The 137,579-nt window shown below is 41.1% G+C and overlaps 16 protein-coding genes across 30 annotated transcripts in view; 13 read left to right on the top strand and 3 right to left on the bottom strand.

Moving 5' to 3' along the window:
- The window catches only part of LOC115732768 (alpha-galactosidase A-like), a 5,241-nt gene extending 867 nt beyond the window's left edge, over positions 1-4,374 (top strand). The window contains exons 2-14 of the mRNA XM_048276983.1: positions 603-778; positions 914-1,171; positions 1,410-1,584; positions 1,756-1,817; positions 1,919-2,082; positions 2,166-2,263; positions 2,668-2,726; positions 2,813-2,947; positions 3,034-3,278; positions 3,380-3,539; positions 3,767-3,842; positions 3,935-3,985; positions 4,070-4,374. Coding sequence (XP_048132940.1) covers positions 603-778; positions 914-1,171; positions 1,410-1,584; positions 1,756-1,817; positions 1,919-2,082; positions 2,166-2,263; positions 2,668-2,726; positions 2,813-2,947; positions 3,034-3,278; positions 3,380-3,539; positions 3,767-3,842; positions 3,935-3,985; positions 4,070-4,287 — 1,877 coding nt within the window. The 3' untranslated portion in view covers positions 4,288-4,374. The remainder of the gene's footprint in view (positions 1-602; positions 779-913; positions 1,172-1,409; positions 1,585-1,755; positions 1,818-1,918; positions 2,083-2,165; positions 2,264-2,667; positions 2,727-2,812; positions 2,948-3,033; positions 3,279-3,379; positions 3,540-3,766; positions 3,843-3,934; positions 3,986-4,069) is intronic.
- A 12,646-nt stretch (positions 4,375-17,020) lies between these two features.
- On the top strand, positions 17,021-37,889 carry LOC115751348 (alpha-galactosidase A). 5 transcript variants are annotated; one of them, XM_048280820.1, is made up of 15 exons: positions 17,055-17,164; positions 32,842-32,865; positions 33,609-33,768; positions 33,888-34,145; positions 34,404-34,578; positions 34,751-34,812; positions 34,916-35,079; positions 35,162-35,259; positions 35,949-36,007; positions 36,094-36,228; positions 36,307-36,551; positions 36,653-36,812; positions 37,042-37,117; positions 37,200-37,250; positions 37,454-37,889. In XM_048280820.1, exons 1-15 carry the CDS (start codon positions 17,124-17,126, stop codon positions 37,669-37,671), a joined length of 1,926 nt encoding a protein of 641 aa, XP_048136777.1. In that variant the 5' UTR covers positions 17,055-17,123; the 3' UTR covers positions 37,672-37,889. The 5 variants fall into 5 exon arrangements, with proteins under 5 accessions (XP_048136784.1, XP_048136781.1, XP_048136774.1 ...); XM_048280827.1 differs by lacking the exons at positions 32,842-32,865; positions 33,609-33,768; positions 33,888-34,145; ... (4 more) ...; positions 35,949-36,007; positions 36,094-36,228 and adding exons at positions 18,238-18,376; positions 18,514-18,771; positions 19,010-19,184; ... (3 more) ...; positions 20,268-20,326; positions 20,412-20,546 and having other exon boundaries at positions 17,021-17,191; XM_048280824.1 differs by lacking the exons at positions 32,842-32,865; positions 33,609-33,768; positions 33,888-34,145; ... (2 more) ...; positions 34,916-35,079; positions 35,162-35,259 and adding exons at positions 18,238-18,376; positions 18,514-18,771; positions 19,010-19,184; ... (1 more) ...; positions 19,519-19,682; positions 19,766-19,863 and having other exon boundaries at positions 17,023-17,191.
- Positions 37,890-43,256: 5,367 nt separating this feature from the next.
- LOC115751342 (sufE-like protein 2, chloroplastic) lies at positions 43,257-45,349 on the top strand. The gene is made up of 2 exons (XM_048279700.1): positions 43,257-44,131; positions 45,082-45,349. Exons 1-2 carry the CDS (start codon positions 43,443-43,445, stop codon positions 45,128-45,130), a joined length of 738 nt encoding a protein of 245 aa, XP_048135657.1. The 5' UTR covers positions 43,257-43,442; the 3' UTR covers positions 45,131-45,349.
- A 3,573-nt stretch (positions 45,350-48,922) lies between these two features.
- Positions 48,923-55,980, bottom strand: LOC115751350 (protein PECTIC ARABINOGALACTAN SYNTHESIS-RELATED). The gene is made up of 11 exons (XM_030689237.2): positions 55,554-55,980; positions 55,021-55,071; positions 54,832-54,922; positions 54,086-54,162; positions 52,853-52,941; positions 52,222-52,341; positions 51,186-51,302; positions 50,939-51,082; positions 50,745-50,868; positions 50,458-50,649; positions 48,923-49,672 (listed from the first exon to the last, which is right to left on the bottom strand). The coding sequence occupies exons 1-11, from the start codon at positions 55,869-55,871 to the stop codon at positions 49,313-49,315; spliced, it is 1,683 nt and encodes a 560-aa protein (XP_030545097.1). The 5' UTR covers positions 55,872-55,980; the 3' UTR covers positions 48,923-49,312.
- A 5,384-nt stretch (positions 55,981-61,364) lies between these two features.
- On the top strand, positions 61,365-67,334 carry LOC115751319 (coilin). 2 transcript variants are annotated; one of them, XM_048284189.1, is made up of 13 exons: positions 61,365-61,675; positions 62,006-62,070; positions 62,158-62,433; positions 63,337-63,537; positions 63,690-63,750; positions 64,398-64,475; positions 64,692-64,932; positions 65,019-65,056; positions 65,479-65,673; positions 65,912-65,983; positions 66,089-66,211; positions 66,547-66,712; positions 66,804-67,334. In XM_048284189.1, exons 1-13 carry the CDS (start codon positions 61,433-61,435, stop codon positions 66,989-66,991), a joined length of 1,947 nt encoding a protein of 648 aa, XP_048140146.1. In that variant the 5' UTR covers positions 61,365-61,432; the 3' UTR covers positions 66,992-67,334. The 2 variants fall into 2 exon arrangements, with proteins under 2 accessions (XP_048140146.1, XP_030545044.1); XM_030689184.2 differs by having other exon boundaries at positions 61,366-61,675; positions 65,473-65,673.
- A 2,243-nt stretch (positions 67,335-69,577) lies between these two features.
- LOC115751321 (pentatricopeptide repeat-containing protein At1g13040, mitochondrial) lies at positions 69,578-72,849 on the top strand. Of its 3 annotated transcripts, none has more exons than XM_030689191.2 (4): positions 69,578-71,247; positions 72,012-72,137; positions 72,314-72,412; positions 72,682-72,849. In XM_030689191.2, the coding sequence occupies exon 1, from the start codon at positions 69,691-69,693 to the stop codon at positions 71,242-71,244; it is 1,554 nt and encodes a 517-aa protein (XP_030545051.1). In that variant the 5' UTR covers positions 69,578-69,690; the 3' UTR covers positions 71,245-71,247; positions 72,012-72,137; positions 72,314-72,412; positions 72,682-72,849. The 3 variants fall into 3 exon arrangements, with proteins under 3 accessions (XP_030545051.1, XP_048141273.1, XP_048141268.1); XM_048285316.1 differs by having other exon boundaries at positions 72,629-72,849; XM_048285311.1 differs by lacking the exon at positions 72,682-72,849 and adding an exon at positions 72,527-72,621.
- A 398-nt stretch (positions 72,850-73,247) lies between these two features.
- On the bottom strand, positions 73,248-92,964 carry LOC115751318 (uncharacterized protein At3g49055). 2 transcript variants are annotated; one of them, XM_048285298.1, is made up of 6 exons: positions 91,254-92,964; positions 91,083-91,159; positions 90,694-90,805; positions 90,427-90,543; positions 88,139-88,514; positions 73,248-73,258 (listed from the first exon to the last, which is right to left on the bottom strand). In XM_048285298.1, the coding sequence occupies exons 1-5, from the start codon at positions 92,685-92,687 to the stop codon at positions 88,158-88,160; spliced, it is 2,097 nt and encodes a 698-aa protein (XP_048141255.1). In that variant the 5' UTR covers positions 92,688-92,964; the 3' UTR covers positions 73,248-73,258; positions 88,139-88,157. The 2 variants fall into 2 exon arrangements, with proteins under 2 accessions (XP_048141255.1, XP_030545042.1); XM_030689182.2 differs by lacking the exon at positions 73,248-73,258 and having other exon boundaries at positions 87,872-88,514.
- LOC115751331 (NDR1/HIN1-like protein 6) lies at positions 74,112-75,189 on the top strand. Its single transcript, XM_030689215.1, has one exon. It carries the CDS (start codon positions 74,112-74,114, stop codon positions 75,111-75,113), a length of 1,002 nt encoding a protein of 333 aa, XP_030545075.1. The 3' UTR covers positions 75,114-75,189.
- LOC115751322 (serine/threonine-protein kinase AFC1-like) lies at positions 75,481-79,994 on the bottom strand. 3 transcript variants are annotated; one of them, XM_030689193.2, is made up of 12 exons: positions 79,677-79,994; positions 78,669-78,855; positions 78,159-78,185; positions 77,932-78,085; positions 77,791-77,839; positions 77,591-77,705; positions 77,219-77,310; positions 76,936-77,092; positions 76,771-76,835; positions 76,587-76,684; positions 76,387-76,489; positions 75,481-76,121 (listed from the first exon to the last, which is right to left on the bottom strand). In XM_030689193.2, the coding sequence occupies exons 1-12, from the start codon at positions 79,767-79,769 to the stop codon at positions 75,972-75,974; spliced, it is 1,290 nt and encodes a 429-aa protein (XP_030545053.1). In that variant the 5' UTR covers positions 79,770-79,994; the 3' UTR covers positions 75,481-75,971. The 3 variants fall into 3 exon arrangements, with proteins under 3 accessions (XP_030545053.1, XP_048141260.1, XP_030545056.1); XM_048285303.1 differs by lacking the exons at positions 77,591-77,705; positions 77,791-77,839; positions 78,159-78,185; positions 78,669-78,855; positions 79,677-79,994; XM_030689196.2 differs by lacking the exons at positions 77,791-77,839; positions 77,932-78,085; positions 78,159-78,185; positions 78,669-78,855; positions 79,677-79,994 and having other exon boundaries at positions 77,584-77,705.
- On the top strand, positions 81,512-86,142 carry LOC115751317 (protein starmaker). 3 transcript variants are annotated; one of them, XM_048285297.1, is made up of 5 exons: positions 81,512-81,698; positions 82,359-82,730; positions 83,541-85,178; positions 85,215-85,757; positions 85,841-86,142. In XM_048285297.1, the coding sequence occupies exons 2-4, from the start codon at positions 82,375-82,377 to the stop codon at positions 85,732-85,734; spliced, it is 2,514 nt and encodes an 837-aa protein (XP_048141254.1). In that variant the 5' UTR covers positions 81,512-81,698; positions 82,359-82,374; the 3' UTR covers positions 85,735-85,757; positions 85,841-86,142. The 3 variants fall into 3 exon arrangements, with proteins under 3 accessions (XP_048141254.1, XP_048141252.1, XP_030545040.1); XM_048285295.1 differs by having other exon boundaries at positions 83,541-85,242; positions 85,279-85,757; XM_030689180.2 differs by having other exon boundaries at positions 83,541-85,757.
- Positions 92,965-99,749: 6,785 nt separating the features above from the next.
- Positions 99,750-103,862, top strand: LOC115751324 (E3 ubiquitin-protein ligase RGLG5-like). Of its 3 annotated transcripts, none has more exons than XM_030689199.2 (12): positions 99,750-99,925; positions 100,451-100,738; positions 101,277-101,361; positions 101,441-101,581; positions 101,666-101,779; positions 101,881-101,978; positions 102,201-102,280; positions 102,398-102,503; positions 102,615-102,742; positions 102,857-103,031; positions 103,189-103,245; positions 103,349-103,862. In XM_030689199.2, the coding sequence occupies exons 2-12, from the start codon at positions 100,475-100,477 to the stop codon at positions 103,427-103,429; spliced, it is 1,329 nt and encodes a 442-aa protein (XP_030545059.2). In that variant the 5' UTR covers positions 99,750-99,925; positions 100,451-100,474; the 3' UTR covers positions 103,430-103,862. The 3 variants fall into 3 exon arrangements, with proteins under 3 accessions (XP_030545059.2, XP_048135923.1, XP_030545057.2); XM_048279966.1 differs by lacking the exon at positions 99,750-99,925 and adding an exon at positions 99,936-100,126 and having other exon boundaries at positions 100,450-100,738; XM_030689197.2 differs by lacking the exon at positions 99,750-99,925 and adding an exon at positions 99,936-100,300.
- Positions 103,863-108,250: 4,388 nt separating this feature from the next.
- LOC115751330 (cytochrome P450 86B1-like) lies at positions 108,251-110,322 on the top strand. The gene is made up of 2 exons (XM_030689214.2): positions 108,251-109,028; positions 109,195-110,322. The coding sequence occupies exons 1-2, from the start codon at positions 108,331-108,333 to the stop codon at positions 110,081-110,083; spliced, it is 1,587 nt and encodes a 528-aa protein (XP_030545074.1). The 5' UTR covers positions 108,251-108,330; the 3' UTR covers positions 110,084-110,322.
- A 2,891-nt stretch (positions 110,323-113,213) lies between these two features.
- Positions 113,214-115,580, top strand: LOC115751320 (glycosyl hydrolase 5 family protein-like). Its single transcript, XM_030689186.2, has 4 exons — positions 113,214-113,681; positions 113,942-114,189; positions 114,358-114,878; positions 114,963-115,580. The coding sequence occupies exons 1-4, from the start codon at positions 113,268-113,270 to the stop codon at positions 115,382-115,384; spliced, it is 1,605 nt and encodes a 534-aa protein (XP_030545046.1). The 5' UTR covers positions 113,214-113,267; the 3' UTR covers positions 115,385-115,580.
- A 6,167-nt stretch (positions 115,581-121,747) lies between these two features.
- LOC115751329 (glycosyl hydrolase 5 family protein-like) lies at positions 121,748-123,837 on the top strand. The gene is made up of 4 exons (XM_048276977.1): positions 121,748-122,161; positions 122,422-122,669; positions 122,811-123,331; positions 123,416-123,837. Exons 1-4 carry the CDS (start codon positions 121,748-121,750, stop codon positions 123,835-123,837), a joined length of 1,605 nt encoding a protein of 534 aa, XP_048132934.1.
- Positions 123,838-125,394: 1,557 nt separating this feature from the next.
- Positions 125,395-127,416, top strand: LOC125315368 (glycosyl hydrolase 5 family protein-like). The gene is made up of 4 exons (XM_048279954.1): positions 125,395-125,752; positions 125,976-126,223; positions 126,365-126,885; positions 126,970-127,416. Exons 1-4 carry the CDS (start codon positions 125,399-125,401, stop codon positions 127,389-127,391), a joined length of 1,545 nt encoding a protein of 514 aa, XP_048135911.1. The 5' UTR covers positions 125,395-125,398; the 3' UTR covers positions 127,392-127,416.
- Positions 127,417-134,691: 7,275 nt separating this feature from the next.
- Positions 134,692-136,898, top strand: LOC115751328 (glycosyl hydrolase 5 family protein-like). Its single transcript, XM_030689211.1, has 4 exons — positions 134,692-135,099; positions 135,184-135,431; positions 135,710-136,230; positions 136,459-136,898. The coding sequence occupies exons 1-4, from the start codon at positions 134,692-134,694 to the stop codon at positions 136,896-136,898; spliced, it is 1,617 nt and encodes a 538-aa protein (XP_030545071.1).
- Positions 136,899-137,579: the final 681 nt, after the last annotated feature.

Here is a 137,579-nt window from a genome sequence, read left to right as displayed (position 1 = left end):
TCTTGAATATAAAGGTGGCTCTAACAAAGATGTGCCTGGATATCTCCAGCAAAATTAATGCTTTGATGTATTTTGACAACATTGTAGAAGTTTGTGTGTAAAAGCACTAATTTATGTTGGTTGGAATATTTTGTATATATGGTAGATCTGCCAAAATGGGTGATAAATTCATTTCTTAACTTATATTTGACAGGTTGAATTGTTATGTATGTTAGCTATATCCAGTAAATGCGTCATAAATTGGTTTATGATGGAAAAACCACAAAGAATATGGGTGTTAAATGGGTTCACAACTTGCTTAAACTGAGCCCACATTTTTTGTCATGAGTTTTCTTAGATTGGGTTAAATATGGAAGTATGTTAGCAACATGAATGGGGTAGGGTGTATGGAATGGATTGGATCGAGAATGGGTCATTAGATTTGCATTACGTGGAAATGGACCAAAACAAGTTAAATGAGTCAATTTGGGTTGGATAATTTTCGACCCGGCCCACTCATTTGATGGGTCTAGTATAGGGCAATGTTTTTGCGGCTCAGATGTTAATTCATTGGGTGGCAAATTTCTTGAGCAACATGTGAAGAATTCAGCAGTTATAATTAGGTGAAGCAAGTGGTAAGACTAAATTCCTATTTTTCAGTGTCTCGTCTGAACAGCATGCTAGCACCCCGCCAAGAGGTTGGAATTCTTATGATTCCTTTTCCTGGATCATCTCCGAAGCAGAGTTTCTGCAAAATGCCCAGATCCTTTCCCAGAAGCTACATGCTCAAGGATATGAGGTTATATCCATACTACTGTGACTTTTCGCCTAGAATTGTCGGTTTTTTAATCTAGAATAGTGAAGGGTACTTAGTGAAACTAAAGCATTTTCTTTTTCATCCTTCTTTTCCATCTCTTCCCTCCAAAATATGCAGTATGCAGTTGTCGACTACCTTTGGTACCGAAGAAAAGTGCCAGGCGCCAGCGCTGATTCACTGGGATTCGATGTCATTGACGAATGGGGAAGGATGATCCCCGACCCAGATCGATGGCCTTCGTCTAGGGATGGGAAAGGGTTCACCGAAGTCGCAAACAAAGTCCATAGCATGGGTCTGAAGTTCGGTATACATGTCATGAGAGGAATTAGCACGCAAGCTGTCAATGCTAACTCTCCTATCCTGGATACCACCACGGTTTGTTTGTTTTACTCTAGTCTTTCATCTGCTGATTTTTCTCCTTGTTGCATGAAGCCTTCTTTTAGTCTAGATTGACTCGAAGTTTCCTCCTTAGTTGCACGAAAGCTATTCATGTTCACTTTCATCAGATGATCTAAACGACTGATCTGCTGCCTTAGTATTAAGAAAAGCGTTTAGTGTGACCCTCAATTTGTCTAAAATAAGCTTTTCTACTTCCATTCTGTTTCTCTACTAGGGACGTGCATACGAAGAGTCCGGTCGGGTTTGGAAAGCACAAGATATAGGGCTGAAGGAAAAGGCTTGTGCTTGGATGCAACATGGATTCATGAGTGTAAATACCGACTTAGGAGCAGGAAAAGCCTTCTTGAGGTCACTTTATCAGCAATATGCATCGTGGGGCGTCGATTTCAGTGAGTGATGACGACTTCTGTGTATATTTACTGCCCCATCACCTCTTAAATTCAAACTGCTTCAATAAGTTTCTAACAATTATATAACTAGATAAATAACTGGGGATGAACCTAATTCTGAATCACTTAAATCACTATCTTTAAGACTAGTTGTTTATCATCTTGATGCAGTTAAAAATGACTGTGTATTTGGTGACGACCTGAATGTAAATGAGATCACCTACATCTCCGAGGTGCGATATGGTGACTCTTTATCTTTTATTCACCTACTCACACAGTACTTTCTGCAAATGAAAACTGAAGCTGGTCCATTATTTGGTGTGGCCTTGCACAGGTTCTAAAGGAGCTTGACCGTCCCATCCTGTATTCTCTGTCTCCTGGAACTAGTGTGACACCAGATATGGCAAAGGCAGTTAGCGGATTGAGCAACATGTACAGAATTACTGGGGATGATTGGGATACATGGGCAGATGTTGCGGCACATTTTGATGTTGCAAGGTGATTTAACATGTGACGGTAGAGCGTAAAAGTCATGGATTCAGACCGCCTATTTAGCAGTCTCATAATTTATTGTACACCAGGGACTTCGCCGCTGCCAAAATGATTGGCTCCGGTGGCTTGTTGGGGACATCGTGGCCTGACCTTGACATGCTACCACTGGGATATCTCACTGATCCAGGTAATAACACTGGGCTTGTCTCATTCTCAGATGAAGGTCTGTCGCTCCATCATACCCCTGAGGGATTGGCTGAACTAATAATTTAATGTTGCCGGAAAATCGGTCTGATTACTGTTACATGAGGAGCCGAGAGACCCCTCCCACTACTACAGGCGCTAGCAGATCTATTTGGATTTTCAGAACAAAGTAATTGACATGCTAATCTTGTGATGCGGCAGATGGACAATTTGATACTTCAAAGTCATAATTAAATGGCACACATCAGTAGGCAGTGGCCATCTGGGCTCCTTATGTAACTCTTGCAGTTTCCAAATTATCTTTGCTTATGTGAACTCCTTGTGAATGCCTCTGTAAAAGTAGATTGAGTGATGTATTGCTAAAGTGAAAACTTTCTCAACAACTAGGTTCAAATGAAGGCCCTCATAGGACATGTAGGCTTACCATCCAGGAGCAAAGAACTCAGGTATGTGTTCAAAGAGGATTTTCGGTGACTTCACTAGTTGCGCCAATCAGAAAATCGTATTTCATGCTAACGGATTGTAGTTGTAGGTGACTTTGTGGTCAATCGCCAAGTCCCCCCTCATGTTTGGTGGAGATTTGAGGAACATTGATGATACAACTTTCGGTCTTATCACCAATCCCACTCTGCTTGAGATAAATTCCTACAGCTCAAACAATGTGGAGGCATGTACTCTGTCTTAACATCTGTTAAAAACAAAAAAAGAACATTTCGAAGCACTTTTAGGCTACTTATGCCGATAAATTTACAGTTCCCATATATCCAAGGGGCGGGTCCAGGAGGTAGAAAACACGGGCTGTCTAGAATGTACCCGACAAGTGTGGAAGAATCCGAGGTAGAGGTTTTGGGTCTGACTACTTGCGAAGATCCAAAAGCAAGCAGATGGCTGGTCGAAGAGCTGGACAAAGATTCGGAACGGATCTGCTGGAAAGGGAACATGGAGGGCAGACATGGAGAACCTTTTTGCCTGTCCAAGAGAAATCCTTTAATCGAACAGTAAAAATTGCTCTCCTACTTCTGATCTCTTTCATTTGCTGTTCTCTCTCCTGCAATTGTTCAGTACTTAAGTATTGATATATGCTTGTGCTGTGTAACAGAGATGAAGAAACAATGTATGGGAGCCGATATCAGGGATCACTGCATTTATCAGCTTCCAAAGATATCGAGCTCTGCCTAGATGCTTCTCCAAAACGCAAAATCACATCTAGTGAGCCTGCAAGAGGCTCATTTTCCCGCTGCACGTTGAATGCTAATCAAGTATGTGTTATTACTAGTTGAAGATTACCGCAAAGACAAACTTTAGACACAATTAGGAAATTCCATGCTCGTTGCAATTTTGGAACCTGTTGATATTAGAATGCGATGTCTGTAAATGATGGTATTTGCTACATTCTGTACCAGTTTTTGGTCTTCAAATTAGAATCCATTGTCTGGCTTAGATACACGCAGAAGATAACATGCCGGTGAATGTTCGAATTTGACAGATGTGGGAGTTTCACAGTAACGGGACGCTGATCAGCAGCTACTCTGGACTATGCGCTAAAATGAAGAAAGTCAAAGGTAATAAAGAAGGGTTCCCGATATCAAACGCCAGAAATCTAATGTGTTCTAATGTTTTGTATGTCTTATTCACGGCGATATTGTTTGTGCAGCTAATGCTGGTGCAGCAGGAGCTCGCTCCTGGATCGCTTCTGGAAGATCGGGTTTGATTCTTATTAGCTTGAGCAAGTATGAGCATTTTTTATACCTTTTCTTGGTCTCAGTTTTGTTCTTTAACATCAACGCAGGAGAAATATATCTGGCCTTTTTCAACCTGAACTCATACGACATGACGATATCCGCGCTAGTCTCCGACCTGGGCAAGGCACTTCCCGGTCGGACCGTCAGCGCTTGTACAGGCAAAGAAATATGGAGCGGCACTGAGATCAGCCGCCCGACGCTGTACTCGGTATCAATACGGGTGGAAGCACATGATTGTGCCCTATATGTCCTCAACTGTCGTTAATTTGAACAAATGGGCAAGAATAAATTTTGATTATACTCCGACAAAAAAAAAATTTGATTATGAATTCTCTAACTTGATTCCTCTTTACCATCTTCCGTTCATTGGCATCGTTGCGGAGAACAAATGTTGCTGAATCTGTGAATTATGCAGCGGAACAAGGAGGGGGAAAAATGCGGGAAATTAAAGAAAGCAGTTTTTGCTAATCGCTAGTTCAATTCTGTAACACCCTAAATTTTGGGCGATGAAAATAGTGAAGTCTAGTCTATGGAACGACTAGAAAATTTTAATTTGATGCCCAAGGTTGGATGTTAAGAATCGGAAATTTCCGGGACCGTTACTCGAATTGGAATAAATTCCGATTAAATGAGTAATTGCGTCTTAGAATTAGAAAATTTCATATTAATCCTTGTTCGGGCTATTTGACTCGAGTTCGGATTAAAAAACCCTCTGTCGGGTTTCTGGACGCCCGAATTACCTAGGGTGTGAAATTATCAAAATACCCCCGGCCAAAGTGTGAAATTACGAAAATGCCCCTAGGATTTTATGAGCTAAGAGACAAGACATTAATTTTAGTGGACCCCACCAGACCAGCTCAGCCCTTAGTGATCTCTCCAGAATTCTCTCTCTTTCCCTCTCACGTGCACACCCCTCCCATTTCCACCGACTTGCTCCAGCCCTTCTTGCTCTCTTCGTTTCTTCACTCTCGGCAACAACCACCACAAAAAACGACCACCACACCATACTACAACATCCCTAGAACCTCCTCGACCTGATCGGACCGCCGTCGTACCGCCGGAGACGCCGGAAAGCCCTCTGCAAAAGGGCTTCGCGGACTGCCTTGTTTTCGTTGAACCTGTGCTGCAGTTGCTTCCTTGCTTCTCTTTTGCCCAAGTCCAGCCACCAAAAACTCCCTAAAACCCCCCTCAAACTTTGTCCATCAGCCCCGCGACGTGCCGTCGCCGCCGGAGCCCCGAAACAGACCCCGACCTCCTCCCCTGTTTCAGTTTCTCCTGCTGTGTTTTGTTGCTGCAGCTGCTGTTTGCTGCTGCTGGCGCCACCTCCGGCCACTGTGAGCCACCACCGGCCACCAACATCCCCCTCCGACCACCTTGCACCTCCATCACCAACCCCGAAGCCACCCACAGCCCCTAGACTCCCCAGAACAGCCCCAAAGCCGTTCCCTGCACTGTTTCTGCAATTGGTTGCCCTGTTTTTGGGCTGGGCCGGGTCTGTTGAGCCCAAATCTGTGGGCCCGCAAGCTGGGCTGAAGCCCAATTAATTTGGACACAAAGTTGGGCCTTATATTAGGCCCGTGGATGCATTAAATCGGGAGTTGGGTCCGTAGTTCGAGGTTTTTGGTTCGCGACCTGTTCGAGCCCAAAGTTCGAGTCAAGGATTTTTCCGAGGACCGTCATTGGCCCAACCTCGTGCAATTAATGGTGAGTTGACCTCTAATCCTTGGCTAAGTCGTTAATTACGTTTGGATTAGTTTAATTAGATTATTAGGGTGCTTTGGTAGATTAATTAGGGCCGGTTTAGGCTAGAAACTCGGTTTAGGTTAAATGGCCCTAATTAATTGGATTAATTTGATTGAGGCTAGTTTGGATGGAATAAGTGATTAATTGATTGACATTGCTTGATCGCGAGTGAATAATGGGTCAAGAATGAGCATATGACCGATTGATGATTTGGATTTAATTACATACGATTGGATTGAATGTTTGTCATTGAATTATTGATCTACGCTCGATTATAATATAAGTGGATTAATTGATGAAATGCCCCGACGGATGGCTAGTTAAATTGATTGATTGGTTGGAGTTCGATCACTTGATTTATGGATGCGAAGTCGCATGAATAACATATGTATTTGTGTGATTACTCAAGAGTTTTGCGGTGTGAGCATATCGCGTGAGCATTTGACTAAATGTGGATTATAAATTGGTTATTTGCTGAGTATGCTTGAGTGGTCATACAATGGATTATTCTGTCAAGTTAAATGCAGTGCCGGTGGTACGGAATAATATGACTTGTCAAATGCACGTCAATTCGTGCCATGCCGGGCGTACGGATCACACGGATTGATGGATGCCGGTCGCGGCTTGTGACGGACCGAAGCCCCTACGGGGATTCCCGATAGTGTCGTGTCGTGCCGGTCGTACGAGTCACACGGGCTATCGGATGCCGTCGCCGGAAGTAATAGACGAAGCCTGGTCCCGCCCGTAAACACCGCCGATCGTAGTGTAAAGTCACACCGGTCGTGTGCAATTGGGCCAGATGGCCATTAATAATCGGACCACGTGTAGTGTACGTGTATGTGATTGACGTGACAATCATGATTGATTAGTGTGGTATATTATGTCTAATATTGCATAATGCGTGATTTCAAGCAAGTGAGCCGCATGTGATTGGAATAAATATATATTATATGTGATTGACTGTTAGGACCCTCTGGATGAATCAACGCCTTAGTCGGGCTTAGGCGTTGACTCACGGAGATTTTTATCTCACCCCGTGTTAACCATTTCAGGTCCACAGTGATGCAACGACCCTTCACCACGACTTCAAGGGTTCGTAGGCTTTTGGATAGGTAATTTATGTGGATTTTGGGAGTAGATGAGAATTTAACCCTACCCGACCCTTATACCTTTTTGTTGGTCTTATTTCTATCCCTCTCGTTTTTCTTGATTTGGGAGAATTCGCGTTTCCGCATGTGCGCTATAGTATGGACGGTCAATAACGTACCTAGGGCGTTATCTTTTATGACCGGAGGGGTTTTGGTAGGGATGCCGCGTACTCGAGAGTCGGGGCGTGACAAATTCGGTCACAATGGCAATGAAGTGAGGCCTCATATTGGCTCAGAATTAGAATCTCAAACTCACATTTTCTTATTTTTCGGCATTTGAATAGCTTAAAAAATGAGACAACGAAAAATATCTTCATAAATAAGGTAGCCGTTGACATCTGAATTTGAACGACCCATTTAGTCGTTATTTGCATAGAAAATTAGGGGCAACCTTAGTCCATGACATAAATAAATTATATTAATTTGCATATAGTTTTAGGAACATTCATATAGTTTCCGTTGTCATTAGACCGGCCGCCATGAACGGACATGGATCACTTGCGTGGACTCGCGTTGCTAAAAAAATTCGGTCATGCTAGAGGGACGGTTTCTTTGCAGAAAATTCTGAATAATAGGAACATGATTGACCTAATTTGGACTTAATTCAGCTCATGTAAAGTTTGAATTGGAAAGGCCTTATGTTATTGAAGCTTATTATGCCTAAATTAAGCCTGCAAGGACCAGAACTCAGCCAAGGCCGCAAGACACTGGCACCAATTCCCCCATCCCCACACCAACAACCCCACCCCCCAAAAAAAAAATATTCCCTTGTAATTTTTCGCCACTGCTGTCCCACCGAAGCTCCAGCGAGAGCGACAATCCAGCCCGCTGCGCCCCCTAGACGAGTTGCATCGAGCCTCGCAGCCCCACCGTGATGCAACTAGGCAGTCCTGTTGTGGTCCCGATCCGCAACCTGTATCGTGGCGGCGATCCGTTCCTTGGGGCTCTTTGTTTTGCAGGTTACCCGAGCCTCGTTCGACGATCCTCAAAGCAAGCCTCAGTTGAGCATCCCTTCAAGTAGCCCCTACGAGCCGTGAGCCCTCATAGCGACCCACCATCGACAAGCAGCCCGTGAAGCCCACCGTGAGCCCTGCCGTCGACTGCCGCAATCCAGCCGTCCTCCACCGGCTGAGCCATCCGCAGGCCTTTTCGGTGTCCATTCAAATTTGGAAACGATAATCTCCAACTGTGTCCGTTCAAATTGTGGAAATGATAATCTCAAACTAGTAGTTTCCTTATCCTAAGAGATTCGATTCGATTCGATTACTTGCCTATTTTGAATAATCATTATCTAATTGAATATCCTTCTAGATGTTTGGCCTCATCTCATAAGATTTAATAGCGAAAGAATCATTATAAATATTAATTTAATCCACGAGACTTCGGATTATTTTTCTAACTATTTTGATTCTAAAGTTTATCCATAATTGTTAGCTTAACCTGTGAGACATTTGATTATTTCTTTCAATTATCATAATATTTGCTTGCATATCTCAAATGGATATTGTTGTGATGGCCTAAATTTCTAATCAACTAGATTAACGAGCGAATTAGTGAATCGTCAAACTTGGAGTATTCAAGATGGTGAATCGGGGATTAATTCATGTGACAATGGACTATTAGACTTTGGTTTGTTGATGGGCGCAACACTAGTAGCTTGTGAAAACATTTTGGAACAATGATCATTTTGGATCACAAAGGAATTATTCACGCCGGAATGGGTTCGAGATCGAAGCGCAGAGGCCCCAACCAACCTCCCCTCTCTTCCAGCGACCTTACCCTCCCTATAAAAAGGCTCCATTTTCTCTCTCCTCCCCTCATTTTTTCCCGCACCCCTTCGTGGACAGCCCCCTCAAGAACTCCTCTCCTCTCTTCATCTTCATCTTCTTCTTTGTTTTCTCTTCGGTGAGCTTCCATCCGAGCGAGCTCTCGCTCTCATTCAAGCACCGGTAACATCTCAGCTCATTGACAACGGATCCTTGAGTCCTTGAGCAGCGGTGACAGCCCTCGAAGTTGGCCAATTTCCCCTTGCTCGCCGTTGAACCCACGCAAGAGAAAGGGCAATTTGAGCCCATCCAGACAGTGATTCAACTCCCGTTTCTTCGTGCACATTCCTAACGCAAGTAGATTTCTAATCATTCAACTAGTCTTCCCATTGATTGTTCGGTTTGGCGCCTGGTGATGAATCTCAGTTGTAGGTGCGGAATTGAGGTGGGCTTTACGTGGATGAGTAAACGTCGATGCATGTTTGATCTATTACTCATAATATTACCTATAGGGCCTGGGTAACTTGAATCTATGGGCTGATCGTCAAAAAAGTCATTGACAAGCCGAGAATTTTAGTTGCACCGTGAATGGGAGAGGTTTGGCCGTGGGTCTTGGGAAGAAATCTTTGATGTTGGTTGCTTCCATATCAAATCTACTAGTTAAAGTGTTGCTATCCGGGACTCGAGCAAGCGGAATTTATGAGTCGATTGGTGCGGAACTTGATTTTGGGAATGGTTATGCCTATGGACGGTTGAGCATGCATGGTGGGGAAAATAGTGTTTCATGCGCGATCCATTGCTCGAGTTGGCACCTCGAGATCTTGGATAAGATGAACATGTGAGTGGATCGTCCAAATTGTCGTGGACTTGTGAGAAATTGAAATGGGTCTATGTAGAGGAGGATCGGCCATATGGTTTGGGAAAAGACCCACGAGGTTCGGTTCTTATAAGGTGGGTCCCTTGGCTATACGGATACTATTTGACTTGGGACGGGTTGGAAATTACCGTCGGATCGTCTGGTAAGTCACCAGTCCGACATGAATGGAAATCGAGACCATATGAACTTCAGCCTTAAGATGTGAAAGGAAAGACCAATAGATTCATATGGCTCCTTCATTTTCCTCTTCGTGTCTTGTGAACCCTCTGTGCTTATATTTTATGTTGCCTCCTGTTTGGTATTTTGTTGACCATTGGTATGCTAAGATTTGCTTAACTAAATGAATGAATGGAATGCCTAGTTGTTTGGTTAGATCTCTATTTATTGAGCTTCGGTTCACTCTCGTTCCTTTCCATCTTTTTCAGATTAGTTAGCCTGGGATGGGATTAAGTCGAGGAGTAACCCATATATGAGGTTGAAGATGCTTTTAACTTTTGTAAAGAACCTATTAAAAGATATATATGTGTGTGTATATATATAAACTCAATACTTTAGAAGTCCGAAGCTTGAGATTCGTGTGTTTTATTAGGATAATGAACCCTATGAGGCCATACCCTTTAGGCGTTGTGCCCGGCATCTCTTTTTTTGTCATACATTGTATGTGATGTATGGCTGCTGACTGTTTTTAGTTTTTAGTCTTCCGCATGCGCCATTTTATTACGTAATACCATATTAAAGCAGAGCTTATTAGTAACAAGTACGGCAAACGCCTTGGGACCTCACAATTGTGAGGTGAGTGGATTTATGTTCATCTTCAATTTCAACATACTTCCTATTTTGAAAATATCAAAAAGATTGCATCATGTAGTTTATGAAACATTCTAGATAGATATGCCTATTAGATTAGGATAGAATCTAGGCATATATGTATATTAAATTAGGACATATTTTTTAGATAACATTTTCCTAATAAATAAGAATTATATCCTAGATTGATTGCATGTCAATTTAGAATAGATTATTGAATCAAATAGAATATTATCTAGAATTGAACCCTTCCTAAAAAATATAGGACCTAATATATAATATTTCCTATGCCAATTGGGGTAGATTTAATGTTAGTTTTTATTTATATTATTTTCATTCGAATTCAACAAAATAAAAATTTCATTTGCATTGCCACATATAGTTTAGTTCATATTTATACCATGTTATTTAGAGTTGCATGTTAGTCCATATAAAAAATTTTGCATGTCACTTTAGAATAAAGTTTAATTTGATTTATGCAACTCATTAGACTTAAGTCTTGCATTTTCATGTCATATTAACACAGATTGCATTTTAACTATGTCATTGCATTTAGGCTTAATCTGGCTTTCATTAAAGAAGAGTAAACCCAAAAAGAATCATTTGATGATCATAATTTCTTGCATTTCATTTATGCAATTTATTTGTTGCTTTGATTATTGGGGGTTTATTTCATGATTGCACACTTGCATGAACATTTTTGCATGTTAGGAGATAGGTCCTTAAATAATTCCAAACTGCCTGCCAAACATTGTTTATAAATGGTGCCGAAAGGGTGTTAGAGTAATCTAGCATAACCAAGTCTCAGATTCAAAATCTCTAGTCCATGAGAGTAAAGTATTTCTTCCATTATTTTATTTAGGTATTTAATCGAACTAATTAGTGGTGATTCCATTTGGTATGGACTTGAGAGAGTTCATGCTATGTTTAAAAACTTAGTGATCCACTAACTCTCTTGGGGAAACTGGGTTTAAATTCTTAGTGGACGTAGGTCAAATTAACATGAGCAAATGTTTTTGTTTGGCAACGAGAACTCTAAGTAAGTCCCTAACATTGACTGTAAAATATTTTTGCAGTTGGGAGATATAAGGGGAGGAATGATTGTGCCAACCCTCGTTTCATAGATTGGAGTTCGGAATGAATGTTTTATACTTATATTTGAAGCGGTGTTCGCGTTATAAATTGTTGTGCATACCTTTGATGCTTAGCACTACACTTCTCGCACACAACCATGTTGTCAGACCTAGGGTCATGATAGGATAAGCTAGGATGGAGTTGAGAAAGATACGATCTTGAACGTGAGACTGCAATATAGAGGTTGCATGGCTCAACCCCAAACTGTCTTTCTTAGTGTCGAAATAGTTTTACCCTTGTCTGCTAGACCGCTGACTGTAGGACATTCATTTTGGCCAAGCCGAAGTAAGGGGATCTGATTTTAATAAACGCAAGACTGTGAATGTCAGGCCAAATCCCCTTCCATTCACATTGCTAAACCGTCTAGTTAGAAATCGAGCGTTACAATCCATGTGCAGGGCTATGTGTTTGGCATTATATGTGGTGAAGTCCTCTATTCTCGTGCTTCGTAATCTATTTATTATATCGTATGTGCGGTCGGCCCATGGCATTAGGTTGGTCATGAACTTAAATCACTTTGTCAAGTTCTCATTTGGGAGTCTTAAGTCTTTACTTCACTAGTTCATTGTCTAGGAAGTTTGATATTGCTATTTTCTAGTTCATGTTTAGGGTGTTCTACGTCTTTATTTTCCTAGTTCGTTTTTAGGAAGTTCCATTCATGTACAAACTTTTTCATGAATAACTAGAAATAAAAAGCAAGCGATTAGACCATTGTCAGGGACCGATGTTTCTTGCAACATTGTGCTTATTACATATTCTATTTTATGAATTAGGTGATTATGGATCATCCACGTTCCTATCTGTATGCGGTCCCAGATAAAAATAGCCAATCAAGCTGAACTATGTAACCGTGTTACTGTCATAGAGGACCAAATGCAGCAATTCATGACCGCTCTTGAAAAAGTTTAGATACAGCTCGAATCATTCCGGACCAATCTCACCCCTGCAATCATTCAACAGCAGGTTGAGGTCGTAATCCCCCAACAGACAGCTGACAAGAGCAAAATCGTGCTTATTGATGATGACAACATGTGGGACTTGATTGATGATCCCCCTCTTGGTGCCAAGATCAAAACTGATCATGCACAAAAACTTGAGGATGCCAAATGCTTTGCGAAGCTTGAAGAGAAGGTTAGGCAATTGCAAGGTTTGCAAAACAAATATCCAATAGACTTCTTCGAATACGCTAAAATCATGATGCCGAAGAAGTTCTAGATGCCCAACTTCGATAAGTATAGTGGCACTTCATGTCCGAGGCTTCATTTGCGGACTTACCTGGTTAGGATTACCCCGGTACGTTGATAATGTGCCACTAATAATCTAAGCATTCCAAGCCAGTTTGACGGGAGCTGCATTGCGACGGTATATCACAAAAGAAATCAACCTTCTCGAGACATGGGATGAGATGTCCGTAGCCTTCCTCAGGCAGTACAAATTCAACATGGACATTGCCCCATCCTGTGACGATCTAGTCCGTACTGAGAAGAAGAAAAGTGAGTAGTTCAAAGAGTATGCCACAAGGTGGAGAGCTCTAGTTGCTGAAATTGATCCTGAGCCGACCAAAAAGGAATTAATGGATCTGTTCATGAAGACCCTTCCACCAGAGTATTGAGGCCGTATGTTGGGCTCGACCGCCGAATCATTCAATTAGATCGTGACCTAAAAGGTTTATAGCCAAGAAGGAGAAAGAACTGGTAGCTGAGGTACACCTATATTCAGCCGAACCCATATTCGGCAATCCAGATCACCGTGAGGCAACAAGCCATAAAAAGGCGCCAACCCTTCATTTAACAAAACAAAGGATAGTTGTCACGACCCGACTCTCGAGTACGCGGCATCCCTACCAAAACGCCTCCGGTCATAAAAGATAACGCCCCAGGTACGTTATTGACCGTCCACACTATAGCGCACATGCGGAAACGCGAATTCTCCCAAATCAAGAATAACGGTAGGGATAGAAATAAAGTCAACAACATCAGTCATATATCAGAACAACCGTCAATACAGTACTAAAAGCGGATGATCATTAACCCTATAGAGCTATAGTCACATATATAACCCCATTCTTCGGGGCGGCTCTCTAAGATCAACAAAAAGGTATAAGGGTCGGGTAGGGTTAAATTCTCATCTACTCCCAAAATCCACATCAGTACCTATCCAAAAGCCTACGAACCCTTGAAGTCATGGTGAAGGGTCGCTGCATCACCGGGGACCCGAAATGGTTAGCACGGGGTGAGATAAAATCTCCGTGAGTCAACGCCTAAGCCCGGCTAAGGCGTTGATTCGTCCCGAGAGTCCTAACGATTAATCACATATAATATATGTTTATTCCAATCACATGCAGCTCACTTGTTGGAAATCACGTATTATGCAATATTTGACATAATATACCACACATAACAAACCATGATTGTCACATCAACCACACACGCAGACACCACACGTGGTCCGATTATTAACGGCCATCCGGCCCAATTGCACACGACTAGTGTGACTTTACACTACGACCGGCAGTGTCTACGGGCGGGACCAGGCTTCGTCCCTTACTTCCGGCGACGGCATCTAATAGCTCGTGTGACTCGTACGACCGGCACGACACAGCACTATCAAGAATCCCTGTAGGGGCTTCGGTCCGTCACAAGCTGGGACCGACATCCGTCAATCCGTGTGATCCGTACGACCGGCACAGCACGAATTGACGTGCATCCGACAAGTCGTATGATTCCGTACGACCGGCACGGTGCGACTTGACAGGAATAGTCCATCGTATGACCACTCAAGCACACTCAGCAAATACCCAATTTATGATCCGCATTTAGTCAAATGCTCACACGATATGTTCACACAGCAAAACTCTTGAGTAATCACACAAATGCATATGTTGTCCATGCAACCTCGCATCCATAAATCAAGTGATCGAACTTAACCAATCAATTAATTTGACTAGCCATCTACCAAGGCATCTCATCAATTAATTCATGTAAATCATAATCGAGCGTAGAAAAGTAATTCAATGGCAAACGATCAATCCAATCGTACGTAATTAAATTGAGATCATCCATCGGTCATACGCTCATCCTTGACCTATTATTCGCTTGACGATCAAACAAAGCCAGTTAATTAATCGCTTATTCCGTCCAAACTAGCCTCAATGAAATTAATCCAATTAATTAGGGCCATTTAACCTAAACCGAGTCTCTAGCCTAAATCGGCCCTAATTAATCTACCAAAATACCCTAATAATCTAATTAAACTAATCCAAACGTAATTAACAACTTAGCCAAGGATTAGAGGTCGACTCACCGTTAATTGCGCGAGGTTGGGCCAACGGCGATCCTCGAAAAAAATCCTCGGCACGAACTTTGGGCTCGAACGGATCGTGGACCAAAATCCTCGAACTACGGGCCCAACTTTTGATTTAATGAGTCCGCGGGCCTAATATAAGGCCCAATTTAACAACCCACAGCAGATTGGGCCGAGGCCCAACTCGCAGGCCCAATAAATAGGCCCAACAGAAACTAGCCCAGCCCCAAAACAGGGGAAACAGCAGCTGGCCGGGGCTAAGTTGGCTCCTACGATGGGCTACAGGCGGCGATCGGCTTCGGGATTGGTGGCGGAGGTGCAAGGTGGTTGGGGGGAAAGATGTTGGTGGCCGGTGGTGGCTCACGGTGGCCGGAGGTGGTGGCAGTAGCTGGATTTGGACAAAACAAAAGCGAAGAAACAGCTACAGCACAGACCCGACGAAAACAGAGCAGTCCGTGAAGCCCTTTTGCAGCGGGCTTTCCGGCGTCTCCGGCGGTGCGGCGGCGGTCCGATCAGGTCGAGGAGGTTCTGGGGATGTTGTAGTATGGTGGGGTGGTCGTTTTCTGTGAGGGTTATTGCTGAGCAAGAAGAAATGAAGGGAGGAAGAAGGGTTGGAGTAAGTCGGTTAAATAAAAGGGGGGGGTTATACGTGTGCACAAAAGAGAGGGGGAGAGTGTTCTGGAAAAATTTACTGAGGCTGAGCTGGTCAAGTGGGGCCCACTGAGTTAATTACCTTATCCCTTAGCTCATAAAACCCTAGGGGCATTTTTGTAATTTCATACTTTGGCCGGGGGTATTTTCGTAATTTCGCACCCTAGGTAATTTGGGCGTCCGGAAACCCGACGGTGGGTTATTTAATCCGAACTTGAGTCAAATTAGCCCGAACGAGGATTAATATGAAATTTTCTAATTCTAAGACGCAATTACTCATTTAATCGGAATTTATTCCAATTCGAGTAACGGTCCCGGAAATTCCCAATTTCCGATTTCTAATTTCGTAACATCCAAACTTTGAGCATCAAATTAAAATTTTCTAGTCGTTTCATAGACTAGACTTCACTATTTTCATTGCCCAAAATTTAGGGTGTTACAATAGTTCACTCCTCTAGCTAGACCCTTATCCAAAGTCCCGATAGTTCTCCGAAAGAAAGCATTGCTGTCTGATGAACCGAATTCGCCAAATTCAGGACGATTCTCTAATCATGATCCATCCAAGAAATGTGACTATCACATGGGTAAAGTGGGACATTCAACTGAAGACTGCTTTTCCCTCAAGCACAAGGTCCAAAACTTGTTTAATACTGAGGCATCTTCCTTCTGGACCACTCATCCGAATGCCCGCAAGAATCAACTACGTGAATGCTATCTTCCGGTTTAATGCCAAATGGATCCGAATGCCCTCAAGAATCAACTACGTGAATGCCCGCAAGAATCAACTAAATTTAGCGTCAATGACGTTTACGATGGGCTAGTGAGAGTCGGATACTACCCGAACGATGAGGTGACTCCTCCGTCCCTCATGAGGTAAAGAGTTCAAGAAATGATCGGAGCCAGAATGATCGTATGTGCTGACCCCACGAGCATCGTTTTTGCTATCCCTATGGACTGCATGGAGGAGATCACATCTTTGAAGGTAGACCCCTTATCGTGGAAATGTCACCTCTTGAAGATGCTCTAAACGGAGATAGATCAGTAAGTCACTCATTCCAAGCTAATGAGGGGATTTTGATTGATGTTCCGCAATCGTACGTGGTCCTACGACTACGATGGGATTTTGATTGATGTTCCTCTTTGATGTTCCGATGACAATGCCATCCCGTGGTCCTACGACTACGACATTGACCTGGTTATGAGGTCCGGAACCAATTTTGCTTCGACTCGTTCTCAGCCGACAAAAACATATTACCAATGAAAAGGATGTAGAATCTTAGCCGTGATCAAAGCGAGTGAATATGATGTAGTAGAGCAATTGCATAAGATGGCCGAAGATGGATGTTATTGTAAAAATGTTATTTCAAAACAAGCTGGGTGACTTTCGGAAACGATTCGTTCCTGTCTCTGTTGGTTTATGATGACGGGGCTTGGTCTCGGATTTTGCATTTGAGACCAGTGAGGGTAATTGTGTGTGTGTGTGTGTCTCTCTCTCTCTCTCTTTGTGTGTATCTATGATTTAGGACAAGAAAGCATTTAAGAATACTAGGATCCACATACTCCTCGTCCTCTTCACTGTATGCACAATTGGAAACGCCAAGAAAGTTACCACCTTCTCCTCTTTCTTCTTTCCTGCGTTCCAGCTCAAGACCGACAGTTATCGCTCTCGGCGATGGAGCTACCCCTCTCCACTTCCCTCTCTTGCTTCTCCTTCCTCTTCTTCTTCCTACTCGTTCTCAGGTGAAGCTCGAATCACATTTGCCTTCCTCGTGTGCTTGTTCGCTGCAAACTCGAATCATATTTTGTCTTTTTTTTTTCCTTAATGCACGACTAGAAGAAAGGAAGTTCTGGATACACGGTGACGAGAATCATTGCCTTTCGTCGTGAGCTCAGGGTGAAAGTTCTGGAGAAACAATCCGGGTAGACTTTCGGAAACGGATTTGCCCATGTCTCTGTTGGTTTATGATGGCTTGGATTGATCTCGGATTTTGCATTTGAGTCCAGTGAGGGTAATTGTGTAACAGACGATGGGCTAAATTAGAGAACTATCAAGAGTCAATATACTCCTCTTTTTTGTAAATTTTTTTGTAGTGAGTTGGTTTATATAGATTACTCTGCTACACTTTCTGAATTTTTTTCTGTTGTTGCTATTCTTCTTGAATATAATGGTGGCTCTAACAAAGATGTGCTTGGATATCTCCAGCAAAATTAATGCTTTGATGTAATTTGACAACATTGTAGAAGTTCATGTGTAAAAGCACTAATTTATGTTGGTTGGAATATTTTGTATATACGGTAGAACTTCCAAAATGAGTGATAAATTCATTTCTTAACTCATATTTGATGGGTTGAATTATTATATGTGTTAGCTATGCATCATAAATTGGTTTATGATGGAAAAACAACAAATAATATGGGTGTTAAATGGACTCACAACTTGCTTAAACCCCACCCACATTTTTTGTCATGAGTTTTCTTATATTGGGTTAAATATGGAAGTATGTTAGCAACATGAACGGGGTAGGGTATCACTTGTGTATGGATTGGATCGAGAATGGGTCATTAGATTTGCATTACATGGAAATAGACCAAAACAAGTTAAATGAGTCAATTTGGGTCGGATAATTTTTTACCCGGCCCACTCATTTGACGGGTCTAGTATCGGGCAATGTTTTTGCGGCTCAGATGTTAATTCATTGCGTGGCAAATTTCTTGAGCAACATGTGAAGAATTCTGCAGTTCTAATTACGTGAAGCAAGTGGTAAGACTAAATTCCAATTTTTCAGTGTCTCGTCTGAAGACCGTGCTAGCACCCCGCCAAGAGGTTGGAATTCTAATGATTCCTTTTCCTGGATCATCTCCGAAGCAGAGTTTCTGCAAAATGCCCAGATCCTTTCCCAGAAGCTACATGCTCAAGGATATGAGGTTATACCCATACTACTGTGACGTTTCGCCTAGAATTGTCGGTTTTTTTTTATCTAGAATAGTGAAGGGTACTTAGTGAAACTAAAGCATTTTCTTTTTCATCCTTCTTTTCCATCTCTTCCCTCCAAAATATGCAGTATGCAGTTGTCGACTACCTTTGGTACCGAAGAAAAGTGCCAGGCGCTGGCGCTGATTCACTGGGATTCGATGTCATTGATGAATGGGGAAGGATGATCCCCGACCCAGATCAATGGCCTTCGTCTAGGGATGGGAAAGGGTTCACCGAAGTCGCAAACAAAGTCCATAGCATGGGTCTGAAGTTAGGTATACATGTCATGAGAGGAATTAGCACGCAAGCTGTCAATGCTAACTCTCCTATCCTGGATACCACCACGGTTTGTTTGTTTTACTCTAGTCTTTCATCTGCTGATTTTTCTCCTTGTTGCACGAAGCCTTCTTTTAGTCTAGATTGACTGGAAGTTTCCTCCTTTGTTGCACGAAAGCTATTCATGTTCACTTTCATCAGATGATCTAAACGACTGATCTGCTGCCTTAGTATTAAGAAGAGCGTTTAGTGTGACCCTCAATTTGTCTAAAATAAGCTTTTCTACTTCCATTCTGTTTCTCTACTAGGGACGTGCATATGAAGAGTCTGGTCGGGTTTGGAAAGCACAAGATATAGGGCTGAAGGAAAAGGCTTGTGCTTGGATGCAACATGGATTCATGAGTGTAAATACCGACTTAGGAGCAGGAAAAGCCTTCTTGAGGTCACTTTATCAGCAATATGCATCGTGGGGCGTCGATTTCAGTGAGTGACGATGACTTCTGTTTATATTTACTGCCCCATCACCTCTTAAATTCAAACTGCTTCAATAAGTTTCTAACAATTATATAACTAGATAAATAACTGGCGATGAACCTAATTCTGATTCACTTAAATCACTATCTTTAAGACTAATTGTTTATCATCTTGATGCAGTTAAAAATGACTGTGTATTTGGTGACGACCTGAATGTAAATGAGATCACCTACATCTCCGAGGTGCGATATGATGACTCTTTATCTTTTATTCACCTACTCACACAATCCTTTCTGCAAATGAAAACTGAAGCTGGTCCATTAATTGGTGCGGCCTTGCACAGGTTCTAAAGGAGCTTGACCGTCCCATCCTGTATTCTCTGTCTCCTGGAACTAGTGTGACACCAGATATGGCAAAGGCTGTTAGCGGATTGAGCAACATGTACAGAATTACTGGAGATGATTGGGATACATGGGCAGATGTTGCAGCACATTTTGATGTTGCAAGGTGATTTAACATGTGACGGTAGAGTGCAAAAGTCATGGATTCAGACAGCCTATTTAGTAGTCTCATAATTTATTGCACTCCAGGGACTTCGCCGCTGCCAAAATGATTGGCTCCGGTGGCTTGTTGGGGACATCATGGCCTGACCTTGACATGCTACCACTGGGATATCTCACTGATCCAGGTAATGACACTGGGCTTGTCTCATTCTCAGATGAAGGTCTGTTGCTCCATCATACCCCTGAGGGATTGGCTGAACAAATAATGTAATGTTGCCGGAAAATCGGTCTGATTACTGTTACATGAGGAGCCAAGAGACCCCTCCCACTACTACAGGCGCTAGCAGATCTCTTTGGATTTTCAGAACAAAGTAATTGACATGCTAATCTTGTGATGCGGCAGATGGACAGTTTGATACTTCAAGGTCATAATTAAATGGCACACATCAGTAGGCAGTGGCCGTCTGGGCTCCTTATGTAGCTCTTGTAGTTTCCAAATTATCTTTGCTTATGTGAACTCCTTGTGAATGCCTCTGTAAAAGTAGATTGAGTGATGTATTGCTAAAGTGAAAACTTTCTCAACAACTAGGTGCAAATGAAGGCCCTCATAGGACATGCAGGCTTACCATCCAGGAGCAAAGAACTCAGGTATGTGTTCAAAGAGGATTTTCGGTGACTTCACTACTTGCGCCAATCAGAAATCGTATTTCATGCTAACGGATTGCAGTTGTAGGTGACTTTGTGGTCAATCGCCAAGTCCCCCCTCATGTTTGGTGGAGATTTGAGGAACATTGATGATACAACTTTCGGTCTTATCACCAATCCCACTCTGCTTGAGATAAATTCCTACAGCTCAAACAATGTGGAGGCATGTACTCTGTCTTAACATCTGTTAAAAACAAAAAGAGAACACTTCGAAGCACTTTTAGGCTACTTATGCCGATAAATTTACAGTTCCCATATATCCAAGGGGCGGGTCCAGGAGGTAGAAAACACGGGCTGTCTAGAATGTACCCGACAAGTGTGGAAGAATCCGAGGTAGAGGTTTTGGGTCTGACTAGTTGCGAAGATCCAAAAGCAAGCAGATGGCTGGTCGAAGAGCTGGACAAAGATTCGGAACGGATCTGCTGGAAAGGGAACATGGTGGGCAGACATGGAAAACCTTTTTGCCTGTCCAAGAGAAATCCTTTAATCGAACAGTAAAAATTGCTCTCCTACTTCTGATCTCTTTCATTTGCTGTTCTCTCTCCTGCAATTGTTCAGTACTTAAGTATTGATATATGCTTGCGCTGTATAACAGAGATGAAGAAACAATGTATGGGAGCCGATATCAGGGATCACTCCATTTATCAGCTTCCGAAGATATCGAGCTCTGCCTAGATGCTTCTCCAAAACGCAAAATCACATCTAGTGAGCCTGCAAGAGGCTCATTTTCCCGCTGCACGTTGAATGCTAATCAAGTATGTGTTATTACTAGTTGAAGATTACCGCAAAGACAAACTTTAGACACAATTAGGAAATTCCATGCTCGTTGCAATTTTGGAACCTGTTGATATTAGAATGCGATGTCTGTAAATGATGGTATTTGCTACATTCTTTACCAGTTTTTGGTCTTCGAATTAGAATCCATTGTCTGGCTTAGATTCACGCAGAAGATAACATGCCGATGAATGTTCGAATTTGACAGATGTGGGAGTTTCACGGTAACGGGACGCTGATAAGCAGCTACTCTGGACTATGCGCTAAAATGAAGAAAGTCGAAGGTAATAAAGAAGGGTTCCTGATATCAAACGCCAGAAATCTAATGTGTTCTAATGTTTTGTATGTCTTATTCACGGCGACATTGTTTGTGCAGCTAATGCTGGTGCAGCAGGAGCTCGCTCCTGGATCGCGTCTGGAAGATCGGGTTTGATTCTTATTAGCTTGAGCAAGTATGAGCATTTTTTAGACCTTTTCTTGGTCTCAGTTTTGTTCTTTAACATCAACGCAGGAGAAATATATCTGGCCTTTTTCAACCTGAACTCATACGACATGACAATATCCGCGCTAGTCTCCGACCTGGGCAAGGCACGTCCCGGTCGGACCGTCAGCGCTTGTACAGGCAAAGAAATATGGAGCGGCACTGAGATCAGCCGCCCGACGCTGTACTCGGTATCAATACAGGTGGAATCACATGATTGTGCCCTGTATGTCCTCAACTGTCGTTAATTTGAACAAATGGGCACGAATAAATTTTGATTGTATTCCGACAAAAAAAAAATTTGATTATGAATTCTCTAACTTGATTCCTCTTTACCATCTTCCGTTCATTGGCATCGTTGCGGAGAACAAATGTTGCTGAATCTGTGAATTATGCAGAGGAACAAGGAGGGGGAAAAATGCGGGAAATTAAAGAAAGCGGTTTTCGCCGATCGCTAATTCAATTCAGACATAATGGCAATGAAGTGAGGCCTCATATTGGCTCAGAATTAGAATCTCAAACTCACATTTTCTTATTTTTTGGCATTTGAATAGCTTAAAAAATGAGACAACGAAAAATATCTTCATAAATAAGGGAGCCGTTGACATCTAAATTTGAACGACCCATTTAGTCGTTATTTGCATAGAAAATTACGGGCAACCCTAGTCCATGACAAAAATAAATTGTCTTAATTTGCATATAGTTTTGGGAACATTCATGTAGTTTGCATCATAATTAGACCGGCGGCCATGAACGGACTTGTATCACTTGCGCGGACTCACGTTGCGCAAAAATTTGGTCATGCTAGAGGGACGGTTTCTTTGCAGAAAATTCTGAATAATAGGAACATGATTGACCTAATTTGGACTTAATTCAGCTCATGTAAAGTTTGAATTGGAAAGGCCTTATGTTATTGAAGCTTATTATACTTAAATTAAGCCTGCAAGGACCAGAACTCGGCCAAGGCCTCAAGACACTGGCACCAATTGTCCCCCCCCCACATTCCCTTGTAATTTTTCGCCACTGCTGTCCCACCGAAGCTCCAGCGAGAGTGACAATCCAGCCCGCTGCACCCCCCAGACGAGTTGCATCGAGCCCCGCAGCACCACCGTGATGCGATTAGGTGGTCCTGTTGTGTTCCCAATCCGCAACTTGTATCGTGGCGGCGATCCGTTCCTTGGGGCTCTTTGTTTTGCAGGTTACCCGAACATCGTTCCACGATCCTCAAAGCAAGCCTCAATTGAGCATCCCTTCGAGTAGCCCCTATGTGATGTTACGGAAATTCGACCTCTATTTAATAGTAAAATCCAGTCTATGGAATGACCGTAAGTTCCAATTTGTTGCTCGAGATTGATTACTAGGGAATTAGGAATCGGAAATTGGAAATTTCCCGGATCGTTGGTCGAATTGGATTGAATTTCAATCGATTGGTCATCGCGCTTTGGGATTAGAAATTTTTGTACCGAGCCTCGTTCTGACTAAATTGATTCGAGTTTGGATTGAATTACCCTCCGTCAGATTGTCAGATGCCCAAATTACCCTTGAATGCAAAATTACTAAATTACCCCCCGGTTAAAATTGGAAATTACCAAAATGCCCCTAGATCTTTATGACTGTCGAGACAAGGAAATCAATGGAATGGGACCCACTGTATCTCTTCTCTCTTGGTCAAAAGTGGCAACCTCTCTCTCTCTCTCTCTCTCTCTCTCTCTCTCTCTCATGCATGATCACCCACCCCAAACCGACTCCCTCCCTCTCTTCTTCTCCTTCTTTCTTCATTTTTCTGCGATATCACCCCCTCACCGAGCCACCACCCCATACTACCACCACCACAACACTCCACCGTCACCGTTGGACCACCACCGCACTGTCGGAAAGTAGGCTAGAAGAAGGTCGAGCAACCTACCCTATTTTTGCAGGGTCTGCTACTGCTACTGCTTTTCCATTTCTATTCAGCCATCCTCAGCCCAGCTTCGCCTACCTTTGACCACCATAGACCTCCCTCGATGCCATCCAGCCACCAACAGGTCAAACCGCCTCCATAGCAAGCCAGAACAGCCACGAACAACCTTGTTCTACCGCTGCCTACCCTGTTTTTCGCTGTCCTGCTCTGTACCACTTGTAGTTGCTGCCACCGCTGTTCTACCGCCCTCCTCAGCCACCTCCGACCACCACACACCTTCTGACACTCCCTTAGACCCTCACCGACAACCCCACGAAGCCTTGACGCCATTGGAACCCCGAACAGCCCTCAACCTAAGTTGTGCCACCTCCCCTGCTCTACCCGACGCCATGCTCTGCTCTGTGCTTGCTGTTCTGCCTTTGTTGGTGCTACTCCGACCACCATAACCTTCCTCCAACCATCTCACACCTCCACCGCCGACCCCGGAGCCATCCGTCGCATGTAGCTCGCCGTAGGAGCCACTAAGCCCTGGCCAATCAATGTTTCCCCTATTTTAGGGCTGGGCCGATTTCTGTTGGGCCTAATTTTGTGGGCCTGCGAGTTGGGCTGAGGCCCAATCTGTTTTGGGCATGAAGTTGGGCCTTGTCTTAGGCCGTGGACCCATTGGGCCGGGAGTCTAGGCCCGTTGTTCGAGGTTTTTGATTTGCAATCCGATTGAGTCCGATGTTCACGCCGAAGGTTTTCCAAGACCGCTGATACATTCGCTTTGTCCATTTGACTGTGAGTTGACTCTAACCCCTGGTTAGGACGCTAATTACATTCGGAATTAGTTTAATTAGATTATTAGGGTGTTTAGGTAGATTAATTAGGGTTGGGTTAGGTTAGAGACTTGGTTTAGGTTAAATGGCCCTAATAAGTTAGGTTAGTCTGATTGTGGCTAGTTGGGGCTAGATCGATCGATTGATTAGTTCACTTGTTTGATCGTGAGCGAGCGTTTGGCTAGGGACGAGCACTCGATTGATTGGCGATTTGGATTTAATTATGTGTGGTTGAATCGAACGTTCGTCGCCGGATTATTTATCTGCGCTCGATTTATGGTTTATACAAATTATTTCATTAATTACCTCATCGGATGGCTAATCGAATTGATTAATTGGTTGAGGGTTGATCACCCTATTTATCGGAGATAAGTCTTATGGATAATGTGCATATATGTGTGACCATATATGAGTGTGAACTGCATGGTTAGCGTAAAAGGGCCGTGGCCCGATTTTGAGCACGCCTGTAGGACATTTGGCTAAACGCAAAGATAAAATGGGTTAATTGCCGATCGTGCTTGAATGGTCACACGATGGGATTTTCCCGACAATGTCGTACCGTGTCGATCGGAATTGTGCGACTTGTTAGATGCACGCATTTACGTGTCGTCGAATTGAACGGATGCCGGTTACGACTTGTGACGGACCAAAGCCCTTACAGGGATTCTTGGTAGTTCCGTGTCATGTCGATCGAAATTACATGGACTATCGGATGCCGTCGCCGGAAGTAAAGAGGTGAAGCCTGGTCTTGTCGGTAGATATTGTCAATCGTAGTGTGAAGTCACACCGGTCGTGTGCAATCGGGCCGGATGCCCGTTAATAATTGGACCACGTGTGGTGTCCTATGTATGCAACCCGATGTGATGTTCATTGATTGTTATGTCTAGCATATCGGGTCGAGTATTACATATCATGTGATTTTCAGCAGGTGAGCTGCATGTGATTGGAATATTTGTATTTTAATATGTGATTAGTTGATAGGACCCTGCGGACGAATCAACACCCCGAAGAATGGGGTTGTATTTGACTGTAGCTCAGTAGGGTTAATAATCATCTGCTTTTGGTACAATATTGACAGTTCTTCTTGTATATGACTTATGTAGTTGATCTTATTGCTATCCCTACTGTATTTCTTGATTTGGGAGAGTTTATGTTTCCGCATGCACACTATAGTATTGTTGGTCGATAGCGTACCTACGACGTTATCATTTATGACCTAACGCGTTTTGGTAGAGAATACCGTGTACTCAAGAGTCGGGGCATAACATCCCCGCCGAATGTGGTATCAGAGCAAGGTCGGCCTAATCCACCCAGTCATTGGCCTAGAATGATAAGGAGCAATGGGAAATGAGATAGTTAGTAAGGTTATACGCTTGTACATGCGATTGTTATTTGTGTTTTATGTTATCGGGTCGCTTTCTTATCGTGCTTTGCTATAAAGTGAGCGGGACTACGTATGATACCCGCGGAATGAGTAAGCGCAGTGAAAGAGCACCCCGAGGTAGGTCCGCCGGGCGAATTGAGGATATCGTGGAAGGTGAACCATCCGTGCCCCGAGTAAGACACCGCGTAAAAGACCCAAGGATTGATGGGATCCTTGAAGCGCTTGGAGCAATTGGAGAGTTGGTGGGACAGCGGGTAAGGAATCAAAATATTGTTGCTACCGAAGTCCCACAAGGAAATCTACCAATTGGAATGGTGGATGATGGGCGCCAAGCCTAGAAGTTGGTAGAACAATTTTTGAAACTAAAGTCTCCTGAATTTGCGGGTAGTGGAGACCCCGAGGTTGCTATCTCGTGGATCGAGGAACTGGATAAAGCATTTGACCTCTTGAGATGCAATGATGTGGATAAAGTTGTTCTGGCCGTGTATCGGCTACGGGGTAATGCAAGTACTTGGTGGAGAGCTACTAAAGGTAGGATTTTTCTTGAGGGTATGGTCCTAACGTGGGGTGCCTTAGTGGAAGCCTTTAACAACAAATATTTCTCCGATATTACTAGAGAATAGAAGATAGCTAAATTCCTTTGCCTGCGCCAGAATCGGATGACCGCATATGAGTATGAGGCAAAGTTTGCCCGGCTATCAAAGTATGCCCCAAGGATGGTCGAGGATCTTGTTGATAGGGCAAGAAGATTAAGAGATGGACTGAAGCCCGAAATTAAAAGTGTCCTAGTGCCGTTGAATTTGAAGAAGTATGATGATTTGTACGAGGGAGCTCGGATGGTTGAGCAAGACTTAGCCGAGAGAGCCGCCGCATCTGGATCGCGGTTTGTGCTCTCAAGCGGGTTTAACGGGCACCAAGGCAAGAGGCCAATGTTTAGCGGTAAAGGTCGCATTCCGCCTAGCAAAAGAGAGGTGATTAGTAAACCGGTGGCCCCACCAAGATGACTTTTATCGCTTATGTCGTCGGAGGCATGAATATGCTCTGTGCCGTTTCTTAGCAGAGCCTGCTTTGGATGTGGCCAACAAGGTCACCAAGTGAGAGGCTATCCCCGGAGGCAACAGCTCGGGCTATAAGGAGGATCGCCCGGAGGAAATACGCCGCAGAATTTTCGGAGTCACCCTCGGGCGTAAGGAAAGGAATTCGCTGTCACCCGGGATGAGGCGAATGATTCACCTACTGTTATAGGTACGGTTCTCTTACATGACCAAGTTACTTATGATCTATTTGATCCTGGTGCTACCCATTATTTTGTCGCCGAACAATTTGTTAAACTTGTTGGTGTGAGTCCGGAACCGTTAGATACCATATTTAGGATATCTACGCCCTTAAATGATAGCGTAGTAGCTGCTGTATGTTGTCCTAGCAGTAAACTTGTTGTGAGTGGATGTGAGGATAAGATAGATTTGATTATGCTGGAGATGTACGACTTTGACCCGATAGTTGGGATGGATTAGCCGACAAAGCAAAGAGCCACGATGGATTGCTATCATAAAGTGATCCAATTCAATCCGTGGTGGACGTGATCGTTGAGGAACTTAAGTTGGAGGATATTCCTATTGTGCGAGAATTTCCAGATGTCTTTTCCAAGGAACCGCCCGGCTTACCACCAGAAAGGGAAATAAAATTTGTAATAGAATTAGTCCCTAGAACAGAGCCAATCTCTAAGGTTCCGTATAGGATGTCATTATCGGAAATGAAGGAACTTAAAGTTCAAATGCAAGAATTGTTGAATAAATTATTTATCCGACCTAATACGTCACCTTAGGGAGGTCCTGTGTTATTTGTGAAAAAAAAGGATGGATCATTACGGTTATGTATTGACTATAGGCAATTGAATCATGTCACAATCAAGAACAAGTACCATTTGCCAAGGATCAATGATTTGTTCGATCAATTGCAAGGAGTTACGGTATTTTCCAAAATTGATTTAAGAAGAGGATATCATCAATTGAGAATCAAGAAAGAGGATATACCGAAAACAGCATTTAGAACGCATTATAGTCATTATGAGTTTACTATGATGCCCTTTGGATTGACGAATGCTCCTACTGCTTTTATGGATTTGATGAATAGGATATTCAAGGAATTCTTGGATCGTTTTGTGATTGTGTTTGTAGATGACATCCTGGTGTATTCAAGAAATCATGAGGATCATGAACAATATCTGAGAACTATTTTGGAAACTCTTAGGATACATCAACTATATGCCAAATTTACTAAATGTGAGTTTTGGTTAGCTCGTGTGGCATTTTTGGGCCACGTAGTTTCTGGTGAAGGTATTGCAGTAGACCCATAAAAAATTGAGGCAGTTATGAATTGGCCGAGACCAACGACAGTAACTGAAGTCAGAAGTTTCTTCGATTTCGCAGGCTATTATCGATGTTTTGAAGAAAGGTTCTCAGCTATATATATGCACGTACTCCTCTTGGCCACTGTATGCGTAATTCCGAAACACGCTGAAAGTTGGCGCCTTCTCTCTTCTTTCCTGTGTTTCGGTTCAAAACCAACGGTCAGCGCCCTGGCGATGAAGCTCTCGCTCTCCATTTCCCTCACTTCCTTCTCTTTCTTCTTCTTCCTCCTTGTTGTCAGGTGAAGCTCGAATCACGCTCGCCTTCCTCGTGTGCTCGTTCGCTGCGAACTCAAATCAGATTTTGTCGTTTTTATTTCTTAATGCACGACTAGAAGAAAGGAAGTTCTCAATACACGGTGACGAGAATCGTTGTGTCGATCGTCTGGTGATGCAAGTTACCGACTTACCCAATAAGCTCTGGTGGCTCTTTTTGTTGACTTGTGTATTCTGTAATGCTGGAGTTTTGGAGAAACAATCCGGTGATCTTGGGAAACTGATTCGTTCATGTCTCTGTTGGTTTATGATGACTTGGGTCGATCTCGGATTTTGCATTTTGAGTCCAGTGAGGTCATTGTGAGACGGAGGATGAGCTAATCAGAGAATTAACAGAGTCCGAAATACACTTTTTCGTTAAAAAAAAAATTTGTTGTGAATTGCTTTAGATAGAATACTCTGCGACAATTTCTGTGTTTTGTATTCTGTAGGTGCTATTTTGCTTGAACATTGGTGGCTCTAACAAAGATGGGCTTGGATATCTCCATCAACATTAATACTTTGATGTATTTTGACAACATTGTAAATGTTCGTTGTAAAAACATTTAACTCGTACAATAATGTTGGCTGGAATCTGCTTGTGTGTACAGCACTGGATTTCCGGCTCAGATGTTAATTCGTTGGGTTGCAAATTTCTTGAGCAACATGTGAAGGATTCAGTAGTCCTAATAAGGTGAAGCAAGTGGTAAGACTAAATTCCAATTTTTCAGTGTCTCGTCTGAAGACCGTGCTAGCACCCCGCCAAGAGGTTGGAATTCTTGTGATTCCTTTTCCTGGATCATCTCCGAAGCAGAGTTTCTGCATAATGCCCAGATCCTTTCCCAGAAGCTACATGCTCAGGGATATGAGGTTATATCCATACTGCTGTGTCGTTTCACAGATAGAACTGTCGGTTTTTTTTATCTAGAGGAGCGAAGGGTACCTAGTGAAACTAAAGCATTTTCCTTTTCAACCTTCTTTTTGTCTCTTCCCTCCAAAATATGCAGTATGCAGTTGTCGACTAACTTTGGTACCGAAGAAAAGTGCCAGGCGCAGGCGCCGATTCACTGGGATTCGATGTCATTGATGAATGGGGAAGGATGATCCCTGACCCAGATCAATGGCCTTCATCAAGGGGTGGGAAAGGTTTCACCAAAGTCGCAAACAAAGTCCACAGCATGGGTCTGAAGTTCGGTATACATGTTATGAGAGGAATTAGCACGCAAGCTGTCAATGCTAACTCTCCCATCCTGGATACCACCACGGTTTGTTCATTTTACTCTTGACTTTCATCTGCTGATTTTTCTCCTTGTTGCACGAAGCCTTCTTTTAGTCTAGATTGACTCGAAGTTGCCTCCTTTGTCGCACGAAAGCTATTCATGTTCACTTTCATCAGACGATCTGAACGACTCGTCTGCTGCCATAGTCTTAGGAAGAGTGTTCACTGTGACCCTCAATTTGTCTGAAATAAGCTTTTCTACTTCCATTCTGTTTCTCCACTGGGGACGTGCATATGAAGAGTCCGGTCTGGTTTGGAAAGCACAAGATATAGCGCTGAAGGAAAAGGCTTGTGCTTGGATGCAACATGGATTCATGAGTGTAAATACAGACTTAGGAGCTGGAAAAGCCTTCCTGAGATCACTTTATCAGCAATATGCATCGTGGGCTACATTAGTTAATATTGTAATTAATTAATTGATCTAATAAAGAAAAGATATAAAGTTTCTTAATTAGTCTAATATGAGCTAGTTAGTGTGGCCGAGTTACGCCCAGTCCGTAATGAGAGGGTCTGGCTGAAAACTCTATAAATTGAACTCAAGTCTATTTTCACACCCTAATGCACAAATAACCTCACATAAAGAGTCATCACGGAACGCGATATGTGAGGGGTAGTCTCATTTGGTGACAAAGGAGAAGCTCTTGAGCGTTGGTTCATCGATATTTCGCATCAAGAATGATAGATTTCAAACAATATTCGTAAATTCTTTTACTCCCATTATTGCGATTCGTGTATCTAATTATGGTAATCTTGAGACGTTGCTTAAGGTATTAATCGCAGCTTAGACCCTTTTCATGCCCAACAAATCTATGTAGGGTCATTCTCGGGCACGATTTCCCTTTCATGGCCACTACTCCCAAGGGTTGATCAGCCATCGCTGTCTAGGGCCAAAATACGCCTTGGCTCCGATCGGTGATCATTATCCGCGATCAATAAATTCAGTCTCATTGTACATCTATACTTGTCAAAATCCTAGGACCATCTAATGCAAACCTCATCGATTAAGTAGGGACAACCTGCTTATCATTATCTCGTTCTTTTCTATTTATGCGTGTCGGATGGGTATTATTGGATTATTTGCTTCACCTCTCACACCAAGCAAGTAAACTTGATAGGGATTGCTCCAGATAAGATTACGCAAGAATCTAACCGCACAAATCAAGTAAACTAGAGGAGGATATTTTCGACCAAAAAAAAAAACTAGGGGAGGATACGTTTTACATTAACAAGAACGGTTGAAAATACTTACTTAGGCATCCGACCTGAATGAGTCAACTTTGATGTCTAGCCTCAGTGGGTCACCTGTCTTTGTATCCGGCCAAACAGAGAAGCCTCCCACGTTTTAGCGACCACACTGTCTGTCTCTTTTCACGTCGAGAAGCCACCTGTCTCTCTTCCGAGATCAAGAGCCGACAAAGACCTAAAAACAACATATGCCATTATCAAATATAGTTCATTTTCCTAAGTACGGAAAAAAAAAAAAAAACGACATTATGCATTGTCGCGAGCACCATCCCATAGCGAAAAAACATGTTTAAGCGCCCATTGGTAGTGTACAAAATATTACACGTTTGTCATTTAATTACAGTAGAGTTTGGTACTAATCGCACCATCAGATGCCTTATGTCAAAATAAAATGTTTTTTCTTATAACCGAGGTTTCTCACATGTAATGGACTATTTCTCGGGGTGGTGAGAGTTTTGCCAATACCACCAAGTAAGTTCCCCAAGACGTGGTCGCCGAGAGTCAAATATGGGATCTCATCGGTTTAATTGTTTAAAGCCCAGGCGTCTCACCAACTCGTCCGACGCCTCATTGGCAATAAAATGTTAGTTTGACCGTAGGCCATTTTTCAAAATAGCTTTTACATTTAGACTCCAAATCGGTCGAGATCGAGATCGAGATAGAGAGAGAGAGAGAGAGAGAGAGAGTTGTTCATTGAGGGGAATGAATCTGGTCTTATAATTTTGGATCATAAGATTTGCTCAACCAATATCCGCCCATCACATGATTCAAGTGACTTTTCGATCCTCCCCCGACATCTTTCCAGCATGGCAAGATTTTATCTAATATCCACACATTATTTGTGATTCATTGGGGTTTAAATTTAATTTTCATGGTGCACATCGAAACAAGTTAGAGGATGGAAAACTGTCTCCTTCCCTATGATTAGAAACATTAAGTGATAGTAAGCAATGAAAAGTCCAAAAAATGGAGGAGAAAAGGACACCCTTTAGAGAAAGTGATAACTCCAAAAAAAAAAAAAAGTAAAAGATGCAATTAATTAAGGTAATAGAGGATCGTTATTGAAGAAAAACATGTTAGGTTTTCTTTTCTTTTATTACAAGTAAAGAGAACCTCATACTACTTTAGTTGCTGTTTGAGAAGGCAAAAGATTTGGGTAAAAAAATTAGGAGTGAAAGAAAAGTGGGGGCAGGGCAGAAGTTCAAATACCCTGTTTGGAAGGGCTATAGAAAAGATAGATGAAGATTTGGAGGGTTAAAAAAAAAATTCAGTGGCCCGACCAGAAAGGCATCGCTCTTAAATGGGATTCGCAATTCTTATTTTCGTGTCGTGTTGGTATCAATAATTCATATCATCGTTATAAGAAAAAACTATTTCGGCGTAATTATACTAACAATCCTCGCAATTGAATTGCTACAATCTTATCAATTACAAATAAAATGAAAATTCACCTCATAAAAATCGAGTGGCCGATATAATAATATATTAGTGAAGCATTGAGATTGTAGGTATCAATAAAATAAAATAAAAACTAATTACTTAAAAGGAATAAACAGGTAATGTCCGGGGGGATTGAAACCAACTTAACAAATTGGATTGCAAAGAAAATTTACGGTTAAGAAAGCTTCCATACGCTATAGCTTCTCTCTCTCTCTCTCTTTGTGTATTTATGAATTAGGACAAGGAATTCGACCAAAAAAAAAAAAAAATTAGGACAATGAAGCATTTAATAATACTAGGCTTTAACCCAGGGACAAGCTGCCACGTACTCCTCCTCCTCTTCACTGTATGCGTAATTCGAAACACCGAGAAAGTTACCACCTTCTCCTCTTTCCTGCGTTCCAGCTCACGACCGACAGTTATCGCTCTCGGCGATGGAGCTCACCCTCTCCATTCGCCTCTCTTGCTTCTCCTTCTTCTGCCTCCTCGTTCTCAGGTGAAGCTCGAATCTCGCACTGCAAATTCAAATTGGAGGTTCACTTTTTCTTGATGCACTGACTAGGAGAAAAGGCAGTTCTGAACTTGCGGTGACGAGGGTCGTTGTGTTTTTTCGTTTGGTAATGCAAGTTACCGACTTAGCCAATAAGCTCCGGTAGCTCTTTTTGCTGATTTATGCTCTGTAGTGATGGAGATATGGTAGGACTTGGTCAACGCGTTTGTTGGGAGTTCCGTCCGAAAGTTTTGGAGAAACGAGCGCACCGATTTCGGGAAACTGGTTCGTTCACGTCTTTGTTGGTTTATGATGACTTGGGTCGGTCTCGGATTTTGCATTTGGAGTCCGGTGAGGGTAATTGTGAGACAGAGGATGGGCTGAATCAGAGAATTTCCAGAGTCAACATACACCTTTTTTGATAAATTTTTGGTTGTGAGTTGCTTTATTGAGATTGCTCTGTGTCAATTTCTATGCTTCTAATTCTGTTCTTGCTATTTTTGTTCAATAACTATGGCACTGGCAAGAATGGGCTTAAACGCAAAAATTGGTGCTTTGATGTATTCTGACAACATTGTAAAAATTCTAGTGTAAACACACTAACTTATACCGTAATGTGGGTTGGAATCTTTATATGTGTATGGCAATGTATTTCTGGCTTGGATGGGCAAATTTCTGGCACGACATCTGAAGTATTCGGTAGCGTTAATTAGGTGAAGCATGTGGTAAGACTAATTTCAATTTTTCAGTGTCTCATCTGAAGCTTCACATCGTAAGGATGAAGAGCACGCTAGCACCCCACCAAGAGGTTGGAATTCCTATGATTCCTTTTGCTGGACCGTCTCCGAAGAGGAGTTTCTGCAAAATGCAGAGATCCTTTCCCAGAAGCTACATGCTCAGGGATATGAGGTCATATCCATACTGCTGTGACATTTTTAAAAAAAAATCTAGAATAGCATGCGATTCTTAGTTAAAGTAAAGCATTTTCTTCTCATCCTCACTTTTGTCTCCCGCCTCCAAACTCACAGTATGTAGTTGTCGACTACCTTTGGTACCGAAGAAAAGTACCGGGCGCTTACGTTGATTCTCTGGGATTCGATGTGATTGATGAATGGGGAAGGCTGATGCCTGACCCAGTTCGATGGCCTTCATCTAGAGGTGGGAAAGGGTTCACCGAGGTCGCAAATAAAGTCCATAGCATGGGTCTAAAGTTCGGGATACACATCATGAGAGGAATAAGCACACAAGCTGTCAATGCCAAGACTCCTATCTTGGATATGACCACGGTTTGTTCATTTACTCAATGGCTTTCATCTGCAGATGTTCTGTGTTGCACAAAGCCTTCTTTTAACAAAATTGATGGGAAATTGTATCGTTGGTGTTAAAGTTACTGATGAGAGTGAGTTCCTTGAAACTATTTATGTTTGCTGTTATCAAAATATCTAAAAGACTGATCTGCTGCCATAGTCTTAGGAAAAGTAGTAAGCGTGACCCTTGATTTTCTCTGAAATAACTTTTTTACATCTACTCTGTTCCCATACTAGGGAAGTGCATATGAAGAGTCCGGTCGGGTTTGGCATGCACAAGATATAGGGCTGAAGGAAAAGGCTTGTGCTTGGATGCAACATGGATTCATGAGTGTGAATACTGACTTAGGAGCTGGGAAAGCCTTCTTGAGGTCACTTTATCTGCAATATGCATCATGGGGCGTTGATTTCAGTGAGTTGATGAGGACTTTTGTAAATTTTGGTGCTGCCGAACACCTCTTAAATTCAACAGCTTTAATTAGTTTCAAACAATGATTTAACTAAATAATGACTGTAGATGAACTTATTTTGTGAATCACTTCAATCACTATCTTTAACATTAATTGTTTATTGTTTTGATGCAGTAAAACATGACTGTGTATTTGGTGACGATCTGAATATAAATGAGATCACGTACATCTCCGAGGTGGCTCTTTATCTTTTATTCACCTTCTCACCACTGTCCTTACTATATTGGAGACTCAAATGAAAACTGAGGTGGGTCCATTATCTGGCGTGGCCTTGCACAGGTTCTAAAGGAGCTTGACCATCCCATCCTGTATTCTCTGTCTCCTGGAACTAGTGTGACACCAGATATGGCAAAGGCTGTGAGTGGATTGACCAACATGTACAGAATTACTGCAGATGACTGGGATTCATGGGGAGATGTTGCGGCACATTTTGATGTTGCGAGGTGATTTAGCATGTGACAGTCGAGCTCAAAAGTCATGGACTTAGATCACCTATTGATAATCTGATAATTTATTGTTCATCAGGGACTTTGCGGCTGCTAAAATGATTGGCTCCGTTGGCTTGTTGGGGACATCATGGCCTGACCTTGATATGCTACCACTGGGATATCTTACGGATCCAGGTAATGACATTGGGCTTGTCTTATTCTGCAGTAAACTTGAAGGTCTGTTGCTCCATCTTACCCCTAAGGAATTGGCTGGACTAATAAGTAGGTATAGAGCTGTTTTAACAGCCTCCTTAGCACTCCATCAAATTAATATTGCTTGAAAATGGGTCAGATGGCTGTTACATGAAGAGCCGAGAGATTACATCCAATAGTGCGGGCCCTAGGATATTGCGTTGGATTGCAGAATAAAGTAATTAACATGCTAATCTTGTGATGTTGTAAAACTTACTGTGCATTTTGGAGCCAGAGTGAGGCTCTGACGTGATAGTAAGGCCCCACCATTAAAGGGTATGCCTTAACTGCTCCTTTGGGGCTTCGACCATGCAGACTCTGTCCCGTTTGTTACACACATAGAGTGAATTCTGGCTGTAGCTCATGCAAGGTAAACTTCATGTGCCCTAGCATAAAATTACAGCTCATGATAAAGCTTTGCCTGCAATTTCCAAATGTGGAAGATGGATAGTTTGATACTTCACAATAGTGGTTATATGGCCGACGTCAGTAGACAGTAGCTGTCAGGGCTCCTTCCTTGTGTGATTTTTGCAGTTTGCAAATTATCTTGTATTCACGAACTCCTTATCACTGTTTTTTGAAAAGTAGAGGAAGTGATGTATTGCTAAAGTGAAAACCTCCTCAACAATTAGGTTCAAATGAAGGCCCTCATAGGCGATGTAGGCTTAACCTAAAGGAGCAAAGAACTCAGGTACGTTTTTAATATGTATTCTTTGGGACTTTAATATTTGGGCCAATCAGAAAATCATATTTCAAGCTAACGGATTATAGTTGTAGATAACTTTGTGGTCGATGGCCAAGTCTCCCCTCATGTTTGGTGGAGATTTGAGGAACATTGATGATACAACTTTCAGTCTTATCACCAATCCCACTCTGCTTGAGATAAATTCCTACAGCGCAAACAATGTGGAGGCATGTACTCTCTCTTAAGATTCGATAAAACAATTATTTCGAAGCACTTTTAGGCTACTAATGTGGACAAATTTACAGTTCCCATATGTCCGTGGGTCATCGAGTTCAAGAGGTAGAAAACACGGGCAGTCTAGAATGTACCTGACAAGTATGGAAGAGACAGAGGTAGAGGTTTTGGGTCTAACTAGTTGCAAAGATCCAAAAGCAAGCGGATGGCTGGTCGAAGAGCTGGACCAAGATTTGGAACAGATCTGCTGGAAAGAGAACATGGAGGGATATAGAGAACCATTTTGCCTATACAAGAGAAATTCTTTAGTCGAATCGTAAGAAGCTCTCTCCTACTTCTACTGTTTTCCATTTGCTGTTCTCTCTACTGTAGTTTTTCATAGCATAAGTGTTGATATATGTTTGTGCTGCATAACAGAGACGAAGAGATTATGTATGGGAGCCAATATCAGGGAATACTTCACTTATTAGCTTCTGAAAATGCGGACATCTGCTTAAATGCTTCTCCAAGACGTAAAATCACGTCTAGTGAGTTTACCAGAGGCTCATTTTCACACTGTACTCGGAATGCTAATCAGGTACGCGTTATTATTAATTTATTAGTTGAAGATCAGCAAAGAAGACAAACTTGAGACCCAATTAGAAAAACTCCCATGCTTTGTTGCATTTCTGGAACCTGTTGATAATGTCAAGTAAATGATGTTACTGCGAGATTCCATACCACTATATTTTCATCTTAGAGTTAGAATTCATCATTTGGCTTAGATTCATGCAGAACATAACATATAGAATGTTTAATTTTGGCAGATGTGGGAGTTTCACAGTAATGGGACACTGATAAGCAGCTATTCTGGACTATGTGCTATTATGAAAAAAGTCAAAGGTTATAAAGAAGATATCCTGATCTCGAACACCAGAAATCTAATGTTTTGTATGACTTATTTACGGCCATATTGTTTGTGCAGCTAATGCTGGTGCTGCAGGAGCTCGCTCGTGGATCGCAACCGGACGAACAGGTTTGATTGTTACCCACTCCTCCTCTTGCATAATGTAGATACCTTTTAAGGCAGAACAAAATGCAATATAATCCAGTTTCAAACAAAAGGGTCAAAGGCCTAATCAGCTGATCTTGATAGCTTTTGCCAAACAATCTACTGGCGCAAGTATGAGCATTTTTAGACCTTTTTTGGGCTCACTCAATTTTCTTACGTCAATGCAGGAGAAATATATCTGGCCTTTTTCAACCTGAATCCAGACGACATGGTGATAGCCACAGAAATCTCCGACCTGGCCAAGGCTCTTCCCGGTCGGAGCATCTCTTCTTGTACAGGCAAAGAAATATGGAGCGACACCGACCTTGACCGCCCGACGAATGACACAATAACATCATTCGTGAAATCTCATGATAGCGCCCTATATGTCCTCAAGTGTAATTGATTAGGACGAACAGGGGCGAATAGCTTTTAGTTCCAAATTCCTTTGGACTTTATTCCTGTTTACCATCTTTTACCATCATTGGCATCATTGCGAAGAACAGTGTTTGCTGAATCAGAGAATTATGAAGACCTGCTGTGCTGCAAAATTGAGAGGAGCAGGTTTTGTGGATCATGGAGTCAAATTATTCATGTTGTCAAATAGAAACTTCTATCTTTAAATTTGATAGTAGTAAAATGTCAGCGATGCAAAGTGGTCATCTTGCATTTGGAAAGCATACGGGAGCAAAGTTCAAGAGAGCGATTTCCTATGTTGATAAGGCAAACACGCTGAGGAATTCTCCTTTTCTTGTGGATGTTTGAGGGAGGTGACGTCTGGGTGATGCAGAAGGGGAAGAGAGGTAACTCCGACGGTGCACGTCGGCTACCGGTAGTTTTCCGCCATGCGGCTTTCACCTGACCAATCTAACGGCTGGCCGAGCAGCGCGAGATTTAGTTTGCAAACTGAATATCACAAGTTCGATTCCTAAATCTATTCTTGGATTTACGTGTAGTATTCTAGCTCAATGGACAGTTGCGTTTTTGTTGGCACCTTAAAACCGAACATTTCAATAGCGAATAAGGTAGGTCTCAATCTCGTCTAAACTCCATTTTTCTTTCTGGCAAAAAGACTATCGTCTATCGTAGCCGTTGGCCTACCATGGAGGTCACTTTGAAGAAACACGCATAACGTTACGTGAATCACAAGTTCTTTTAAGAAAGGATTAATACCAAAAAATAAAATACCAAACTTGTACATTCGTACCACATTTACCCTAAACTAATTTACGTGTCATAAAACATCTCAAATTGGTACTAATATGTCAAATTTACCTCGAACTAATTTTCATGTCACAAAAAAGCCCAGACTACCAAAATCTTCGATCGGGAAATATGCTAAAATCTACTAAGAGCTCCCTCGCGTTTCGAAAATCTCCTAAAATTTCTAATTTTGCCGTAAGATTTTAACACAAAAAATAGTTTTGGGGTAAATATGGCATGGACATATCAGTTTGAGTTTTTTTTTTTTTTTTTTGCTTTTAAAAGGTGGGGAAGATGAAAACAGAGTCATTTTCAACAGCAGGAAAGAAAACTGGAAAACGATTGTTCAAAACCAAACGCAAACAGTGGTTTTGCCTTCTCGTTTGAGTCAATGGACTACAAAATTCGGACAAAAGCAAGGCATCTCCATCCATGGATGGATGACGAGTAACCTTCACTTTGCTTTTGTTCCTTAATATATTCGACTTCTGGAAGGATTAATGATAATCTTTTAGTGTCTTCACCGATAGTGGTCGAGGCGGCGAAATTATTGGACACTATTATAATCTTGTCCTCCAAAGATGTGGATTCAAATCAAAGCAAAAAGAGAGGAGAGAAATTAATCAAAAAAAAAACTAAATAATTTAATCAGTCAAAATAAGCCCAATCTCGTAAAGATTGCACAACGTTGACATGAACATTATTTTTTTACTACCTTGTTTTTTTTTAAAAAAAAAAAAGGAAAAATCTGAGAGTTTAACTTAGAATTTTTTTTTTTTTTTGCTTCGTTTATTTGACAAAAAATAAATGATTTGGATAATATTTTCGACTCCGTTCGGCTTTTTATGGTCCGGGGTGATGCGAAAAACAAATGCAGTATTAAAACAACCAAAGAAAAAAGAAAAGAAAAACAACATCATCATATCATGTCCACACTAAAAAGCAAGGACATTGTGAAATTCTTTTTGGATTTGGTCTTAAGTGAAGACCCAAAATTATGCTTTAGAGAGTGGTTGGACCACTTTGAAATTGCACTCACCCAATCATTGCATCTATGTAAGTATATTCCATCTTGTGTGACGAAGCAAGGTCCATCATTGGTCAGTTTTTCTTTTAAAAAAAGAGTAAGTAGCAATTTAGGAAATAAACTTCCTATTTATACTTGAGATGAAATCAATTCTTTTGCTAGTGGAAATAATTTCCCTTCACATATTTGTCCTTGAAGATTTTTATGTCCATAAAAGGAATAAAAACGGAGGAACAAAGGCTTGCTTTTATTTTTTTGGCATAAAAAGTCGAACTTTTAAAGAATAGGTTGATAACTTTTAGGAAGCTGCTAGTCCGACAAGATCGTTAGTTATTTCTAATCACGCAATTTCCCAATCAATGAGTACTTTATGCAAAACATGCGATGATGGTGTGTAAATCTACAGTTGAAATTGTATCGTCCCTGATAGTATTATTAAGAAAGCATATCCCTAGCTTTTATTTCTTTACACTCTCTCACATGTAAATCGGTCCCTCACACATGCAAGAATTGATTATACATCGTGAAAAGGGTACGGGTTTATTTTTGTACAAGTAGCTTGTGCATGTGCATCCAATAAATAGAAATAAATTATGGAAAGCGAAAGTAAAATGATATTTAACTTTAAAAAAAAAAATGAAAAGTTCGGCAGACTGACTAAAAGAAAGGGCAAAATTCAGCCATCACGAAGATGCAAATTGCATCTTCGTTTTGGCTTTTGTGCACGTTGCGCTTGTCCGATTCCATTTGATAATTGGTGGCGGCTGGGTTCCATGATCCTCGGACCCCCTTCTTCTTTTCTTTTCTTTTCTTTTTTTTTCAAAAGGGGGGAGATTACAACAATATTAGGTTCGAATAAAATAATTCTAAACCACGAATCTTGTCTTTTATCTTCAAATGATTAGTGCATTTTTGCATTAAATCCCCAATTTTGACTACATATATAATTACAAAACATATGGGTCGACATCCTATTGATTGAGTGTTGACAACCGGAGATTGGAGGAAATGGAGAGAGGCAGAGACAAAAAAGAGAGACAAATTGAGAATCCGGTGTCGATACGATATTGGAATGTCCAATTTAAAGGTTTTTAATTAATAGGTTAATGTGAATTACATATATAGAAGACCCATCAAAATCCCATATTAAATGGAATTGGGGTAGCCCGCTTTATTAAAAGGCCCGAAACTCCTACGAGATCGTTAAAATCATGTTAGCATATAGTCCTAGATTATTATTATGTGATTCGTCCTCAAAGTAAGAACATTTTTACACACTTATCATATTGAGTGTGTACTAAAGAATGGGCCCAATAACAAAAAAAATATAAAAAATACTCTAACTTTAACATTTGTGATAATTATATCCAAAACTTTATTTTGTCTCATAAAAGGCCTTTAACTTTTTTTTTTTCCTAATTGAGAATTTTTTTGGGTATTAGACCGATAGAATTGGAATAAAAGTAAAAATTGAAGGTTTTTTATGACACAAAATAAAGTTTTGGATATAATTGTCACAAATGCTAAAATTTGAAATTTTTTTGGGTATTAAGCCCTAAAAAATAATTATGCAATCGAACACATATATGTTTCATTACATTGCCAACGGATCAAGACGAATTCCCATGATTGCTTCAAAAATCTCTACACCAAACTAAACTTCGATGTCGCCGCAACTTAGATGCTCATCTAATTGAATTATTTTGTATGTGCATCATACATTTGTACGTTGGTACCTAAGATCTTCTATACAATATCTCCATTATTGGTTTTTTTCCCCTTTTTGCCCTCATCTTGGATATACGTTGATCGACTGCTCCCGTACCATGACTGCCATTTTATATGATGTAATCGCTTACGTCATTTTGTTCTCCCAACATGGCGATTCCGTTGGATGTTCTTAATTAAACAATTAAAGATCAAAGAATCCATCATTATACAATTAAACATGTATTTTAAAGAGATTTTCTGGATTCAACTTGCGAATAATATTTTTGATTTTGATTTTGATTTGGAGTTGTTCACGCTTTATTCCGTGGTAATGATGACTTTACTTTTTCAGTCTTCTTTTTCCTACCAAATCGAATATTAAACTACAAAGAACTGGCGAGGTTAGTCGTAATTTAACTTGAATTTCCAACTTGTGCGCTAAACTATAAGTAAGTATTCATGTGAAGCAGATCGCACTTGGACATGATAAAAGTTACGCGAATTTGTGAATTATTCTTGATGTGCCTGACAAAGTACGATGCCAAAATTGATCCATTGACGAACTAACATCGGCATTAATATCATACATTACTCACTTTTTGGGAGGTGGGACGATAGCCAGAACACCGGAGTGGAGAAAAAAGAAAGAGAGAGAAAGAAAAGAAAGAAAACGATACGAAAACACTAGTGCCCTAGGACGAAAATGCCCTTGGGAATGTCGGAGAAATTAACATGTGAACGGCACGTGCTCACCGGCTAGGGAAGATCTGGCCGACGAGCAGAGCTACAAGGTGATTTGAGACTACTTCAAATCATTCGTTGTTATTCATTCATTTCGATTTGTGTAAGCAATACAAATGATTATTTTTTATGAAAGTAAGTCATCTTAAATTACTTACTTCAAAATCTTAAATTACTTACTTCGAAAGCTTATTTGGACAAGATCCACTTACAAGGAAAAAAAAAAAAAACAGCCCATTTTCTAGGGCTACTTGAAAGTTTCCGTTGGTCTAATATAGGGTTAATGCCATAGAAAACTCCAAATTAGTATATACGTGACAAATTTACCCTAAACTATTTTTTTTACCATGAACAACCTCAAATTGGTACACATGTGATAAGTTTACCTCAAATTATTTTTTGACCATCAAAATCCTAAACTGGTACTTTTATGACAAATTTACCATAAACTAATTTTTTTGACCAAGAAAAGTTCTAAGTTGGTACACCCATAACAAATTTACCCTCTATTAAATTAGATTAATACCACTAAAAATCTCAAATTAATAAACTTGTGACAAACAGAGAGTAAAAATCCTAAATTGATATACCCGTGAACTACCACATGCTTTCGACTTAGTAATTTGATGGTTAGATTTAACGAAAATTAACGGATGGTAAATTTGTCATAAATATACCAGTTTGTGATAAATTTGTCAAAGTGTACTAGTTTGGGATTTTCGATGGTCAAAAAAATAATTTGGGATAAATTTGTCATAGGTATACAAGTTTAAGATTTGTCGTGGTATTATTAAAGGGTTAATATTACAGAAAACCCTAAATTGATATACATGTGATAAATTTACCTCAATTTTTTTTTTGCTACAAAAAATTATAAACTGGTACATTTGTGATAAATATACTCCAAATCGGTACACTTATGACAAATTTACCCTTCGTTAGTTTTCATTAAATCTAACCATCAAATTGTTAAGTTGGATGACACATGGCGGTTCACGGGTATACCGGTTTGGGTTTTTACCATCTATTTGTCATAGGTGTATCAATTTGAGAGTGTTCGTGATATTAACCCAAGTTAAAGTAGGGTAGATTTGTCATAGATATATCAATTTGAGATTTTTCGTGATAAAAAAGTTAGTTTAAAGTAAATTTGTCACAGATGTACTAACTTAGGATTTTTGATAGTCAAAAAATAATTTATGATAAATTTATCATAGGTATACTAGTATGAAATTTTTCGTGATAAAAAAATGATTTTGGATAAAGTTATCACATGTGTAGTAATTGTATTAACCCGTATATAAAAGGCCTTCTCTTCTCTTCTCGTAGCACTACGGAAGGAGACACTCGCGCTCTTTCTTCCTTTTTGACACGCTCAAATCTCCGACCACCCACTTCTTCCTTTCTCGCCGTTTCCGAGAAAACTTTCGGTCCATTTTCCCTGTCCTTTGCCGCATTTCTCGCCGAATGCCGCTTCGTTTTCTCTCCATCCTGACATGAACTTAACATCTTCCGCTCCGACCTCCGCCTCCTCCTCTCTACGCTTTCCCTCGACTCGGCCGCCTGATCCTCGCTGGAGACACGCGCGAGCTGCGCCACCGTCGAGTAGAGAGGACTTCAGATCCAGGCTCGTGGAGAACTCTCTCAGTCTCGACAGCGACGACGCCTCCGGATCCGCCCATCACTCAAGGTCGGTCTCCGGCCCTGCGGCGGCTCCCAATCGGCTCCGGCGCCTGGCCTCGGAGTTCCGGTCCCTGGCGGAGCCTATAGACAGGGTGAAGCGGCTCCTGCACTACGCGGAGATCCTGCCTCCCTTTGACGAGTCGGCTCGGCTCGACGCAAACAGAGTCCCCGGTTGCGCGACGCGGGTGTGGCTCGAGGTCGGGACGTACGGCGGCGGGGGGAGGGGGAGGAGGATGAGGTTCAGGGCGGACAGCGACTCAGAGATCTCGAAGGGGTTCTGCTCGTGCCTGATCTGGGCGTTGGACGAGGCGGAGCCGGAGGAGGTGATCGCGGTGAGGGCGGAGGATCTGGCGGCGATCAACGTGGGCCTCGTGGCGCACTCGAGGGCGAACACGTGGCAGAACGTGCTGACGAGTATGCAGAAGAGGACCGAAGCTCTTATCAGGGAGGGATCGACGGAGCCTGATCGGGAGCAGCAGGGACCAGCGGAAGTCAACCGTCGGTTAGTTAGAAATCTCTCTCTCTTCTCTGTTTATGATTGCACCATTCGTCGTCGGATGGGACAAAGGGAAAATTCTAAGTCCGAAGTGCTCTTATTTTCTTAAATAAAAGCATCAAATAAATTTTGTTACAATTAACAATCAAGTATTCTCATTTTCTCAAACAATAATATAAAGTGAACTTCTTTCAAATAAGAGCATGAAATAGCCATAAAACTTCAAAAAATGACTTAATTTCAAGGCATTTTCGTCTTTTTCCTTATTTGATTTTTTTCTTTTTCTATCGTACTTTTCCTTTTTTGTTTCCTTAAAAATTAATTAAAAAAAAACAACACATAGAGGAAGTTAATGGGGGGCAACGGAGGCTAGCGAGAGTCAGGCCATCTCCTAGATCCGGGCGAGGACCGGCGACCCCCGCCATGTTAGGATCGGGCGGGGGGCTAGGCAAGGGTCGGCGGCCCCGGCCCAAATCCGGGAGAGATCTTGACCCTCTCCCGATTTTGGCGAGGGCTCTAGCCCTCGCATCTAGTCGCCGACCCCTGTCGAGTCGCCAACGACCCCGCACCAGCTATGGGTCGACGGCCACAGGCGGGAGAGCTGGCCACCCTACCCCATGTGTGGCTATTTAAAAAAAATTAAATATAAAAGGATAAAATAAACAAAAAATCAAAATGGAAAATGGTGAAAATGCCCTTTAGGCTAGACTTTTTTTTGAAACTCTATGGCTACTTGAGGCCCGATTAGTGAGTTGTGGGCCATCAATTGATTTGAATTGTCAAATCTGATGTCATAAAGAGAATTTTTCATAATGAAAAGATATTAATGAAGGATTAGGAATAATGACACGATAAGCAACTTGTTTTTTCTACTTGGAACTGTTGAAAGGAAATTTTTCGATCCTTTCCTGTCCAATTATCCTTCTCCTTTTTCTTTTTTTTTTTGGCACTAGCAGATGCAGTAGTCCGAACAGTGCCAGGTGCCAATGCCAAAAAGAAGCTTGAGCCTCGCAAAGGTGTAGACGCAATGGGTGTAATGAAATGGGATTCAATGTCCATAATGCATATCATCTGTGCCCGGCTTGACTCGCTTGTTATACATAGCTCGAGACTCAGCTCGTGTTGAGTCCGGTGTGTTAGGAGAGAAGAACTTGTACCGATATCTCAATCGGAACATGGGTTTGATTGAACGAAATCTCTGGAGCTCGAATAGATTATATTCTTCTATCCGAACTGAGTCGACCCGATCTAATTTGAATTGTAAATGAATAACTATCTCAACCCGAGTCGGGTTTCATCTCGAGCTCAAATTTCGAAAGATAAAATGCCAGTTCACAAACGCAATTGTGCCAGTGAACTATATCCCTGAGGCAGACTAATTTTACCAGGGGAGACGTCATTGGCATGCACAGTACACAAGTCGTTCCTATTGGCTCTTTCTCACCAAACAGGCTTTTTCTCCTCTTTGAAGTGTAGTTATTTAATTCTAGTGTCGGCTTCCTGTGAATTTCTAGGTAATTGCAAAGACCACGTCACCCCAACTGAGGAGGAGGAGGAGGGGATGAGGATGGTCAATTTGTTTGTTTATGTTGACTGCAGGAAGTAAAAGTCTACCATCGAAATCCGCGAAATGCGTGCCGATGGGAAGTGATGACAAAATATGAATGAACTGACAGACTGGGAAGCCTCGCGACTTTTGGGGACCGTTTGCCGGATTGGGCTTCTTCACCTTGTCATCCTTTTCCAATAGTATATTATTTCTTTAATTTGCACGAGAGGATAATGAAAAATCACGTAAAAGATCCATGGACTTCGATTCAATATGTGATATCGTCATCGAATATTTAACTTATTTAATATGGTCCATAAAGTTTAGTACAATGTGCAATGTCGTTTATAAATTTTTTAATTTGTTTAATGTGGCCCATGAACTTTTGATCTAATGTTCGGTTTGGTTAGCGAATTCTTAGATATTTTTCGTATAGTTCAAAGACTATATTGAATATTTACAATAGTGTAAAATCATTATTGAATAAATTAAAATTTTAGACACGATATTTCACATTGAGCGAAAGTTCAAAGAGCCCATTGCATAAGTCAAAAGTTCAGAAACGATATTACACCTTAGATCAAAGTTTATGGATCATTTATCCTCCAATAATATTCCATAATGATAAGATCTTTTGTTAGTAGAGGGTGGAGACTCTTCATTTGATCGAGCCTTTCCTACCGTTAAAACTCTTATCAAGTTTTGTTTGACTGTTGGATTAACTTCTATCGAGAAAAGTGGGTCCAAATCTCATGATATTGCCATTTCGAACACTACTTAATTACCCTTAGAAGTATTAGAATATCCTAGTAAAGAGCTTAAATTTATAGATGGAGAGAAATTACATATGAAAAATATATATAAATCCAGTAGATAAGTATTGTGAAATGCTTCAAATTCTTTTTCGCGTGAAAGCCGGATTAAGAACAATGCGTGAAACTTGACGAGCAGAGGTCGTACACACGGATAACCTGGAGTAGGAACTTGAATTTATTTATTTTTTGTTCGGGTAAGATTACATATTCATGAAAATAATATACAACTGAAAACTCACGCAGAAGCGACGCATGACATTTTAGCAGGCATAAGAACATCTCAAGTATTAATATTTGTGTACGGTGCTCACTTTGGTGCCAATAAATTTTTTTTTGGATCACTTAAATGCCAAATTGGAGAGAAAACAATCATTTCGGTGCCAACGGCGAGAAATTTCGACGACCTCATTAGAGTCGGCACTTAAACAATCATTTAAAAAAAATTAGCATTTGAGTGAATAAAAAAAAAAATATTGGCACCAAAATAAACGCCGTACACAAATATTGACACTTGAGATGTCCTTTTGCCTATTTTAGCAAAGCAAAGGTCTTCCGCCTTGCATGACATGAGAAATTATGAGCATGTCGGTTGGACCATATCAATAAATAGTTAAACTCGATCGAGTTATCACGTGAATAATTCCATGTATATACCTTTTGTTTATGCCTGTAAAAAAAATATAGTGTATTCATTATATAACAGTTTTTGGGTAATTGTTATGCTAATAGTCTATCTTAGGCCACAAAAAATAGATAATAATTAATTAAAAATTATTGCAGAGTCCACTCTTTTAAGAATTTTTGGCTTATAACTTATTGTTATTCTAAACAGTCATCCAAAAACTTGTTATGTTAACAAAGTCCAAAAATAGAAAATCTTTTCGTTCACGTTTTCAGCTAAAAAGAAAAAAAAATGAAAAGAAAACCTTTTGGTACGGAAATTTGGAGTTTTTATTTCCCAATACTTGTTTATGGAGAAAAATCTCCAAAAAAGAGAGTACTTTCAAAGTTATTTACTTTTTTTTTTGGTCGAAAAGTTATTTACTTATTGAGAGCACTTTGTGCCATGGAAGCATCTATCCGACTTTTCTTGTTGTTTGCTTTGTGAATTCTTAATATCTCAGACAAATAATAGGGAATCTGAAAATTCGCCCTTTTCATGATTAAAAAAAAAAAAACTTTTTAGCCAACATTGAATGTTATATATAATAAGGAAAGTTCCTAATAACATGGTAATTGTTACTTATTTAAATTTACTGTACGTAATAATATCCAGTCAAATTATGTTACAATAAGTATAACTGTTCATAGTTATTTGGTTTCACAATATATGGAAACATAACAAAATTCTCAACTCACAAGAAGTTAGCTTCACTTGAAAAAGTGAGGTAAACTTCAATATGGATGTGGGGAATTTCTATCCGTGACAGGCTTTTTCGAGTGAGACCTGAAAGCGAAAGCAATTGAGAGCGCCATGGGAAGGTGACCCATCCGTCGGTTGCGGTCGAGTGCATGCTCTACGAGGGCGACACCATGTCCGAGAAGAACTTCGTTGCCGTCGATCACGTCTCACTGGGGGATTCAATTCACTGTGAGCATGCGTGCCTCTTTCGTTTTACCTTCGTGGGTTTAAAATAATTGAGTGTTGGTTGAAGTTGATTTGTTTATTGTAGACTTTTCAGTGCTTGATATTACTAATCTTTTCAAGTCATGTCGATGATTCCCATAGCTTGTGGACCACATGTAAATTGCTTCCAACATACACGAAGAACTGACCAAAAATAAAACGAGAAAAAAAAAAACATACACGAAGAAGATAAAAAAAAAAAAAAATACACAGAGAAGATAAATCTCTTACCGAACTAACACCAAGTCAACAAGCGTTGAAGAACTGGCCAAAAATAAAAAGAGAAAAAAAAAACATACACAAAGAAGATAAACCTCTTACCGAACTAACACCAAGTCAACAAGCACAACATAATAAAGTTTTAGACCTAAGCAAAGCCCTTAAACTGTTTTGTCTAAACTTGAAAAAGTAAAATTCGAAAATATTTCCTAAAATAAAGATAAAAAAAATATTTTCTCTCAATTTAATGGAGTAATTGTGAGAAAGATAGATTCCACATCATCTTCGAATGACTACCACCGAATAAAGTTGTATAGCAACGTCCCGTGTTTAAACTGAATCATTGAAACTTCGACTCCTGCATCATCAACCTGTGCTTTGCATAATGTCTTTGAACCATAGTAAAGTTTAACTATCTATTTTGGAGAGAGAGAGAGAGAGAGAGATCAACTGAATTTCATTACTATACTGACTAATGACTCCTGAATCGGTTAATTGGTTCCCGAGTCCAAACGAAAGAATGAGAAGGGACCTGTCGTCTAGCCCGTCCTACATCATGGGCACAGTCATCTCTCGGTCCGTCAACGAACCAAAAAAACCACAAAAATTGCTCTCTTGCTCATCTCAAAGTTGCTTTACAGGAAATTGCCTCACATGATCCGCTAGAAAGGATATGCTAAAACTAGAAAACCATTTGACCGTCTGAGAGCAGGTCTCTGCACTGCGACATGAGCAAAGGCTGTAATACACGACCCTCCGCAATAATGTGGAGACCCAAGTCCTGCAGCTCAGTTACTCGTACAAATGAGCTCAAATCCAAGATCTTCTGCCAACTCAGAGACGTGTTCAGCTTATGGCACAAACTCTTCACACCTTGCACAGTGAATAGAGATTACTGTCCCAGTTTAAGAGCACACCTAAAAAGAACGCTCTGCCAGGGCTAGTGCACGAGAAAATTCTCATTAGACGCCCTCGTTTTAAGCTCTACACATGCAAGGAGTCAGAGGATTCTCCCATATATCATAGTTAGGAAATGTCTCCTCGGGCAATCCAGTCCTTGTCTGGTGGGTTACGACTACATCCTCAACAAATGTCGCCCAACCCATGTAGGGATCACCGAAAGATTTAGACATGAGGCCCTTATCAGGTTTTATTGATTTAAGCCGGTGGCCCATGTATCTCCGTGCCCCAATTATCAATTTAGCGAAATTGCCTCCATGGGTCATCACAAAAACATCAGACTTCAAGCATACCAGAAAATCAAGGGCTGCCAAGCTTGTCACGTGCTTTCTGAAACCATCAAGCTCCTCCTTTGTCGTCAGCTCCTCCTTTGTCACCTGTTATTTGGTGTGATATAAATGAGGGTCTCAAGGTATCGGACTCGATGCTTACCCATGCTGATTATAGACTTTGAAACTTCTTGGTGTGCATCTCATCATTCATAAGAAAAAAATATTAACAAGCAAAGATCCCCAATGACAATCTTAACCGAATCTTCCATGAAGCATTGCAGAGTTACAAATGTTGCCTTTTTCTATCCAAAATAAAAAGACTGTTCCGAATATGAAACACTATCTTCAGTATGCAAAAAGTTGCACTTCAACTTTCATACATTTCAGTATGCATAAAGCTGTAATTGGGTGTTTTAGAAACGACGACATGCAAAAAGGTATTGCTTGATAGTCCAAGTAAGTGACGAAAGGAAGCGACAATCAGAGAAAATGCATAAGCAATCAATCTCCTTCTATTGTTAATCCTTTGCCACTCGCAGCCTATGCACAATTTCAAGCCTCAATATCATCCATTACTTAAGTATCCTTGGACATGCTTCAAAAGGAGGCATTTTCAGACCTCAGGCCTCTATATACCTTGATGATATACGTGGTAATTTAATCTGGATGTACCAAAACTAAAACAGCAGTATTTAGTAGCTAAACTGCAACTATACAAGAAAATGGCAAAATTGTAGAATAATGAACAAGGAATCATATTCTTGCTGGAAAGAAGATTCAACGTGAGTTTCCCACTGCTCCTTGCAAGATTTAATAGAAACTAGCAAGTGGCCACTCACCAAGTTGATTGAGAATCTAAATGGTCTAATACGAATAAATAAAGGTCTCACCAGATTGGGGAACATGTTCCTTAGTGGTGCCAATCGATTCTGACCACCATATACCTGCCCAGAGGCAACATAAATTTGAGTTTCCTTGGGATAACCCATTGCTCGCAGAATCACAGCAACTTCCCCTGGCTCAAGAGGACATCGGCCTTCCTTCCTCTTCTGCAGGGCCAGCTGCCATAGATGAGAACCATTCTGCAGGCACGAGCAATTGAAGAAAGTGATGGAGAGCATGTTTCTTTTAATTCCCATCTAACATAAAGAGCCAAAACTTTTTCCCACCAACTCACTTTATACCGCCGAGGCCATTCCTTTTTTCTGTATTCAGCCATTTTAGCTTTCTCCTCCCTTGTCCCCACAAAATCGCAAAAAGACAAGCCAACCATCCCTTTCTCAAACCTAAGATGAAGCGCCCTGTTTCAAAATACAGTCAGGTCCATGAGGTATTATGATTTAGCAAATATTAAGTGATGCAGTTGCATACATGTAGGGATTCTGACTGCCAGTGCGGTTTCTCATCCTTGATGCCAGTAAATTCGACATTTCTTCAATTTCTGGGAGAAACTTAAGAGCATGGTAATTCACCCTGCACCTAAGTCTGTTGATCTCTGGGGGAACATTATCATACCTAATCAAGAAAGGGTCGATGATAAGAAAGGACTTAAAATACTTTGCATGAGGACCTCAGAGTGATAGAAAAATCACAGTATATATAAAAATAACTGACTTACCCAAGACGATCGACAAAGGGTTTAAGCGACATTATCTTTTTCTCCTTGATGCGAGGTAGAACATTGTCAATGTAAAATTGTGCGGGTGCATATTTTGGAATATTCTTCACTGTCCGTCTATGAAACAAACAAATACTCAAGCCATTAATGCCAGATGCAACTCTAAGTAAACCATCAACCACATCGTAATACTGGCAAGTTGAACACAAGTTGGAATTGCCAGAAACATGTCATATGTGCTCTATTTAACTTGATGGTTCACAACTGAAACCAACAATTCCCATAAGACAGCCCTTCGTAGTTTTGGTTATAAAGTAACCCGTTTTCCAAAGGTTAAATCAATTGGTGTCCAACATGATGATATGGCCATCACCATTTTTTGTCTCACTACCCATACATTCTATCTAGTTCTATTCAGTACAATTTATGTGGTCTCAGAAACCATCGGCCAGAGGAAATTAAATTGATACTACTATCACATACTTATTCCTTATAAACTGCTTATCCAAATTAAGGACATGCTGATGGACCATCACTCTATTCACATCATAAACCAAGCTAATCAAGTACTTAATAACTGTAAGACTAAATAAAAAGAGTCAGCGCATGCATTTGTAGCAGCATAGGAATATCACCCAGCCACATTTTTATTGACTTGCTTAGTAAACTTAAAATCCATAGTTATGATCTGTCATCTGCCAACTTTGCAACAAAAGCAACCTTGTTTACAACAGAACTTAGAAGCAACCATTAAAGCAGTCTCCATATGTGCAATGTGCATGTCTGTGTGCGCATGTCCTATACACGTAGACAAAAAGAGACCAATATGCACCTTCACAAACAAATTTTACCCCCTATATGCAATATGCTTTCTTCACCAACACAACATCAGGTAGGCAATTTGTTCTTTTGACCTCTAAAAGTCTACTTGATATTTAGCAAAGCCTATGTCTAGGCAATACTTCTTTGAATTAGTGAAAAACAATCTGTAATTGGTGGTAATGATTAGGAAGCAGCAAACATAATCTCATCTAACCTGATGCTTGTCAACAGCTCTGACTTATCAGTGAACCACTCAGGGATATCGCGCACAATCCGAACATCATCTTTCAGATAATCAATGAAATGGTCCACATCGAAAATATCCTCAAATTTCCTGCATGGACAGGAAAAGATCTATTGAAAAGCACACAAGAAGTTCCATGATACCAATTAAAGCAAATAAAAGATCATCCATAATTGCATCGTCTTTGTTGTCATCCAAATTTCATCACAAGATGTCATCCTATCCAAGAACATGCAATTGGTTACTGACATAACTGGTCAATGATGCATGACTAAGAAAATACATAGATAATTCTATGTTGGGGGAATCAAGCCATGTCCACTGATCAACTATCTGAAGTTTTATCTAGAAAAACTTTCCTAGTAGAGCAGAAGCACGGAGCAAAGCCCTTGAGAGGTCTAGCATACAATAACTTAGACTAACTGAGAAAATTTATAAAATAATTCAATGACTTCCCCTATATAATGAACTCCATCTCCTATGTATCAGAAAAGCCTGAACCAAACCTAGTGCAGCAAAGGTGTTGCAGTTTTAGTTAATTAAGAAGGAAAGGAAAAGGAGCAAGGGGAGAAGATATGAATGCAAAGTCCAGACACCTTACGTTTGATCTTTCCAGATCTGATCCTGCTTTAATACTGGTAAAATAAGAGTAGCATGCAAAATTTTAGCAACAGCAACAGCATTGCATATCTGCACAAAAATATGAATAAGATAGATTCTCATTAAGCCAGCACTAGATCAAAAGATTAAATTACATGCAGTATATTCTCAATGAGTGATGACAAACAGCACATCAAGTTAATGTAATCTTGTTCCTAGGAAATACTTGTCTAAATAATGCAAATTGTCCGTGCTGCATATGCTAAAAAGCATTGAATAGGAGGTCAAACTCCAATGGAAACTGTGGCAATCAAGAAGACCAAGACGTTTATTCAACTTATTCCACAAAGTACAGGAGCTACATTTATAGATTCTGTGTTCATAGATTTCGTAATTTCATAATGAATAGCTTAAAGGACTAAAAATACTTCTTATTGGAATGCCTCATGCTTTACAACAGGCAACTGTGACAAAAGGATCCCCAGTAAAAAAGAAAACAACTAAGCAAGAATACGAGTTTCCTAGTAGTATTAATATGTAAGCAACAAATCCAAATTCGTCTATGTCATAATTAACGTAATAGTGCAAGCATTTGAAAATATTTGAAAGAACCATTCATCAAAAGCATCTATTAAAAGCATAAGGAAATGTATGATGTAACTAACGTATCTTAATAACAACTTTGAATTTCCTTCTTCGCAAAATAGATCAAACCCATGAGTGTGAAATTATGCTGGCGTTGCATAAATCTGTTTTCAGTTTTCCTTAACAAGCAGGAAAAGTAGAACAAGTGAGTAGTAAACCAATCCATCCTCTTATTGTTTCCATGTGTATGTTCCACTCCGCTAAGAAGATTCTACTTCTTCTTAGTTCAAAATGTGAGATGAAGGATATAAAGCTGAGGTCTCTTCTAAGCAGATGGTAGGCATACTGAGCCTCAGAGACCACTAAATTTCACTTACGAAGCGCAAATATGCCAAAGCCTAAAACCTTGTTCAGGCCCAAATAATGAAAAGTTCATTGAATATAAGGATTTACTACAATGGCACATCTGCAAAAACATTCACATACATTCACATGCAAAGAGTCACTAATTTATTGTCCTGGAGTGAGAAGCATTGCCTGAAATCTACACTGCAGTAGATGCGTGGATAATTAAGGACATCCAACCAAATATGCCAATAAGCTGAAATTTCTCATTCAAATTGAGAAATTGATAGAGCAGAAATCATACCGCGATTCTTTGTTGATTCAAACCGCCCTCAGCATAGATGAATATGTAGCCATTTGTTTCATTCTCAGGAGGAACATCTGTACAGAGGATAAAAGGAAAGAACTCTGCATCACATTATGATGCCAAAAATTGCAGGAATATTTTTAAATGTCATGATCATTCCTTTCACACACAGAATTATGCTTAAAAGCTTTTGAGACAACTATGACAGTGTAAGCGCAGCTTCTGTTCACAGTAATTGTATGAAACATTCTTCATCACCTACCCGCGAGGTGCATCTAACGATCTAATGACATCGCTATACCTGGTAATTCCCATACTGGCTCCACGGAAGGAACTTACCAGAAGCCAGTAAGAGATCTTGAAACCGGGAAGGAAAGAAATATCTTCCCACACAAACATGACAAAGGAGAAGATACAAATTTCCAGATGCAAACAAACGTGATTGAGCAGATCTTTACAGGTCTAGAACTATCTAAACAGCAACTAGGGAAGGAGCACAGATGGAATGATGTTTTCCCATATATAGCTAAGTAATAGACATTCATGGTGCTAACAGTTGATTCAAGAATAGCAAATCCCAAGTCCCCTCGCTAACCCAGTTTCTTTAATTCTTTTTAAACTACTACTTTTGTCATTTTTCTTTGGGTACAGACAAGGAAAGACAAATGAGAAATAATGACATAATTTTGTATATAAAGAGTGATAAAGTATCGATCAAAGCCTAGGCCTAGTAGGCTACATACTCGATATTCCACCATCACGACGCTCAGCACAAGGCTTCCATGAAGTGGTTGCCGAGTATGGATTTTCCCAAAGCGAAGGAGACTCCTTGACCTAGCACAAGAATGCAGATTATTTAGCAACAGCCATTGTCACAGCACATACAGAAAGCGAAAAAGGAGAAGCTCAAACAAGATAGCTTGAAAACTCACACGAGGGCAATGAAGAACGATGCCATCTTTCCGGCAGAGGTATGGGGCATTCTGCAAGGTGCTCAAGGAGAAATTAGTAGAGAGCCAGTATGAGAATCATCTGTCAGTCTGGCTGACCATGACAATTCCGGAACTACGCATCAACTAAGATATATGTTATCAATAAGCTAACATGAAGTACCACAATGTGATCTCATAGACCTGAGGCCTCGCAAAAGCTTTTGGTTAGGACTTGCTTTGCGAATCTACAAAAGTGTACATGAGCAAGATACCTCAACTAAAAAGACCTATCGTAAAGATGAAGCCAAAACCCTAAAGCTGTTCAACTCTAAGCGTGGAGTCACAGCTCTTCCATATTCTTCGCAATGTAAAGACATACAAGCAATATTCAACAGCATTTCCCAGTTCTTCTGTACGATCGGGGCATCTCATGATCTCCAACCGCGATCGGCTTCCAAGTTCAGTGTTTGTCTACCTGAGCACTAGCAATTCAGCAGCCCAAAGACGTAGCGAAGAGCAGGAAAACCACTCACCAGGCGATGCACGATGGAGAAGATCGAGATCAGCCCGACGAGAGCGACGACGAGGAGCAGGAAGACCGAGATCCTGGAGCTGTGAGGGGAAACCCTAGGGTCATCGGGGAAATGAGGGGGGCAGAGGGAGTGGACGTGCGACCAGAGCGGACGGTCGCGATCCCGGGAGGAATGGCGTCCGCCGCCGCCGCCGTCGTCGTCGTCGTCGTGGCCGACGGGGCGGGAATCGGGGACGAGGGGCGAGGAGTCGCCGTCGCGCTTCATCGGAGAGGACGAGGCCCGGCTTCCGAGCGAGCTCGAGTGCCGGAGCTCGGCCATGGCTCGCTTCGGACTGAAGGCCAGCTTCGGTGATATGGTCGATCGTCGGTGTGACCAGACGCTGCCTGTTTTATTTACAGAAGGGAAGAAGAGGTTATGCCGGTACAGAGTCCTTGCGACAGAGTGAGAGAAAGACCAAGCGCAATTTTGCAGATCCAGCTCTAAATAGAGGCTAACGTAGGGCCCGTTTGAACCCCTCTAAAAATATCTAATTTTTTACAAAATAATTATGCATGACGCGAGAAAAATAATGCGTTGATGAATAAAACGTTTCTTCGTTCATCTGTTTAGAGGGTGAATGATAACCATTCAGTTGTCAAATAAATTTCAATTCTAGGATTAGAGGCGGCGGCGGGCAACCGGTGGCGGCGGCCGGCGATGGGTGGTGATCGGTGACGGCGGGTATTTGAGAAAATGTGAGATTTCTATTTTTATTTCTCGAAAAAGTAAAAAATTATTGTGTCTCATTTCTCATTTAAATCTATTTTTGAAACAACTTTTTATTTCAGAAATGAAAAAATAGAATTGCATTACCAAACGATTTACTGTTCCAAAAATATCTATTTTTGATACTTAGAGGGTGAATGATAACCATTCCGTTATCAAATAAATTTCAATTCTAGGATTAGAGGCGGCGGCGGGCGACCGATGGTGGCGGCGGCGAGGATGGCCGGCGACGGGTGGTGAACGGTATTTGAGAAAAGGTGAGATTTCTATTTCTATTTCTCGAAAAAGTAAAAAATTATTATTTCTCATTTCTTTTTCAAATCTATTTCCGAAACAACTTTTTATTTTTGAAATAGAAAAATAGAATTGCGTTACCAAACGAATTTATGTTCCAAAAATAAGTTTGGAACAGAAATTTTATTTCTGAAACGTTTTCATGCACCCACTTAACATGGGCCTTAGAATCACTCGCTCACAAATTTTTAAAAACAAAAAAAAAATTAGGGATTATGAAATTGGGCACATTGTGATATTGATGTGGCGATCCCTGCGTGCGTGCGTTCGTATTCGTCGGGTTAATCATTAATGTGAAATAAATGGAAGAGCAATGGGGGATTTTTATGCGGTAGATAGATATATTCTAATCGTTGAGCAATTCTTATGCTTTGTTTTACAATTTTTCAGTTGGCCAAATGATTTTTTTTTTAAGGATTTTGTTAGAAAAGATTTAAAAAATGAAAAAGAAAAAAAAAATTAAAATGTCGATATAAAATACGAACATCTAATTAAGTGCTAAATTTTTTGGACATAATGAAATTAACTATGTAAAACAATTGCATTGTGGGCAGATATGCTTTAAAAGGTCTTAATCCACAATCTTTCATAGAATACATAGTACATCCATACTCTTTCATTGAAGTTAACTATGTAAAACAATTTCTGACCCCTCCCCCCCCCAAAAAAAAAAAACTACGTAAAACAATTACGTTATTTGACAAGTTTTACAACTTGATTGTATTTTTTTGAAAGTTTTAGGACACAATTGCACTTTCCGATAAGTTATAGGATTTTAATTACACTTTTTGAAAGTTGTAGGAATCAATCGCACTTTCTAGATAAATTTTAGGACTTTTAACAGACCAATCCCTTCTTCTAACCTCCGAAATATTCTACACGAGAAAGCTGAATCCAAAAATATGCGGTGAAAGAGCTTGATTGTGGATATAACTTAAAAGATTTCCCATTGGCACCATGGTCCTTATGCTAGTTCGATATTGATATAGATGAGGAACTGCAATCAACCATTGTCTTCTCACGGAAATGATTGTTTCAATACAAATGAGGAATTGCAATCAACTTTTGATTATTGGCGACAAGTGATCCACTTGTGTGCGTTTGCTTCAACATTTTGAAAATCCATCCGGACAAATTTTGGGTATTTGACAACCATGTCCAAGTGTCTTCGGGCTCAATGCTTCAGCATTTTCGGAATGTTGAAGCTCCTAATTAACGAAAATTAGTCAGTTGTCTATTTTGCTCTTGAAACCTTACTAAAAATTCAATTTTACCCCTTTTAAAAAGTAAAACCCTAGATCTGCTATTCATGTTCTAGAGCGAGAGAGGTCGACGACGGACGGTCGACTAGGCTAGATCTAGTCAATGAATGGTCATGCCTTGTCACTTATGCTCGCGCAACCCGAGTGACTGTTGCTTGAGGCGTCCACCGAGGTCGTGTGACGCCGCCCGACGGCCGCTGCGCCAAATCTAGCTGGCTAGCGGCTTGAGCCTTTCGCCGAAGGATTTGACTTTGTTTAATAAAAAACGACATATGATAGCTAAAGACCTTTGCAAATCTTTTTTTTTTTTACCACACACTACTTGACTCAAAATTACTTTACGATGGATTTTTTTTACCAAAGGCCATTTGCATTTACACAAGGCTCATCTCCAAAGCCAAACCGCAGCCTTAGTTGATAAAAGGAAAATTTGATCAGCACCTTTTTGTTATTATCTACAAGTATCAGACTTAGTCGATTAGAGTAGTATTTGATCGATAATGAATAAAATAATCGACGACTTGAAGGGAGGGAAAAGTGCAAAAAAGTTCTATAGTAAATTAGTATCAATTCAATTTTAAACCTTTTAATTGTGCTAATTTAATCATAAATTTTTTACATTGGTGAAAATTAAGTCATCCAACTAATTTTAGCTGGAAATCGCTAACGTGGATGCTAATAGTCCTACGTGGTACGGCTAGCACTAATGTGGACATTATTATTATCGTAAAATATTACTTTTTATTTTTTCGTTTTTCTTCTTCTTTTTTCTTTTCTTTACTGTATTTTTTTTTAATTGAGGACTGATGACCCTCACTCACGGCTAGCGAGGAGTCACGGCCCTTGCAAGGTTTGGGCATGGGCGATGACGCATTCGCCTGGGGCTAATGCTTAAAAATAAATTGGAAAACGATTTCTGTCATTCATTAAGGAATTGATTTTCCTAAAAACATTATTAACTAATTCAAATTTTTAATTATTATTTATTTTTCCAATAGAAATATTTTTATTTTTAGTTATTGTATTTTTAATTACTTTTTAAATTTTTTTCTCTATTTTTTTTCCTTTAATTTTTTCTTAGCTGGTCGCTGGCCACGGCGGCGACTAGCGACCGGCCACAAGCCGGGCTTGGCCTCGGCCCGACCTCACCTAAGGCCGGTGAGCTCGGGCCGAGCCTCGTAGGCCTCGAGTGAGATCGAGCTTCGCCAAATCTGCTGAGGCGAGCCTCGCTTGCTCGAGGCGAGCCCGGCCAAGCCCGGATCCAATGAGGCGAGGCCTCCCTTGAGGCCCGCAACGCCGAGGCTCACCTCGCCGGCCTAGGGTTCAATTTTTTAATTATTATTTATTTTTCTAATAGCAATATTTTTTTATTTTTAGTTATTTTATTTTTAATTATTTTTAATTTTTTTCTCTATTTTTTTCCTTTAATTTTTTCTTAGCCGATTCCCGGCCTCGGGCCGGGCTCGGCCTCGGCCCGACCTCGCCTAAGGTCGGTGAGCTCGAGCCAAGCCTCGTCGGCCTCGAGTGAGATCAAGCTTCGCCGGATCTGCTGAGGCGAGCTTCGCTCACTCGAGGCGGAACCCGGCCAAGCCAAATCCGACGAGGCAAGGCCTCCCTTGAGGCCGGCGACGCCGAGGCTCACCTCACCGGCCTAGGGCGATGACGAGGCTTGCCTCACCGGCCTCGGGCAAGGCCAAGGCTCGCTTACCTCTCTCGCTCGAGGTTGAGCCCAATCAAAACAGATCCAACGAGCTTGGCCTCCCTCTATGCCCACGACGCCGAGGCTTGAGTCGCCAAGCCTCGAGTTCACCTCACCCGGCAACCGTCGTCACCGAGGTCCTCCATCGGCGGAGGAAGCAAGCATAGAAAGGAGCAGCAACGGCCCGAGGAAGAAAGCGGAGGAAGGAGGAAGAAGGTGAAAAAAAAAATGAAAAAAAAAATTCAAATTTTTTAAAAAAATTAAATAATGAAAAATAATTATTTTAAAGAAAAGAAGAGTGAAAGAAAGGAGGAAGAAAATATGAGGAAAATGTTTTCCTCTTCTCAAAATGAAGAAAACTTTAGGAAATCATTTTCTTTAGTTTTAGAAGTTTTTTTTGTTGATCGGAAAATATTTTGTATTGACCACTCATTTTTCATCTCCCAAACACTAGAAATTGGGGAAAATTTTTCATAAAATAAACGGAGCCTAAGTTTTGGTTGAAAAACAGGTCAAACTCTTATCAAAGTGGACCGGGGGAAAAGATGTATGAAAGCCATCTTGTCTTATTAATCAGTCCGTGATCCAATGCCATTCAAAATCAAGAAGAGAAAAAAAAAATGGAAGATCATTATACTAAATAATTGAATTCAAAGTATATTTGTTACATTTGTTTGATTATAAATACACTTAAATTGTAGCGACAACCTAGAAAGCACTGACATTCTCTAAGAGCCTCCGTATCTGACACTTTTCGATACTCCGACATTCTTTGACATGCAATCGATATTTGGCGGCGTTCCCGACACGCTAATGACATCCGAGTCCAGCATCCGGACATGACATCTCGACACACGAGGTCAATTTTAATCATTTTCAATAAATTAGATGTCAAATGATAAATTTATCAAAAATATGTATACTTAAGCCATATATTCAACCACTCCAAAATTAATATACCTAGCCAGCCAAAGAAGAAGAAAAAGAAACTCACCGATGTACATCAAATATACAATATGTCAAAATTTTCTAATTTTTTTTTTTAAAATGATGTGTTAGCGTGTCGCGTCTATTGTGTGTCGCATATCGATGTTAGTGCTATTTAGGTGACAACCAATTGCTGTTGAGCATTTTTCATGTCGGACAGGTGTCGGTGTTTGACAAGCGTGGGCAAACGGACTCTGACACACGTGTTCGAGTTTGACTCTGACACGCGTGTCCGAGTTTGACTCTGACACGTATGTCCGAGTTTTCAACACGCGGTCAATGAATGGGGTCAACAAATGGGGTGAGCTGGGACTCGTTTGTCCTCGAGTTAATTTAGGCAAATCTTTTACTTTGAAACCAAAATATGTCCTAGTCCCATGGGCCTTCCTGATTACCCATCAACCTCGTCCAGCTTAGTATATTGCTTCATACACTGAGCCCCCAGTTTATAAGAAGCTTTCCCTCTCTTTCTCTATTTCTCTCTCAATGTGAGACACGGAATGTGAGACACGGAAAGGGAGGAAGAAAAAGTAGACAAACGGTTGAGACAAACTGAAAATAAAACCTAAGAGCAGTATTATTTAAATTCATTCTAGGCTCTTTTTATTATTTATTTATTTGTGAAATCATAAAAATTATCTCAGCATATTAAAATTCTCTATTTTTTGAAAAATTATGTGTCGACGTGTCGTGTCGTGTCGGTATCGGTGCGCGACTAAACAGGTTGAGGCGGCCACAACAGGAAAGGAAACCGGTTCAAAACGGAAAGTCGGGCCGCTTCTGGATTGGACCACTTGAACCGGCAATGCAGAACACTTCAGAAGGCTCCACAAAAACCCCTATAATGGCGACGAGGGTTTAAGTGCTCCGAAATGGTCGCGGAGCGAAAATCCTCCGTCGCCATCGATTCTCCAACTGCATGCCCGATGGACGGCGTGAGGGTACGGTTGTCGTTCGAGGATCGCCACATTCTGAGCAAGTCGCAGAGGAAAGAAGGGTTGAAGCGGAGCTGGATTTTGCTGAAGCCACAACACGACACGATCTCGGACCTCGCTTCCCATGTCGTTCACACATTCGACCTCTGGGACTCCTGCCCTAATGGCCTCGTCCTATCGGTGCGGTTTTTGGTTTTTCTGAACTCCGCCATGTACATTTTGTCGGACAGCGATTCTTAATTGACTGCTAACTAGTTGCACTGTGTGCTTGTCCACAAGGTTCAAGATTATAGTTTTTGTTTGTTCCTCACTGCGAGATTGCGAGTAATAAAGGAAAAAGTATCCTTTTTTTTCCCCCTTTTTTCCAGTTGAAGCAATATGATAGGGTGTTCAGGAAGATTTTAGTTCCTCATTGCCCTGATTATGATGATTCATTGCTCACTGACTATTGCCATTGTGCAGCATTACCGTATTTCTAAAGTTCCTAATATGTCGTCTGCTTTCTTTTAGATGGATGGTTATGTTCTACCGCACTTTGAGTCAACTTCTATACTCAAGGACAAGGATATTGTTGGGTTAGTTCATGATACACCTTCGCTTGGTACCAATTTTTCTGATCATTCTGATGAAAAGTTGGTTAACTTAGTGTTTCTTTGCTACAGGGTGAAAATGAAACAGGGTACTTCCAGGGACACCGCTAAGCTGCATGATGCGGAGAATACCTTGGAAGAAATAGAGTTTGTAGAGAAGCATCCTGTGCAGACAGGTTTAAAGCTGCTCATGAATGAAGAGTTTGAGAAGGAGACTGGGGGTTATGAAAGTGAATCCGAAGAAGATGAATGTGGACAGTCACATGGTTGTTTGAATGAGAAAGATACATCCAATAGTAATGCAGTTTCCAAGAAGAGAAAGGCATCAAAAAAGCTCAAGGGCTCAAAGTATGTTTTAAATCCCATATACTGTAGTTCTTTTCAAAAATGTGAACTTTTATGTGATATAATTTTTTTCTGCATCCAGTAAAGATACAGAATTCTACTCCCAAGTAATGAGTGTTTTGTGGTGCACTTGTGCAATGAAGGTTAGGATGTAATAAGAAGTATCCATCATTATAGTAAGTGGCTATTCTAGTTACAATGCAACTTCCCTGGAGAAAGAGAGAAAACTAGTGTCCAGCCATTAGTTATAAGGAACTCAAAAGTTCTGTAGGTTGAATTTTTTTGTCCCCTTAAATTTTGGTTGGAGGTGTTTGAAAAATTGGCCTGTTAACTTGGTTGCATTGTGAACGTTATTCCAAGTTACAAAGCCCTTCTAAGCTTTATGTGTATAATTGTGCATGTCTGATCTTCCGCAAGTACTGCTCTAATAGGAGCTTCATGCTTTGGGATGCTATTTTGTTGTATGACCATGGGCTGATATTCAATAGAATCTGGCACAAGAATTTATACTTCCTATTCAATGCCTGAAAACTTTAATTAGTTGTTCCTTTTTGCAGTAGGCATATTGTCAATACATATCTTTCTTCCTTTCTGCTGCAAGCGCAGATAAAAGGAAATATCAGTGGCTAGTGTAAAGGTGAAAATCTCCACCAACTGCTTACCTAGTGACTGCATTCGTGACGGATGATTAAGGAGTACCTGCAAGGATAATTACACCTGCAATTATTCATCATTCTCTTTTGAGTATATGTCATTCTTAATATGCTATATATCTGGTGACATGTGGAACTTGAGCTCTTCTTCTTCATCCACCTCACTCCTGTGGGGTTCCCTTTCATGTAGTGCATTTAGTATCATAGGATCACTTCACTGGGTATTCAACTTTTGTTTTATTGCATTTTACAGAAGGAAGAAAAGTAAATTGTCTGGTGTGGAGGAGTGCCCAGAAGTCCCTGGATGTGTCAAAGTTGATATTCCTGTTGAGCAGGAAAGACTGCAAAAAGAAGGAGCCACCATTGATAAGTGCAAGTCCTCCTCTGGGCAGGCTGAACCAGACAAGTCGATAACCCCTGCAAATGATGTGACAATTACTCCAGCTTCTAAGAGGTGAGTAGCTTACCGTTGTCTTTCATACATGCTTGCACAGGTAGCACATGGAGCTGTTTCCATTAAAAGGAGGCTGTAGCTTATTTAAAAGCTTTCTCGCACTCTTCTTCTTGCTAATAAAATGTTCTGTGTCGTCTTTCCCTCTGTTGCAGTCAGCAACAGGAAAATGATCAAGGAAGTGAAGGTTCAACTGATGCACCTTCTAAACCAAAGGTAAGTGAATATTTCTGTGATTCAAATTTTCTCGATCAAATATTTAAACATATTGTGTCATTACGTACTCCACTGTATACACTTATTGACATCAGTAACTTAACTATTGGATGCCATCACATTGTGCTTTTTGCTTGAAGTGATCTTTATGTTCCTTTCGTAAGTTTCATGCCGTACTCATAGCTGAACCCTTGGTTACCTACCTAATAAAGCACTTCAAGTTGAGTGGAACATAGATATAGATGTACTGAATGCCAAAAGTTCTGTATAGCTGATCTTAGGATGAACTTTTATGGTGGAAGTGGGGTCCTATTCTAGCCTGCATTTGGTAAATTGATGCAATTTCTTGGAGGAATACTAATGCAAGATGGTCGGCAATGAAGGCGTCACAAACTCCTAGTGCTTTGTCTTGGATGATAAGTATGATCGAAGGATATTGAAACTCAACCATTACCTTGCGAGTTGAGATTATCAATCGATTATCTGTATTTGCTGATATGATGCATGAGAACTGTGGTAAAGCAGCTACATCTATGATGTCAAGATTTTAGAGGTTTCATCCTGTCAAAACTTCAATTGGTTGCAAATGTGATTTTTCTGATATTCCCAATAAGTCATTATGTTGTTATGGTTGTGCCTTTTGCAAGTTACCAAGTCGAAGTGCTCGCCGTAAAAAAGCGAAGCGAAGGTGGCTGAGGGAAATGCGCCAAATCGGAAAGAAAGAGGTAACGGATGTTCAAAGGCTTTGTAATTTGTATTCGGTTGTGTTCAACCCTTGGAAGTGATTGAACCACCATGCCCCAAAGCTTGCTCATGCTCTAAACTGTGAAGGTTAGACTAGGGTCCTTGTGCTAATGTCCTTCTGTAGTTGCCTTTGATGGCAAAATCCTTCCCCTCCTTCCTCCTTGCGCTTTCTTTTGAAGATAGCATTCATTTTGCAGGTGGAAAAAGATGAATATCGGCCACTGCCTTATAAAAAGCAATCACTTGGAAAAAAAATTCGGCAGCTGCCTGATAAAAAGGATAGCGAGTTCTCTAAAGAACATGAGCAACAGCGTCAAAGTCATACCTTTGTCGAAAAACACCAGCCACTGGATCATGTCAATGAAAATAAAACAAATGAGGACATAGTTCCTATTGTAATTAGGCCTGGGCATATTCGCTTTGAGCCTCTGGAAAAAGGTATAGGTCCACAGCCATTACCATATACTTGTTTTATTTGTCAATGAATATGTTCTATTTCCATGCTGATTCATAAACCTCTGCAGATGTAGATCAGGATGTCCAGAAAAGTCAAGTTTTGCTGGTAAGTATTGGCTTTTCATGCTTGCGCTACATTAATTTTTGTTTCTTAATTGATGTGGTACCATGCTTTGTTCAATTTTGGCAGTCATTTGTTGAAATTTGGTAGTGTGTCAGTTGTCTCTAGAGGGAGGCGAATGTGAAAATCCCAAAACTAGATTCAAGAAACACTCCATACGACAAAGAATCTAGCATGTGTTTGTACACCTGTTGTTAGGTAAGAATAACCAGACATACAATAGGATTTGTGCAGCAAGCTCCATAGAATTTTCAAGCAACAAGTTATAAAACGGATACCTGCATTGAGCTTGATCTACAGCTTTTGATATTCGTTTACACCTGTGTATTTTTTGGTTTTTACTTTGCATCCCTTACCTTTTTCCTGCATTCATCGATGCAAGTGTTATTGTTTTATGATAGTTGCAGACTTTTGAATGGAATGGGATCACAAGCAAGAAGAAAGGACAAAAATGGGGCAAAGAGAAAGCAGGATCCTGGCAGCGGACCGATAATAAAAATCTCAACCAAGAATCTTCTCTAGTGACTAATGTTGTAGCAGAGTTGCCTTTAACTGATCTTGGGGACTTTGATAAACTGCCACCTTATGGGTTGCCACCTCAGGTTTATATATTTGTTCGATTTTTGCTTTGTATGAATCCCAAGATCATGCGGTATGTGTGAAAGATTTGTGGTGGTTTTAATAGTTATTAGGTATTATGGAGGTGTTTTAAATATCTTTTCCAGCTGCAGATTACTAGTTGAGATTTTCTTTTGTTCCTGTCTCAGTGTCACTGTGGAAGTTCCTGCTGTTTCGTCATCGTGTTGTTTGGAAATGTGATATGTCATTCTATACTTGCAGGAAGGTGATATCGTGGCATATCGTGTAATTGAGTTGTCATCCTCCTGGTGCCCTGAACTCACTTCATTCAGGGTAAAACTTCTGATTTCTCTATTTCGGATGAGTTTAATATGAAACGTGGGGTCTTGAACATGGGTTGAGTTCTAAGATATTTCTTTCGTCTCATTGGTTCTGCAGGTTGGAAAAATATCATCATACCATCAGCGATCTAATAAAACCTTGATAGTGCCTGTGGCAGAATATGCACTTGACTTGGAGAATATAGACAAGTCCCTGTATAAAGAGGATGGCTCCCTGGAGGTACTGAAAGTGGCAGCTCCCTTATATCATGTATAAAGTTACCAAGCTGGTGAAATTGCTTCCAAGTTGACAGCCTAACTCATCTTTATAGCTTTTTTGGCTAAGCAATTATCTTTATAGATTGCAATGAGTTTTGTTTGGCAATTGTTGACTGTCCAAAGAATCTGTTTACATTATAGTTGTAGAGATTCAGCTTTGCAATATGAATCTCTCATGTTCGATGTCTTACGATTGAACAATGTTTCTGATGATGTGTTGGAGCTTTCAACGGACGTATTTCTTAATTTTTGTATCATTATACTTTAATACGGCATGATGAGAGAAGTCCTGTGCAGGTTGATTTTTCATCACTTATTGATGTCCGAATAGTCAAGCATGGCAAATTGAATTCAGCAGAAAAAGGCACCGGTGGTGGAGTGGAAGTTGCTGCGGGAGATCAAAATGCCAAATCAAGTGGTTCAACTGATAATATTGGTGAAGCGACGCCTGATCCCTCGAAAGGTATATATCCTCTCCATTCTGTTGATTTATATTCCATTAAAACTCAAACACATCTCCATTTTCTTATGTGTTCATTACATCGGTGTTTTAGTAAATGGAAGGGTAGATGTGTGGGAAGAAATCAGCGAGGCTTTGAGTGCAAAGAAGGCACAGTTGTCTCAGCAAGACAATTGGACGATGAAAGAAAGTTCAGGCAGAAGTTCCTGGTCGTTCAGGGCCTTGAGAGGAAGTGCGTTAGGTCCAACAATGGCCCTTTTGAGAGCTCAAAATGGGGTGTGAACACCATCAATTTCCCCTTACCGGTTTCAGTCAATTTTCGTGAATTAGTGAAATTGCCGTATGTGATGTTAAGCTTGAGTGTGTCATATTGAGTCCAGTTTTGTATGCGAGGGCTCGCTAATCCTAATCAGGGCGATGTTATTAGCAGTTCAAAGATTGATTAGCACAAAGAAAATCCTATGTATCTGCTGCGGAGCAGCAATTGTGACCTTTTGTTTAGTGGTGATGTTGGACTTCTGTACATAAGGGCGACGCCGTGGGTTTGAACTGGCAAATGTCTTCTCGACCTACTTTAGGTCATGTTTGGTGTATATTCGTATGTATCATTTCCAAGTGTACTCTAGTTTGCTTGCTGCAGCACTTATTTTATAGGACAAATTTGGCGCTGAACACGAAAACATGTCATATTTCACTTCCTCTGCCATTCCCTTTCAACCTCATTCTCTTTGTACCAAATGCCATTCGAGATAAGAATGATCGTTTTCGTTTGATTGGCTTCCTACTGAGTTGTCTTCACAAGTAAATGTTGAATTGTGTTCGGGTTTGTTATGTCTTATTTAAGGCCATTTGTGTTGATGTCATTCGGTTCAGTCGATACAGCGGACAAGAGTCTCTTAACCCTACGGTTCAGCCCTTTCTTCTCTGTTCTCTCTTTAATCTGGCGACATCGGACTTCACAATCATCCCGATATCCTGAAGACGATGGTAGCACAAGTAAATATTGAAGGATAGGTTATGAATTTGCAGTTGTTTAAGAAAAACCAGAAGATTCAATAGTGTCCTCCCTTGCTCAAACCTATCCTTCAAGTCACCGTAGATTAGCATCACTTCGGCTAGCTTCCTGTTGAAGGTGAAAGCAATATCCCATCGGGCCTGCTTTCTTGGTCTTCCCCACAACTCTCTTAGAGATGGTGTCCAACGTTAACCACCTCGGAACTCGATAATCTCATAAAAACTTGGTAGGCACCTGGAGTATCGCTGCGATATCGTGTGTCCTGGCCCGAACTCGGGGATCACCTCGGTGCGACACTTTAAGACTCCACCCCGACTCGCTCGCTTGAGAAGCTGTCAGCCTTACTCGCAAAACGAAGGGATCCTTTGTAAGCACTGGGATCTTTATTTTCTGTGTATTTTAATATCAACTTTGAGTATAGTATAAATCTATCTTTACACGGTACATTGTTTCACTAAGAGAATCCTCGTCTTTGCTCTCTTATATACTCAAATGAAAGGCTTTTCCATCACATCTTAATCCAACAACGAAGACTCAGTATACATTTGGTCTTGCTTAAAACGCAAGGTAATGTTTGCATGCTTTAAAATATTCATGACGTCCTACATCAAAAAAAAGTCTAACTTGTGAAAATTTTTTGAAAAGACAAATAAAGTAAAAAATTGTACCAAACAAACAAGCTTTTCATTTGCCACGTGCTTAATTTGCAAAATTCCTTGATACATATTGAATTTTGTCGACGAGTGTCTCGAGACACCTGTTAAGCAATCAATTAAGGAAACTTTACAGTTTTCAACACTCTTGATTCTCCTCGTATCATGCACAAATTACCTTGAAAACTGAATTATTCTAAATAAAGCATACTTAAGAAGTGTCTCGGAGGCGCTGGTTAACAAGAATCGTGCGAAAGCGACATCAAATCGTCCAATGGAATCACCTCCAATGCTAAGGCCTCCTTTTACGTTTAATCGCCAATGCAAAATGTCCACGCCAGCACAATGCCAACGGCCAAAACAAAGTTTGATGCCCCACGAGCAAATTGACTTGCGCTTCTAATGACTCCATAATATGTATTTTGCCAATGCAAATCTTTTTTTTAGAAGCAATTAGTTTTCTCAAAAAAATAAATTCTGTCTTCACTCTCTCTCGGAAAAAAAGAAGAAAAGGTTTTATTACCTTTAGCCTACATTTTTGTGCGTCTTGAGAGCATTGATCGACAAAAACCTGAAGAAAAAATACTCTCGAAATATGTCAAAAATGAAGAAGAGATAACTATTTAATGAATTGAAAATAAAGTGACAAAGCGCCAGCACAAAGAAAGAAAATTAAGGTTGTTTTTTTCTGTTCATCCCTAGTTAAGTGTGTTACAGAGGTGGACTTCATTTGATGTTGAGTTTAGGAATTGGAGCTCGTCTATTTAATCCTCATCAACCGCTAGCAAGTCGTTCTGAGTTGACGCTGACCACATAAGTCTTAGGTCGGGACTTAACTGGTTCATGAATTTTATGGACGGTACCATGGACATTCGGGTAGGCGGGCCTTGCGCTCACACCCCTGAGTCTTTAGAAAAATGATAGATATCGTCCGTGCGTAAGTTCAATCAACGACGTAACCGGAAAATATTTCTATTTTTTTTTTTGTTTGGTTCAAAAAAAATATTTCGATTTGAGATGGAGGAAAATAAGAAGAAAGGGAAAAAAAGAGGGAAAAGGAAATTGGTGGGCCTTCGTAAGCTGGATCGGAAAGCCCAAAACAAGTTGTGAGCCCATCGACAACGTCTGCATCCTCTCCGCATTTCGGGCCCCTGGATTCATTCACCACCTTCTCTTTCAGACACGCTCTTCCTTCTCTTCTCAACGAGCCCGTCTCCCCCTCCCTCCCTCTCTCTCTCTCTCTCCTCCGAGTCTAGCGGGCACGAGCGCACAGCCACCGTCACGCTCCGCCGCTGATATGCCTTCGCTCTGACATGTGCCGTCGGCTGGGGGCGACCCGCCTGATATACCGCGCTCGCATTTCAAATTACGTGAAGGCCGGCCTCATCGACCAAGCCATCCAGGTGTTCGACCAAATGTCCCGCTCAGACTGCCGCGTCTTTTCCATCGACTACAACCGCTTCATTGGCGTCTTGGTCCGCCAGACCCGCTTCGAGTTAGCCGAGAGTTACTATTACCAGATGACCCTCCGGGGCTTTTCGCTCACCTCGTTCACCTACTCCCGCTTTGTCTCCGGCCTCTGCAGGGTCAAGAACTTTGCTCTCATCGATAAGCTCCTTCCCGACATGGATAAGGTCGGGTGCATGCTTGATATTTGGGCTAGTAACATTTATTTGAATCTTCTGTGTGATGAAAATCGCGTGGAGTTGGCCGTGGAGGTGTTGGATAGGATGGTAGAGCTAGGGAGTGAGCCTGATGTTGTGACTTATACTATTCTCATCGACGGGTTGTGTAAAGCAGGAAGACTCGATGCTGCAGTCGAAATGTGGCATCGTATGATTGGCCAGGGATTCATCCCGGATAAAATCGCGTGCACAGCGCTTGTTGTTGGGCTCTGTGTTGGAGGAAAGGTTGATTTAGCATATGACCTTATAATTGATGTAATGAAGGGTGGTCAAGCTGAGATCACTTGTTTAATTTATAACGCATTAATAAGTGGGTTTTGTAAATCTGGTAAGATTGACAAGGCGCTAGCGATTAAATCCTTTATGGGGAGAAATGGATGCAATCCTGATTTGGTTACGTATAATATCTTGTTGAATTACTGTTGTGACAAGCTTATGTTGGAGGAGGGAGAGAAATTGATGAAGAGGATGGAGAGGGATGGATTGCAACCTGACATTTATACTTATAATCAACTTTTAAAGGGCCTTTGTAAAGCCAAGCAGCTTGATCGTGCTCACAGCCTGATGGTGAACGAGATGCAAGTAAAAGGGTTGTGTGATGTTGTGTCATATAATACGCTAATGGCAGCATTCTCTGAGGATCGTCATACACGAAGGACTTACGAGCTATTTGAAGAAATGTGTCGAAAGGAAATTGCACCAGATGTTGTTACATTCACTGTTCTTATCAATGCTTTCCTTAGAGATGGCAGTTCTGATATTGCGAAGGAACTTCTCGATCAGATGTCAGGGATGGATATATTTCCTGATCGAATTTTGTATACTACTATTATTGATCACTTCTGTAAGTCCGGTAAAGTTACAATAGCTGAGAAAATATTCAATGACATGGTGGAGAAAGGAATTTCGCCAGATGTGGTTTTGTACAATGCTATCATCAATGGACTTTGCAAGTCTTCTAAAGTAAAAGAAGCAATGCATCTGTATGAACAAATGCAAGCTAGCGGATGCCATGCTGATGCAGTAACTTATAAGTTGATTATTAGTGGACTCATTTGTGAAAAGAAGCTCTCTGTTGCTTGTAAAGTATGGGATGAAATGATGGAGAAAGGATTTACACTTGACAGCTCTATTTCTGAGACACTCATTAGTGCAATCCATTCAGTAGATTCTGCAGGATAAAAGGTTCGGGATAATGCGCATCATTGTCTTTTCTATTTTCAACATCTCCTGTACAGTTGCATTTTTATTGATTCTTGATTTTGCTAGAGATTGTTTCAATTGATACTGTTATTACTGGTATGATAATCTTATTTACATGTATTAAGAGTTGCTGCATGCAAAGCCCTGGCATACCTCCAAAGTTCATTTTCTATGTCTTTCTAGCTAGCCATTTGACTTTCTCATTCAGATTTTGCTAGATGACATGAAATATACGGCCTATCAAGGTCATTCCGGGGCTAAATTATCTTTCTCAAAATACTGATATTACCATTGTGTATATCGAACAGACAATTTTCCCTTTTTAGGAGGATAGGTAATAGCTATTATATTGTTTTCCTTTTTTTATCAGAATTATATTGTTTTCCTGGACATGCCATTTTTATCATTTTTTTTGTTTTTTGTTTTGCATCTCGTAATGTTTGGGATCGGCGACCTGGTTTTCGTGCATCTAGACCACTTAAACTTAATTCACTAGAGCACGGGCCTAGCTTTGATTTATGGAGCATCTTCTATCCACTACATGGAGCCTCAGAATCTTTTTTTTTTTTTTTTGTCATTCTAATTTGAATTGGTTATTCTACTATCTCCTCCTTTCCAAGGTAAGATGGCTGGGGACATGTAGTCGCATGCTTCTATATGACAATTGTAATGATAGTGAACTGCCATGACGGCATTTAGCTACTCGTAACTGTAATCATGCACTAGATGATTTTGGATCTTTTCAGGTCAAAAGCTGCCGCATTACCTTTTCTCTTTCTGCCATGCCTGGACGAAGACGTGCTTTTGGCTAGACTATGGTCTCCAGCCTTTTTCGTGACAATTATGTTGTTACAAGATGAGATAGCCCCCAGGTTTGAGGCTTTAAGCTGATAGTTTCTTCTAGATGTGATTTTATGTATTTAGAGCCATTCATTATGGTATATTTCTCAATTGCAGTAACTATATTATTGGGCTTGCTTGATTTGTCATGTCATTCTACATAGCATTGTCCCCAAAGGTTAAACTAATTCCTAGCCTAATCATGCAGTAGATGAACTCTTGCTGCACAGATGGTGAACAGCTTCATTCATGAGTCGTCTGCTCAGACTTAAGTGGCTGTTGCTCAGAATGAAGTGGATTCAAGGTGGTAAGTGAATCATTAGATCATTCCTATTTACTCTACCAGATATCTTGATGACCTTTATAAGTAGATACCCAAATGCAAGAGTGCATCATTTTCTATAGTCGAACATCTTGTCAGGTGCAAAGAGAGCAGATGATGACACTCTTTTAAGTGTAAAAATCCACCCCAAGAAGGTCTGAGGCTCAATAATTATTTGTCAGATGATCTACCTGCTTCCAGAGTTATATGCTTTACAGCAGTGGCTTGAAAAATTGGATGCTGTCATGTTTCAGGAAGAATATCTTTGTTGTCCTTGCTTTCAGAGACAATTTTTGAGGTATGGAGAGGGTTTCAACCAAGACTTTTGCGCTGTTAATTATGATAGAGAAGGATGCCAATCGAACGATTGTGAAATTACCGTGCTAGCTCTCTGAAGCAGATTGGATATTTAGTCCTTTCCGTTATCTCGTGTCATCGTTCATCGAATATGGACCTGAAGCTTTTCAGTTGAACTTAATGGAAATACAATTCGAAGCTGATGAAAAGAAGTGGATGACTGACATCGAGCAAGCAGGTCATTCAAATTTCTGAGGACGTTCCCCTTACGTGTTGAGGAAAATGAGGAAAGAGGAAGGAGAAGACTTACATGCTTCTGGACATATATTGACAAAAGTAAAAAATTAGATTGACATGCAAAGGTCTTATGAGATAGATTGCATCATTCCCAGACCTTTCCCAGTTCATTAGAACCCCTAAGGAAGCCAGGGCACTTCTGATGGTTGGGCCAAGTGGATCTCACAACTGATGTCGCAAGCTGAAGTTGCTCAAAGGTGACGATGCGTAGAGTTAGAGAAAGAGAATCAGAATGCCCTCCTCAAAAGCAAACCAAGAGATCCTTGGCTTCCCCAGAATAAATGACGTACTCTCTCTTGCATTAGCCCAAAAAAAAAAAAAAAAAAAGAAGAAGAAGAAAGAATCAAATCCTTTGGAACGAACCTGAAGGAGTTGATTGTTTAGGCATCTGTCATCATTCCACAAGAAGTGGTCATAATGTTGGGATTCAGAAAAGTTAATTCCAAGGTAAGGAGAGCAATATCTGGTGATCTTGCTATTTTTAGTTCTGCCAAGATCACATGTGACATTAGAAGGTTTCTATCGGTGTTCACAATTAGATGACACAGTACACCGCCAGTCCTCTGTCGTACTTTTTTGTTCTTCCTGAAGTTTCTCCTTTCTGCTGGCTGCTGTCAATTTAAGTCTACTGGAAAAATCGGAAAACGATATGCGGTAGCCATGTCTTCATGCTAAGCATACCTGTAAAGAAACGCTGATGTCCATGAGATGCCAGAAATCCTTTGATGATTTGAAACTTCTCTTTGTGCATTTCAAGCATGTGTAGTAGGAAAATGGTGACCATGAAAAAGGCAACATAATTTTGCTTCTAGACTTGAGGGGGAAAAATATATTGTGCAAGCCACCTTGGCCCATGTAATTAAAGTTAAATGCTCCACATTAGCGCGCCTTCCCAATACAGCTCTTTAGAGGAAAGAGTGAATAGCATCAACAGAAGATTACTTGCCTCCTCTTCTCACTCAGCTTATGCTTTGATTCTTTGCCTTTGCGTGAATCCTCCTCCTCCTTTAAACTAAACATCAAATCATCCCTCCCTCCCCATGACTTCAGCACCCATTTCCCATACCTTTCCTCCCTGTCCACACCAGCCATGTCCAACTCCTACCATCATGAAAACAACCCTTATTTTCGGCGGGAGCCCGGATTGCCTCCTCCTGACCAACCTTACCAGCCACCATCATCGGTAGCTCAAGTTTTGCCACAACTGGAGGGACTGCCGGCACAACCACAAGTGCAACCCCAACCCCAGTTCCGCCAACCTCGTTTTCCTCAGCGAGTCCCGACTCGCCACCCTCCCTACCCAATCCACCCACGCGAACAAACCAGATTTTCCGAGCCACCAGGTTTTCCGGTGCAACCGCTACCTACTGCTCAAAGCTCACCGCCGCCACACGATGAACAAACTCAACCATTACATACCCCCACGGGAGTATCTCCTCCACCCATTCAAGCACCTCCCCGTCAACGACAACGAGATCGACAAGAACAGCAATCAAGCTTCGTTGTCCCTCCGCCACGTAAAACCAAGTTCCTGACATGGTTTCTCGCCACCTTTTGCTTCATCTTCGGGGTCATCATTATTGTCGGAGGCCTCATAGTCCTCATTGTGTACCTCGTCTTCCGCCCTCATCTCCCAAAGTTCGAGATCTCTAGCGCCACCCTCAATGCAGCATACCTGGACATGGACTACCTCTTAAATGCTGACATGACCTTGCTCACAAACTTCACGAATCCAAACAGGAAGGTCAGAAACGACTTCAGCTATGTGATCCTTGATCTTTACTACGGGAGCAACGCGATTGCAACGCAATACATCGAGCCGTTCTCGACCGCGAGGTTGGAGTCCTGGCTTGCGAATGTTCATATGATCAGCAGCCAGGTGAGGCTCCCGTCAAAAGACAGTGAGAAGCTCAGGAAGCTGCTCGAGAGTAATGGTTTGGTGGTGTTCGAAGTCAAGGGGTTGGTCCGGGTAAGATCAAAATTTGGGAGCTTTCTGAGATACTCCTACTGGTTGTACAGCCATTGCTCCATCGCTCTCACTGGACCTCCTTCTGGGGTTCTCAGAGCAAGCCAATGCAGGACAAAACGTTGAGGGATCAGACATTTTTAAGTATTCATCATCAGACTTGTTTTTTCTCCACAGATGGTCGGCAATTTGCTGTTTGTTGCTGTTTGTTTCATTTAACTCGGCACTGAGAAATGCTTTTGTTGTCTTTTCCTTTGCCAAGTTCTAAGTTTCTATTGACATTGAACATATGATTTTCACGTCAATTTCCATTCGTCCATGGGCTTCCAGTGCCCTCTCTAGTCAAAGTTAAAGGACAGTGCTTAAGGTTTTTCTGGTAAAACACATGCAAGCTCAAAAGTTCTGAATACAACAGGCTGTCACCTCGAGCTTTCGAAAAAACGTTATTTAAACCTGCAGAATTGAACACCGAAGCCGTACCGGTATCAAGAGCTTAACAATCAGGAAACAAACATTTATTTTACTCCAAATTTACAACATCTCCAGCTGAACTGCATTCCGATATCATTTCCGAATTTGTTTTTCTAGTAATGCAGCTATGCTTTCATTCACGTTCTATAAATTGAGGATCCTAAGTTTCTTACGAGCGGTGCGTGGAGGCAAAGCTCATCATCGAAAATCTGTAAGGGACCACAAAAAAAAAAAAAAAAAAAATTCGATACAACATATTGTAAAGATACAAAACTTGCAATCTTGGACAAGGATAAAGCTTCACTTGACAATGGGGTTATCTACAGCAGCTCAATTAAGAGGTTCTGGGTGATGGTGGAATATTCTTCCTGCCTTTTTCTCTACCTTTTTCCTTATCCTTCACTTCCAACAGCAATTCGAGAGCCAAATTGATCTCTCTAATCTGTGGAGCAAATAGAATGATATAATGCTCCAGCAATACATCGGAGTGCCAGCAGAGCAAACCATTTTATCTTAAAACCTCCTGTAATGATCCCTGGAAAAGAAGGGATGTCTGAGGGCTTCATGGGCAGTTAGCCTTTCAGATGGTTCATACCTAAGAAGACCCTGCACGAGGTCAATTAAGTCCCCGGCAGAGTGATCCACGTGCTGCATTATTAGGTTCTGCCAAGTAAAAAGATTGACAAGAAAACAAGTAAATAGAAAGACCAATAGGTTTATCAAGTCGAATTTGAGAATGATGATCCCACGAAAAAAAATGTCAACGACTAGCTCCGTTGAACAGGACCTGGTCCAAATCGCACAGCACAGAAAAACATAGGCCAAACCAGATTGTCTTAAATGGCACATGGTAGAGTTCAAATGGCAAATGCACCTGAACATACAAGTAGGGTACTACCTATTCCTTAGCGGATACAGTAATACCCACCTGAAGACGAGGTAACTTTAGAACAGCTCTAATGCTGTCCCGAGATGTTGCCCCTTCTGGCCAGTCCAGTCTTCCCCTTTTAACATACTTCTCAGCATGCCGACTAACCAAATAATAACATCAAAAAAGAGAAATTGGTGAGAAAGAACACTGATGATTCTCTTTTACAGTCACAGAAAGGAATATGGAAAAGCACGCACTCTGCTCTTTTCAGTATATGCTGAGGCAATGGTCCTAAGACCCTCTCCATCATGGCCAAGTGCTCTAGATTTTCATGAGTCTGGAACAATGCTTCCCCCTGTCAACAATGACTTCCAACATCAGAATTTATTTCCCTCTCGCAAACTGAAATTCCCAAGAATAGAGTTTACAATTACCACATACCGAGCACAGTTCCACCAGGATACAACCAACACTCCATATATCACAAGGATAACTCCATCCAATCCCTGCAAAAATCTTATAAGCTTACATAGCCGTCTTATACCAACGGGAATCACCCTCTCGGACAAAAATAACCAGGCGATGACACCCAAGAACCGCTGTTACCAAGAATAACTTCTGGCGCTCGGTAGTGCCTGGTTGATACAATGTAGTTGTGACTTCTATGCCCATAAGCAGTGCTTCCAAAATCAATGACCTTAATAGCACTTGACTTTGGCAACCTCTTATAGTAATTTCCTTCTTTTGGTGATCGAGATGTAGCCTGCATAGCAGATGAGACGCAATTTGAGGCCAAATGATACCAGGAACAAAAGAGTAAAATGGGAAGACCGCATACAATCCAGTATAAGGAACTAAGAGGGCCCAAAGCTGATAAAGGAAGACATACCTTGTAGTCAGGTACTTTCACATACTCTGCCGATACAAATAGTATGTTCTCAGGCTTTAGATCAGTGTGAATGAGGCGCATATCATGCATAACTGCAACATTTACAATCCAACCAGAATAAGCAACTTTGGCAAATGTTTTCCTTGAAACAGAATTCTATTCCAACCAAACTCAAAACAAGCCTCCATAACTATGGCATCAACAGTTTATGATAAAGCTAAAAGTATATAATTTTTCTTTTTTAATATGAGAATAACAAAGACAGAGATTCAAAGACCCCTAATGAAAAAGATAGTTTGTGAGCTAAATCTAGGAACTGCGGTGGAAGCTCCAATAATGACAATAGAGACTAAATAAGTAACAACCACAGACATGCTACACACTCCAAAAGCTGTCTGCCAAGTTCCCGAACAAGATCAACTGGAAATGGGCGATAACTGTTTTTCCGAAGAAAATCAAACAAGCTTGGTCCAAGCATTTCAAACACCTGTCAAGACCATTCAATCAGTTGTAAAGTTTTCGCCCTATAGCACATAGATAATTCCAATCTTCCAAGTCAAAACACTACTTACAATGCAGATATGGTTACGATAGTCAAACCAGTCCCGTATTTGAACACATCTGCAAAGAATGAACAGCCACACTAATTTTATATCGACCAAAAGCAGCATAAACAACATAGCAAGGTAGCGCTTAAGGCACGATGCGTTCACCGGCTGCCTGTTCTGTCATATCTCCCAAGCAACTGGAGCACGTCTATTTCTATCATTGCAGCTTCGCGATACTTTTTAATGCTTCGCACAACTTTTATGGCAACCATTTCCTTAGCTTCTCTATCCCAGCACTCCAGAACCTGTCCAAAAGTGCCTGCATTTGAAGAAGGTCTGTTAGAACATAAATCCCTGATGCAAAAGGACTTAATATAAATGCAGCAACTAACCTTCGCCAACTTTCCTGTTGATTTTATCTGCAGTTGCAGGGACAAGGGAGAAATCAGTATTGCAAGTACAATATATTGTATAGAAACCATAATCTATAAAAGACTTGAGACAGAAAATAAAAAGGAAAGAAAAGGATGAACAAGATGAAAGAATGAAACTTTTTAACGGCACCCTGACGTAGACGAGAGAGAAAGGGGGTTCAGGCGAGGGTGAGTGTAGAATGAAGATGTGTTGACTTTGCCATATCGAAGGACGTGTTTCTAGTCAAACTTCCATTTTAAGAGTGAATGTGGGAGATAAAAAGAAGCAACAGGGAAAGAATGTCTGTTAATCTCTGAAAATTGGGATTCTGAGAAAAATGTTTCTTTCCCTATAAAAATTTTTTGATAAATTTAGTTCCGAATGTGATGTATAGAAATGACTGTTAGAAACTGAAAAGGAACAATTGACTATCAATGTGATATATATTTGATATGAAAAGGAGGAAACCCCAGTTTGAGTGTAATTACAGCGAGAAGTTAAATTATCTCCAACTGCAAACATGTAATGCCCATCCTTGTCATCATCTCGCCATGGGGGAGAGCCCTTTTGATCCAATCCCCTTACAAAAAGACTAGCATGGTCCGGGAGTACTCTGGGAGGTCCATAGCTTGTCACATTCCCAAGCTCTTGCCCACAAAAAACTCCTGACTGAGCCTACACACAGCCATCCATTCACACTCACACTAAACAAACATGACACCGGAAACCCACCCTTCCCAAAAACATAACCCATCAAGATATTGCATCATCAAATATCATTAACAGGAAACATACAAAATCAGTGAGACACACAAAAAAGTAAGTCATCTATCGAACAGCAAAAAATTCCTATTTTCCATTATTCCAATCAAATCTATTCCAAAAACTAGAAATTGAACAAAGCAAAGACCAGGCATTCGATAGTCCCACTATACATCTGAATTTCGGTAATTTAGACATAAATGCATGCCTACACATACACACATTCAGAAATTCTTAACAAAGAATGATTAAGTTGATTCCTCTATACAATGAACTACCATTTCAAGGTAGAATTCCAATTAAACTTCAAATTCGTCAGCAATATTTCTCCGAGCCCATGAAACTCGCTTTACCATGACAAGTTTTAGACTTTAAGACGGGAAATTCATTAGAATTACAACCCATCATTCGCCATAAACCGCCGATATACAAACGCTATCAACCTCACACAAGGCCAAAACATCTACGTGCAGCAAGATTCAGGTCTAACCACAGAAAACCCATCTCAAATATCCCAGAACACCTCCCCCCCCAAACAAAAGAAAGATGAATCCCCCAAGAACAACACGATTTCGAATCCAATGAAAGTTCAGTTCATTGCCCCATCACAACCCCACCAAATTAATTTCTCAAAAATCCATCAGAAACAAAAGAACGGCAACCATAAACCACAATAACGAAAAAATTTCACCAAGCAAGCAGCTAAAATTCTCAAAAAAGACAACATTCTATACCTTCGGAAGAGGCTCCCAAGCTAACCTCGGCCTCTTCCTGGGACGCCGATCCGTGTGAATGTGAGGGAATTCGGACACATAGTCCATTTCCATCTAAATTGCTTCGGAATCGTCTCGATTCAACCGATCATCGGGAGAGCTACATAGATCGAATCCTGCAGAAGCGGAACAATTTTGAGCCCCCGTTCTTTGCGCGAGCTCGACGACCGTCGGATCGGCTTCTCGGAGCTGATCTCGTCCGTCGGTTCGGTGAATCTCATTTAACCATGGTTAAGGACCAGGGACGCGTACCCGGGGTTTGGGTTTGGTTAGCATCATTCACAGAGGGTCCTTCCTTTGGAATATGCTGAGCGCGAGAGAGGCTGGTTCGTGAAATTGAGCTACTGTTGAGGGTAATTTTGTCATCTCGAAGATTATGACGTCATCACTCACGGGGAACGAGGGACTAAAGAAATGAAGATACGAGTTAAAGGCTGTTACTTGTCAAAATTAAATAGATTAAAAAACTTAGCACGTTAAAAGAAAAATTGAATTATTTCAAAAAATATATTTAATTGAAATAAAATAAAATAAAAAAATCAAATAACTGTTGACATATGTGATTTGCAATATTTAAATTAGAGGAAACCCTTATTTAAATTAGTTTGTAATTGTTCATTATCCATTGTAAATGAATCAATGCAATACATAACTCAATATACTTTGCTATCGCCATAAACAACATGCGCAATAGCATTTGAAATAAATGAAAAAGGGTGCTGAAATACTTACACTTTCGTTTTTGCAATTTACAAAGCTAGTTCAAAACAAAAGTCGTAAGTATCTCAGCATGTGAAAGGGGCTTTGGGGGTAAAAATCCAAAGGAGGCATATGAGAGGATAGATGCCATTGTCATTACTTTGATGATGGATAACAAAATTACAAAAAAAAAAGACAATTCCTTTTTAAAGAACTATAATAATGTTAAAATGATTTGTTAGCCGCAAGACATGTTGCATAGATAATTTAGATTAGGGATAATGACTCAAATATTTTTTGAATTTTGGCCTAATATGTACTGTCATCCCTAAAATAATAAATTTGTTCAACATGGTCCATGAACTTTAACCAAATGCACAATATCATCCTTAAACTTTTAACTTGTTCAATATGGTCATTGGATTTTTTGGCACATATTCATCCGCCCTTTAGATTTTGCAGCGATATTGGGTGAGGCCCATTCTAATATCTTATCGAAATAGAGATTTAGAAAAATTGTGAATGAATACTTTTTATGGTGAATATATCATGTTGTCTGAAAACAATTTAAAAAAAAAAAACGATTCTTCTAGTTGAAATGATTAAATGATATTAATTGATGTAAGTCAAAGTATATATTTAACTCGATATAAACTCCTTTTTTTTTTTAGGATCCATTGTGATAATGAGAAAATTTCTGCATATACACAAAAAACGGTCGATAATATCAAAATCTGATGAATCGGCCTAGGTCGGTTTACTAATGAGATGCCCTAATATGTTAAAATGCTAGTAATTAAGGTGAAGACATCAAAATACATGTTCTGGGTGAGCGGTAAATGTTTGTTTAAGTGGAAAATTTTTTCTATTTCTGTGGATAATGCAACAAATTCAATATTTGCGATACTTTTTTTTTTTTCAGTTATATAGTGGTGTCTTCGCGATAAAAATAGATAGACAGAGATATCAGCCTCGTTAAACCAGCCCAATTAAAAACTGAAAGCCCATCAAAGCCCAACTAACATGCAAGCCCATCAAAGCCCACTAAGAAGAATCTCCGAACCTCACCGGATAAATCAGCAACGCTAGGTCAAATTCAAAAGCAGAGGGCGAGAGAGGAGAGAGGCGATCGGGTGTACCAGTGGATCCATCATTTCGAGGGCGACGAGTCACCGGAGTCCCAGAGTCGCCACAGGCGAACACCGGCGAGGCGGTGCTCTGTGCAGGCACCTTCAACATCGTCCGCATCCGATAGCCAGCTGAGGCGAGGTTTTTGGAGAAGGGGTAAAGGCTTTGGTTCTCGTGAAAGTGGGGTCTGATTTGTTGATTGCAGAGTTTGCAGTGTTGAGACGCGGTTGATTTCGGATCCTCTTTATTGTTTGTCCGTGTGCATGTGTCTTCTCTTTGTGTTTTCGTCTTTCGCGGCGAGGGGATAGCGGTGGTGACGTTCGCCACGGGAGTAACAGCGTCCGGTAGCGGTCGCGGAGGCGGCCGTGACTGCTGCGGCTTCTATTTAACAACTTGCGAGTGGCAAGAGAGTGACAGGCGAGCGAGAGGACCGGGGAGGGCGGAAGAGCGAGAGGCCAGCGAGTGAGGGAGGCTGCGAGCTGTTTGGATTTGATCTGATTGAGCTAGCTAGGGTTTCTTTTGTTTGAAATGAGGATTATAGGAAATTTTTAAGCTTGATTTCCACACGTCATCCTTGAAAATCTATGTAAAATCTCACCCCGAATATGCTAGCTTTTTGACCATTTTGAGGCTATGTTATTGTATCGTGTGAGGAATTGCCAGCCGTAGATGAAAGGCTCGTGTTTTGATGTGAGGTTTCTAATTTTTTTTTTTTTTGCGTGTGATTGAAGAAAGAATTGCGATTCACCTTTACTGTATTTTTTGTTCTCTAAGGTCTTTTCTCTGTGGTGATTTTCCTTATGGATGGCCATGTAGGAATTTCAAGTGAGAGATGTACAACGGAATAGGGTTACAGACCCCAAGAGGGTCTGGGACGAATGGGTACATCCAGACAAACAAGTTCTTTGTAAAGCCGAAAACTGGGAGGGTTGCTGAAACCACCAGGGGGTTCGAGGGAGATCAGGGCACAGCTGGTGTCTCCAAGAAGCCCAACAAGGACATCCTTGAGCATGATCGCAAACGCCAGATAGAGCTTAAGCTTGTTGTGCTTGAAGACAAGCTCACTGATCAAGGATACACTGAAGCTGAGATTGCAGAGAAGCTGCAAGAGGCCAGGAGGACTCTGGAAGCTGCCTCTGCTTCTGAAGCTAGTGGAGGTCCTACTGCCATTGTGGCTGCTGAAAAGAAGTATGCGTTCGCTCTCTCTATCTCCGTGTGCATGTGCACCCGTGTGTGTGGACATGAAATGACTTTTTGAAAGTTTAATTCACATAACAGTTGATGCTCATGTGAAGGATGATCATTATTTAGGAATGAATTGGTGTCGGTTGGTGTGAAAAAACTTCCTGATGTCAAATTCCAAAACCCAGCGAAAGGTTCCCCACTCTTTGCTCCATCTTAGGGCAGAGTCACATGCAGGAAGATTGTTTGATGTATGCCATATTGATCAATATTTAATCCCGAATAATCAGGAATGATGCTGCATATGCATGATATCACATGTCCTTGTGCAGTCAAACGGTCGTTTGGTCGTATGAGTGTCTCTTCTTATCGTTATTCGTTTGCACAGGATGGTCTTTCTCAAGGAACCCCTCAAGAAAGCGAGCTTGTCCATACTGTAGCTAAGAGTTTGGGCTAACAACTTGTTTCTGGGCCAAGCTTCTCATTTTGCTAGAGTAACAAGTTATGCTCGTCGCTCAACTCTACTTTCTAGAGAAGGGAGAAAAATACTTGCTTGAATAGAACTCTCCTGTGGCGTGGGGTTTTTGTGTCAATTCTTAAGATATGTCTTGGACTACAAATGTTTTTTTCTTGTCAAGGGACTCTTAAATTGATCACTGTATATGCTCTCTTCATGACAATTTTTTTCCACGTTATGTTACTCTAGTTCAGAGAGTTGGTGATGCTTTTGTCATCCAATTAGCAAGCCAGCTCCGTAATTTACCTTTTTTCACATTGCAACAACTAACCTGTGGTATAATCATGCGTCATGATCAGGGTTTCTGATACACAAACACACCAAATTGCTGCTAGAAAAGAGAAGCAGATGGAAACATTCAGAGCTGCTTTGGGTATAGGGTTGACTAAGCAAAGTAATGAGGAAATTGATGATGAACCTAAAGTGGGGCAGAAGATTTTGCAGCATGAGAGACCTGAACATGCTTTCCTGGATAGAGATTACAGTTCGAAAAAACAGGTGGAAGAAGTTGGAAAAGATGATAAGAGAAATAGTGCTAGGGATATGAAGCATAAGAATGACAATGGCCGAAAAAGAAGACATGATGATTCTTCTGATTCAGATGATATTAGGAAACAGACAAGAGCAACTGAGAAGAAGCATCGCAAATATAGCCGGAGAAGTGACTCAGAAAGTGATTCTGAGGTAGAATATGTTAATAGGAAGCACAAGAAACAAAAGAGCAAGAGACCCAGGATGTATAAGTCTGATGAATCTGACTATTCTTCTGAAAGTGATGGTGTTGGCAAGATGCAGTCCAAACTGGAATCTCGGAAAAATAAGAAATCTCAGAAGAAGTATGAGTCGAGTGAGGATGATACTTTTGATGAGGGCTCCAAGCATCAATCAAAGGAGGGAAAGCGCCATATCAGAACTGGCAAAGATGAGGACACTGAGGATGAGTCTGATATTGATCGTAAGGTGAAAACAAGGGCAGGTGAACCTGCAAAATTTAACGAGCGAAGTGGAGGTCGTAGAAGAAGTGATTCCGATTCCGAGAATTCTGGAAAATTGGGTGAAGACATACGAAGGAAAGGCGGCAGGAGGCATGATGAAGACCGTGACAGTGAATCTGACGAAGTCATTGTGGGAAAGCATAAAAAGTTTGATAAAGTGAAGAAGCAGAGGAGGGATGATACTGATGATGACTCAGGTTCTGGGAGAGAGAAGAAATTAGATAAAGCTCGGAGTCGGAGACATGACTCTGATGATGGGGACTCTGATGGCAGTTTTGGTGGGAGAAGCGGCAGAATAACAAGAAAACAAAGGGCAGTCGAAAGAGCACCAGTTTCTTCAGCAGATGATAGTAGCAGTGATGATACTGGTGGGAGTGACAGTGATACTGACTCTGGCAGTAGCACTGATGGTCGCAGACGTGCAAAAGCTAGTGATGATACTGGCAAGAGTATACGTCATGCTGATGTCAAGAACATGGCTGGCTATGTGCCTAATCGAGAAGGAAAAGGGTTGAGATCTGGAGATAAAAATGATGACAGATCAAGGAAGGAAACTCTCAATGAATCTTGGGATAAGACTGACAAAAGAAAGAAGGGCAACAGTTTGGATGGTGACACCAGGGATAACCTGCAAGAATCAAAATCTCAGGACATTTTGAGGGAGGGAGAGCACAGCTTGGAACATAGGAAGGATAAAAAATCCGAGTCTGAAGTGAAGACACGAACATATAAGGATGAGAGAGATCAGTTTGTTGATTACTCTAGATCTCGTAGATCTGAAGGAAGGCGTGAAGATTGGAATGACATGGGAGGTCGAAGTTATGAAAAGGAGGATCAATTACAGATGAGTGGGAGGAAAGCCAATGATGACTATGAGGAAAGAGAAGAAAGGCGGCATGACAGAGATGAAAGGGAGGAAAGAGAAGAAAGGCTGCTTGACAGGGATGAGAGGGAGCATGAAGGAAGATGGCTTGACAGAGATGAAAGGGATCGTGAAGGAAGATGGCTTGAGAGAGATGAAAGGGATCGTGAAGGAAGACGTCGTGATAGAGATGAAAGGGGTCGTGAAGAAAAACGGCATGGCAGAGATGAGAGGGAACTTGAAGAAAGATGGCATGACAGAGATGAGAGGGCACGTGGAGAGAGATGGCATGGCAGAGATGAAAGAGAGCGTGCTGGAAGAAAGCACATGAGAGATGAAGAGCATGGTTATTCTGCAAGGCATAGTAGAGATGATCGACCTTCTAAAAGTAGGAGATATGATGCAAGGGAGGAGGAAGGGCGAGAAAATGTAGCTTCTGGAGAAAATAATGAAAGGCAGGGAAAACATTCTGGGGAACAGAAGAACACTCGGAGAGAAGATGAGCAGCGAGGATATAGAGATTACCAGACAGACAGCAAAGGGGATGCCTCCAAGAGAGGCAGTAGATATGATGGTTCCAGGTCCAGTGGGAGGAGGTCAGAGAATGATAGGGGGGAACACCGCAGCAGGCATTGAAACTTAAGATCCTTGCATCTGTGGTGAGTTCAATTCGAGCCTTCCACCTCTCTCTCTCTCTCTCTCTCTCTCTCTCATGTTTTTTTGAATTTTGCTGTTCTAGCAGAATCGAGACTTCACCATTTGAGAGCTGCTTCAGACCTGGAATTAGAGAAAAGCTCACTGCCTGGTATTGCAATTCCATGGCGTGACAGTGTTTTCCGTGTGATATTGCTGTTGTTGTTTGTGTAGATGCTTTTACTGAATATGATCTTGTTTGGTAAAGCACTATAGTAGGAGAGGATTGAGCTTTTTGCATCATCGTACTCTGCTGTTGTTGAGCTACAAGTATCAGAGTACTTGTACAGATGACATGGAATGTTTCATATTCTGAGACGTGCGAATATGGTTATGTTTGCTTCATCTTTCTACTACCGCCAAGTCTTTGCCGCGCATCTATTTATCACTATTGTGTTTGTTATCTCCTTATAACTTGTAAGTAAGATGGAGTGTCTATTCATGACTAATATAATGGAAGTTCTTCAATGGCTGATTTGAGCAGCTTCCTGATCTTCTCTTGTGAAAGAGACATTTTGAATGGGAGGGACCAAAACAGTGAATTAAGAACACGCTTTCTTGTCCTCTACCCTGCAGCGTCTCTCTACAGAGCTAAAATGTACAGACCCAAATTCTAAAGTTCACACACACGCACGCCCGCATGCACGCATGCATATAAATTTTCCGTAGAGAAGGGATACTCTGTTCACTAGAGGACTAGCAAGCTAGATAGGTTGTGCATGTCCCTACACTAAAACTGTGCAGGTTCTTTCGGTTGTAGTTATACCGAGAAATCACTGAAGAATACGGTCCTCGGCATCCTTTCCAAAAAGATGGGAGAAATATCATTGGGTTTATTTCCAAGCAAATGAGGTGACGTCGGATGCAATCTAACTGGCTCTGGACTAACACAAGGGTAATCAACGAGAGCAAAATGGATTTCTCTGGATATCCTTGGGATTTTGGACTCTGTAAGAAAATTTTTCTAGATGTCACAGTGATTTCGGTGATGATCCTAAGTTGGACGTGCACCGCATGTACCTAATCAGTAAGTGAGGGAATTTTTCCAGATTGTCATGTCAACTTGTCTGCTTTATGCATTGTAACAGTACGTAGGAATTGCATTCGACCTAAGTATGTCCTTAAACTATTTTGTCTGAACTTTGGGACGTTAAATTTCGAGGGTATTTCCTACCTTTCAAAGAAAAAAAATATTTAACCAGCAATTGAGGGTGCGGCGCATGTGGGCATCGATACTTTAAAATAAGGAACGCATTCGTGGAGCTTATTGTCCCTGTATATCAAACGGGTAGGTCGCAGAGGCTCCCGTAGGAGAGAAATCCTTCATTTCTTGGTGAGGTTAACACCTTTAACCAAACCAAGGGTCCAAGGGCATTTTATTTTACTAATGTTACTTTGTACATGTCTACTTATATAAGAGAATTTATTTCCATGATGTATCATTGAGAAATGGCCATGTGTATCGGCCACCTGAGGTGTTCCGTGATCCCTATAGTGTACCTGCCTTCTCGGTAATAAAGGCCAGGAAGAATTTGAGTAAAATGGGTGTGAATTTTCCCAAGAAAATCTTTTTCACATTCTCTCACATCATATTCCGGTAAATTGATTCTTTCTCTAGTGCTAATGCTGTGTGAAGGATAGGAAGAAATCTTGGATAAAGTGAATAAGTCAATTATGGATGACACAGGCATGTTCTCCATCCACTTACTACCTTAAATGGAACTTGGGAATACAGAGACTTTTAAATTGTTAAGATATACATCCTAATAACATTTGCAGACTAAAAGAAAGTCGGACGAAAGGGCTTTACGTGCTGGGATTGCATATCTGTACTCAATCTTCACTTTTGACTTTTGCTGGCTCTTCAACATTTATGTTCCCATGTCTACTGGAAGAACCTTGGGAGGAGTTTTCCAACCAGAGATTTTATGTAAACGAGTGTTCTGAGGTTGCAGCAATCTCCCCCTGTAGCGATCTTATGCTATTAAGCCTCGAAGGTAAGGCAGTAAACTCATCCGGTCGAAATGAGAAAGCATCTTCCGGTCCCATTATCTGCACCGACCATGGCCGAACATAGTAAATCCAATCCCATGAAACAAGTTGAGACGTGTGAGAACAACACAATCCTCTAATCTGTATTGGAATTTACAAGTAAGCAAAAGATGAAAATGTAGTGTTACATTTGACAGCAAATTGCAGCGCGCCCATGGGTTCATTTTGCCGTCCGTCTTAGCTAATTTCAATTTTGGAAGAATTGATCCTTACGGGGGAGAGCCCAGGGCCGGCACGAGTGTCGCTAAAAAAGTTGCCACTTGACACCACCGCTTCTGTGAGATCACAATATAACCGTAGTTTCAGAGCTGTTCCTATAAAAAGGGTTCGGAAAGCTCCATCTCATTGGAGTTTTCTTGCGGTGTCTCTGATCTTTGAACACCCACAAAGTCCAACCCAAGCCACTGCCAGGGCCAACATACATATCTCGGTCGTCCACTGCGGTTCCTCCTTGCATCTCCCTGAAGGTCGGACTCTTCAAGCTGACGGGTTAATTCCTCTACTCTGTCTCTTAGTCTCGACGCCCTCAGATCCACCAACCTCAGTGATTTCTCAGCTGCATCTCTTGCTGCCATGGCCGCCGCCGCCGTCTCTTCTTTGAATTTTAGCTTTTTCTCCGACTCCAACACTGCTTGCTTTGCCTCTTCAAGTTCTTGCTTGAGAGCAGACAACTGTGGCATATATAAACTCAGTCTGTTAAAGCAGAGAACAAGAAATTTAACTACAAACAACAGGAAGTAACAGAAACCTCGTTCATCTTTTTGAATTCTTTTGAATTTTATTTTCTTTAAAAAAATAGAAAGAACATATTTAATAATAAATAGAATTCAAATACAAATAGGATAAATAAAAATTCAATAAATTAAGAAATTGAACATATAATATAATATAATGTGAATTATAAAATTCAAATAAAAAAGAAAATATTCGAAATTTATATCAAACATTACAGAGGCTAAATTTTTCCCACAGTTCCCTAATCAAGTAGAGCTACTATATTCAGCGGATTTAGTAAGTCTCCTCAGGATCTTGAACTTGAAAACGGTAGAGAGTGAAAAGACATAAATTCAGTTAGTTGGCCCGTCTTCTAGAGATACAGATGATTTGTTATTGTTCTGCCAAAAAGGATGGCAAACAATATGCTATTGGCCAATGCTATATGCAGCCGCTCGCCTTGAATGCAGGTTTTCTGGTAATCACAGAGTAGAAAGCTCTACCAGCATTTACAAGGTTCAGGAGTATTTGATAGAATTAACTTCAATTGGCATAAGTAAGCAGAGATCTCTGATACTGTGCTTTTCTTCCTTTGTATGAGGGACTACCATTCCCCAGCCCCACCTGTATTGACTTGAGCGTTTCATCCATGAATTTATCCTGTTTCCATCAGCCACAATCACAATCACAATCACAACCCTCATCTATCCGGTCTTTCCCCTAAAAGAAAACTTTAACTAATAACCATCATCTCTCATTTCATGACAACACTGCCATAAGCCAAGAAGCATTAATGCTTCTTTTGTTTACAGAAGATCCTGGGACCAAAACTACATGAAAGAAATGCAAGAAACATCCACAGTTGTCAATACTCTGAAATAGACCTCCGTCCGTGGTTGATTAACTCATATAGTAGCAGCACATGTTGAGGAGTTGTTAATTGCCCTAAGATATTCCTGGGAAATTCAGTGCTCTTAATGTAATTTTAGGATGCTAGCTAGCTTCGTACACTATACAACTTTCTTGATGATCCATGGTACTTCCCCTACACTTTAACCCTTGGACTTTAAGTCAGTCTTCCGAGATATTCGAAACCATAATGCTCAACTGCAGAACATATTCAAACAAGGCGATCGTGACAAAGATTCTTGCTACAAAGACATACTGCTTGTGCTCACGACCTAATAGTGAGAACCACACGCTAAGAATACGCGGCTATCTTGAGAACAATGGAGAACGATGGAGGCTTATCAAATACGACAATCTGGAATACTTGGCTAAAATTTAAGAGAGTGAAATTGTTGACTAAATTTTTTCAATGAAAGCCTTCATGCTATGACAATGGAGAATGAGGGAGGCTTGTCAACTATGACAACCTTACGGTACTTAGTCCTATACCGCTGGGCAAAATATTATAATACTTCAACTGTAGAAACTAGCATCAAACCCAGGTCAGCGGCACTATGGCAGGATTTATGCACTACTCTCCGTCTATACACTACTCTCCATCTATACAAGTGGCTTTGCTATAACATAAGGAATTCCTGGCTTCAAGAAATTCAGCATCCACTTCTCTGAAATTTACTCCGTGAGAATACTAATCTCAGGCTATCGATCTTGCTAAAAAAATCTTGATTACATGCCACACCAATTATCGAGTTTCATCAACCCATGGATCTTGATTTTAAGACCCTAGCACCACTAAGTATAGCTAGGATACGATATTGACTTGGCCACTGTGCTGTACATATGCTCTTGTCTTCCTGCTGGATACATTTATCTACGTTGACATGAGAAAGCACATATGTCCTAATTAAACACCGAGCACTCAAATTCACAACAAAAGGGTGATTAACATAGAAAGCAAACCTCTACAGTAAACTCCTTCTCAACAGATTTTCCAGCATCAGCTTCTTGCTCTGCTGCAACTTTCCATCTAGCAATTTCTTCTTCAGCAGTAGCAATATCCATCATAAGCCCTTCGATCTATGGAAGAAAATTATTCAGTTATCATTCAATAAAGTACCATTTTACTCACAACATTGCCTAAGACAGAATGAGAAGTTAGGTAATTGACTTCAATCGCAAAGGGCAGAATACACAAGTAGTGCCACAAAGTAAAGACAAATAACTCACACTTTCATTTGCCAATCTCTCCTTCTCTTCAAGTTCCTCAATCTGATGCTTTCTAAGGTTGAGCTCCTTTGCCTGTGCCTCAATATGCTCTTTAAGTAAACTCGACTCTGCCCTTCATCCAGCAAAGCAATACACAAAACAGAATAGTACCTGATCAGTACCTTGTGTCACAAAATTACCTCTCCTGCAAGTCTATCACCCCCTCCCTCGTGTATCTGACCTACCTAGAAAGCTAAACGAACAGGAAGAACAACAATAGCATAGAGATCCCAAACTTCAGGACTGAATTAATATTCACAAAAAAAAGAAGAGAAATTCATAATCAAATTAAGTACTGCAGGTAAGAGTGCACTGCCTGCACCACCATCAGGAATGGCAAAGGAATGTACCTTAGTTCCTCCACAGAATGTCGAAGTTCCACTATCTCAAGCTGGGACTCCTTAACAATATTTTCCAAAGCACCAGCCTGTATTGTCCATTGCGAAAATCTTTTAGTCAAATCGAAGGAAATACAATAACACCATAACAATAGTTTGTCCATAAGAGGAATAGATTCTGACCAAATTGTATATTTCATCCTCCTCTGTCTCCATCTCTTCCACTTCAGGACCTCCAAGGCCTGCAACTTTTTTATCCCCCGTGTGTCTGCTAAATTTGAAATCTATCCCTGCCTTTCTCAAACCATTTTCTGCAGCCTGAAACACGTCACTGGTTCTAGAAGACGAGTCTAATGACATCCTCTTCGACAAAGCGCTTCTGAGCAGTGACCCAATCTGCTCTTTCTCCTTCACCAATCTATCAACTGTTTCATTCAGACCCTTCACTTTGCGATTATTCTCCTCCACCAAATCCTTCGACTTTGAAATAACAATCCCCATTAAATCATGAACGGATTTCATTCCTGCCAGTGAGGCATGTATGTTTTCTTCCACATCCGTATCTTGTGGTAAAAATAAAGACTCTGCCAAGTCGGATTGTTCAGAATTTCGAACATCTACAATCCTGATCACATTGCAAGTTCTCTGATGAATCTTTGACACCTGATCCAATTGTTCGATCAGCAAAGGCCTCTGCGCCTCAATCCTCGATTCCAAGCTCCTTAACTTATCATCAAATTCAGCTACTAAATCTCTTAACTCCGAATTCTCCTTTTCCAGCGAACTTAGTTTCCCTGACATCTCCCTTTCGGAGTCCGCAACTTTCACATCCTTCTCGTTCAATGCCCTCTGCAAACCATCCACGGCATTACTTTTCTTGGCAACCTCTTCCTTCAAGCTACTAATTGCCGCTTCCAGCTGTGAAACCTCAATGGCAATCTCATAATTCCTCTGCTCCATCTGTTCTCTTGCTTCATTTCTGGATTTGGTAGTCGTATCAATCTGTCTGAGTAGCTCCTCAACTATCTCATTAGTCCTCTTAATCACTCCATATGCCACCGCAGGCAATCCCGAGTACTTATGTGACCTTGGCAATCCTCCGGCAGCAAAATTCTTGAAGTTGCTGACTTTTCCCGATATCTTCTCGATGCCTGTCACAAGCATATGCGCTGAACTCTCGATCTCCGACCGCACACCATCCTTCCCTTTGAGAGCTTCATCCAATTGCTTCGCGATATCGTCCTTTTGACTCAAAACCTCATCCTTCACCCGATTGGCCTCGACCAGCTCCGCATCGACGGCCTCCTTGGATCTCAAGGCCTCATCCTTCTCGCGCAGGGCGTCGTCCCTCTGCCTCGCGCACTCCTCTCGCTTCTTAATCGCCTCGTGAGCGAGCGCCTTCAACCGGTTGAACTGGCCCTGCAATTCGGACTTCGATTTCTCCGCCTCCACTCGCGCTTGCCTCTCGCGATCGAGCTCCGCCAGAGCCTCGCGAAACCGCTCCACCGACACGTCGTCCGGCGACGGCTCCTTGATGGCGATCGACACCGGATCGTCCTCCTCCACGTCGCTGAGGACAGCATCGGAGGCGGCGTCCTCGTCGTCGGCGCTAGCCATCGCAGAACCAGGGCCGTCTAATCCAAGAAAAAAAGCTACTCAATCGGGTCAATTACCATGAATAGTGACGACCCGATGTCCGTCAACGCGACCGGTGCGACCAACTCCGACGACCTAGGGCTTCGAAATTGCTAGATAAATTAGCGATTCGAGCGAACTTCACCGCGGGTTGGCAGCGTGATCGGGAGTTTCTTGCGAGAGACGATGAATCGTGCCGTGAAGAAGGGAGAAGAAGAAGCAAGGCTACCCCCAACTGGCTGTCTGTGTGTGTGTCGTGCAGAATTGAAGAAATCGGAAAAAAAAAATAATGATCGCGTGGTGGGTAGTGTATCGAAGTTTATAGGGACAGGGCTTCTGATTTCGCCACGTCATTCATCTGGATTTAGTAGTCTGATCCAACGGATGAGGGACGACTCCTGTTGACTTTTGGAGCTCTGTCAAATGGTGTTCCGGGAATCGAAACTGATCGGCCCAAAGCCCGTCGGAGGCCCAGTTGGACTTCAGCCATCCTCCGAATTCGATTAGGTTCGGACTTTGGTAACCCGTTAGGCCCGATCCATATAGCTCCAAAGGACATATACTTGCATGGTATTTCTAGCTAATTTTGTCCGATTCAATTTGATTTCGTCCTTCGACCCAAAAAACAAAATATTGATTTCGTCCGACTTAATCTAGAGGTGATCATTAGCTACTGACTAAAGGTCTTTTTTTTTTTTGGACAAAAGTTGGAGCAGAGTTTCATTTGATGGTGAATTTGGCCGAAGCTTTCAAGGGTCGCAGAAAAAATGCACCGGCTTTGATTTGGGAGATGATTTCGACCCAAACTACTAGGACCATCAATGTTTAATCGAAAAAGGCCATCTCAGCCATTGCTTAGGTGGCAAATGGATGCTGGCGTGGCAGATGGTGGGTGAAAGTCCATCTTAGTAGGTGTCTAGGTGGCAAAACGGACGCTGACGAGGCATCCGGCGAGTGCCATGTCGTTAGGCATTGCTTCCACAAACAATCAAACCGACGTCGTTTTCGAGCCAAGCATTGCGGTGTCAAAATCAGATTGAGCGAGAATGATAGAGGGAGACAAACGAATTGAGGCTTGGGATTCTTCACAAAGTTAAAGCACATTCGCTTTCTCTTTAAAAAAGAGAGAGAAATAAGAAGTAAAGAATAGAAAAAAAAGGAAAAAAAGGAAAACATAAAAAAAAATGTAATAATTCACAATATTATTGGAACATTATTATCCTATTCTAATTAAGGATTCTTGTAGTTCCGAAGGATCCAGCTTCTTAAAGGTTATTTTACAAAGACTTTCCAAGGTAAGGAAAAAGGTCCTTTTCGTGTTCCTTGTAAGAGTGACACATAGGCACTTGATTCGAGTTATCAGTCAAGCCTCTGTTACTCTTCTTGTATCTTGGTTTTCATTTTCCTTGTGATGGACCTGGAAGAAGGGGGACATGTCAAAGATCACATATTATTATTATTATTATTATTATTATTATTATTATTATATACAAGACATCTGAATAGAAGTTAAGGAGGGTATTTATACTTGTCGTGTCCTTTACGTCGAAATAAAATATCTATGTTAGTACCGACGGTGCCACATAGGATAACCGACGTTCACGTTAATGAATTCTAGCCAAAATTAGCTGAGTCAACTCAATTAATACTAATGCAAAGAGATTTATGATTAAATTGATCCAATTAAAAAATTTGAGACTAAATTAGTATTAATGCAATAGGTATAGGACTTTTTTTTTTTTTTTTTACTTTTACCGCTTCTAGAACCACTACTCTGTCTCTAGAGAGAACACCTTTTGCAGTTAGGTCCATCCAAGCTTCTATATATTGAGGCCCATCCAAGTTTCAACATTTTGGTACTTCGGAGCATATCGACATCCTTATATTGTGTAGTCTGCTCACCTTCTATTGCATCCATCCAAGCTCTTCGATGATCGCATGACCTTTAGTTTGTCGCCATCCCCGCGGCCCGTCGAAGCTTACTAGCATCTTCATGTCCTCTAGTCTGTTCATCTTCTATCGGTCGATCAAAATTTTTTTTAACAATCACACATCTTCTAGTTTGATCCATCATCCACAAGATCCTCCCGAACATCGATCCATTCCTCATCCCATAACTTCTTCACTATCGTTAACTCCCATCCCCTCGTCTACATATCTCATGTCCATTGGCTCATTCACCTTCCGTAGAGCAAAGGTTGTTTATCACTCTTAGCCATTCTATTGCCGATACCGTTCACCTATGATCTATGGATATCTTCGGCACACTCAATAACGCGTGTTGGCATATTAGAATATTGTATCGTCCTCAAGATATCATATGGATGTTTCCCAACACATACTTGAAGTTGTCAACTACACCTAATCTCTCTTATTCGAACAAAGATCAACAATCCCTCACTCGTTTTCTCAGCTTACACACTCAAACAATCCCCTTCTTTTCTGGTCAAATCTCTGCATAGTTCACAAAACACCATTCCTAGTCCTTTTCTTGTCAAAGAAAACGAAGCAACAATCCAACACCCCAGAAGCCTGGGGCCATCTGGGATAAGGGTCTATTCATTAAACAAACAAAAATGGTCAGAATCGGATGTTCGTTTCTGGTTTCGACGAGAGAGCGGTCAGCACACGAGATTGCAATTGTGAACGCGGCTTCATTAGTGATGACCGGCGAGTGGTAGATTGCCAATGAATGCACATGTACGAAAAGTCAAATTCAGACAGCGGCATCGACATGCAGTAGACGTCTTGAACATGAACAGAACATTTATTAGAATGTATAAACGCCCTTAGGGAACCTCGTACATCAGCCATCATCTGCCGAATTTTTCTCGCATGGTGAGTGTTTTGGGTGTTTTTCATTTTCTTCCTTGAAGACACAAGGACGCTTTCTGTACTTTTGTAGCATATTCAAAATATTTCCTTGAGGCTTGAGCAGGTAGGGGTCTCTTTGGATTTTGGAGCAACCTTATTTTGCAAGTATGTAATGTACTGTTAGGGGTGTACTCGATTTTTGTGACAAATTAGATTTGGATATTTGTAGGAGAACTAAATAATGGTATAATAGATTTTAGGATGCATGATGTTTGATTTTACTAATGAGGAGGAGCAAATTCTCTCTCTCTCTCTCTCTCTCTCTCTCTCTCTCTCTCTCTATATATATATATATATGTTGACAGATTAGATTAGATTAGATTAGATTAGATTTGGACCTTGGTAAAAACTAAGTAATAATCTAATGTGTTTTAGAATTTATAATTGATTGACCAATTTAAATAGGTCTAGACCGGTGTTGTTGCCTATGTTTCGTATGGGTCTTCGTAAAAACTAAAAGGTTTTCCAAAATATTATAGTATTACAAATTTATATTGTTACATATTCAACTTTTATAAAACTAATAATTGGTACCATAGCTAACTTTACTATATACTATAAATCACAATCACGTTCCAAAATTTCGAATATACCTCTCTACTACAATTAAATTTACTAGTTATACAATTCACATTTTTAATTGGATATTTTTGTTCGGATGCAACTATGGTAAGTTTCGATGAGATCTTTAATACTGTTTTGGACATGATTTATTTAGAAAAGAAATTCGAACAATGGATAAGATCGGATTAGTCTTACAAGATGAATCCTTGATTCAAATAATTCTTAGATAGTAGAATTTTTTTTTACTCATCCTCTTTCCTTTTTTTATTCTCATTCTTTTTCATTTATTGAAAAACCCTTTTCGAGTCATCCCAAAATAGGAAAGATATATTTTTTAATGAAAGACTCAACTCTTATTCCAAATGAATTTATGAAAAGGTGAAGTGTAGAGCTAACCCAATAATGAAATTTTTATAAGGGGATTGAAGTAGGCTATCATGAGTGGAATTTCAAAAGATTTACTTTTGAACTTGAATAGTCTTTTTTATAAATAATATGTGAACAATTTAACCTATTTGAAATTACAAACTCCCGAATTTTATCAGAAAAAGAAGGCTCTTCTAAGAAAACTAGATTTATTAAACTTGTTTGTTGTAGAGGCTTGTGGAGTGGATATTTTTGCGCTCTTTGCAAGAAACAGAGAACAAAAGACGAACAATAGCCAAATAAGAAGGAAAGAAAAGAAAAAGAAACAAACAAATAGATAAAAAGAAATGAAAAAAATGAAAAAAAAATATCACGAAATTAAGCAAAGTATTGTCGTTTCAAGTGAATTTGTCCATGTCATATTTGCTGACTGCAACACATAGGACCGGAGGCGATTAATAAACTGTCATGTCAGCGATTTTAGAAAAGACTTAATCAAAGATGACTTGTCGCATTTTCTCTTAAAGATTTAAAATTACGTTTTTTTTTTCTCATTCTGTCCTACAACGATTTATAACTATTTTGATCCACCTAAAAAGATTCTAACTGAATTTAAAATCGTATCACAAGTTTAGGATGGAATTCGCGATATTCCATGCACAGATCACAACTCCATTTCATGCCTAGCAAGAACAATTTTTTTGTTTCTTTGGCCTTGCTTCGGGGGCAAGTTCGAACGACAAAGTCAATTGCCGTGCATTATCAAATATCTCTCTCTTCCTGTTTCAATCATTTGTCTATGATCAATGTCCGGTCATCTGTCTACATTTGAATTAGTCGTGCATGATGTGACACGGATGATGGAGATGGAATATCTCCGAAACCTAACAAGTCCCAAGTCCTTGCATGTTTGATTACACGTTCCTTCCTCAATTCGGACCCAAAAGAAAACCTTAAAAAAGCCACGTTCACACCTCCAATTTCCCTGTGCCAACCACTCTCTTGTCGTACCGAGAAACAAGCGCCCGGCTGAGAAAACACCTCCATTAGTATAAAGGTGAAAGCTCCAGTCGACGGGGAGGATGATCTCCACATGAGGAGAACAAAGACATGAGTGTTTTAAGTGGTGTTGTTCCAAATTCCAATGTTGTTGGGGAGAATGAGCAGCGATTTACTACGTATCCTGTCCAGAATCAATGTCTTCCTCCAAAACTCAATCGATTGATATCGAATTGGCCCCGGCACCAACCGATCGCAATATTTCGGCAATATCAACCAGAAACGGCAGATATAGTGTTGAAAAATGAAAATTAAAGTAAGGCAGAAACAACATCTACAGATTTTATGTGGAAAGCCCGATGTGGAGAAAATCATAGGATCGTTCAAAAAAACCTCCACGGTTCATAAAGAATAGCCCGACAAGCAATAGTTTATTTCGAGTCACACAACTGGAAGGTCTCCACATCAGCATAATAGCAATATATTATCGTCACGAAGTGATATCAACATAAAGAAACAAGTAAGATCTCTGACTTTGCTAAAGAAATTGAGAAACAATTTGGAGAAGGATTTCAACGAACAAAACCGATTAACTTGTGGATCTTGGGTCTTGCGGACAAACATACTGAGATTTATGCTGATTCCGACAAAGTTTCCTAATCCAATTTGGACCGACTCTTCTCCTCTTCCAAGTAACGCGTCTCCGCCTCTTTATATCTGCTGCACTGCAATGAACTGCTCTTCTAATATAAAAATAAAAAGAAAAAAACATTTCAGCCCTATCTTTTTCTTTCTAAAATTTAAAAAAAAAAAATGATGAGCTGGGCTCCACGAGAGGCGGACCTGCCCAAACACCTATTGACAAGTGTTCAAGGTGGAGTTGTCAGAACTGCTTCAACGTGTATCTAACTTAGTTTGGTTGGTTTTATAGTCAAGATATGCTTCAAGAACCGGTTTGAATCCTCTTCAACTAAACTGTCTCTTTTATAAAGGATATGTCCCACCAGACATTATTGCAAGAGTAAATGCATGTTTCTTCTTCTTTGTGTCATTATATGGAAAGCGTCCTTTTTTTCCCGGTGCCGAGCAATAGACAACAAGAAAATATGGATAGGTTTGGTCATAGAGCTCGGCACACTACAACCTTTGATCAGAAGAATATATTCATGTTAAAGCGGTCGAAACCATACATAACATGTGTGAGTGAAGGTTATTATGTATGGAGCAGCACTTGTTGTAACGGCATGGGTCCACCGCACCTCCGTTGCATCACTTGCAAGATATCGTCTGCTTTGAAGTGCAGCATAAGGCTCGTCAACTCCTTACGGTTTTGTTTCTTCAAGGGTCGCCCATACAACCCTTGAAAAACTCGTCTTGCAAGTCTAAGGAGGACCTAGTCATATAAACCATCCAAGACCTCACTCCCTAGGCGATGTGGGACATGATGTTACACTTGTACAAGCGCGTATTGCGGTCATGGATGCTAGTCTATCTTTTTCATAAACAAACTTGACTTTTCAACTTTTGGTATCTACCCATTAATTATTAGCATACCCTTGTCGTGTGGTCATTCTTTCGCGTCATTATTGAGAGTGCCCTTTTGAGAATTTGGTGAATGTTAAACATATCGGATTGTCACAAATGGTACATCGCTGGGTGATACCGGTGAGGACGCCAAATTAATCTTCGTAAGTAAACATCTGCTCTTAAACGGTAATTGCCTTGCGTGACTTTTTCGGACTGCGTCGTCGTCCGTAATTAGTTCTTAACATACGGTAAAGAAGATGTGGGGTGCATGCGTGCGCGCTCCGAAACAATCTGATAAAATTCGATAAGGAAAATCGAGAAATGCGATTCGAGCAATTTGAAAAACGAATTTTAAATTCCCATTAGATAAGGAAGATTTAATTTCAAGTGAAATGCCAAAGATATTTATGAATTGACTGTGTAGCTACGCTCATCCTTTTAAATTAAAAGGATCTTGTGGCATATCAAATCCTTTTTGTTTGTTTAAAAATTTGGGCATGCTTTTGGGTGGGTTTAAAGAAGTTGTCTTCGAATTTCGTTTGTAGTCTCTTATCTAAACTAAATAATCAGGATAAGATTAATTAAGGAAGAAGATAATGATTAATGGCGTCCGGTGTTAAGGATCAGAGCTCCAGAGCCGGGGGGAAATCCCGGTAAACAAAGCTGCAGTAAATCCGCAGATAGAGAGAGAGAGAGAGCGCTCTGGATGCCATGAAGATGATGATGATAATCATCTGATCTTCCTCTTGACAGGTCAAACGCGACTTGATCTATAAGAAAATTATCTATTTATCAAATTTTGAGTTGGATTAGGGACGAAGACTCGGGAGTCGGAGTTGACTTTGAGACCCCGTTTTATGAAAAACGCTTCCTTAAGCTTGGCTTGACAGGTTACGTGCGTAGCTCTCTTGCTTGTACTTTTCTTGAATCTTCTGAGTCTGAATTTTCCCACTGGCGTCTTCCTGCGTCTCTCTCTCTCTCTCTCTCTCCCTCTCTCTCTCCTCTTGACATTCACCAAGTCTCTGTTTCTCGGGTGCTTGAACAGAGCGGACGGTTTCATCTACTCTGCTTCGTCGTCCGCGATCTCGCCCAGACGGTGCCTGTCGTCTTCATCTCTGATATTGAACCAGTCTCGGTCTCCGCGACGCGGCCCTTTTTACGCTCCTTTCCCAAGTCATCGTTTCTTTCATATAAATAGCTCCAAATTGGTACACGTTTTCGTCGAATATTCGTCGTCCCCTGTTTTTCTCCCTTAAAGTTTCTGGGTAACGAAGCTCTTTGAATCTTCATTTTCCGTATTTAAAATCATAACTTTCTTGCTACCCAGATTCCTCGGGACAGTTTCTTGGGCGTTTCTCGTTCGATTTTAATCAGAAGCAGTAGCAGTAATAAATAGAGCTCTCTCTGTGCTCAAGACTTTGTGCAAGGACAAAATCGAGATGGGAAGCAAAGGATCAAAGGTGAGGAGGCAATACAGTGGCAGTGGGGGGTCGACGGGCTCGGATTGGGGCCAATACGGGTATTCCCAAGCGCCGCCGTCGTACGCTCAGCCGAGCTCGTATTACACGCCTCAGCATGACTTCGCCCCGTCTCCGGCGCCTTCGTACGGTGGTGGTTATGGTTCGCAGGCTCCGCAGCCGATGAAGAAGAGGCTGGACCGGAAGTATTCGAGGATTGCCGACAATTATCGCTCCTTGGACGAGGTGAGACTCTTTCTCTCTCTCTCTCGTTCGAAGTGTGTTACGTGCGATGTGCCTGTTCGTGCGTTTTGGGCTCTGTTTGTGTAGGCATGCCTAAAACTTTGTGAGCTCGTTAAATTGTCGGATGAACAGTGAAAGTTTCTTTTCTGTGAATAATTTGTGTGGTGCTTTCGGTTTATTTTCGTCGTAAATAAGCGCAAAGGATCGTAAATAATCAAAATTTGCACATAATTCACGATGAAATTGGTGTTAGGGGATATGCAATATAGGAAACTATGAACTTGGGATTGCAAACTCGGGATAGGCTGAGAGGTTTCTTGTTAACTATCCAGCATACTTATGGAGAATAAGTAAGTAAGTAAATTTCTCCAGCCATCATTGTCTTCTAAGATTTTGTGTGGAGACGATTGAGGAGTTCGGATAATCCATGTGGCAGCATTCGGACTCGATTCTTGGACTGCTGGTTAATCTTTTAGAAGCTATGCCTCGGTTTACAAGTCACTGATGTTCCGATGTTAATATGATCATGGTTATATAATAGGTTACTGCTGCCCTCGCCCAAGCTGGCCTCGAGTCCTCTAACCTCATCGTCGGTATTGATTTCACGAAGAGCAATGAGTGGACAGGTCTTTGTTACCGCTCAATCCTTTCGAAGTTTTCAATCGGTTTCGAATTTGATAGGCTAAAACCCCTTTCGAAAATCAGGTGCTAGGTCGTTTCACCGGCGGAGCTTGCACCATATCGGGGATGGTAGAAACCCCTATGAACAGGCGATTTCAATCATTGGACAGACACTATCTGCTTTCGATGAGGACAACTTGATCCCCTGTTATGGATTCGGAGACGGTATTTTTTGCTGGGCTTGTGCTTAGTTTTTCCTGTGTGTACTTGAATATGTTTCAGGGAGTACTTAGCTTTTCGTGCTTGCAGCGTCGACGCACGATCAAGACGTATTCAGTTTCTATCCAGATGATAGATTCTGCAATGGATTCGAAGAGCTTCTGACACGGTACAGAGAAATTGTTCCACAGCTTAAGCTCGCAGGTGCTTCTTTGGCTTACCGTGGCAGAACAGATAAACGCTTATGTACTGGTTACTTGGTCTCCAGCTTGCTCATGGCTTTCCTATTTTTGTTCCTGCTATAGGACCCACATCTTTCGCTCCCATCATCGAGATGGCCATGACAATTGTCGAGCAAAGCGGCGGACAGTATCACGTCTTGCTGATAATCGCCGATGGACAGGTAAGGGCTAACAGAAACTGTCTGCTTTCTGCGGTTCGATCAACACATTATGTTAGACAGAAGGAAGTATTGGCTTGGTTGTCTTATACTGGCTGTTGATCTTCTTTTTTTGTCTGTTCTATGGGAAATATATCATGTGAATTGAAGTGACAGTATACTCGCTTAAGATTCCTAAAGATTTCTTGCTTTCATTCGGTTTAACGTTATATATGGCTTGCCAAGGTGACGAGAAGTGTCGACACGCAGAATGGGCATCTGAGTCTACAAGAACAAATGACTGTTGATGCAATAGTTAGAGCAAGGTAAACAGAAACAGTCTCTGCTCTTAAGCTTGTCCTCGGTTTCATATGTGTCGATCCTCTCTTCTTGTCAACTCTCTTCTGGGACATGATTTGAGTGTGCTTGCTCATCCTTTGCAGCGAGTTCCCTTTATCTATAGTTCTAGTCGGGGTTGGAGATGGCCCGTGGGATATGATGAGGGAATTCGACGACAACATTCCTGCACGTGCCTTTGATAACTTCCAGGTAGAGAGCCATTAATCGTGAAGTAGCTTTTCATATCTGCAATGTTCAAGCTATTGCCGCACATTCGACTCAATACTTATCAGGGAAAGAAATTTGTTAATTTATTGCTAGTTTGTCAACTTCACTGAGATCATGTCGAAAAACGTGGATTCACGGAGAAAGCAGACGGAGTTTGCCCTGTCGGCCTTGATGGAGATACCTTCTCAGTACAAGGCGACTCTTGAGCTGGGCTTATTAGGGTACGGTTTGTGTTTTTGTTCGTGTGTCTTCTGGTTGTATATTTGCTTGTGATGTTGTTCTTTTTGCTGTGCGAGCTTTAATTTTCCCTTTCCTTCTGGGCTTTGCAACGACAGGCGCCAAAGACTGGATGCTTCGGAGAGAATACCTGTTCCTCCACCTGCTTATGTTACACCTCCAGTGAGGGTCTCGAAGACGTACCACTCAAGCAGTTTTCAGCCAGACACTACCTATGGCGGCTATATCCCGACCCCGAGCGCCCCTACTTCCAGCTATCGGAACGACAATCAGGTAAGCAAGCTTTTTCCCTGATTTGAATTCTCTTATATCAAATATAACATTGAATGCTTTTGGTGAATCAGAACATGTAGTTGTCACTGGTAAATAACTGGCAATTGTACATAACTTGATAATGTTTTCACCTTGCTTTTCTCTTCGTCTTTTACAGGTTTGTCCAATTTGTTTCACTAATCCAAAGGACATGGCTTTTGGCTGCGGTCACCAGGTAGTTTATGAAACCCCTTTCAATTCCATCTTGGCCCTATTGGGCATCGGTTGGTCATGGTTAGCAGTTTTACATGATGACCGCCGTTTCTTTGATTTCGCAGACGTGTTGCGAGTGCGGTGATGGCCTTGAACTGTGCCCCATTTGCCGGAGTTCCATTCACACCAGGATAAAGCTCTATTGATGTGCCTAGCTCCACCATATCTCCAAGACTTTCGATTCCAAGTATGTGTTGCTAAGGGAAGGGAAGGTAGCAGCCTGACATCTTTATTGGGAAAGGACTGCTGATGCTTTCTTAGTACGAGGTAGAAATTTTGAACTGTCAATTCATCTACTTAGCTTCGTCAAAGGCGTTTTAGATTTGATTATTTTCAAGTTAGTACTTCGGTGATTGAGAATGCCGATGTAGGGATTAGTCACGCCAGGCGGATGTAAATATGAAGATGCCGGTTCATCATTCTTTCATTTTTTTTTCCTGCCCTGTTTAACAGCTGCTCAGGTCCATTTCCAAATTCCAAACTCTTATCTCTCTTGGCTCTTTTCTATTGAGAGAGACTCAAAGTTTGGCTGCATGTACTTATGATGTCCTCCAAGTAAAGTTATAATTCAAAGCACTAGCTATTTTTTTTTCTCCAGGTTTGTTTTGAAATTGCTTCTGACAGTCTTCGACTCCTCCCATGTTTGTCCAGTGTACTGTGCATATCAGTGTATTTCTCCTCTGTATCACCCTATAGAAAACCTCTGCATAGCTTTTCCACCTTAATACAAGTTTGAAGTGGTAGCTTAGGAGATTTCTAACCAAAAACTGGTAGCGGGAGCCGGGGAAGACACTCCTTTCCGCCCCGATGGATTACGCTGAGCCCTTGTCAACAGAGGGTTGATGCGTAGCTTGTCATTCTACTATGAATCAAGGGCATATATGCCCAGATATGTTCCAAGGTTTCTTGACTACTGGTAACCGCTCTCAGATGCTAAGGAAACACTTTTGGAACAACAGATTCTAGTTTTTCATAGACAGACGCCTTTTCTCCAGATCGTTCACAAGATTCCGGGAGACAACTTTGGATCACCTCTGAAACTACCATAAAGAAAAAAAAAAAAAGTACGTGATCTGCTCATGTACGTCCCCACCAATGTGGCTTTACTGCATGAAACATGAGATGATGCCGCCGGTGGTCCTCTTAAAAATGTTTCTACGCTGATCCTATCTGTTGTACTTTTTTTATGGGTCGATTTCGCTGACATTGGCAATCGGATTGCTAAGTTGGATGTCGGAGTACACGTGCCGAAACCTGGGCCCGTGGCCGTGGCCCCGAGTGATGGTCACACGAGGGTTCGATCACTTGATTTTTGGAAAAATTATCAAAGACACCTATTGCAATTGTGCTATTTAGTCCTAAAATTTTCTTTTTTTTCAGCTGAGTTATTAACCTTTTCCAATCATGCCAATTCGTGACGTCCCCGATATTGAAGTGAATAATTTTTAATATTGTTTTTATTTTTTTTCTTCTCCTTTTCTTTTCCTACCTACTGTACTGTGGCCGACGAGCTCCGACGAAGTAGCAAAGAGGAGGAGGAGAAAAAAATAAGGAAAAAAATAAAATAAAATAAAATATTAAAATATTATTATGAATTATCCACGTTAGTGTTGGCTAGTAAAGTGGACTGAATTGGCACAGTAACAAAAGATTGAAGACTTAATTGGCAAAAAAAAAAAAAAACACGATTTAGAACTCAATTGGTTCAATTGTAATAGATTTAAGACTTTTTTGATAATTTTCTCGTTGATTATGGTTTTTAGACCTGAAGTTGAATTTGTTTTTCTTGTTCAATTTTGCTTCACTAGGGTTCTTGTTCAATTTTGTTTTGTTGGGTTCATCTTTTTCTTCTTCACTTGAGTCGAAGTTCGTATGAATAAGGAAAAGATAAAAACAGGTTTTCAAATTTTTAACTCCTTAACTGGAACGATCTAGGAAACCAGTAGAACATATTTTAAAGATTCTATTGAAGAAGAACTTTCCATTAGATCACTTGAGTGCTGGAACTATCAAGCGACATTTTTTGAGTGTCATTACGTTTCAATCCATTACTTGTATTAGGATTCGGTGCACAATCAAATCGAAATAAAGTGTAGCGAGAAAGAGAAATTGAGACACGAGATTTTATTCTTATTTACCTTTATTTATCCTTAAACTAGGGCTACGTCCAAGACATCACATCTTTCATTACATCACTCAATTACAAGTATATATATGTAGATATAGTAGCTATTTATGAGCTTAAGCCCAAATTACTAATGAAAAATTATGGGCTTAAGTCGTAAAAAACCTTTGGTGTCTAAAAGGTGCTGCCCTCTTAAGACCCCCCGCCCGACAGGACCCACGTGCTTTCCTATCGCGGGGAAGCCACCACTTGGAGAAGTTCTCTGTTTCGGGGCTGTATTGGTTCGTCTACCTCCTAGTTTAGCCATTTGTAAATTAGGTCCCTATGCTTTTCTTAGGCTAGGCTTGTCTCCTTGCGATAACATCGTCATAGAACCGTGGGTAGTACTCCCACTGTTCAACATGAATGTTTATCGCATATCCTCCCTACGAACCCGAGCATAGGCTTGCTCAACTATAGGCTCTTGTGCTTTTCCTAGGCTAGGTTTGTCTCCTTACGATAACATCGCCACGGAACTATGGGTAGTATTCCCATTGATCAACATCAATGTTTGTCGCATATCCTTCTTACGAACCCGAGCATAGGCCCGCTCAACCGTAGGGAATGGATGCATCTATAGCACATCAGCTCGTATCTTATCTAGGCGATCATATAAACCATCAAGGAAAATGTACACATGATCCTCCTAAATGGCTGAATTGTATCTCACAATATCATCTGGGCATACTATCGGATTTGGGCGGCGAAAATCAATCTCTCTCTACAGCCCTTGAAGGTTGTTATAGTAGGCTTTAATAGGTCATCCAGACTGTCTCATTCAAATCACACTCCTCTTCAAATCATAAACCTAAGAAGCATCAATCCGATAAAAAAAAGTAGCAGCCATTGCATCCCAAACTACTTTCGCAGTTGGGAACGAATAAAGTTACTGATTAAAGCTGGGTCAATGGCGTTTATTAGCCATCCTTTTACGGTTGAGTCTCTAGTTTTCCACTTTTGAAATTGAGGGTCTGTAGGTAGAGGCCGAGGGAGGTCTCTATTGATGTATCCAAGCCTGTTTTTGCCTGTGACATACATCTCGATAACCCGAGACCATAAATCATAGTTAGTTCAATCCAACTTAATTGCAATCTGTGATGGAGATGAATCATTTGGCGGTGTCGGTGGAGTCCGGTTCTGAGTCAGAATCTGAATCAATTTGGTGGTCAAATTCTCCAAAAGTGCTTCCGTAGTCGAATTTCCCCCTTGATTTTGGTGGACAATCACTACCGCCATGGGACAAGGTCGATCATGAGAACAAGGTGAAAGATGAAGACAACATTGGGCGGCCGGTGGGACCGCCACAATCAGGGATTGATGTACAGTACTCATAGGAAGCAAATCTTAGGATCTAATACCATGTTGAAAAGGAAATAAAGAACATAAAGAACATACGATTTAACAAGGTTCGGCAATATACCTACGTACTCGATCAAACACCTCACCCTCTCTCTTTTTTTCTTTCTTCTTCGTTATTTCATCAAGTATGTACATGACCATAAATATACAATCAGATGGACTTTTTCTATAAGTCAAGCCTCTACAAATTAGGAAAAAGGATCCTCTACAAATTAGGAGGAAAAATAGAATCCCTACAAATTAGGGAATTATAGCTCACGCCAACCAATACGGGTTATGCCTTGGAATGAAAGACAATTCCGAATCCGCTTTGTCTTAGGGGTGAGCAAATCGGACCACCCGAACCGGGACCGCCCGGACCAGATCGGGACCGGTGGTCCGGTTCTCGGTTCTAGGGTTCGCCAGGACCGGACTGCCCGGACTGGATTGATCGATTTTTTTTTTAATATTTTGATCAAGAAAACTCCATGTGCATGGAGTTTTCTCGATCTTGCCTCGATTGGTTCCCGGGCCGTTTTTGACCCAAAGGGAGATCGTTTTTGCTTGAATCCCATATGCATTTTGGAAACAATCTTGCAAAAAGTTCTCAACTTTGCCTTGGAAGACCCGTTTCAGGAAATGAACTCGAAATTTTTTAATGTCCAGTCTCTATATTTTCTAGATTGGGACCGTCCAAGAATGGTACAATTTTTTTTTTTGGCATGTGTTCAATCCAATGGAACCGTCCGAGAACTGGACCGGACCGGTGGTCCGGTTCCCGGTTCCGGAAAATTGAGAACCGGAACCACCGGTCCAGTTCTCAATTCTTGAGGGGAACCGGATCGGACCAGGAACCAATCACCCCTACTTTGTCTACGTACAAGGAAGTTATGAGTAAGGCAACTATGAATCACATGGAGAGTTTGATCCTGGCTCATCATAGGGTGGGATGGAGTTAGCTAATTGGTTTGCTTAATTGTTTATTTCCAAACTCTTTTGCATATTTTTGGTTTAGAATATTAAATATCTCTTCCTTTCTTGGTCTCGTTAATATTGTCGTCGAAACACTTGTTAAGTATATGATTTGGTATAACTTAATTTTTAAACTGATTGTACATAACATGAGCACAATCAGTACTTCGAAAACTACAAATTGTCCCTGGGACACTCATTGATAGATTCCCCTTTTTTTTTGGTAAGCGAAGAGCAGGCGAATGAACGATCAATATTGACAATTTGATGTACGAGGAGTCCCACGTTTGTTAGCATTGCACCGCAATCCCACTGCAGTGCAATGCAAGAGGATAAATGTTAGACATACTAGATTGGATAATCTTAGTACTATCTTAATCTAAACAAATCACATCCATGCCAGAAGCATGAACAGATGGGTGCTCCACATCAAAATCACACCATTAGCATTTCCTAATAAGTAACTTGCAAGAATGAAACACGTGACCCCTCCAAATTTAGTTTTGGGATCCCACTCCAACTGCTCCATTTATTTTCAGATCCGCAGTTCAATTGCATGAATAACATCGGACGATGACCGCAATAGAGTGGCTGCAATCCCATGCACATCATGTATCTCTTTGGGACTTGACCATCGCTTTCTTCGGTTACTTCATCTTCTCATGCGTTGTCGAGAGGCTGACGAACAAGAACGGCCCGATGCTGTGGCCGGTCTTCGGGATCCTCCCGACTATTCTATTCTGTCAGTACGAGCTCTATGACTGGGTGACGCGGGCACTGGCGAAGGCTGGGGGCACGTTCCGGTACCGCGGCGTGGCCTTTGGCGGCGCTCGGGGGATCATCACGGTGGACCCTGCCAACGTCGAGCACATGGTACGGACCCGGTTCGGTAATTACCCAAAGGGCAAGTATTACCGGGAGAGGTTCAGCGACTTGCTTGGTGGCGGGATCTTCAATGCTGATGATGCCGAATGGAAGGAGCAGCGGCGGCTCGCTACATCGGAGATGCACTCCTCGCGCTTGGTGCGGCACTCGTACGACACCATGCGGGAGCTCGTCCACTGCAAGCTCCTTAAACTTCTGGAGGCAAGGGCCGTCCCCCCAGGAGACGATAAGCCGCCGCTTGACCTCCAGGACGTCCTCCTCCGGTTCACGTTCGACAACATCTGCACCGCCGCCCTTGGTATTGACCCGGGCTGCCTGACTGTCGATTTGCCAGATGTGCTCTTTGCTAGGGCGTTCGAGGAGGCCACCGAACTAACGCTGCTCAGGTTGGGACGTATCTCATACAGTAGTTGCATCACTTTTTGATTAATTTAAGACTTGTTACTTCAAAAATATATAATATTGCTAATGTAAAACATTGTGATTTTAAAAAGCGGCTATCACTTTATTTGTCCATAAAGTAACTGATTCAAAGAAGTATCCTCTGTTTAGGTTCATGGTGCCTCCTTTTGTGTGGAAGCCCCTGAGGTTTCTCTCGCTCGGGCACGAGAGGAGGCTCAAGGAAGCTGTAGAGATCGTCCATAATTTCGCCGACAAGACGGTGTCAGACCGTCGGACGGAGCTGAGCAAGCTTGGGAGGTTGAGTGACCGGTCCGACCTCCTGTCCCGGCTCATGGAGGACAACAACCACAACTACTCCAACAAGTTCCTCAGAGATTTTTGTGTTAGCTTCATCTTAGCCGGCCGCGACACGAGTTCCGTCGCGTTGGTGTGGTTCTTCTGGTTGATATACAAGCACCCGAAAGTAGAAGCCAAAGCCCTCAGCGAGATCCACCAGATTATTCTACGGCGACGCCTTCCGGTGGGTCAGGAAATGCATCAGGACGTGGTATTCACACCGGAGGAGTTGACCGACATGGTGTACCTGCAGGCCGCGCTATCAGAGTCTCTGAGGCTGTACCCGGCAGTCCCAATGGAGCTAAAGGAGGTCCAAGAAGACGACGTGCTTCCCGACGGCACCGAGCTAAAACAGGGTGACCGAGCCATGTTCTGCATATTCTCAATGGCGCGTATAGAAGCGCTGTGGGGGAGGGATTGCGAGGAGTTCAGGCCGGAGAGGTGGTTAAGGGATGACGGGCAAGGGCTGGTGAGCGAGAGCCAGTTCAAGTATGCGGTGTTCAATGCCGGCCCAAGGCTGTGCGTGGGGAAGAAGTTCGCCTATATGCAGATGAAGATGGTAGCGGCGACGGTGCTGTGGAGGTACTCGGTGGTGGTGGCAGAAGGCCACAGGGCAGTGCCCAAGCTCACTACCACCCTCTACATGAAGCACGGGCTGCCGGTGACTCTTCGGCCGAGGGTGGCTGTGGCCATGAAATCCTAAGCAACGAGTTCGGTGTGTGCTTGTGGCGGTGAAGAGTAAACTTTTAGAGGCCAGTGTTGCTGATGACGGATGTATTCGGTATATCGCAGCTCAAAGACAAACATGAAGAAAAACTCCTCAAGTCATAATTCATTGATTGATTACTATCTACTCATCTCGTAAAAAAAGTACAAAAGAAAAAGTGGCAAAGAAATCTTTCAAGAAGTGGTTTTATTTTGTGTATGTATAGTGTGTCAAGGTACATTACATGATTATTTTATCGATCATATAAATAGATTATTCAGCTAAGGTTAGACATAATATAGGTCCAAATCACATTAGAATTTATGAAGTAGAACGTGAGGAATTACGCAATTTGATACATTTACAAGGAAGATCCATTACCACGGACGATACTTCCCTTGGCATCTTAATCAATTCTCAATCATCGACCTAAGTAAATACATATCAGTGGGGTTGAGATGGAATGAGCCATCAATGAGAGTTCCGTGTGAAACAGAAGTTCTATGTAGGTGAATTTTAGCCCAAATTTCATTATAGAGGTACTACTGATCGACGACTGATAACCCTTTAACCCGCACGATTATCTTATTGGCGTTTCAATATATCTCGTGATTGCTCGTTTACATGTATCGAAAGTTGTGAATTGATTGAGATATCAATATTGCTTGACCAACTCCAGCTCGCGGCATGGCGACTAGGGCTTGATATGGTTTAACCTTGATTTCGAGCAAAAACAAGGTACAATTTTCAATAAAAGCACTAGTCATAAGATATAATTTTAATTTGGAAAAAACCCTAAAGAGTGCCCTCAATACATACTTGTCAAAACTAATTAAGTATGCCTTGAAAGTACTAATTTCCTAGATGCAAGCACTCCTCTTGAAAATGTCAATGGTTCCGTTCACTTCGATTTTTCAAGAAAATTGAACTGTTGGTGTGCAAGATTGAATTGAACCGTATCTCACCCTAAACTGAATATCAAATGAACCAAAAATTTAGTTTAGTTGAATTCTATTTTTGGTTTTTCTTTTTCTTTTCATTTTTCCTTTTTTTTTTTGGGTTTCTTTTTTTGGGCTGAGGGCCGACGACCTCTATCGGCCCCCGAGAGAGTGCTATGAAGCCCTCATTGGCCCTCGCCAACACCGGACTTGGCGTCTGGTGCCGACAAGGGCGTGGCGGCCCTCGTCTAAGCCCTTAGCTCCAAAAAAGACAAAAAGAAAAGAAAAGCAAGAAAAAGGAAAAATAAAAGAACGCGTTTTAGCCTTACCAAAAAAAAAAAAAAAAAAAAAAGAACGCGTTTTAGTGTAATTTGGTTAACCAAACTAAAAAAAAAGGAATGGTTATTTTTCAATTACCTAAACTGAAAATCGAACTAAACCTAAGTAGGTTAAGGACACCTCAAGTGCCAATATTTTACTATGGCGCTCACTTTGGTGTCAATATATATATTTTTTGGATCACTTAAGTATCAAATTGGAAAAAAAACGATCACTTTAGTACCAATGACGAGAAATTTCGACAACCTCACCAGACTTGGCACTTAAATAACAGTTTTTCAAAAAAATTGGCCCTTTAGTGATGTAAAAGACGATCACTTTAGTGCCAAATCGAAGAAAAAACGATCACTTTAGTGCTAACGACGAGAAATTTTGGCAACTTCACTCGGAGTTGACACTTAAATTATCGTTTTTAAATACACAAAATTTTTAACTTAGTTCGATTAGCGATTCGATTCCATTTTTCAGTTGGATTTTGACACCCCTATGAAATATGGTTTTTTTTTTTTTCCTGATTGCGAAGTGATCCAGCAAGTATTCTGACTTGTTAATATAATTTGTTCAACTTTACAGAGTCCGCCGACAAATTAACGATCCCCAATCGTACTTGCCATATTTGGACCATTCACTTTAGTCATCCTCGAAATCAATTCAACTTCGTAACGTTTTAGACCAAAAAAAAAAAAACTTTGTGACGTACTAATCACTACATACGAGTTTCCGAGTACATTTATTGCGTGTGGCTAAGCAAATGGCCCCGGCGATTGACGCAGCTATAAATTAGGTGCGACTGACGTCTGCTGCTGGCGAAACAGCGATTAATCAACAAGGAGGATCCAATTGAGGTCCTCGGACCTTTTGAGAACAGGTGTAAAAATCACATGACCAGTCTCTAAATCTTCAAAAGTAAAATCACTCGATATGAACCATAGCTTTTAATGCAAAATGCCTAACATTAATTATTTGATTTAACTGCTCAACATCATGGTCTTTGTACTGAGTGCAATATATTCATTTTTTATCGAGACAGAAGCCACAAATTTTGCACGAAATATATGAGTTTGGTTCGAGGGGTCACATGTTTCATTCTTGCGAGTTTTTTTTTTGGTCACATTCGTTCTTGCGAGTTACTTATTAGGAAATGCTAATAGTGTGATTTTGATGCGGAGCTTCCCGGTTCATACTTTTGGCGTGAATGTGACTTTTCGTGGATTAAGATAGTACTAAGATCATCCAACATAGCATATCTAACAATTTTTATTTCTAGCATTGCACTGCAGTGGGGCTGCAGCAATGAGCTCGTACTTCTATGAAGTGTTTATGCCTCAAATAGGGCATCGGGTAACAATCGTGTGACTTCTGTACTTCAAATTGTTAATATGGGTCATTCATTCGTTCACTCCTCACTTACAAAAAAAAGAAAAGATTCTATTGACATTTCAAAAAATTAAGGTTATTTTAAATAATGTACTTTTTTTTTTTGCGATACAAATAATATACTTCACATTTGCTCCGAGAGCAATCGATAACAAGACCCAGAAAAAGAAAAACACAGTTAATATGCTAAACCGAAAATGTGCAAAAAGAGTTTGGAAATAACAGTTAACCAAACCGACCATGAAACTCTATGCCCCCTTGGAATTCCTCTCCTTCACACATTTCCAAGTTCGATTCTTTAATTTACCAAACGACTTTTTTTTTTCTCTCTTTTTGAAGGCTTTTTGTCTCGACTTCTCCAATAATATCCGGTTTATATTGCATTAATGACTACTGACCAAGTGGTTGAATTGACACCCTCTATATGAGGCACACCTTGACATTGGACTGACTTCATTCACATTATACACGCTCTTTTCTGTTTTCCATGTAAGGAAGGCTCATAGAGAGTGCGAAGAAAACCCATCATGGGAGCGCTTCCAATGCTACATCTCCTCCTGCCAATCTTGGCAATGCTCACCTTTCCCATGACCCAACTCAAGCCTGTGGCTGCTCAGCGACTCTACGCCGATTCCCGGTGGATTGTCGATGAGACCGGGAGACGGGTGAAGCTCACGTGCGTGAACTGGCCGGCGCACCTAAAGCCGTTGCTGGCCGAGGGGCTGAGCGAGCGGCCGGCCGACGCGATCGCCAAGAAGATTAGAGAAATGGGGTTCAACTGCGTGAGGCTCACGTGGGCCCTTGAATTGCCGATGAATGAGACACTTGCTTCTCTTACCGTGGAGCGATCGTTCCAGAACCTCGGACTGTCAGAAGCTCTCGTCGGCATTAAGTCCAACAACCCCTCCCTTGTTAATCTTCCTCTAATGGAAGCCTACAAGGTAACACTAGTTTCTGTCTCTTCTATTTGGAAGGACTAACACATTGCTCAGTTTGCGTCCTATGCATATGAAGTTTTTAATATGATAAGAGATGAGTAATAGTTGCTAGTGCCTTTTAAGTCTTGTCGTAAGTAATTCAATAGTACTAAGATTGGGGGAAGAGATTGTTGAATTTTTATAATGGTACTAGTAATTACATTCATTACTATCAAAGCCATCATGTATTAATGTATGTCCTTTTCGGAAATATCTTGTTTCAGTCCATGATGACAAGCCTTAGAAACAATAAAGTGATGGTTATACTCGACAATCATTTAACCACGCCGGGTTGGTGCTGCAGCGCGGACGACGGCAATGGCTTTTTTGGCGACAAGTACTTCGACCCACAAGTTTGGATCCAAGGTCTGCACAAGATGGCGACGATGGCCACCGGTTTTAGCAATGTGATCGGCATGAGCTTGAGGAACGAGCTTCGCGGTCCTAGACAAAATGTGGATGATTGGTACAAGTATGTCGCATCACTCTTAATTCTATGTTCGAATCGGAAGTGTTTTTTCAGAAACCTACTTGATTGGCATTGGTTGGTAAGAAGTCAATGTGCTCATAAATCTCAAGACGTACAATAACAACTGCTAATGCTGCGTCGGCTTTGACTCGACGGGGTTGCTATGTACAGGTATATGCAAGAAGGTGCGAAAACCGTGCACGCGGCTAACCCTAACGTTCTCGTCATCCTCTCCGGCCTCAATTACGACAAGGACCTTTCCTTTCTCCGGAACAGGCCTGTCAGCCTCTCTTTCACAAAGAAACTGGTGTTCGAGATGCACTGGTACGGGTTCACCAACGGCCAGGCATGGCAATCTGGGAATCCGAACGACGTGTGCGGAGCAGTGTCGAACGACGTGATGGGCCAGTCCATGTTCTTGCTGGAACAAGGATATCCTTTGTTTGTGAGCGAGTTCGGCATCGATGAAAGAGGAATCAATGTGAATGATAATAGGTACTTCAATTGCTTCATGGCCATGGCCGCTGAATTTGACTGGGACTCTGCGTTGTGGAGCCTTCAAGGGAGTTACTACTTGAGGCAAGGAGTGGTAGGGATGGAGGAGTACTACGGATTGTTCAACTACGATTGGTCCGGCGTTCGGAACTCGACCTTCCTGCGAAGAATATCGGCCCTTCAATCACCCTTCCAGGGTATAAAATATTTCAAGCTCCCTGTATACACGCTCCTGATTTGTTCTCGGGCTTCTAGTTTCTGAAAATCTTCTTCCGTTGCAGGACCAGGAGGGAAACCGACAGTTGCTCACAAGGTCATATTCCACCCCTTGACCGGCCTGTGCATACTGAGGCGATCGCGGTCCTCGCTGCTAGTGTTGGGTCCGTGCGAATACTCGGAGCCGTGGAACTACACGCCGCAGAACGCGCTGCAGCTCGTGGGGAAGCTTCTGTATTTGCGAGCCGTCGAGCTGGGGAGTCCGGCGAGCCTGGGAATGACCCCGACCGACCCCGGCGTGAAGTGGGAGATGATATCGGCCTCCAGGATGCATCTGTCGTCCAAGGCCAGAGACGGGAGCACCGTTTGCTTGGGCGTAAGCGCTGGCAACACCGTGGTGGTCGAGGCCTGCAAGTGCCTGAGCGACGACAGCTCCTGCGATCCGGCAAGCCAGTGGTTCAAGCTGGTGGACAGAACCCGGCTCTGAAAAAAAAAAAAAAAAAAAAACAAAAATTTCCAAATTTGGATAATTTTACTGTGCAAGAAGAATAGAATTCTGCTGGTTTTCTTTTCTTTTTGTTCAATAATCTATGTGGTGGTTCCTGCTTTATGTGGACCTTGAAGATTTTTAAAGAGTATGCTGGTTGGTGGGAGTCAGTGACTTGAGGTTGAGGTTGTCCCATTCTTAATTTCAACCGGGGAGACTCGTGAATAGTGATGGCAAAATGAGTCTAAAATTTATTTGACCCATATTTAATGGTGGTGGCCTTGGTGGGTTATAAATCGGTTGCTTAAATTTTTAAAGTAGATCATAAATAGGTCACTTAGAAACTTAATATGTCCTAAATGGATTTTACGTAGGTCATAAATTAGTTAGCTATGATAACTATCTTAAGTGAGTCATAAATAGATTTTTTGAATATTTTCATACATTCAGAATTTTTTTTAATTATAAAATTTTATTTTAGCAATATATATGTACATACACACACGAAACAATTTTCACTAAATTGGATTTTATTATTGAATTATTTTAGCAATATGAGTTGGGTCGGATATAGGTCGTTAGATTTGTATAGCATAAAAATGAGTCAAAACGGATTAAATATGTCAATATGCGTTAGATCGTTTTTGACCCGACCCAAATTCGACTCGACCTACCTATTTGATGGCTCTACTTCTAGGCTTTGCGGTTATGGAGTACCCAATTATTACTGCAACTTTAGGCTGGTTTCACCTATCTCTCAACAAAACGGGCAGCAAATCCCAAAAATTATCTAATGTCGGTCCAAGGCCGACCCTAAAGCCCCCCAATCCCTACCAAGCTATTTTTTTCTTTACTTGATAGGAGGAAAATACTAAAAAGACTTATGGAAGCTTAGCTTCCAGCTTTTCGTTAAGCCTTTCAAGGACGTGCCCAGGTCAGGTTATTCCCATGGTAGTTACAGACATAATTTGTCATCTGTCTAAACATTGATTTTCCTTGCTTTTAACCCGATTGGAAGGAAGATTCATTCATATATTGTAGTTCAGTTCAGCGGTAGTTGCAACTGGCTTCCGTTGCTCAGTGTTTACACAGTAAGAGGAAGACATATAAAGAATGAGTCTAAATGGGTCACTGCGTATTTGGCTTGCATTTAAAGGCTGAATTGGTCCCAGTGACTATTCGGGACGGAGTGGTATGAACACGGTCATCAAATTATAGATCATAAGTTAACGGGATGCCTTAATGTGTTACAAAAAAAAAAAAAAATCAATTTAGACAATCTTCTAGAAAATGGGAAGGTACATGATAGGCAGCCAATGATAGTGCAAGATCTAGTTTTGTTCAAATAACAACTTTGCTATGCTAAGTCTTGATTACGTTAGTCGGACTTATTTTCAGAGAAAGAGGTTATTCACCATCTATTACACAACACCAAGAACAAAATCACACCGATATTTAATAAAGAGAATTGACTGTAACAATCTTTGGGCGATTGTTGTGCTGTTTGTTTGCCCGGGCAGTGAACCATCGATCAAAACAAGGCAAGGTTTTTGCTAAAAAATAAAAAATAAAAAATTATTGTGAAACCCACCCTTTTAAAATTATGCGACTCATAACATACGATTATTCTCACAGTCATCCAAATTTTCTTTTCTCATGATTGCTTCTCTTCCTATATGAATAAGGTCAAATTTTGCTTTTTTAAATGAGAATTACCTAAACCTTGCGGGAACTATCTTGGACTAGGCCTTACACCCTGATTCAAGAAAGCGGGAAAAGTACACTAGAAGTGTCATAACTTTTGTACGGTGTTCACTTGAGTGCCATAACTTTCAAAACGTTCACTTAAGTGTCATAACTTTCAAAAATCGTTCACTTGAGTGTCATGTTGACGTGGTAGTCGGAAAAGCTGACGCGACATGCCGGAAAAGTTAATGTAGCACGCCGGAAAGCTGATGTGGCACGCGCGGAAAGTTACTGTAGCACCGCGGAAAGCCGACGTGGCACGCCGAAAAAGTTACTGTGGCACTCAAGTAAACGATTTTGCTCCGACGTAGCACTCAAGTGAACGATTTTTGAAAGTTATGGCACTTAAGTGAACGTTTTGAAAGTTATGGCACTCAACTAAACGTCGTACACAAGTTGTGGCACTTCTAGTGTACTTTTCTCCAAGAAAGCATAGGGGGAGTGCAGTAAAAATAAGTGCTTGTTGGTTTGCCGTAGTCTCTTGTCGAAATAAACCCCCGATCTAGGATCCACTGCTCTTTGAAAAAGTTAAATGGGATTTTAGGCTTCTTTTATTTAGTGAGATGTGAATGATTTGAAAATATATATTTTTTAAAAATGATCGCTTATATTGCTTGTACGAATTAAACACTTGAAATCTTTTAATTATCAATAATAATTTATATTTAACTATTTTCATTGATTATGAGCAATAGAAGATGTCATTTGTGGGAAAAAAATTTCAAGTTATTTATTTTGCGCAAAACAAACGTAGCCTTTAGCATAGTCAATAATGAATATTTTAATAAAAAAACTCTACACAATTAAATAAACTTCATGCCTAACATGCATAATTTTTCTAGCAAAATTCAGAAAGCCATCATGAAATGTAATATTGAAATTAGGACTCCGTTCATTTCATAGAAAATGCGATATTTCTGAAAAATATTTTTGAGAAAGGTTTTCCAGGAAAATGATAATTTTTTTTTTGTATTTGGCTAAAACCGGAAAATGAACAAGAAAATATTTTCCACCGTTTAATATGAAAAATCGGATTTGATTATCCTCCAATGCACTCATTTCAATAATTTTTTATTTTTTATTTTTCATTTTTCTCCTCTTTTCTTTAGAAAAATTGAATTTTTAATTATTTTTCTTTTTCCTTTCTTTCCTTTCCTTTTTCCTCCTTCCTCCTCTGTGATGGGACAATGACAGTCACAAGTGAGCTCGAGCTCACCAGGATCGGCCTAACTTGAGGCTCGGCAAGACGTGTGTATGGTCGGTTGCCGTGCTTGCGAGTCGTACCACCCCGAAACCGGGAACGACCCATGAAGAGTTGATTTCACAAACTAGAAATAGTGAACCACCCATTGATTTTGGACCCACATGGGAACTGGACCATCGATCTAGTTCGATTCCCAAGTGGGTCCATGAAACCAGCCATTGCGCAGCAAGTTTGTGCCAACTAAGATGACAAGGATGAAGAGAATAGATAAAGAAATGCAGACTTTGCTCATGGATATCATTTGCAATCAATAGGGGCAAGGGAAGTTGCTAGCGATGAGATGAGTCGACCTAAATAGATCCATTTACATTTCCATGCAACGCAAATCTAGTGATCATATCGGACTCGATTCATAATTCTGAAACACTTCCATATTGCCATTTGAGCCAATTTAGTTTAGACATGGAAGCTTCTCTCTCTTGTTTCGTAGAGATTTTTATCCCGATCTAATCTAGATTTAAGAATTTTTGAGTGTATGCTTTTGGAGTTTTCTTTCCCCAGGCTTCATTGGGGGAACAAATCCAGTTTCGAAAGAGATCAGATGAACTTTATGGTGGCTTCGCTCTTGCGGATGTCGGATCAATGCTCGTTTAACCTTTTTACGTTACTAGGTGATGGTGTTGGGGACGCCATCCATAGGCGCGCACCACTAAAAAGTAAAACTGCAGTAACAAATGAAGTTCTTGTGAATAAGGATTCGGTGATCGGCTATCGATTTTGAGTTGTGACTCATAATCTTGTTCTGATAATTTCTCTTGTTATTTGAAGTTTGTTTTTTGGAAATGTTCTGGGATTTTTCTTGGTTTGCGGTTGAACTGCAATATTTCTCTCTTGTATTTCGAGGAAGTAAATGAAATGTTATTTTGATTAAAAAAAATAATTGAGATCCCAATTTGAATGAAATTCACAAAATTGCCCAAATGTAAATTGAATGCCGACACGCAATTTCTAAACATAATGTCTCTAACTTATAAATGCAATAGAACGCAGTAAATCATTAACTGCAATATTATATTTTTGTCCAGTGGTCAGATTCTATTGATATCCACAAATTGATCAAACTAATTTTCTGGTAAAATGAGTGAGAAGTTTACAATTGAAAATTTAGGTGTCAAAAATAAAAATGATTGGCCTACGAAGTTCTGTTTTCACTAATAATAACCGTGGACCCCTAAATCTGAATATTCCGACAAAAAGCGGAAAAAATCAAGATATCAACATACCTCATGAGACGAGCAAGAAAAGAGGGTATATTTTTCAAAACAAATCATCAAATCTAATTTTAATTTGGAGAACACTAAAGAGTGGGCTTAGTAGATACTTGTCAAACTAATTAAGGCTCTATTTATTTTGTGGAAAATGAAGTGTTTATGAAAAATATGACAGTATTTTTCAGTGTTAGGCTGAAACGTAAAAATGACTCGAAAATTTGTTGTTTGGTATGGAAAATCGGATTTGATTTCCCCATGCTCTAATTTCAAAAAAAAGTATTATTTTATTTTTTATTTTTTAATTCTAGTTTTTTTTTCCTTTTCCCCTCTTCTTAGGCTCGTTATCGGCCACAACAGAATCGACTAGTGACCTATCGAAGAAGAAGGAAAAATAAAAAAAATTTAAAAGAAAGAAAAAAATAGATGAAAGTTTAAAATTTAAAATGAAAAATTTCAAATTTTTAAGAAAATAAATAGAAAAAATAAAAAATAATTACAAAGAAAAGGAATGTGAAAGAGTAGAGGAAGCAAAGACGATGGAAAATGTTATTCTCTTCTCAAAAAGAAGAAATCATTTTTCCCAAATTCGAATTTTTTTTCAATGGATGAAAAATATTTTTCTTGACTCCTTTATGTTCCGTGAACCAAACGCCAGAAAATTCAAAAAATATTTTTCTGAAAGTTGTTTTCCGCGAAATGAATGGAGCCTAAGTATTCCTTGAAAGTACAAATTTCCTAGCTGCAAGCACTCCAGTTGGAAATATATATTCCTCTGATTTCAAAGTGATCGAATAAGGATTCTAACTCTGTCTACCGTATAAACTGGTGCTTGAAGGCCTTTTGTTTGATATCATTTGTTCATCTTTACAGAGTCCACCTTCCAACTAGTGATCCTTAATCATACTTCCATGTTTGGACAGTACACTTCAGTCATCCCCGGAATCATAAGATGCTGCCGGTTAATTAAGTTGCATTAAACACAGTCAATTTAACTTCGAAACCTACAAATCACTACAAGAAGCATTCATTGAAGTATTCTGACCTATTGAGAAGGTATAAAAATCACATGACCAGTTTTTAATCTTCATAGTAAAATCACGCGATGCGTACCATAGCTTTCAATGCAAAATACCTAAGAAATATTTGAGTTTGGTTTGAGGGGTCACGTGTCTCATTCTTGCAAGTTACTTATTAGGAAATGATAATAGCGTGGTTTTGGATGCGGAGCTTCCCCGTTCATACTTCTGGTGTGGATGTGTTTTTTTTTTTTTTAGATTAAGATAGTACTAAGATTACCCAACATAACATACATACATACATATATATGTGTGTGTGTGCCGGAAATGGAACATCATGTAACAAATGTGGGACTTCTCTACCTCAAATTGCCAATATTGATTGATGATTCGCCCACCCTTATATATATATATATATATATATATATATATATATATATATATATATATATATATATATATATATACTGATTGTGCTCTTCTCATGGACACTCAACATTTGAAAATTGAGGTATTCTCAATAATTTACTTAACAAGTGCTTCGAGAACATTTGTTAAGAACACCTAGAAAAAGAAAAGACTGTTAATATTCTAAATAAAAAATGTGCAAAAAAGAATAGAGTTTGGAAATAAATGGGTAAAGCGTGTGAGATTTTGTAAGCTTACGCTGGTAGATGAAAGCGCGATTTAATATTTATATATTTTAACACTCACCCTCACGCTTAGTGAGGTCTATTTCCCTAGTATTAAGCGTTGAAATATTTAATTGGGGAGGCAAATAAGGGCTTGGCGGTCTGATAATATGTGAGATTTTGGGGGATCACTGTCAATTATTCTAAAAAGTTAAGCCGGTAGATAAAAGTGTATTTTAATGTTTATGTATTCCAACAAAGCAAACCAACTATCAAACTCTATCCCGACACTCTATCCCAATCCGAACCAACTATCAAACTCTATCCCAAAACTCTATCCCAATTTTTTATTGCATTAATGACTATTGACCGAGTGGATGAAGGACGCCCTCTACATAAGCACACCTTGGCATTGTACTGACTTCGTTCACATTATACACACACCATCCCAAATTTCCCTTGTAACGAAGGTTCAGAGAGCGCAAAGACCCATCATGGGAACGCTTTCAAAGCTGCATCTCGTCCTCTCAATCTTCACGACGCTATTCTTTTCCATGGCCAAGCTCAAGCCTGTGGCTGCACAGCAACTCTACGCCGATTCCCGGTGGATTGTTGACGGGGCCGGGAGACGGGTGAAGCTCGCATGCGTGAACTGGCCGGCGCACCTCCAGCCGCTGCTGGCTGAGGGGCTGAGCAAGCTACCTGCCGACACGATCGCCAAGAAGATTAGAGAAATGGGGTTCAACTGCGTGAGGCTCACGTGGGCCCTCGAATTGCCGATGAACGAGACACTATTTTCTCTTACCGTGGCGCAATCATTCCAGAACCTCGGACTGTTGGAAGCTCTCGTCGGCATTAAGTCCAACAACCCCTCCCTTGTTAATCTTCCTCTAATGGAAGCCTACAAGGTAACACTAGTTTCTGTCTCTTCTATTTGTAAGGACTAACACATTGCTCAATTTGCGTCCTATGCATATGAAGTTTTTACTATGATAAGAGATGAGTAAGAGTTGCTAAAGCCTTTTAAGTCTTGTCGTAAGTAATTCAATAGCACTAAGATTGGGGGAAGAAATTGTTGAATTTTTATAATGGTACTAGTAATTACATTCATTACTATCAAAGCCATCGTGTATTAATGTATGTCCTTTTCGGAAATATCTTGTTTCAGTTCGTGATGACAAGCCTTAGAAACAACAAAGTGATGGTTATACTCGACAATCATTTAACCACGCCGGGTTGGTGCTGCAGTGCGGACGACGGCAATGGCTTTTTTGGCGACAAGTACTTCGACCCACAAGTTTGGATCCAAGGTCTGCGCAAGATGGCGACGATGGCCACCGGTTTTAGCAATGTGATCGGCATGAGCTTGAGGAACGAGCTTCGCGGTCCTAGACAAAATGTGGATGATTGGTACAAGTATGTCACATCACTCTTAATTATATGTTCAAATGGAAAATGATTTTGCAGAAACCTATCGATTGGCATTGTTTGGTAAGAAGTCAATGTGCTCATAAATCTTAAGACGTACAATAACAACTGCTAATACTGCATCTATAGGTATATGCAAAGTGGTGCGGAAACCGTGCACGCGGCAAACCCTAACGTCCTCGTCATCCTCTCCGGCCTCAACTACGACAAAGACCTTTCGTTTCTCCGGAACAGGCCGGTCAGCCTCTCTTTCACGAAGAAACTGGTGTTCGAGATGCACTGGTACGGGTTCACCAATGGCCAGGCATGGCAATCCGGGAACCCGAACGATGTGTGTGGAGCAGTGTCGAAGGACGTGATGGGCCAGTCCGTGTTCTTGCTGGAACAAGGATATCCTTTGTTTGTGAGCGAGTTCGGCATCGATGAAAGAGGAATCAGCGTGAATGACAATAGGTACTTCAATTGCTTCATGGCCATGGCCGCAGAATTTGACTGGGACTCCGCATTGTGGAGCCTTCAAGGGAGTTACTACTTGAGGCAAGGAGTGGTACGGATGGAGGAGTACTACGGATTGTTCAACTCCGATTGGTCCGGCATCCGGAACTCGAGCTACCTGCAAAGAATATCGGCCCTTCAATCACCCTTCCAAGGTATAAAAATCATTCAAACTACCTGTATACGTGCTTCTTGTTTGTCCTCCGGCTTCTAGTTTCTGAAGATTTCTTCTGTTGCAGGACCAGGAGGGAAACCAACAGTTGTTCACAAGGTCATATTCCACCCCTTGACCGGCCTCTGCATACTGAGGCAATCGCCGTCCTCGCCGCTCGTGTTGGGTCCATGCACACAATCGGAGCCGTGGAGCTACACACCGCAGAACGCGCTGTCCCTGGTCGGGAAGGGTCTGTACTTGCAAGCCGTCGAGCTGGGGAGGCCGGCGAGTCTGGGCACAAGCCTGACAGACCCCGGCACGAAGTGGGAGATGATATCGGACTCCAGGATGCACCTGTCGTCCAAGGCCAAAGATGGAAGCACCGTTTGCTTGGGCGTGGATGCTCGCAACGCCGTGGTGGTCCAGGCCTGCAATTGCTTGAGCAAAGACAGCTCCTGCGATCCGGCGAGCCAGTGGTTCACGCTGGTGGACAGAACCCGGCTCTGAGAAAAACAAAAACAAGTCCCAAATGTGGACGTTGAACAATTTTAAATCAAATTGTCGTCGGTGGGAGTTATTTGACTTGAGGGAACCCCATTCTAAACTTAAACATACAAGCTCCATTGATTTTGCAAAAACAAGTGATCTAAAAAATATTCTCGAAAAATAATCATGTTGTATCGCAAAAAAAGAAGAAGAATAAATTAAAGATATTTTAATGCTCTGCGTAAATATTTAGATACAAATTATTGTCGACAATTGAAATACTTTTCATTGACTAATTATTTCAAGCGACACAAGTGATCATTTTCAAAAAATATCTTTTGAATAACTTTTATATATATATATATATATATATATATATATATATATATATATTCTTAGTTAGTTTAAAATGGGCGGGCTAGTATATGCCGAGTTAGGCTCGGTCAGTGAAAAGAGGTCTCATGGCTGAAAACTTTTTAAATAGGCTCAAGTCCCACCTCTAACTCTCTAACGCACAAATTGTCTTCACATAAGAAAGATCGTAATGTTTCGTGAAAGGTTTCGCATTCGGCTAGTGTTCTGAAGAGGGAATAAAGGGGAAAAGTTTTGAGTTCCGAATCGCTGTCACTCTGCATTAGATTCGTTGCATTCCAAACCAGGTGTGCGCCATTTCTCTTGTTATATCATGTTGTGTTTTCAGTTTCTTGTTATGGTGTTCCTGAATGTGCCATTTTCATGGCTCACATGATTTTCATGTGGAGCTTCCCGTTCATACTTCTGGCGTGAATGTGAGTTCTTTTTAAGATTAAGATAGCACAAAGATCACCCAACCAAATATATCTAACACACACACACACACACACACACACACACACACATATATATATATCCTAGCATTGCATTGTAGTGGGGCTGCGGCAACGAGCTCGCACTTCTGGGAAGTATTTATGCCTCAAATGGAACATCATGTAACAAACATGAGACTTCCGTACCTCAAATTGCCAATATTGGTGGTTGATTTGTCCACTCTTCGCTCACAAAAAAGAAGAAAAGATTTTATCAACGGGTGTCATGTGAACACTTTCGGCATCATATCCATAGTTAGTGCATTCATCCTAGGTAGAATCTCCAGCTCATTGTAGTTTTCGACGCACTGTTTGTGCTCTTGTCATGCACAATCCACATTTTGAAAATTAAGTTATTCTCCATAATATACTTAACAACTACTTCGAGAACATTTGTTACGGACACCCAAAAAAAAGAAAAATACCGTTAATATTCTAAACCAAAAATGTGCAAAAAAGAGTTTGGAAATAAGCAGTTAAACCAAACCAACTATCAAACTCTATCCCAGTTTCATATTGCATTAAATGACTATTGACCGAAGGGATGAAGGACACCCTTTATATAAGGCAAACTTTAGCATTGAACCGACTTCATTCACATTATACAAACTCTTTGCCTTTTTCCTTGTAAGGAAAGGTTCAGAGAGAGAGAGACAGAGAGAGAGCAAACACCCATCATGGGAACGCTTCCAAAGCTGCATCTCCTCCTCTCAATCTTGACAATGCTCTCCTTTCCGATGGCCCAACTCAAGCCTGTGGCTGCTCAGCGGCTCCATGCCAATTCCCGGTGGATAGTCGATGAGGCCGGGAGACGGGTGAAGCTCGCGTGCGTGAACTGGCCGGCGCAGCTCCAGCCGCCACTGGCCGAGGGGCTGAGCGAGCAACCGGCCGACGCGATTGCCAAGAAGATTAGGGAAATGGGGTTCAATTGTGTGAGGCTCACATGGGCCCTCGAATTGCATATGAACGAGACACTCGCTTCTCTTACAGTGGCGCGATCGTTCCAGAACCTCAGACTGTCGGAAGCTCTCGCCGGCATTAAGACCAACAACCCTTCCCTTGTTAATCTTACTGTAATGGAAGCCTACAAGGTAACGTTACTTTTTTCTTTTTCTTTTTTTGTCTCTTCAAATTTTAAGGGCAAACACATTGCTCAATACGCGTCCACCATAAGAAATTTTTACCATCATGCGCGATGAGTAATTCAATAGCACTAGGATTCGGGGAAGAAATTGTCGAATTTTTATTATGGTACCAACTATCAATGCCATTATGTGCTTAATGTATGTTCTTTTCGGAAATCTCTTGTTTCAGTCCGTGATGACGATCCTTAGTAACAACAAAGTGATGGTGATACTCGACAACCATATAACCACGCCGGGTTGGTGCTGCAGTGACAATGACGGCAATGGCTTTTTTGGTGATAAGTACTTCAATCCACAAGTTTGGATCCAAGGTTTGCAAAAGATGGCGACGATGGCTACTGGTTTTAGCAATGTGATTGGCATTAGCTTGAGGAATGAGCTTCGCGGTCCTAGACAAAATGTGGATGATTGGTACAAGTATGTTGCATCACTCTTAATTATATGTTCAAATGGAAAATGATTTTGGAGAAACCTATTGATCAGCATTGTTTGGTAAGAAGCTAATGTGCTCATAAATCTTAAGACGTCCAATAACAACTGCTAATACTGCATCTATAGGTATATGCAAAGAGGTGCGGAAACTGTGCACGCGGCAAACCCTAACGTCCTCGTCATCCTCTCCGGCCTCAACTACGACAAAGACCTTTCGTTTCTCCGGAAGAGACCGGTCAGCCTCTCTTTCACGAAGAAACTGGTGTTCGAGATGCACTGGTATGGGTTCCACAACGGCCAGGCGTGGCAATCCAAGAACCCAAACGACGTGTGCGGAGCAGTGTCCAAAGAAGTGATGAGCCAGTCCGTGTTCCTGCTGGAACAAGGATATCCTTTGTTTGTGAGCGAGTTCGGCATCGATGAAAGAGGAAACAATGTAAATGACAATAGGTACTTCAATTGCTTAATGGCCATGGCCGCTGAATTTGATTGGGACTCTGCACCGTGGGGCCTTCAAGGGAGTTACTACTTGAGGGAAGGAGTGGTAGGCGTGGAGGAGTTCTACGGATTGTTCAACTATGATTGGTCCGGCATCAGGAACTCGAGCTACCTTGGTCGAATATCGGCCCTTCAATTACCCTTCCAAGGTATGAAAATCTTTCAAACTACCTGTATACATGTTCCTCATTTGTTCTCGGCTTCTGGTTTCTGAAAATCTTCTTCTGTTGCAGGACCAGGAGGGAAACCAACAGTTGCTCACAAGGTCATATTCCACCCCTTGACCGGCCTCTGCATACTGAGGCGATCGCCGTCCTCGCCGCTCGTGTTGGGTCCATGCACACAATCAGAGCCATGGACCTACACGCCGCAGAACGCTCTGTCGCTTGTGGGAAAGGGTCTGCACTTGCGAGCCGTCGAGCAGGGGAGGCCGGCGAGTCTGGGCACAAGCCTGACAGACCCCGGCATGAAGTGGGAGATGATATCGGCCTCCAGGATGCACTTGTCGTCCAAGGCCAAAGATGGAAGCACCGTTTGCTTGGGCGTGGATGATGGCAACGCGGTGGTGGTCGAGGCCTGCAAGTGCTTGAGCAAAGACAGCTCCTGCGATCCGGCGAGCCAGTGGTTCAAGCTGGTGGACAGAACCCGGCTCTAAGAAAAACAAAAACAAGTTCCAAATCCTGTTGGTTTTCTTTTCTTTTTGTTCAGTGATCTATACGTTGGTTCCTGCTTCATGTGGACCTTGAACATTTTTAAAGAATATGGTGGTTGGTGGGAGTTAGGGCGAACGACAATCGTTCTCTTTTCGAACTCTATATCTGATTAGAAATAGACCTTTCTATTTTTATTCTGTGGACAAGTTTCTAAGCAGAGACAAGAGTTTGATAATAACACAATTTACGTTCTTGGAACATAAATTCGTTTGATAATAACATAAAATTTCTATGGTTACCGATCACGAGGCTCAGGGGATGGCAATAGGCGGACGAAGACCAGCGGCCAGTAGATGGTAAACGGCAGATAACATCACCCGGCTCTAAAAAAAGAAAAAAAGGATTTCCAAATTTTGGTTAATTTTATTGTGCAAGAAGAATAGAATTCTGTTGGTTTTCTTTTCTTTTTATTCAGTAATCTATGTGGTGGTTCCTGCTTTATGTGGACCGTGAACATTTTTATGGAATATGCAGGTTGGTGGCATAGTGACTTCTTGATGTAGAGAGAACTAGCGGTGCATTTTTAGACCGATTGGACAAGCAGAAATCCAAACAAACGTCGAAGTGATGATGCACCTAGGACCGGCAAACTCGAAAGTCGGCGACTTCGGAACGGGCTTAAATTCGGTCGGTTGAAGCGAATCGGCCTCCTGATCATGGCGTCCCTAAGTCCATTACCTCGGATAGGGACAACAAATTTCTAAGGCATTTTTCGCAGACTTTGTGGAGGCTGTTTGATTCATCTTTGAACTTCGGTAGCGCAGTTCACCCGCGGCCTGATGGGTAGACAGAGGTGATCAATAGAACTCTGGGCAACTTGATTTGAAGCATTTGTGGAGATAAACCAAAGCAATGGGATATTACTTTATCACAAACAGAGTTTGCTTGTAATAATGCAGTTCATAGCTCTACTGGCAGGTCGCCTTTTTCCGTTGTTTATACAAAGGCATTTCAGCATACTCTGGATTTGATTCGGTTGCCCAAGCAGACGGACAAGAGTGTTGTGGCAGATCATATGGCTAAGCAAGTTGTTGAGGTGCATCGGGAAGTCAAACAGAAGTTGGAAGAGGTTAACCCGAGGTACAAGGCTGCGGTAGATAAATACAAGCGAAAGCAGGTGTTTGCGATAGGCGATCAAGTCATAGTGTTTCTTCGTAAAGAGAGGTTATCAGCTGGCTCTTACAGCAAGTTGCAACCAAAGAAGTACGGACCTTACATTGTTAGCAAGAAGATCAACGATAATGCTTATGTTATAGACCTTCTACGTAGCATGGGCATTTCTAACACTTTCAATGTTACCGATTTATCACCGTTTCATGAATCCATTAAGCCTTTGCATCCAGATCCTAAATCTAACTCGAGGACGAGTTTTTCTCAAGTGGAGGAGAATGATGTGGAGAGAATTAGTAGTACATTTTTGGACTAATTGGATACACAAAAATACAAACGGACGTCGAAGCGATGATGCACCTAGCACCGGCAGACTCGAAAGTCGACGACTTTGGAACGGGCTCAAATTCGATCGGTTGAAGCGAATCGGCCTCCTGATCAAAACTCATGGCCTTTGGCCATGAGTAACGACGGATTTTGGCGATTTGGGGTCGTTTAGTTGGGTTTTCAGGCCCTTTTTTTCTATTTTTAAGTCGTTTTATATTTTAATGGTATTTTTGTAATTTCGCATTTTCTATTGTCATTAGGGTTGACACCTTATAAAAGGTCGTTCTTAGGGTTTAAAAGGGGATTTTATTCATTATTGACAATAATACGACTTGATATCGTTTTCAAAGAACAAAGGTTGTTCTTCGTTTATCGTTCTCTACCCGTTACTATTCGCTATATGCTGCGTCACTTTTGAATTTCGACGGCTTCGTAGTCGGGCAACTTTTTCAGGTTTTGTGATTACGAAGTACCTAGAAATCATCGCAACTTGAGGTTGATTTCTCCTTTCTCTTAATGAAGCAGACTGCAAACCTAAAAAATTATTTAATATTGGTCCGTGGCCGATCCTCATGGCTCCAATCCCTTCTAAATTATTTTTTCTTTCCCCGCTAAGTGGTAAATACCATAAACACTTACAGAAACTTAGGGCGTACATGGTAACACTTCTGCTTCAGAAATCAACTTTTGGTCAGAAGTTAATCTCTCTACTTCTACTTAAAAACAGAAGTTGATTTTTGATCAGCGAAATTTGTTTGGTAACGGTTAAAAATTTCTACTTTTGAAACATTATTAACTCAAAATCTTCTATGAAAAATTATTGTCGGTGGCAGAAAAATTTCTACTTCATTTTTAAACTTTTTAAATTTCTTTAAAAAATATTTTTTATTTTTTATTCCAACGGCCGGAGATGGTGACTCGACGGCAACGGGAAGCGGAGGTCGGTGGTAGACTATGACGGTGGGCGGCGCGATAGTCGATGGTTGGTGGTGAGGGGTGGCGGTGGTCGGTGGTGGTGGTGGTGGTGGTAGTGGGAGGCAGCCTGGAGGTCGACGGTGGGTGGTGATTGACGGCGACGCCGGTCCGTGGCGGTGGCCGGAGGAGGTTGACAGTGGGTAGTGGTCGGCGGTGGCGGTGGTCGCGGGCAGCGGTCGGTGAGATCGGTGGTGGCCGGCGGCGGGTGATGGTCGCGAGTGGTCGCGGACGATGAGGGGCAGCAACCGGTGGAGGTAGGCGATGGGCGGTGGCCGGCGGTGGTCGGCGGCAGCGATGGTAGGCGGATGGCGGTGGTCGCGGGCAACAGTGGATGACGCGCGTAGGTCGGCGAAGGTCAGCATGGTTGAAAAGAAGGTAAGGGCGTAATGTAAAAAGGGTGAGGCAAGAAGTATTTCTTGTGTTGAGAAATAGGTTTTTTTAACTTCTCAAATTGGGCGAAAAATAACTTTAGAAGTAGAAATTTCTTTCAAAGGTAAAAATTTTTATCAAACAAATTTCTATTTCAAAAGTTACATTATCAAACAGATTTCTCCTCCAAAAGTACTTCTGGAGCAAAAATTCACTTCTAGAAGTATTACCTTCGCACCCATAGTTTCTAACTTTCCATTAAGCCTTTTAAAGTCATGCCAGGCCTGATTATTCCCATGGTCGTCAGAGACATAATTTGTCATCTGTTTAAACATTTATTTTCATCTTTTTGACCCGATTCAAAGGAAGATTCCTTCATATATAGTAGTTCGGGCTACGGGTTGCAACTAGATGCATTAAGATGAAATTCTGCGTTTCGTTTATAAACTTCACAACTTCTTTCAATCAAGTCCTTGAAGATTTAATTTACTTACACAAATCCTTGAACTTGAGTAAATTTTTCTAATCGTGTTTCTCGGCAACAATTTATCCGAACTGGTGTGGCCGTTGGACAATGTGAGAGGATGACATAGAAAAAGAAATTTTCCTTGTCAATACAAGGAGGCGAAGTCGTTCACGATCGCTCGTCCACAGAGGGAAGTATCGCGCTGCCAGTCATTTTCCATGGTGGCTCGTCCATGGAGGCAAAATTTTTCTCCACATCATGCTTCAATATCATTCAACCGCCATGTCAAGTCGAACCGACATGAATTGGTGCCGAAGGGATTTGATATAAAAAAAAAAGTTACACAAGTTTAAGGACTGAATTGGACGAATTGAATCTTTAGGGGCTTGTTTCGAAAAAGTTACGTAGTTGAAGGAAAAGGTGCATCAGCCAAGTCTTCTGGAGTCGAGTGGATCTAAATCAATGGTCGAAGGCCCACTAATTTGCATGGTTTTCGTAAAACACCTAGCTAGAAAAGGCCAAAAATAAAAATTAACTGGACATGCTTTATTTTGAGCAAATTAGGTCTTGATAGCATATTCAATTTTTTTCTATATAAAGAGACTGGCCAAAAAATACACACGCATGTACATGTATACACACATATAGACAAACATATATATATCAAGATCAGATGAGTACTACCTATAAGGGATGTCGAAATCCATATATTTACGTGAAATGGAGCTCGAAATATTAGATAATCAATCAAACTTGATCATACAATATATATTTGTTGAAGCATAACGGTAATGTACCTCTAAAAAGCTCGTTTTCATTAGCTTTATTTCTCGATCTATCTTTTAGTATTAGCATACGACTTTGATTAAAATTGAACACCTTGAACTTTTAGCAACACATATGCACATAGACACTTAATTTTTTTTTTTTTTTGGTGTGAATTTGTTTGAAATTTATTTATGCATTTTTATTTTTCATTTTTGGTCTTTACTGAAAGGTCAATAGATAATTGTCTTTCTTCATTATATAAGTCGACCCATTAGAATGCCAAGAATCTGAGGAACAAGTTATCGAGAGAAGTCTACAGCAAACGTGTAGGGAGAATCTGAATATCACGGAAGAGATACTTCCATGAGCAATGGAGAAGGCCATCACATAATATGAATAGTGTTGTTCTCTCAATTTGGTCCTCGATCTTCAATTTTTTATTCGATTTGATCCTTTTCACACTTTGGATCGAATCGATTCGGCTCTCTCTTTCTTTAAGTAAACTTCGATTGGGCCTCGTGGATGCATGTTGGGGACGTCTAGTAATTCATACCTGTGCTTCCCACGGGCTTATTTCTATGCTACAAATTTTGGTTGATTAGCTAATGAAATTTTATTTTAGAGATATAGCATTTTCCACTTACCTGTGGCACATGCTTTCAAATTTTCATTATATTAAAGTCAGAAGTGAGATGAACTTGTTCATATCTTCGTGCGTTTTTCATGTTATACAATAACTATGGAGGAAGAACAAAAATTCTCCACGTCGTTTGACTGAACGGTTCAATTGTTTTCATTCAATATTTCATATTCTTCTTTCCAAGTTTCTATTTATTTATCTTATGTTAATTTTGGGTTTTGTACGTTCACAAATAGTTTGAACGAACGGTCCATTGAAAGGACTTTGGCGCATTTTCCCAATGCATAACATGTAATGAGCAACTATAGGCAATGAATTTTTTTTTTTAAGAAAAGGATTAACTAAGTGAATAATCTTTCTTTGAAATTAAATCTAGGGAATTCTGGATATGCATTCTTGGAGAAGAAATGTCGCGAAAGTAGGGATGAGCGGTTCCCGGTCCGGTCCGAACCGACGGTCCTGGATCCGGTTCGGTCCGGTCCCTGAGCGATCAATGAAATCGGTAATAAATTATAGAATTTTATTTTGTCCCTTTCACTCCCAAATGAAATAATAGAGTTCTATAGGTTTTTATTGCATATTTATTGCACCTGAGTCTCGTCGAGCTCGCCTCTCCCGATCTAGCTCATATAATGTAGACCAACACCGATAGCTACAATTCTTACAGAAGCATCCATAGTCTCAACCTTTGTTTCTATCTATGTCTTCGTTGCTCTTCTGAAAAATCTAAGTCATATTCATGGCCAGGGATGTACAAGTACTTTTAAAATACTTTGCTTGTATGTGACATTAGTTAAATCCTTTAATTTATGTTTCTTCTTTAACCCAATAATTAAAATCTAGGGTTACGTTTAAAATTTTTAAAAAAATATATAATTAAAATCATTCGGTCCAGTTTGGTCATATACCTCGAAACTAGGAACCGGGACCGCCTAACCATCGGCTCCATTTTTGAGACCCGAGAACCAGACCACCACCCTCCGAAACCAAAAACCGGACCACCAATCTAGTGGATCCGATTTTCTCAACCCTACATGAATGTATCTAAAATTACACTTGAATGTTGAATATTTTCTCAAGATATCAAACAATTCTCTTCATAATACCTTATCATGGATGATGAGATGTCTAGTTATTCTTGTTAAAACAAAAGATAGACATTAAATCGTTTTGAAAAAAAAAAAAACATCGGTAGAAAGGAAAACCAAAATATATGGAATTGAATGATGATTTTGAAGAAATCACCTCCAAATCTCTATGCACAAAGCAGAGCAAATGCCAATAGACATACGGCCCTATTGTTAAAGAGATTAGAGGGTGGGGACGCTAGTATCATAGGTGGCGGGTTTGACTCCCGTTTTCTACAAAAAGGCAGGGCAAAAGTCAAAAAGAGTTGAGTTAGAAATAGAACAGAAAAAAATAAAAATAGTGCGCAGCAAATGGAGGAGAGAAAAGAAACTATTTTGCTAACAAGAAAGTTCTATACAAGAAACATGGTTGTTTTCTCCACACCAAGTCGATTGGCACAAAGTTGAAGATTTCGACAATGCTTTGATGTTTTTCATCGATTCATATTATTTTACGTGTTTGAAGTAAAGTATCTCATATTGTTAAATAAATATTTCCATTTTATGTCTCGTGCTTTATCAGCGGTAAGCCCACGTGATGAGGATTGGATTCACTTTAAACGAAATTCTATGTAAACTCTAACAAAAAGTTCTATTGATTTAATTTTCAATATACTGCTATATTTTTCTTTTGAGATTAACTCACCTTGAAACTTTAGATTGTATAACATATATAATCCTGACTTAAGCAAGGAAAAATTAACAATTCAGTCTTAAACCTATTATACGAATATGAATTCCATCCTAAAAGTAGCCTTATATCTTTGCGTGGAATTCTAGGTAGCCATTCCAACCAATTATCGTTGGAACTTGCAAACGTGCCAAACGATGAAACTTTAGTGCAAAGGCTTGGAACTGCATTGTCAAAATTGATAAGTTTAAGATTGAAATAACATCCGTGCAATAGATTCAGGACTCATATGGTAATTGATATTTTCAGGTGATTAATAAAATTCACAACGACAACGTAAGCATCTGACCAGGGGGAGCTTGGTCTCGATGCTCTTCTTCTCTCTTCTTTTCCGAGTAATTCTGGCGATGGTTTTGAGGCGCAAAACGTGCTTTGTGCGACCTTGACCTCTATGTTTAGAGAATGTCAATTCATGCGAAATTAACATTGAATTTGTTTCCGCAAAGGTTGTTTGATTACTTGGTTTGTCCTCCTCTGTCCCAACCTTTGATCCGATTTTTCCAACCCCTTGACGCAGTCCTTTTCATGTGTTACGGCCACAGAGCAGTACAGCTTTCACCGAAATCTATTTGCTAATGTACCATGTTAGAAAATCAATAGCAGTAAGCAGAAATTTGAACAATTTCGAAGCACATTTTCAAGACGACACACTTGGTTTCGTGCACTAATTTTAGTGGTTTCCCTCTTATTTCGTTGAGTTTCAAAGTACGTCCTTTGAATCCTCGCAAGTTAGGAGGCAATCGTCTGATAAAGAGATCTGGCCATCGCCATGAGACGTCTCTCCTGCTTGTATTTCATCGCTCTCTGGGTTCTGACGGCCTCCCGATGCGCCGAGCCCGCAAGGGTCTCATGGCGCCTTCACACCGATTCGAGGTGGATCGTCGATAGGCACGGGCATCGAGTGAAGCTGGCATGCGTCAACTGGGCGTCGCACCTCGAGCCCATGGTCGCAGAAGGGCTCAACAAGCAACCCGTCGACTGGATCTCGAAGCAGATCGCCTCGATGGGATTCAACTGTGTCAGGCTCACGTGGCCGCTCTTCATGGTCACCAATGACTCGCTGGGTTCGATGTCGGTGGCGCAATCGTTCTGGAATCTGGGGTTGGTTGAGTATATCAGAGGCATTCGACGGAACAACCCGAAACTTCTGGATGTCTCTCTTCTTGCTGCTTTCCGGGTAAGAATTTGTTCTTCAGATTGCCACAATTAATCCAAAATTGTTAACACCAGTCAGTGAGTTAAATTAGCATACTTGTTACAGGCGGTTGTTTCAAGCCTTGGAGAGAATAATGTGATGGTCATACTCGACAATCACATCAGCAAGCCCGGTTGGTGTTGTAGCAACCTCGATGGTAATGGGTTCTTCGGCGACCGGTACTTCGACCCGAACCTTTGGAATATCGGCCTTGCTCGAATGGCCAAGATGTTCCGCCGCACCCATAACGTGGTCGGTATGAGCTTGAGGAATGAACTCCGCGGCCCTAGAGAAAATCTGCGAGACTGGTTCAGGTACTCCATGTAAATTTGTAGGAAAGAATTTGTAGATTCAGCCTTAGTAAGGAAGTTCGTTTCTTCTGAACTGACTCTGTTGCTATTACAGTAGGTCATTGTTCAGTTGAAGAACACATGTTGAGCGTTGAGCGATGAGGCAAAATATGAGATATCTAAGGGATAAGTTGATTAACTATCTCGACTTATTATGTTAGGTTTTCGGATCACCAAGAGGTATTCGACCTAATATGATCGTCCCATTTGACGTTAGACTTCGGTCCTTAAATGAACTCCAGGTACATGGAGAGAGGAGCGGAAGTGGTGCATTCGGCAAACCCACACGTACTCATCATAGTCTCCGGCCTCTATTACGACACCGACCTATGGTTCCTTGGACGCATACCAATGAAGGTGAGCTTCACCAGAAAGCTAGTGTTCGAGCTGCATTGGTACGCATCCTCGAGCGGGGTGATCTGGGAGGACGGCAATGCCAACGAGCTGTGCAAGGACGCGACGGACCAGGTGATGAGCAAGGCGGGGTTCATATTGAACCAGGGAATGCCGCTCTTCGTGAGTGAATTCGGAGGAGAACTGGGCGGACAAAATGTGAATGACGATCGGTACTTCAATTGCTTCTTCGCAGCCGCGGCCAAGCTCGACTTCGACTGGGCCTTGTGGACGATCGTGGGCAGCTATTACTTGAGAAAAGGGATCGTAGGGATGGACGAGCCGTTTGGGGTGCTGGACAAGGACTTCTCCGGGCCTAGAAATGCTAGCTTCTTGCAAAGGATCTCTGCCCTTCAAGCCCCTTTTCAAGGTATAGTAACACTGCATCCTCCTAACTTTGTTCATCTATTTCTCACAATTAGGCACAATATATCATCCTTCCCTTCAATACCCTAGATTTTATTGGTTGAAAATCGAGAGATCTAATCAAAACACAAGTCCCTCTTCAAATGGGAACTCGACTGATCGACTCTTCGATCACGTCGTAAACCACGCTGTTTCTGCATTATCTATCTTCCTCATGTCCAAGACATTGCAGGTGCAACTTCATCAAAGCCTACGCACAGAATTCTTTTTCATCCGCTCACGGGTCTCTGCGTCCAGAGGAAGCAAGATCAGGGACAACTGCAGCTGGGGCCGTGCAGGGAGCCCGAGGCTTGGACTCACACGCACTGCCACACGGTCCGGGTAAGAGGAACTGATTTGTGCATGCGAGCAGATCAGCTGGCGAAGCCCGTGAGACTCGGCGCGGATTGCACAGACCACGGGTCTGAATGGAAGACCGTTTCGGAGTCCAAAATGCAGTTTTCCTCCAACATTGTTGGTAGTAATGTCACAGTTTGCTTGGACATAGACTTCAGTACTAAGACCATCATCACAAGTCCTTGCAAATGCTTGAGAGAAGATACTTCCTGTGACCCAGCAAGCCAGTGGTTCCAGTTGGTAAACACAACGCGTTCGACGCCGGCAAGCCGGTGACCATTTCCTCATTCTTTTTCTATCTTTTATTTATTTATTTTTTTCCTCTAGGAGCTCTTAGTCTGCCAGGATTCATCGTCTTCTACATGATGTAGCAGAAAAGGAAGCTTTGAGCCTCAGATCATTCTGGCAGTTTTAGGTGCATATGAATGAGTGGTCTCGCGAGCAAAGTGCCAAATCCCTTAAAACAATGACTTTTAACGCTTACAATAATAAATGCAAGAAAAATATTTTCATCGTCCACGAAAATCTTTAGACATAAATTATGGTCGATAGTAAAAACATTTTCCATTGGCTAATTTAATATTTTTCATTGGCCAGTTCTTTCAACCAATACAAGCGATTATTTTTAGGAAAATATTTTTTAAATTATTCATTTTTCACAAAATAAATAGAACCTAAGAGTGCTTGATTCTGTCCTTTTCAAATCACTCATGTTCGGTCAAATGTGACTTTTTTGGGAAAAAAATTGAAAATTTATTTTTCAAGAAATTGATAATATTTTCCAATGTTTCAACCAAGGACTTAAAAATATTCTCCGTCATTTAGCAAGGAAAATATTTTTTGATTTTCTGCGTCGTCGTTTGGTCGACAAATGCTGACGTTGATGCAGCCGTCCTATATAATACAGCCGGCACTAATGTGGACAATTTTCATAAATTTTCAAAATGAAGTATCCAA

This window comes from Rhodamnia argentea, chromosome 1 (assembly GCF_020921035.1).
Source record: "Rhodamnia argentea isolate NSW1041297 chromosome 1, ASM2092103v1, whole genome shotgun sequence".
NCBI classification, from domain to species: Eukaryota; Viridiplantae; Streptophyta; class Magnoliopsida; order Myrtales; family Myrtaceae; genus Rhodamnia; species Rhodamnia argentea.
This window is presented reverse-complemented; position numbering and strand designations above follow the sequence as displayed.

Coding starts and splice junctions, on each gene's coding strand:
- LOC115751348 (XM_048280817.1), top strand. CDS start 17,031: ATGCACAATTGGAAACGCCAAGAAAGTTACCACCTTCTCCTCTTTCTT. Junction 33,769..33,887: donor TACATGCTCAGGGATATGAG/GTCATATCCATA, acceptor CCAAACTCACAG/TATGTAGTTGTCGACTACCT. Junction 36,552..36,652: donor AGAAATTCTTTAGTCGAATC/GTAAGAAGCTCT, acceptor GCTGCATAACAG/AGACGAAGAGATTATGTATG.
- LOC115751342 (XM_048279700.1), top strand. CDS start 43,443: ATGAACTTAACATCTTCCGCTCCGACCTCCGCCTCCTCCTCTCTACGC. Junction 44,132..45,081: donor CCAGCGGAAGTCAACCGTCG/GTTAGTTAGAAA, acceptor TGGCACTAGCAG/ATGCAGTAGTCCGAACAGTG.
- LOC115751350 (XM_030689237.2), bottom strand. CDS start 55,871: ATGGCCGAGCTCCGGCACTCGAGCTCGCTCGGAAGCCGGGCCTCGTCC. Junction 55,072..55,553: donor TCTCCATCGTGCATCGCCTG/GTGAGTGGTTTT, acceptor AGCACCTTGCAG/AATGCCCCATACCTCTGCCG. Junction 54,923..55,020: donor TCGTTCTTCATTGCCCTCGT/GTGAGTTTTCAA, acceptor TTCTTGTGCTAG/GTCAAGGAGTCTCCTTCGCT.
- LOC115751319 (XM_030689184.2), top strand. CDS start 61,433: ATGGTCGCGGAGCGAAAATCCTCCGTCGCCATCGATTCTCCAACTGCA. Junction 61,676..62,005: donor CTAATGGCCTCGTCCTATCG/GTGCGGTTTTTG, acceptor GCTTTCTTTTAG/ATGGATGGTTATGTTCTACC. Junction 66,212..66,546: donor AAGAGGATGGCTCCCTGGAG/GTACTGAAAGTG, acceptor AGTCCTGTGCAG/GTTGATTTTTCATCACTTAT.
- LOC115751321 (XM_030689191.2), top strand. CDS start 69,691: ATGTGCCGTCGGCTGGGGGCGACCCGCCTGATATACCGCGCTCGCATT.
- LOC115751331 (XM_030689215.1), top strand. CDS start 74,112: ATGTCCAACTCCTACCATCATGAAAACAACCCTTATTTTCGGCGGGAG.
- LOC115751322 (XM_030689193.2), bottom strand. CDS start 79,769: ATGGAAATGGACTATGTGTCCGAATTCCCTCACATTCACACGGATCGG. Junction 77,706..77,790: donor ATCGTAACCATATCTGCATT/GTAAGTAGTGTT, acceptor TGGTCTTGACAG/GTGTTTGAAATGCTTGGACC. Junction 76,490..76,586: donor CATATACTGAAAAGAGCAGA/GTGCGTGCTTTT, acceptor TTATTTGGTTAG/TCGGCATGCTGAGAAGTATG.
- LOC115751317 (XM_030689180.2), top strand. CDS start 82,375: ATGTACAACGGAATAGGGTTACAGACCCCAAGAGGGTCTGGGACGAAT. Junction 82,731..83,540: donor ATTGTGGCTGCTGAAAAGAA/GTATGCGTTCGC, acceptor CGTCATGATCAG/GGTTTCTGATACACAAACAC.
- LOC115751318 (XM_048285298.1), bottom strand. CDS start 92,687: ATGGCTAGCGCCGACGACGAGGACGCCGCCTCCGATGCTGTCCTCAGC. Junction 90,806..91,082: donor CATTCTGTGGAGGAACTAAG/GTACATTCCTTT, acceptor TGCTGGATGAAG/GGCAGAGTCGAGTTTACTTA. Junction 90,544..90,693: donor AGAGATTGGCAAATGAAAGT/GTGAGTTATTTG, acceptor TTTCTTCCATAG/ATCGAAGGGCTTATGATGGA.
- LOC115751324 (XM_030689199.2), top strand. CDS start 100,475: ATGGGAAGCAAAGGATCAAAGGTGAGGAGGCAATACAGTGGCAGTGGG. Junction 101,780..101,880: donor TCCACAGCTTAAGCTCGCAG/GTGCTTCTTTGG, acceptor TTCCTGCTATAG/GACCCACATCTTTCGCTCCC. Junction 103,032..103,188: donor GCTATCGGAACGACAATCAG/GTAAGCAAGCTT, acceptor CGTCTTTTACAG/GTTTGTCCAATTTGTTTCAC.
- LOC115751330 (XM_030689214.2), top strand. CDS start 108,331: ATGACCGCAATAGAGTGGCTGCAATCCCATGCACATCATGTATCTCTT. Junction 109,029..109,194: donor ACCGAACTAACGCTGCTCAG/GTTGGGACGTAT, acceptor TCCTCTGTTTAG/GTTCATGGTGCCTCCTTTTG.
- LOC115751320 (XM_030689186.2), top strand. CDS start 113,268: ATGGGAGCGCTTCCAATGCTACATCTCCTCCTGCCAATCTTGGCAATG. Junction 113,682..113,941: donor CTCTAATGGAAGCCTACAAG/GTAACACTAGTT, acceptor ATCTTGTTTCAG/TCCATGATGACAAGCCTTAG. Junction 114,190..114,357: donor AATGTGGATGATTGGTACAA/GTATGTCGCATC, acceptor TGCTATGTACAG/GTATATGCAAGAAGGTGCGA.
- LOC115751329 (XM_048276977.1), top strand. CDS start 121,748: ATGGGAACGCTTTCAAAGCTGCATCTCGTCCTCTCAATCTTCACGACG. Junction 122,162..122,421: donor CTCTAATGGAAGCCTACAAG/GTAACACTAGTT, acceptor ATCTTGTTTCAG/TTCGTGATGACAAGCCTTAG. Junction 122,670..122,810: donor AATGTGGATGATTGGTACAA/GTATGTCACATC, acceptor CTGCATCTATAG/GTATATGCAAAGTGGTGCGG.
- LOC125315368 (XM_048279954.1), top strand. CDS start 125,399: ATGGCCCAACTCAAGCCTGTGGCTGCTCAGCGGCTCCATGCCAATTCC. Junction 126,224..126,364: donor AATGTGGATGATTGGTACAA/GTATGTTGCATC, acceptor CTGCATCTATAG/GTATATGCAAAGAGGTGCGG. Junction 126,886..126,969: donor CCTTCAATTACCCTTCCAAG/GTATGAAAATCT, acceptor CTTCTGTTGCAG/GACCAGGAGGGAAACCAACA.
- LOC115751328 (XM_030689211.1), top strand. CDS start 134,692: ATGAGACGTCTCTCCTGCTTGTATTTCATCGCTCTCTGGGTTCTGACG. Junction 135,100..135,183: donor CTCTTCTTGCTGCTTTCCGG/GTAAGAATTTGT, acceptor TACTTGTTACAG/GCGGTTGTTTCAAGCCTTGG. Junction 136,231..136,458: donor CCTTCAAGCCCCTTTTCAAG/GTATAGTAACAC, acceptor AAGACATTGCAG/GTGCAACTTCATCAAAGCCT.